The sequence below is a fragment of the Neovison vison genome, chromosome 3 (genome assembly GCF_020171115.1).
Source record: "Neovison vison isolate M4711 chromosome 3, ASM_NN_V1, whole genome shotgun sequence".
Lineage (NCBI taxonomy): Eukaryota > Metazoa > Chordata > Mammalia > Carnivora > Mustelidae > Neogale > Neogale vison.
In genome coordinates this window covers 93,547,360-93,691,538 of record NC_058093.1, presented here as the reverse complement: position 1 = coordinate 93,691,538, position 144,179 = coordinate 93,547,360, and the positions used below count along the sequence as shown (strand labels likewise).

Below are 144,179 nucleotides of genomic sequence, written 5' to 3'. Positions count from 1 at the left end.
GGGCATAGTCTGGGTAAGCTCAACGGTGGTGCTCAGGCAACACCATTTTTTAAAGGATTATTATATGATGGTAAATGTGAAGCCATGATTGGAAAACAATGCTATACCATATTCTGTACAAGTAAGTTCTCAACACATGCTTCTTACTTAAAAAAAATACATTGGAGAGATTTAATTTTATGTCAAGGTAGTTGTTTATGGATTTTTCCCCCATTAAAATAGTCGACTAATCAATTTCTGAATTTCATCCAATCCTATTTACAGTCTTCTGAGTGAAACTACATGTGTGTTTACTTCACTGAAACCCAGACGACAGCAACAATACAAAGTCCTACTGCTTTGAGTTTTTGTAGCCTGTCAAAATGTCAAAACATTTGGCATCCAAACATCATTTTCAAAGAATGCCTTGAGATACTAATAGGATATTCAGTAAGCCACTGGAAAATCCCAACCCAGCTTGGGGAGGCTTTGCAGTTAGCCTAAAAGGCATTTTCCAACTCATGAAGAAGTCCGTCATGTGGAACTGCACCCTCGCCCTCCCTGCCATGGGCCACTAGAAATTGCTGCTTGGCTGGCAGAGCTTAGGAACCATGCTTGTTAGAGCTCACTGTTCATTTTTCTTTCTTTCCTGTTCACTGCTATTTTGGGGACCAAGCTATTTTGAAGTACAAGGTGCCTCATCACTTTTCTACACAGTCTAGAACAGAAACCTCCACAATGTTAATAGGTGCCTGCTGCATCCTTGCTCGTGTTTGTCAAGCCAGTGTTCTAAAATCAAGCCAGTGTTCTAAAATCAACTGCCCCGTACTAAATGTTAAGTAAGAAACAGTCCCAACTCTCAAAGAGTTTCGATTCTGTTTTGTAAGGATTGAGTATGCAGCAAAAGAATATTTGTCAATTCAGGAAATTGCTGTGCTGTGATCTGAAGTCAGCTCCCAATCTTAGGTCATTCCTGCTTGGGAGAGCTCAATCTCTTCAGAATGACATTCTGTGGATATATACCTGTCCAGCTCACCAACCGGTACTCCTTCTGATTGTTTTGTGACTTTTCTGATTGGTGTATAGTAGTCCAAAGGAAAACTTTTAGTCTGTCCATAGCAATTCTGGCACCAAAAGTGTGTGGATGCTTTCCCCAGAACAACCAGTTCCCCACTCTCTGGACACCAATTGGATATCCTAGAATTTAATTCCATTCTGACGCTACTGAGAATTAGTGTCAAATCCCATAAATTTTAGTGTTCAACCCCATAATATTCCTAATTCAGATGCCAGTTGTAAGCCTTGAGTGCCCACACTTCTGTCTGACTTGACTATAAAGTTGAGGGTTCCCACAACCCTCCTCAACTATGATACTTTGCTGAAACAGCTCACAAAATTCAGGAAAACATTTGTTAACATTTGCTTACTTACTGTAAAGGATATTGCTCTAAAGGATGAAGAGCTAGCTTAGGTCAGGGCCTGAAGGGTCCTACACACAGGAGTTCTGTTCCCTTGGAGTTAGGATGTGCCACCCTCCAGCACTTGGATGTGTTCACAATCCCAAAGCTCTTCAAATCCTATTGTTTAGGGTTTGTGGAGGTTCCATCAAAGAGGCATGGTTGATTAAATCATTGGTCATTGGTGGTTGACTTAATCTTCAGCTCTTCTCCCTTTCCTGGAGGTCAGAAGTAGGGGCTGTAAGATACTAGCTTCTAATCATGGCTATTCAGTAGCCACACCTTAGTTACCTCATTAGAAAAAAAGATGCTTCTCTTAACCTAGGAAACTTAAGTGATTTAGTAGCTCTGTGTCAGGAATCAGGAGTAGAAACCCAATATATATTTTGTATTTTGTCACACAGCCATACAGTTTATTAAACATTTTGAATGTCATCACTACCCTAGAACATGTACTCATTTGAGTTCTAGACAGCATTGTTTGGTGTTTTGCTGCTCACTGTCTTTTTCATGTGTGCCAGCAACTGGTGTTGAAGACTTTCCCATATGCTTTGTACATCCTTGGTTCTTAGAATGAAATACATATTTGCTGTTTGGTTAGGAAGTTCAGAGTACCCAGAGTAGTGGGACCATCCAAGAATGTTCTGTTCACATAAGCAGAATACTTAAGGTGAACTGCTAAGTATAAAATAGAAGACCCACATCATGTGTAATTTCTAGCACGGTCTTCCCGACTCCAGACACACCACTTTATTCTAACTCCTAACATCACAAAAGAGAACCACTGCCCCAGATGATTGCTTAGGCATCCTCACTTAGGCAGGCAGCCTATCAGCATGTCTTAGAGAAGTAAATTTCATTAGGCAAGTCTTTTCCCAGAAGTAGTTACTTATACCTACTTATCTATATCCCACAAAGTACAATTCTCCTTTCTCCTCTAGAAACTCTTAACTGCCACTCAGGGATGAATTTTAAAATATGCTGCCATTATGCAGCTTAAGTAATATTTTATATTTGTAATTTGTTGTGTTGATCCATGTGGACCACATTGGGTAACCATACTAGTGCAATTTAATTCATTTAAATGTCATTAACACCAATATTTCATAATGTGCCATACTTACAAATGGAAATGTTGCAATCGGAAAATGTAGCAACTAATAAGAAGAAAAGCTGGAGAGCAAAGAGCTGTCCGTGTGTTCACACATTGAGTCAGAAGGGGCTGGATGAGTAACTGTCTGGGTGCCCAAATTACTCTTTCTGTTCCAAGCTTTTAATAGAGTCCTACATCCCTATTTTGGAGTCACAGAAAAGACTGCTCCATCCAGCTTCTGTCACAGTTGGTACACTAGCCAGTTTCTTTCTTCCTTAGTCTGCAAGCACCTCTTCTTGGGTGTCAGGGTGTTGTTTCCCAGCTCTGGCTCTTCAGCTTCAGATATTTGTGCCTAGACAGCACTTCCAACCCACAAGCCATTTGGTGTCTGTTCTCTGCCTCATTTTTCCCTCTTCTCCCCAGTGCCAGTGCATGGAGAGAGAGGGGCATAGAATCATATCTCCTACCAGCCTCGACCTTGCAGGAATAAAATATCTGGCTACTGACTACATTCCCTTCATAAACTTTCATCCAGGAGGATAGAACAGAATCAACTTTTTAAAAAAATGAAATATTTAGTTACCACATGACTGTTTATAATATGTTCATTCAACCAACAATTATTATTTGTACGGCAGTATGCTAGAGGCTGAAAATGCAGGGCTATGACCTTACTGAGCTTTTGGTTTATGTAGGAGTGAACTGTTTTTTTTTTTTAAGTTTAATTAATGGTTTTTAATTTGTGTAATTAATTTTATTATTAATACTTAATAATTATGTCACAATGTGATAAATGTTTTGAATAAGGGGCTATCAGAGCATAGAGAAGAGGTGTCTTAGAGACACCTCTTTGAAGGTGAAACCAGACACCTGATTTGAAGGATTAACAGGTTGAAAACTAACACATATACTGGGGGAAAAAAAACAAAAACAAAAACAAAAAACATTAAATGTCACCGAAGAGTAAAACTCAGGAATTTTGTACTGCTTCTCCAATCTGAAACAAGCCACCAAAGAGGTGGATCAGTAAATTCTTCCACTTTCTTTAGAGAAATGACTGATTTTTGAAAGGGAATAAAAACATATGAATTGCTCGAATAAAGTATTGATTAAAGGATTAAAAGAATCCATGTACTTTGAAGAATGAGTGTGGCTGTATGTGCACACAAACTAATTTCAAAGCTTTTTTTTTTTTTTTTTTAAAGTTCATGACTTCAGTGGAGCAGTGTTATTTTGAAAACAAAATAACAGGATTCACTTGTTTATAGAATAATCTTATTTGAATGGATTGAATTCTTAGCCAAATAATCTTGCAGAAATCATATTGTGTGTGTGTGTGTGTGTGTAGAAACCATCTCAAAACATACTCTTGTTAAAGTAAAAGTGCACTTATTTTGACAATGTGTTATCCTAAAGTAATTAGAAAATTTAGAAAAATATTTTCTAATTCTTCAGTGAGTTTAACTGATCTATGATAGTAATATACAGTCATAGTCAGTTATGTTGCTCCTTTCTTTAGCTGAATGTGGTGAATATTTGTTAATCTTACTGCCCCAAGTTGAAGCCCCCTTTTTTCGTACCATCAATCTGATTTTATTTTGAGGAACTTTTCTCCCCCCATTCATTGTCTATGGTGTTGAGTCTAAGTTGAGTCCAAAGGTAAAAAAAAAATGGGCTCCCACCTGGAAAGTCAGAGGATTGAGTAGCCCTGGAATACAGCAGTTGACTCAGGCATGAACATGGGGTCCAGTAAGAATTTCAGCATTCTTTGACAGAGATTGCTGGGGGCAAAAGTGTGCTCTTTTCCATTATACTTGAACTTTGGAGGATATGAGGCTAATATTCTGGAGGAAGCCATCATGCCAGGACCAGTAGCACTGCACATGGAGATAACAAAGAGAAAACAGTCAGGAGATGGAGAAGGAGAAACTTGTTTCTAGAGTCCTTTCTAATTCTCTAAATCAAGTAATGCCTAGAGTTTACCATGGACTTTTGAGCAATAAGAATGAATAAATTCTCATTTTCTTTAAACCATTTGTCCTTGGTTTGATGTCATTTGCAATAGCAATAATCCTAATACAAGATAATTTGGTATTTATATTTTTAACCTCCAGTAATACAAATTTATGTTCAACTTTGTTAAGCAGAAAAATAAGGACTATTGTATTTCATTGCATACCTTGGACATGACTTTGCAGTCATTTGCCAAGGCAGCATGGTGTAGGAAAAGGAATCATAGACCTAGATTTAATCTTTTAAAAAAAATTTTGAATATAGTTTTCACACGATGTTACATTAGTTTTGGGTGTACAACATAGCAATTCAAGAAGTTTACATGTCACCCAGTATTCACAAGTGTAGCTGCCATCTATCACCATACAACACCGGAACAATATCATTGACTATATTCCCTGTGCTGCACCTTTCATCCCTGTGACTTATTCCATAACCCAAACCCTGTATCTGTCACTCCCCTTCACCCATTTTGCCCACTCCTCTCATGCCCTTCCCTCTGGCAACCACTAGTTGTACTATTTATAGGTCTGATTCTGCTTTTTTTTGCTCATTCATGCATTTTGTTTTTGGGTTGCACATGTAAGTGAAATCATAAGGTACTTGTCTCTTGCAGTCTGATTTATTTCACTTAGCATGTACCCTCTACTTCCAATCACGTATGAATTGTGTAACACTGTCTCATTTCAACTCTCTGAAATGCCCTTGTTTCCTCATCTGTCAGAAACAGTAATAAATACCTCACTGAGTTTTTATGAGGCTTTTGTGGGATAATATGCTGTGTAGTACGAGTGATACATGCTAGAATATTATAAATCAAAAAAAGATACTTAAATGCCTTCACTTACAAATCATTAAGTTACAGTCTCGTCTTGGGCAAGAATAGGAGCAAATAAATAAATAAAAACCGGTTTATAACTATCATTATTAAAATTGACTCCCCCCTTTGCCTGACCTAGTGCCAAAGCTTCCTGGCAGTGGAGAATTAAACTCCCCAGCTTAATTCAGCCCCCACATAGCCTACTTCATTACCTCCTTAGGTTTCCCATTGTATACACATGGCATTTCTCATAACTTCATCTGAGGATAACCTATATCAGAATCAGTAGAGTTGTTACAAATGCATATTCCTGCAACTCGCTTTAGACCTCCTTCCACAGAATCCTTAGGAGCTTCTGAAGTACACATCAGAGTTCGAGATCAGCTGGTCTATAGGGTAAGACCACATTAATTGGGATGACACAGGAAGCACATGATTGACTAACACTTTCTAGACTTAAACTTTGTACCATTTACTTCTTCCTCCACCCTCTACGTTCCAGCCACTTGAAAAGTTCTTGGCTTTCCTTGAGCATATAATTACATGTAGTCATTAAATTTTCATACAGATTGTATGCTGTAATTATTTTCAGATAAAAAAATCTTTCTTTTCATTTTTTTAAGCAAATTCCTACTTATCATTAGTGATAGAGATTAAAATAAATCTTCTGGGATTCTCCCACTTTCACAGAAATAGTCCCCTTCCTTCACCTTTAGGAAGTGTTCATTTTTATGTGATGGTCACCTGCTTCCCCTCCCTCACTTCTTCCACTGGACTATCAGCAATCTAGATAGTATTTAATGAGATGCTCTGCACGTGTTTGTTTAATGAATGAGTGAATGAAAGGAAAAATGAGTGATTCCTTGTGACATGCATCAGAAATACAATGACCTATAGGCAAAGTGGGGTTTTGATGCAATCAAGGACTTTTTCTAAAGGCTCTTTTACTTACAATTTATTAGCAGCATAAGGCTTGCATGTGTTAAGTGGCTAATGATTGTCAGAGGAATAAAGCCCAAATCATGTCATTGTGTTTTGGGAGGCCTCACTAAGATGACTGAAAGTTGAGCCTTGAAGAAGAATAAGCAAGCAGTAAAGACCGAGAAGTGAGGTATAGAATGTCCGAGAAATCTGGATATTTTAAGGAATTTAAAATCCTCTAAAAAATAAAAGTAAAGGATGTCACAGTGCCCCTGTGCTTGAGCACTTAAAGAAACCATAGCAGATTTCAGAAATTCACAAGGAAAGTATAAACTTTCCGAGAAGAGCATGTGTTCTAAATCAGATGATTAAACTGTCCTGGAAGTACCACACTTAGTTTTCTTGCTGTGGTTGGGAGGAGAGGTGAGAATAGTCACACATGTGGGTTTGGAGTGTGGCCTCTAACCTACAAGGCAGCACTTGGAGGACTGACCTGCCCCACGTTTGAAATTTGAGTGACAAGTAGATGATGTTTCAATTAACATTAAAAGGGAAAGAAAGTGCCTTTGAAGTAGTGTATTGGGAACAATTAAGCAGAAAGGAGCCTTTAAAAATTTTTACTGCTCTCTCTAAATACTGACTGTTAATTGAATAAGTTCCTGTTAGTGGCACAGCATGTTTTGTGGTGCACCTGAGAGAATTCGATGTTAAACACCATGCAGAGCTGTAAGAAAATTCCTCATCCTGTTGCTCTTGCAATAATCTGTAGAGATGTGCCTACCTCTTCCACCCTTTGCAGTAGTCAGTTATTGACTGAATAATAGGTAAAGAAGCTCTGGGGATCCAAAATGAGTAAGCCATGTTTGCAGAGGCAGCTTTGGGGAACTGTTTCCCAGAGCATGTTCGAGGAATGCTATAAAGACTAGTATCAGATATTCTCTTCCCCAAAAGAGTTTCATGTCAAAATAAGGTTGAAAAACATGAATTTTAACAAATGTAAGCCTTTTTTTTTTTCAGGAAGTCTAAGACTTCTGATATGTAAATGTGCATGATGAAAGCAAGCGTCATGTATATTACATGTATCTGTGTATTATACATACTTAATGCAATATCTCATAAATAACTTTGACTACTGAACTTTTTAAAAAGTGAACATTTCATGGATTTACAGCTTTTTCTTTGGCCACAAAGTTCCTACAACCTGATCTGTTAAGCCATTTGTGAGATTTCCTTGGGGCTATTGCTGGACGTGGCTAAATGACCCCCCAGGCTTCACCATGTTTCTTCATGACAAGGTGCACTATTCAGACTGTAGCCCCTGCTTGGTGTTGCCGGAGCACAACAAGAATGAGACTAAACTGCGATATGACTGCTACTTTCTGGATCTGCCAGGTGATACTTAAAATGACAAGACAGAGCTTCAAGTCATTGATCATTGGCCTCTCTTGGATAATCGGGCTGTTTGAGCACAAGGCTCTTGGAATTACAAATATGGAAAGATGAGCCGTACTCCTGCAGACCCAATTAGGATGTGCAAAGAGGCAGCAATTAAAGTGAGTCCTGGTGATCATTTTTACAGCCCCGATCTTAGGGGTCAGGTTGCAGACCTAGACTCCTGGAGGACTGGAAAGAGTAAACACAGTTCTGTAAAGCACAAAGTAGACTCAAGCACATGAGAACATGAGAACAAGAATATAGGACATATAATTGTAATCACGATAAGTAACAGGGCTTGGTCCCACAAGGAAAGTGGCAAGAGCTTAGTGGCTGGAATTAGGACGTGGGCACCACGGATCCTTGAACTCTGATATATAAGCAGCCAGATTCATCAATTCTCAAATATCCAAACACATGCAGTATTTGGGATAGCTTTTCTAGCAGTACAAAGCACTTTTATAGCCTGAATCTTCTTGTTAACTGTTAAATTCATTGTTTGCATATCCAGAAAATAGAACAAAATCACAGTGATCAAGTTCTTTTTACTAGAGAAAATAGGCATTCTATCCCATTGCAGTAAGGTGAGATATGTACCTTGCTTTCCTCTGAAAACAGCACTTGATTGTATAATATTTGTATTGCTTGCACTCTGATGTTCAGGAAAGCAGTCTTACAGAGCGTGATATATTCCACACTTAATGGTGGTATGTAGACTTGATATTGAACCCAAGAAAATATACTGACTCAGATGCCCTTGCTGCACCACTGTGTCAGAAAATGTACAAGTATGATTCAAGTAAACAGTGACTGAGTATAGGGGCACGCACCCAGGCTGTTGGTGTAAAATTCAGTTCTTCAGCATTGAAACCCCAAAACACTCTCACTTAATAAAAATTTTATGACAGCTTATGTTAATACCTTATTTTCTGCACTAGAGTTTTTTTAAGCAATAAAATTATATGGAAATCATATAATTATACCTGTAATTACCTAATAATTGAGGTAATTAACCAAGGACTCCCTTGGGAGGGTACAACTGACCAGTTACACCTGCAGTCAGCTAATTTCAGGTGCAATTATATCTGCATGTAATTTCGTACACCTGCAGTAAATTTCAAGGGCTAAAGGTGGACTTAAGACAGAGGAGCCTATGTGACTACTTCCCCTGAATGCTCATCTGCTTTATACCACTACCTAGTGACTTATGCTTAACTCAGCATTATCTTAAATTCTTAGTAGGTGCAGTGTCTTTCTGGAGTGACGTGGAGACTTTGGGTGATTGTTGTATTCTCACAGAATATCAAGCAATGCTTTCTGGGCAGGTAGATGAGCTCAACGCCAGGGCTTGTAGCCAGACAGAGATGATTAAACTCTTCTAAAATAAACAGAAAGAGTGTATTTGATGGAGCGAAATGTACTTGAAAGGAAGAGCTCATTTTAATTGTATTTCTGGAGTTGAATCTTAAGGAAGTGAGGACAGCAGCTCTGATTTACCAAGTCAGTTGCTTAGCATTATATTGAGAGCATTGTAAATGTTCAGGAAATGTTTGGTGACTGAACGAGTAAGCCTCGCAATTACTTTAGGACCATTTTGAATCTACATCTTGGGATATCATTAGAGCCACCTTGGTCAAATGTATTAAGCCAGTTTCTCTGCATTTCAAATGCTAGCAAAGGATGCTTTTCTAAACAAATGAAGTCATTACTGACTCAGCTCCTAAAAGGGAAATTCTTAGACTTTTGGTATTACTAATCATTAAAGAAACTAGAGATAATCTAATTATAGAAAAGGGAAAACTTTTAGATAGAGGGGAAAATTTTTTTCTAGATTATTCTGTTTCTAAGTATTTTATAACTTAATAAATTCCTATAAAACACATTTAATTTAGATTTAATTTGATGAGATCACAGCCCTTGGAGAAGAGTGAACATCTCTAAGGTAAGATTTCCTTATTAGAGATTGCAAGAAATTAAATTATTTCCCGAAATGATTAAACTGCATGGTTATGGAATAGAGACAAAATGTGTTTTTTGTATCCCCTAGAGTCTGTTTCAAGATACAGAATATGGCTGACTTTCTCCTTTCTCTTTCTTATCCAGATTCTGCTTTTAGGTGTAGAGTTTTAGACTCTAGTAGTTTCTTAATCATGGGTGATTCAGAAATTCTGTAACTTGTTTTGTATATGAAAATGAGTCTTTAAACTAGCTGATTAGTGACTATAATCCATCAAGTTTCTATGATTAGGGTGAATAAGTCTGATGCCAATGAATCAAAATAGTGGATAAACCATGGTTATTTTTATTTAATGATTTTATTTATTTATTTGACAGAGATCACAAGTAGGCAGAGAGGCAGGCAGAGAGGGGGCGGGAAGCAGGCTCCCTGCTGAGCAGAGAGCCCAATGCGGGGCTCTATCCCAGGACCCTGAGATCATGACCTAAGCCGAAGGCAGAGGCTCAACCCGCTGAGCCATGCAGGCGCCCCAAATCATGGTTTTGACACTAAAAACTGATTTGAAACCAGACACCTGAGTGGTTCGATCAGTTAGGTGTCTTCCTTTGGCTCAAGTCATGATCCCAGGTTCTTTGGATAGAGTCTGGCGTCCTTGGGTTTCTTACTCAGCAGGCAGCCTGATTCTGCCTCTGCCTGATGTTCCCCCTGCTTGTGCACCCTGGCTCGCTCGCTCTCTGACGAATAAATAAACAAGATACAGATGATACAGATATAGTGAATAGAAGGGCCATCTGTACCCCATTGTTTATAGCAGCAATGGCCACAGTCACCAAACTGTGGAAAGAACCAAGATGCCCTTCAATGGACGACTGGATAAAGAAGATGTGGTCCATATACACTATGGAGTATTATGCCTCCATCAGAAAGGATGAATACCCAACTTTTGTAGCAACATGGACGGGACTGGAAGAGATTATGCTGAGTGAAATAAGTCAAGCAGAGAGAGTCAATTATCACATGGTTTCACTTATTTGTGGAGTATAACAAATAGCATGAGGACATGGGGAGTTAGAGAGGAGAAGGGAGTTGGAAGTTGGAAGGGGAGGTGAACCATGAGAGACTATGGACTCTAAAAAACAATCTGAGGGGTTTGAATTGATGGGTGGGTGGGAGGTTGGGGTACCAGGTGGTGGGTATTATAGAGGGTATGTATTGCATGGAGCACTGAGTGTGGTGAAAAAATAATGAATACTGTTATGCTGAAAATAAATAAAAAATAAATTAAAAAAAATATTTTTTAAAACTTGAGTTGAAACATCTTAAAATATGTGGTTCAGGAAAATGGGCAAGTATTTGACCATGTATTGTTTGCTCAGATAAAATAGATACATAGATGTATAATGTAGATACCTACTATAGGTATATAGATATAGGTGTATCTATATAAATACATACACTTGTATGTCTATATATTTGTAGCTCTATGCATACATATACATATCTATGTCTTATGTAATACAAATTATATTTAACATTATTTGTATATAAATATATAATGATACATGCATAATGAAGTAATGTATTTCTTAACAGGATAGCCTAGAAATAGTAGATGGAGAAGACAAAATATATCTATTTTGAGTGTAATTGACTCCTTCTTATTAATTTAACTTCTTTAGAATGCATTATCCCTATGTTATTCCTCTAGTATTAGGAATGTTGGAATTCTTCATAACATACTGTCTATAAATTTGTCCCACAGAAATAAGAAAACAAAGTAAAGCCTATTATTCCTACACTAACTAAGTCTATCCTCTGTGTCTTCCCATGAAAAATAACTTTATCATTTTATTTTACAACTTCCAGATTTACCTTCGCCTGACTTAATTTCATCACTCTATCTCAGCACGCCTACTGGAAAAAAAAAATCTTGTTTTTCTGATATGCAGCAAAAAGTTAAAGCAGTTGGCACACTAGTTAGCTGTTATTATTGGCTCATGGTTTGGCTTCTTTATTTTAGATCTTCCATTCCAAATGGCTTTGTTTAGTGATCTAGTCCAGTGCTGTGCAAAGCAGTGTATTATAAATGTTATGTGAATAGCTTTCTGAAAAGGAAGAAAGTAATGAATCCCCAGAGATGATTGTATTTGTCTTAATGTAGTCATAGTGTGCACTCCCTTAGCCTGGACTGCCACTGGGCTTTTTAGGTTACTGAGATTTCACAAGTTCATCTGATTAACGGACTCTCAAAACCAGCAATTTGCCTCTGTTTGCCTATTGGATTCTCTTATTAGATGGAAGCACAATGAAAACTTTGACTAAACACTTGATTTAGCAACTCCATTCTTAAGAGCATTCTCTCTCTAATGTCACTCTTGCCTATTCAAATGTCCTCAAAATATATACTAAGTAACACTACTCATGCACACCTGCCACAGGCACCCAACATGCTACACAGACACACACACGGGCATAAATGCACAATTAATAGTGTTAGCAGGAGTTTGTTTTGTTCCGACTCTGAATTTGGAAACATCGATTATTTTCCTAATCCTTCTATTTCCCCTTTTCCTTTGATCCAAGTTTATTCTACTATTTTTAGTTTCTGATTTCTGTACCATCCAATAAAAAGTCATTTCTTTTTCTCCCTTCTTACCTATTTTTGGAGGATTTCAGAGGATTAATGATAACCAGGGTTCTAACAGCATTCATCTATTTTTAGAAGTCAGTGGTAACTATTAAATCGTGCATAGCAATCCTTTTTATGTCAACATGATCATAGAATACCATTTTACAATCAACTAAAAGTTGTACTCATTGAAAAATATAATTGGTGAGATTCTTAGAGAATGCATTTTTTTTTTCTCATTTGGTCTTTGAGGTAAGGTCAAAATACATGTACCCTAAGAAAGAGGAAGCAAAAAATAATAATAAAGGAAAGAGGAAGCATGTTTGAGTTATGTCTGCATCACAACTTGCTCTTTTTAATTATAAAATGTATATAATACCTAATTCATTTATACCCCCATGCACTAAATACAAAATATGTAGCTTATGGGGAAATTTTGTGCACCTCATATTAAAAATATACATAACAATAGCTTTCTTTTTCCCCAAAACTTTAAGGTATGCAGAAACATACATAAAGATCTGTGAGTAATAAATATGTCCCTAGCATTTCTCTGTGAGGTTCTCTGTTAAGTGAAAAATCTCATTGCTTATGATCACAACAGATAACTTTAATATAAAAGCCATATAATAGTGTATCCTTTAATGTGGTTCCATATTAAAATGTGAGAATGACTATCCTGGCATATCTTAGTTTAATTTTAATATTTCATGAGAAAAAACCATTCAATTCATATATCCTCCTAGAATAGAAGATTAGTTTTATCTATTGAACTCCTCCTTAACTATCTATTCATTAAAATCTCTGTTCTTCTCTAGCTTTTTCTAAGGTAGATTTCAGATATTTTTAGCATTGTACTTAATTTTATGGTGCTTGGGTTTATAAAAAGTAAATACAGGTAACACTATGGAAAATACTTAATATATAAACTGTGATAATGAATCAGTTCATTTTTACTTATGGTTCATATTTCAAATTCACATTTCCATCAGTGTTCGTTATTTACATGTCTATATAGTTTTTCTCCATTCATATTAATACATCTGGGTGAAATTTATTATTTGTGGAAATGCAGAGCAAATAAAAAGGAAAGATGTTCCTGTGCCCTAGCTGTCTTAACTACCATGTGTATTAACTGTCATTGATATGTAATTTAAGGTAATAAATAAATCAGATTGCATGAAAGTAGAATTCTAACACCTGTCCCTATTTAAGTTTACTGACCACACTGACACACACAACATTTCTACAAAGTATCTTTTTACCAAGCTTTCTTATTCTTTAATTACCAACCCTCTAGTCCATGCTTAAGACACTATACCAGGTGCCTAATGTATAAAGAGGTAATTATTCATGAAATAAAAAAAATAGGTAGTACCTCCTATTGCTATAGGCTTAGAATACAGCTAAGGACAAAACAGCCAAAAGCTCTGCTCTAATGAAACTTAAATTCAATTGATGGAAATAGATCGCAAATAAGCATATAAATAAATAACTGCAGGTAATGATGGGTAGTGTGAAGAAATAAGAATAAAGGGATAGAATAATCAGGGAAGGTTTTTTGAGATAGTGACATGAGAGCATAGTCAGGAATGATGTGCGAAGGGGAGCATGGCAGAAGGTCACAGTGGAAAGGATACTGGGAGGGACATAAACTCAGATGCAGGCTTTCACTTTCTTGTATGAGGAACAGCATGAAGGGCTGTGTGGCTGGAGTGGAATGAGCTACAGGGACAGACTTGGAGATAAAGTTAGAGAAATAGGCAGGATGGTGTCACTTATGGCTCAGTGGGTCATGAGTAAGAGAACCACAGGTATGGTTCTCAGTGCAATGATAGCTCCTGCAGTGTTTTCAGTAGTCAGGTGAATTGGTTTGAACTTGTCTGATGTATGTGCTATAGATCCTGGTCTTAAAACAGATTCAGACTCTATCTAGGAACATAAAATGTGTATATATTTAGAATATATATATTTCTAAATATATAGAATATATATCTTTCCAAATCTGTGGGTGTTTCTATTTGAGCCTCAGGAATTCAGGGGACTGTGGAAGCATAGATTTGGGGAAATTTAGAGGAGGAGAAAGTAAGACCTGAACTGAACTGAGCTTTAAAGACAGAGTAGTATTTAGATGTGTGAAAATGGATTTGGTCCAGAGGAAAAGGTAGACAGTTTCTGTTTAGACACATTACAGTTTACCCAATAGTGGTATTTTAAAGTAGAAAGAGCCTAAAACAGTTTGACTAAAGCTAAGGAAATATATACTGCATATAGAGGTAGAGTGGTTGAAATATCTCAAAGAATTTTAAGCATTAAAAAGAGAGAATTAATCTTGTCCAAAAATTATATATTTTAACCACAGATTAAATCATTATGGTACCAAGATTTTTTAAAAAGACAGAAAAAGAAATGATAATATATATAATTTATAATTTATAATTTAACTAAATTCATCAAGTACAGTCACATTCCCAGATCTGATACAGTTATTAATGCTTTAGAAAACTTCCGTAGATATCCTAGGAATAACATGGGGGTAATTTTGTTTACTGTTTGTTGCCCTTTAGAAATTTAACCAACTATATTAAAGAGATTACCCATTATTAGTCATTGAGAGACTTCTTGGCCCTTAATGTTAATAATGTACTTGTTATTTCTACATATTTCTACATATTTTCTATGGAAGTACAATTAACTGCAACTGAATAGTTTTAGCAAACCTTGAACTATGGAGCTGTATTCATAGAACCATACTCTAACTCTGAGTTCTGGACAGGTAAAAAAACTCAAGGTGTTGACACCATCAGAGGAATAAAATAAGCAATACACCCAAAGCTCTCTGTTCTTTGATCTCAGTTCCAACCCATGAGCAGCAGTCATCAAGATCTGGTAGTGATATTAATTTAAATATTAAAATACTTACTATTAACTATGGAAGAAAATGAACCACTTCCATAGATGTGAAACTAATATGCAATAAAATAATTGTGTGAACATTTTTCATTGTTCACCTAACTCTGAGTTAATTATATCTAGTCATTATCACAAAACAGACATTTCTCTAGTATCAGGAATTTTTCTAAGTTTCATATCATTAACTAACTACTTGTAATGTTTTTATACTTCTATCTAAAGCCAAAGATATTCTTCTTTTGACTAACTTGTATAATCTATAACCAGCAAATTCATTTTAATAGTGGCTTTTGAAATAGCAATAGTTAGTCTAGCCACCTGCTAAGTTTGTAAAGTGATTTTTGGTTGTGAACAACCATTATTTATAGATTGTGATGATGATGGACTGATTAAAATGTGACTAGAATCTGCAAGATACCAGGTATATGGATGTTTAATTGGCCTACCCAACTTAGTTCCTTTGCAACTGTTATTGCGTAAGTTAAGATTTCTGATCTATTACATAACAGAGTAAAACTTGAATTCAAATTGAAAATTGATTTTAGAGTTAGGTTATAATTTTTCAGACATATCATAAGATTTGTAATTTACGTTGCCTTGGGACTACATTCATTGATCTCTCTACAAACATATTTTACTATCTCCTCGATGCCAGGCATTGGATAAGCATTGAGAATACAATGATGGGCAACAATAAAAAAAATGGTAATGACCCTTCTCTTAGGGAGCATACAGTTTTATGTCTAGTTGTAGAAATGGCAGTAATTAAGTAGCACTTAAGTTCAAAATTAAAATTATGGAAAGATTAAGGAGTAAAGATACATGGTGGGGAAAGAGAGAGCAGTTGGAACAAGTGTCATGGAAACCTCATTCTAAGAGTCTGGTCTATATGTTGCTTTTATCTTTCAAAAATAATTTTATTTCTGCCATGATTGATGAGCTGTAACTGGGATACTAAGGGAGTTTGAGTTAAACTTCAGAGCTTTCATCTATTTCCTTAAACCTTGGTCATAGGACTCAGCTATCATAGCCAGAGGACAGCTGGGAAAAATCTGTTCAACTTTCTCAGATCCATGTGTTTTTATCCTACACAGACATGACTCATATTTACTAAGAGGAGGCATTTTGCTTGAAAATTGGGAGGGAAACATTCAAATTCTAGCTGAAATGTAAGCCATTAATTTTGAATAACCCGGGAAAAGGATTTCTATTTTTTTTTCATTTTTGCATTATAATAGCAGCTCAACTAATGCATATATAATTTTCTTTCCCTTTTGCTTATCATTCACTGCCAACATGGACTTCTACAAAGGCTCAGGTTGGTGTTGCAATCTGTTTTGATCTTTACTGTTTTCATTTAGTGAAAAGAAGCTTTGATGTTTTCCTTCACAAATCAGCTTTTTTTCTCCTTGTAAATCCCGATCAAAACATTATTCACACATGGAAGAAAAAAATCTTACCAGGGGAGAGTCCATTGCCTATATGTTGCTCTTAAATGTACACCTTTACGTCAACAAAATGACTATTTCAGAAATCCAGAAAATTGATTTATATCTGCTTAAATTTGTCATGTGTGGTTTATTTTATGAATTGAAGAAAATGACACTCTCAAGATTTTAGAATCAGCAGAATATATCAAGCTCTGGAAAGGTTTCTGATTTTAAATCTGCTCTGTTCTTTCAGAGTAAAGTAGATGGCATTGTGCATAATCTATCTCAAAACTTAGCATTGAGAATTCCATACACAGCTTCCTACTATCTCAAAACTTAGCATTGAGAATTCCATACACAGTTTCCTACTGGGATGTTGATTTTAGGGTCACCAAATTTTTAGCAAATAGCATTCAGTGTATCAGTAGTTTTCTCTCTTTCAATTTCTCTTCTTGTTTTTTAAAGGAATTGAACTTTTTTTCAAGTTTACATCAGTATCCCTTATAAATCTTAAGTTCCCTTAAGTTATAATAAGTCCACATGCTATTTCTGCCCACCCAGTTTTGTTTGAAATACTGTTGGTCACATAATAAAAACATCAGTATATTTTTTAGAGACTAACTGTATAGTAGACTAGAGTGATATGTGTGATGCATTAGAGGCCAGGAGCTAATTACACCTAAAGTGAGTTTGTCAGTACGGAAGAATCTAGATTTATTTTTTTCCTGTGCCAAGTTTTACGAGGACTGTCATTGAAAAGTAAAATGGCTAGGTAATTTGGATCCTGTACACTGGGGGAGGGTACAGAACATACAACTCCACACCCACTCAACCTGTTAATTGGGGATAGATAGCAGAATTTCAAATCCAAAGACTATCATAATGTAATACCTACTGTTATGTCTAAGCATCATCTACATGGCCAAGTTGTGATTTTCTGGTCATATGGTATATAAAATTATGGTATAATATTGATAGTGCTGTCTCCCATTTTATGCTTTGGGCATATATAAATAATTTATGAAGAAGATACATTTGCTAAAATTAAAGATTCATTTCACATTCTCCTATTTAACTCTAAGATTGTTTTAAAATGATCTGTCCAGATAAGTACTTAGAGTCCTATGGAAACTTTTTCTCTAAGTAAAAAGGATGACTTTTTGCTAACAGGGCTCCATGCCATGCTATATGGTACATGCAATTTGGGATATTGTTTTAAAACTCACTGACCCAAGATGTTTCATTTTGTTGACATAAAGTCATTTCGTTTTTATAGGTTGAAGATGGTGTATATCCTTCTCCTAGTTCTTCTCGTATTTCTTTCTGAATAATCAATCCTTCATTTATTGATTGGTATATTTCATTTTTATTTAACTTTGAAACAAAAAGGACACTCATTTGAAAATTTCCCCTAAAATTTGTTTATAAAATTACAATATAAAATCTAGAAGATTTAGAAGGTTCATATAGATTATAACATGGAGAATATGTGGTAGAATGGGCTGAGATGTAGAGAAAGGGTAAGCAAATATAAACTTTGCAAGCGTTGGGATCGTGGTCCCAGCTCCTCAGCCCTACCATAGGAGCACAAAATCAGTCGTAGATAAGACATACATGAATGAGCATGTCTGTGACTCAGTAAATTTAAAGAAATAGGCAATGTCAGTGAGAATAGTAGAGAACGGTTCTCCCAAAATCCTTTCCTGCATAAAAGCAACAAGAACACTGGCAAAAATTGCCCAAATAACATTTCTCAGGACTCTGTAAATTAATCAAAAGCTGGGAAACATTTATTCAAGAAAAATGGCTGAATCTCAGAACAGAAAGGCTTGCTACATTTTAAATTGTGTTACATGAATGCTTACAATTCCAGCTCCATAGTGTTCTTAAACTATCTATAATCACAGTATAAAAAATAATAAGTCGTCTGGCAGCCACTGGAGAAGGCTAAACAGAGTTGGAGCTCTGGAAGCTGCAGAGCTTGATGGCTGTGGAAGAAGCCACTCACAAGGCTGACTTGGACCTGACTCAGAACCGCCCCAGTGTGAAGAACTTGGGGACATTACTCCAAAACAAACAAGAGGTTAATTGTTTAACTTGTAGCTAATAGTTAGGGCAAACAATAGACTAACAGAAAGCTTAAAAGGAAAAGCTAGGGAATAAGATATCCAAAAGAGTTTGGGAAAACTCTGACATATTGCTGGGAGTTTCAAGACCATGGACCTGCAGATAACTGTGCACATACTTAGGAAAGCCCTAACAAGCCTCTCTCACCTTGGGCTAACCTTCAGGCTCTATGCAAGCACAAAATGAACACAAGGACGGAGTTGTAAACTGCCTGGCTGAATGGTTAAATGTGTGCCCCAGCACACATAGAGGCCCTTGGCAAAGACTGGAGACTTTAGTGCCAGGTGTTAAAGGGAATCTGTGTCAGATCATTAGACAGAGACATCATTAGGCATAACAAACACAGACTTCATAGAAGTAGTTCACAAAAAGTCAATAAATAAACAACCTTAGCAACAACAACAACAAATACTGGAGAGAGAAGGAAGAAGCTGGTCTCCAGAGTTACCACGTTTTATTATTCTAAATGTCTCATTTTTCAACCAAAAAAAATAGCTATGCAAATAGAAAAGAAAGTGTTTTTTATACACAGAGAAATTAATTAAAAACAGACCAAAGACCAAAATGTAGGGCTAAAACTATTCCACCCTTAAAACTTCAGTATAAATCTCCGTGACCTTGGATTAGACAATGGATACCTGAAGCTCAAGCTATGACAGGGAAGAACTGGTGAATGGGATTTCATCCAGGCCAACAGCTTTTGTAATTGAAGGTACAGCATCAAAAAAGTGCAAAGACAAACTACAGAATGAGACAACGTATTTGTGAATCATCTATCAGACGATGATTTAGTATCCAAGAAATAATAAAGAAATCTTACAACTCAACGATAAGAAGACTAATCAATGAGTACAGACCCATACTAGAAATTTCTCCAAATAAGATATATGAATGGCCAATAAGCACATGAAAAGATGCTCTGATGCTAAACATCACTAGTCATTAGGGAATACAAATCAAAACCACAATGAGGTATCACTTCACAGCCACTAAGATGTCTATAATCAAAATCAGAAAGACAATAATAAATGTTGAATGTAGAGTAGTCCTAATCCTTGTACATTCCTAGTGGAAATGTAAATGTTGCAGCCATTTTGGAAAACTCTTTGGCAATTAACAGAGAAGCATACACAGTTTCCATCTGACCCAGCATTCTACTCTGAGGCGGACAGCCAAGAGAACTGAAAAGATATATCCAGTGCAAACACTAGTTCACAAATGTTCATTGCATGGTGTCCATAAACAATAATGAAATACTTATTCATGCTACATGGATAAACTTTGAAAATATTATGCTAAGTGTAAGTAACCAGACACCAAAGGCCACCTATTATATGACTTCATTTATATAAAGTGTCCAGAACACGCAAAAGGAAAAAAAAAAAAAAAGACTAATGGTCGGTTGCTGAGGTAGGGGGAAGGAGAGAATGGGTGGTAATGGCTAATGTGAGTTTAATGTATCTTTTCAGGGTGATGAAAATATTATGGAATCAGAGGTAGTAGTGATGATTTCACAACTTTACATATGTATTTTTAAAAACTGAATTGTACACTTTAAAAGAATTTTAGAATATGTAAATTATATCTCATTTAAAAAAAAAGTAGAAGGCTGTATTTGGCCCATGGGCCAGAGTTTCCCAACATGCAAAAGAAAAGGATTTGTGCCACTTTTATTTATCTAACTTCTAAGGGGGTTCTGGGTCAGTCTTACGTAGTACAACATCAGTAATATCTGAATTAATGCATGAGTGAATGAGTAAGCACAAGACATGTACTTTCAACATGTACTGTTAAACAATCTGTAACTGCTGTTACCAGATAACACACATCTTTACTGAAGAATAGTTCCCATTATATTCACTCTGTCTTCATTCTAATCCTCATCAATGCCTTATACACTTACCTTGTAAGTGATCACTAAATTGTTAATAGTTTTTAATTAAGTCTTGCAATGTAGGGCATTTGATATGTCTCAGCTGTAAAAAGATTTTACCTTTTTAGTAGGAATCATTTCATGCTCAAAAGAAATGTCAAAAATTGATGTGAATGTGGAATAGTAAATACCCCTTGTATCTTTATCAGAAATAATAGTGCTATTTTTTTGGAGTGACTGAAGTTGTGTTGCTCGCTGAGCTGTCACTGATTGGACATCTTTTACTCCGCAATGTATTAGGTGCTCCGGAGGATGAGAAAGCATAAAACTTGAAGGCATTTGTCTCTTTCATTCTGTCATCTCTCTCAGGTTTTGAACTTGTTAGAAACCTAGAATGTTCGAAACTATTCATAGTTTATTAGGTTAATCTACATGGAAATGCAGGTGTGTTTTTGATGAGGAAAGTAGGGCAGTTGCCCTAGATGATCATACAGCTTACTTTCAGCTTCAGAATGCCTTCACTTCCATGTTTCAATGCTCATCTTCCTCAAAACAGATGTTACTTATTACAGTGAACTCTCAAACTTTCTAAAGCTCATGTATCCTTATTGTTCTTTTTTTTTTATTTATCTTTTCAGTGTTCCAAAATTCATTGTTTGTGCTCCACACCCTATGTTCCCTGCAATACATACCCTCCTTAATACCTACCACCAGGCTCACCCAACCTCCCACCCCTCTCCCCTCCAAAACCCTCTGTTTCTCAGAGTCCACAGTCTCTCATGGTTCATCTCCCCCTCTGATTTCCCCAAATTCACTTTTTCTTTCCTTCTCCCAATGTCCTCCATGTTATTCCTTATTGTTCTACAAATAAGTGAAACCATATGATAATTGACTCTCTGCTTGACTTATTTCACTCAGCATAATCTCTTCCAGTCCCATCCATGTTGATAGAAAAGTTGGGTATTCACCCTTTCTGATGGAGGCATAATACTCCATTGTATATATGGATCATAACTTCTTTATCCATTTGTCTGTTGAAGGGCATCTTGGTTCCTTCCACAGTTTGGCGACTATGGCCATTGCTGCTATGAACATTGGGATACAGATGGCCCTTCTTTTCACTACATCTGTATCTTTGGGGTAAATACCTAGTAGTGCAATTGCAGGATCATAGGGAAGCTCCACTTAATTTCTTAAGGAATCTCCACACTGTTTTCCAAAGTGGCTGCACCAACTTGCATTCCCACCAACATTATAAGAGGGTTCCCCTTTCTCCACATCCTCTCCAATATATGTTGTTTCCTGTCCTGTTAATTTTGGCCATTCTAACTGGTGTAAGGTGGTATCTCAATGTGGCTTTGATTTGAATTTCCCTAATGGCTAATGCATTATTGTTCTTTTCTTGAAAGTAAGTATTAAAGTCAGGAGATAGAAAAAAAAAAAAAAAAAGTTAGACCCCAAGAGTCCCTTAAGGAAATCAGTGGCAGAACCTGATACAAAACCCCTTTCTCACAGCTTCCTTCTATGATCACTAGACCACAGATAATTTTTCACATAGTGTAAAGGATCACTTCATGAGTGAAATGAAGTCACCCCCAAAGAGGACCCCATTATTAATTTAATAGGATCCCACCAAAGAATCTAACAATGGATAATTGGAATCCAGTACAAGTAAAGTACTTGATGCTGCCCATCTCCTAGATTGCTCTACAGGTGCCGTTTTATCCATCCAAAGCTGGGTGATTCCTGCTAAGGAAGAATATTTTAACAAGACCCCATTCCACAAGTGAGATGCCAGCTCAGATCTAGAACAATAAATCCTATACTTCCTGTAGTTTAGTTCAACAGGAATTTATTATGAGTCTGTCAAGGGCCCTGCACTTGAAAGGTGCTATGTGCAATGCAAGAGATGTGCAGGGTATCACCTCCACCTTCTGAGGGATCAAGTAGTCACTATGAGCCTGGCTTATGCCAGCAGAGTCTGCCTTTAGCCAAGGATGGTGAGAGCTGACCACCTTGAATATTACCTACCTTTAAGGGAAAACAAAGTCAATCCTTTTAGAAGCTTGTATGTTTCTTAATTCAAGACATCCATAATTGGAATGGGGAAATGGGGAACACACTCCAATTACTAGATCTATATTCAGAGATCCGGAACTTAGAAATGGGAGAATTTTGAAATCACATAAATGTAAAAATATGTAAGGCTCTGAATTCACTTGGGTATCTACTTCCAAATCTTGGGACCAGAGTACAATTACAAGCAGTTAGATTTGAATTATTAGTACATAATATTAAAATTCCTGTAAAATTTATTATAATGAGGGCAAGACTTTTAGCTTCGTGGTTTCATCTAGGTATTTGCTCTTCAAGAAGCAAGCTCAGAGAAACATTTCTGCACTCACTCATATTTATGCCAGTATACATCTATTAAGCACAAAGTATGAACCAGGGACACAAAATAACTTTAGATCCCAGAAAGGCTGCCATTGGTTGCATACATACAGGTTTATTTATGTCTTAACTTTTTATCCAGGCCAGCTTTGTAGGAACATGTCCGCTTTATGTAAATGGGTTAGTTGATCATTCTGTAGCACATTTTAAGACCTTCACTGTCGATTTTTCAAATAACCAGTATATTGTAAGTGCCCAGGAATAGGTGGATTATTTGTGTTGTATATAGTAATACTTGTTCTTGTTACACCTGACTCCTGCGTAACATCAGCTGCCTTCCCTTTGGTCAAAATAAAATTTACTAAAATGGAGGCCAGGTAAGGTGTGCCTTAAATGATCATTTTCCTGCAGCTATCATCTTCTGTTTTTATTTCGTGAAGAACCAGAAAGGTCTGCCTCCGTCCTTGTCTCTTCCTCACTGTCTGCCTCAAAGGAAGAATGTTTGCAACAAGATACTCTTTATTCCATAAAGCAGCAGCTTCCAATTAGTCCCTAATAAGAGCCTCCGACTGATGAAAATGGGGTGGAAATCGGAGCCAGGATCCCAATTTATCACCATGTAAGTGAATGGCAGGGATTCCATTATCCAATCAATCTTGCCTCTCAGTTCTGCAAAGGTCAGGCTGTGCTATCCTGGGTTATAAACATCACGTGTGGCTCTGTGTTTCACTTTAACTGTGCCCCTGACACATCGGTTTCTTATGGGAGGACTCACACCGAGAGTTCATATTTTAAAAAGCCATTTTTTGCTGTGCCTGGCCTTGGATTTTAACAGGGAAAACTGTGAGAGCCCAATGCAGTCTGAGAACTACTGCTTTACCCAGTTACGTACAGAAGAAAAAGATCGCTCTGTGTATGTGTATAACACATAACCTCTGTGCAAAAAGTCTCTTTAGGGGCATTTTATAATTATTTCTCTGGCTCCAACCTATAGGGAATTAATAATTGTATCTTTTTTTGTTGGATGAAAAGATACAGTGATCTCCTCCTCTCCTCTGCCTGTTACAATAGGATCATTTAGAAATTAGCCAAATTGGGAATGGAGTTTTCAGTCAGCATTTCTTATGTTGTCCCTTCTGGTTTAAATTGGTTTTACTGAACCGAAAAATGGCCATCCTTTTCTTTTTTTTATTTACATTTTTGATGGCCCTTTTTGTTCTCTTTGACTTCCTGATTGACTTTGAAATAGTGCTATGTGAGAACTCCCCATGCATTTCAGAGTAGGTAAGGTTTACTTGTGGTAATGATTAAAAGACTAGAGCCCTCAGTGCTTGTGCAACACCAATTATGAGGCTTTCCTTTAATTCGTGGTGCTAGAAGCCAGTTTTGTGCTTGCCTACTGTAAGTACTGGTAAGTTCTGAGCAAACCTTCCAAAGACCAGATTGCTTTTCAGGTCATATACGGCATCAGATTTATCCCAACTAAGCCAACTTAAGACAAAATAAGATGGTAAATATGTCATGAAAAGTTTTCTGGGCAAATACCCAAGAGTTTCTGCTGTTCTGCTCATTAGCAGTACTCCCTGGAATTTAGGGCTCTTGGGAAACTGATGCCTTGTCTTTTTCTTCACAATTCTCTTAGTGAAAAAGAAAAATCTTTCATGTGTTCCTACGTTCTAGAATACACTAATCTGAAATGATTTGAAAAAGTAGCACTGATGTTTGGGTTGTCTCTTTCATTTTCACTTCCAAATCCCAGTGTCTCTTCTTCCTCATTCTGTTGGAAGCTTTGTGGAAATAGCAAGTTAAGAAGATCATTATTCCCAAACTGTAGCCTCCTACTGGGACTGCTGCCATTTTTGCTTTGCTCAGAGCTCTCCTGCACTTTCATCTCCCTCCCATTTGAGGTGACTAATGTTCCCCAAACTTTACTTGGAATTTTTCTCTTGATATAAATCTCAGATTTTACTGGCTCCTATTGTCTACAAATAAAATTTTATCTAATCACATTTTCCTATTTACTTACTTATGTTACTGCAGCTAGCTACAGTCTCCAGGCTTGATCTTGTATGTACTGGGGCCCTTGTGTACAGCTTGAGAATTATATTTACATTTTGGGTTGTTTGCCTGATTAGCAAATCTCTCATCTGAAGTAGTTCCTATTAGATTATCCTAACTAGGGCTCTTTGTGCATTTGTATTGGAGGGTCTGGCCACACAAGTGTAGGATTTCTCTGCCTAAGGGGTGTGCAACTTAGATTAAACCACTTCTTTATACAATTACATTTTTATCATCCAAGTTCTATTGATTTCCTAGGCATGTTTTCACAGGCTCCTTGCATTTAGTAAGTGAAGAAACAGTTGTATGTATCTAGAGTGTAGGGATAGCATGATGGTCTCAACTACTGAGAACAAGAGGGAGCTAGCTGTATAGGATTCTGTCCCATCAAAGGCTAATAAGGAAAGTGAAGAATTTCCCCTAAGCTTTCACTTCTGTTTGACACTTAGATAATGAGTTGCAAGCTTCAGGCCACACCCTTATCTTTTTTGATAAACCCTAAATAGCACCAAATACCTTTCTGATCTACATACTCTTAGGACATCTATTTCTAAGAACTGAGATCTGTTCACCCCTGCTTTATGCCTCTAACTTGTAAAACTTTTGTTACCTGCCAAAAGGCAGGAGTTTCCATTTCAGACTCTTGTCTTCAGAGAAAGAAAGTTTTCTTTTCTCCCCTGATTTCTGGTGGTCGTAGTCTGTGACCCAGATAAGTGACAAGCTTACTCACTCACTTTCTCTGTCTCTCTCTCCATCTGTCTATCCATCCATCTATTTATCTACCTAATCTTTGCACCAGACTCCTAGCATCCCGTATATGGTAAGGGCAGACATCTTTTTTTCTCGAGTCAAGTTTCCATGGTGCAATCTAACCCTTTGAGACACATAATTCTTTTTAAAATTCTTAATACATTTCTTTTTTTTTTTTCTTCTTAATACATTTCTATTGTGGTAAAAATGCTTAACATGAGATCTACCCTCTTAATAAATTTTTAAGTGTATAATACACTTAAAATGTGTTCTCCATAAGCACAGTGTTATAGGCAGATCTCTAGAATTTATTCATCTGGCATAACTGAAATTTTATACCATTATTTAACATTTTCCCATTTCCCTCTCCCTCAGCCCTGACAACCACCATTCTATTCTTTGCTTCAGTGAGTTACACTTTTTGAAATACCTCATTTAAGTGGAATTTTATAGTATTTGTCCTTCTGTAATTAGCTTATTTCATATAACATCCTCAAGGTTCATTCATAACCTTTTATCTGAAAGGCTGTTAGTTCACTTCTTCCAAAGTTTTCTGGAAGTATCCATGACATTAACATGGGTATTTTCTCTCCCACTTCAGTGTGACTGATAACTGCAATCTGTTCTATGAAAATCTGATGGACCACCATGGCCATAGTCCCTGGCATGCTATGATTAATCTACAGAATCCCATCTGAATTTTTTTTTATCATAGCACAGCATGGCAGTGGGTGGTGTCTCCCAGGGTGTTGGAAAAGTTAGTCCAACTGTGGAGTGAGTTTCCCCTCTCATTCTATCTTTTATGGTTGTTTACATAGTGCTGAGGTACAGAGAGTGGGCCTTATAGTTCAACTTGCCCCAACTGGTCTATGTCAGTGTGTTCCCTCAATTCTGTACCACATATCAGGCACAGAGGGAGTCCAATCAGTGCCCGTGTGTATATGTGTGTGTGTGTTCTTTACTGTAGAATATCATGCCCTGCATAGGATCTCTCAATCATCATTTTTGTTGATTGTCCATTACCATGCAGTTCACTTTAAGACTGTGGTTTCATAGTCACTTAAATCACACACAGAAAGAAATGTAAGTCTGCTACCAGGGAAATACAGTATAATGGATTAAAAAACAACAACAATAATACAACTGAGACATTGTTATTTGTTTGCCATTACAAATAATCTAAACTCCATTAGCACAGATAACTGAGCTTTACATGGTGTTTTACATGAAGACTTAGTGGCTCCCCACTATAAAATACCTTCTGTAAAGTTGAGGCTATGTGTAATATCCTTGAAGGAGGCAAGAAACATGGGGAAGGGGAAGAAGTATATGCAAGGCTTGGGTCCCAACTTACTCAGTCTTTGTATCCATACCAATCTCCCCCTCCACCCCTACTGTGGAGAGGAAAATAGGACTGCGTGAATGACAGAGCTGGCTTAGCTGTGAGAGGTTATTCATCTTGATTCTGATGACACTGTGCTTTAAAGATCATCAGTGGTATTCAGGCTGAAGGTAAGGAGTTGAGTGCTTTAGCCCATTAAAAAAATGAAAGGGGAAAAAATCTGGAGTTACGACCTTCTCAATAAGAAATATTCTTCCGTGTCCACTTTAGAAAAAAGCTATTCTGTACAACATATCTTCTGTCAAAATAGAAACAGTAATATGATTTCAAGGCATAGCCCATTGTTAGTCCCTTTTTTTCTCTTTTTTGTATGTAAAGGCAGTAGTTCCCTGCATTTTTGTTATAAGGATCTTGCATCGTTAGCCAGCCTGGATTGAGAAACTTTCTCATGAGCAATTTCAAATTCAGCAATGCTTTCAAGTTAAATTAAAACTTCATTAATCACAGTATTGCCTACATTCATTCGACGAGCAGTGGTGACCATATGTCTGAGATTATATTATTCTTTGAGACTGCAGGCAAGGTTTGGTTTGGGAATGGATTTATGGGTCCCTCAGTATAATACTACACTTATCAGAGTCTGTACATGCAGCTCGAAAGCTACTGTCCTGTGAAAAGATGAGGAATGTAGCCCCCTCCATTACTTTTCTAATAAACTTCCCATTGGCTTTAAAGTTCAACAACTTGTCTCCAGATTTTGCAAATAAGACTCATGAAGCATTATGAGGTTTGTTTTGAGATTTTTTAGTGTGAAAACTGAAGAGAAAACCTATAATGCATATTTAAAACCACTGGCGAATCTCACAGACCAGGCAGGTGATTTCCTGAGCAAGGCATGCTCAGGAAATCTTTTCATTTGCTGTGTAGCTAGAGAAGCCAGGGTGAGAAAAACATCTTGGAAGAGGAAGACAGCCAGGGCCTTAGACTTGAACATTGAGGCTAGAACGGACAGTTGCCTACCTCACAAGTATAGATTGCTTTATTCCAGAGTTCCAGAAAATACCTGAGTTCAGATGCCTCCCTGTTGAGTAACACAGTGCACAAATGATGGGCACAATGGTTTTCCCACAGATGCCAATTTAAAAACAGTTGTGGATTTTTTTTAACCCCCCATTCACACAAGGAATTGCAACCATCTAAAGGACTCGGGCCTGCTCTTACTTTGAACATGAAAGTAGGTTTTCTGAGATACCTCCTAGTTTTTTTGAAATTCTAAAAAGATGCCATACCTGAAGCTTTGGGATGAATTGCTTGTGCAGTTGTTTACATAGTGTGTGTGTATGCACACACACACACACATATATATATATAAAATGTATACAATATGTGTATAAATAGACATTACTCTGTAGACATCTATGAAAATTCTGTTCTTGTTCTTATTCTTCCCTTTTTAGGAATTGATAAATATTAGCCTTATATTCCTCATTAAAAAGATATTCTCTGAGCATGACAATGTGCGTAAACAAGCTAAACAGGCAAAACCCATGCACTGTTTGCATCAGCAGAGTGGGATTCAGAATTCTTCTCCATTTGAGCACGAGTTTAGTCATTCTTCTGTCATGAATCTGTCGTGAATGACTGACTAGGCATCTTCAAATTCTCTTTATTTTCACCTAGAAATAGGGATTCTTATAACCTTGTGTAACTCAAATGATCCTGATGATTAAGACCTGAAGCATGACATGTCCTATACAAGCTCTAAAGTTCTACACAGCATCATATGGAGTCATTGATAACCAGGGGCCAGTGATGAGCACATGGTAAAGCAGTGGGTACAGTTGCGGGAGGACTGAAATTTAGCACCACATGTATTATATTTATACAGACTGGTATAAATGCACGATTAACACAAATAGAAGAAAAGTTTACTTGCATAAATGTGATCCTTTCCAGTTATGTAGACATTCATACTGGAAGAGTGCATAATTTAGCACTGACTGAATGAGAAAAGGGGCAAAATTTGGTTGAGGGAGGATTTAGTATAGAGGACCCTTCTGAAGGGGAAGTGTGAACCCTGGAGGAGGAAAGAGAGGAAATAGACAATTAGAGAAGGGCTGGGCAGCGGGGGGGGGGGGGTCTTTGAATTAAGACATGAGAGTCCTAGACCTGAGGTAAATTTGTATATCTTATGTTAAAAGCTTAAAACATTTGGGGGAGAATGGAACCCATAGTGCTTTATTGATCTCACCACTTCCAAAAGACCATTTCCTTTCACCTTCCAATGGTACAGACCCTGGCTCAGATCTGCAGGAATTTCTCGTCCTAGATGGGCTTTTGTCAAGTTCTACCAAGTAACTGCAGTACGCAGCATAGAAGTCTTCAGCCTGAAGATTTCTGCATGGGTGTTGACTGCAGATTCACTGGAGAAAAGGGTCTTAGTATAGAAAACTGGAAGTTATGAGTTTTCCTTTCTTTATTTTTGTTTTTATTGTGGTTACTGTTTGTTTGCTTTATTTGAGCCCTTCAACCCTAGGACTCTGATATGCAGTGGTAACATCTGCTGAGCTCTAGAGAGACCTTGCTTCCAAGTTTATGCCAGGGAAGTCTGCTATAGTTGGAGATGAGTATCAGGAAATAGTACTTAATTAAAATGATCAATTACAACGAGCAGAGACTTATTTAATAAATGTTAAAAGACTGACTCAATGAATGCATTTATGATATAACTCTGGAACTAGCAAAATTATGAAAACACAATTCCCCACTGAAGAAGTAATAAATAGAACTCATTACTAAGAGAAGGAAATGTTGCCTCTCTCAGAGGATTTAGATTTTTCAGTAGCATTTTTAGCATCTATGGCCCTATTAGACCCTGTTATTTTCTTTCTAATTTGTGCCATTTACGAATGATTTTCATTTAACTTTCCCATGGCTCATTTCTCTCCTTCAGAACATTTCCATATGATTCCTTGATAAAGTCCTTGCTTTAACACATTTCCATTATAAAACTGTAATAAGCACCAACTAAATAGCAATATGAAATAGCCAGAACATAAAGGACTGACAGGAGAAGAAATTGGCCAGCTGGGTAGTTAATTTTTATTCTTGAATGCCTGCTGCACTTTTTGCCTCTTGTGGGTGTTTTCAATCCTCTAAATAAGATTCCATGTCTAATGGACAAGGACTCTAAGGAGACTATTCTCACAACTCTTAAGGAAAAGCCTTTCTCTCCTATAACAAAATCATCGAGCAGCACCTTTTGATGGCGTAGTGATTGCTATTCTTCATCCAACCCCATGGTGGAAAGAAAAGGTTTTTGGTTTTGCTCCCTCTTACTGTCCTTTGGGCTTTGTAAAATACCCCTTACACGTTCTGTTTGGGATCTGTGTTCTCTAGAGGATTGTGTGAAGGTCATTTAGTAACCTGGACCCTTTTCAATTCAACCAGTACTTATTGAAGCCCCTCCATTCCCCATGTCTTGTGAAATACAGACATCATGGGAACTAGGTTTCTGCCTGCCTAAGACTCAAGAGTCTTTTTAAGTGGCCGCCTAAGAAAATGCTGCTTATCTGGGTCTGACTTTGGTTAGGACTAGAAGCATCCTTAGGTGTGAAAAGTACAAACTGTGCTTATTTTCTCAGTTTTATTTAAAGTAAAAAAGTAGACTTATTATATAAAGTAAAAAGTAGACATTAAGACCAAGGTGAGAAAAAGAGCTAAAGTAGTGTGAGAAATAGGAAAGACCCAAGAGTTAAATGTGTCTGTTCCCCCAGCAACACACAATGAGGTTCTAACAACCAGCACTGTTCCAGCCCCGATACATGTGCATTGTTATAATCTGACTACAAGTCTGCTTTAAACGGAGACTGTAGTACCAAGACATGTCAACTAGGGGTCATGGGAAAAGCCTTGTGGAAGTGCTGGGGTTTACTTGGACTTTGAAGGAAGGGTACGGATTTACCATCTAGAAGTAACAATATGAGCAATATTAAAATAACATACACGTGTGGGGAAAAAAAATCAAGTAAATCCATGTGAATTCTTTTTAAGAGGGTTTTTTTTGGGTTTTTTGTTTGTTTGTTTGTTTTTTTAAACACCCATTAGTTAAAAGGGTGAGTCAACATCTTCCTACATAGATAGACTCCCTATCTTCCAGCAACTTTTCACTGAGGGTAGCTACTCTGCTTAGGTATAAGTTGCATACCATAAAGAGTAAAAATAGTAAATCAAATATACAACCAGACATTCAAATGTGTGTATCAGAGCAACATGCAACTACACAGGTTTTCATTTTTCTGTCTGTCTTTGGGCTTTATGTAGGAGGTAGGGTGGACATGTAAGCTCTGTTTAGTATGGGTAACTTCAGAAAAATAGGTCCCTCTCAGGATACTCCATCCATCTGCCTTCAAATTTATGCATGAGGCATGGGAAAATACTTTTTTTTTTTTTTTGGGGGGGAAAATACTTTTTTAATGAATATTTCCATCTACCCCTTGTCTGTACCAAGTGCTTTGGCAGACTCATGTATCTCATATGAAAGCCAAAGAGCTTTATTTAAATTGTCTGATACACATTGAAAAGTTTATAGAATAAGCCCACAAATTCAGTTCAGTGCTCATTTTTGTGGCAGAGTGGAGTTGGGTAAACCCGCAGCTGTCCTCAGCTCACTGTCCAGGTGTCTGTTCCACTGGGGTCATGTCTTTTCAATTTTGTAGATTTTTCTCTTACTTCTACCATGCTAGGAGTCAGGCAGACTTTTCTCCCTTACAAGTTATTACCTCCTTATTCTAATGTAGGTTCTGCTTCCCAACCTTTCATTCCATTCTTGGCAGCATTCACAGCATGAAGTGTGCTTCTTTTATTACTTAATTCCTTACTCTCCTGCACCCATTTCTAGTTCTATTTTCCCATCTCCTTTCATTTTGCCCTCACATATTTTTCACTTTGTGGTTTTTCCTTTTCCTTATGTGCTCTACATGAGAGAGCCATATAGAACCACACAGTTAAAAATAGTTTCTGACATTATTTGTGATTCCTAAGATGTAGTGTCACAAATAACCTTTTCTCATTTGATTTCCATCTAACATGGTGACAGTGCTCCAATCTTGTTTTCTGATTATCCCATTACATAGTGCTTTCCCTCACATTTAGTGGAAACTTGCAAGTAATGGTTCTGTTTGGATAGCACTGCCTAGTCATCATTTATAATTTTTGGGAATTAGAAAGGCAGTGGGAGAAAAGAACTTGAGCATAAGTTCTTATTTAAAAGGAAAAGCATTAATTAACTATTTTGGTAATAGTTTGAATCAGTCTTCATCAGTAGGCTATACTAGAGTCATCTTTGTGATCTAGAGTAACCTATCACGCAATGAAACATTTTCTTACTGAGGGAGAGGGCTGTGCTCTATATTGAGTAATGCATTTTAAATTCAGTTTTTAAAAGGGAGGCAAACTCAATTGAGTACCCAATGGGATACAATTCCAGGTGAAAAAAATCATCCCCAACAAGTGCATAGGAAGTAACCTAAGAATTCATTTACTGTAATCATTGGTTTTACCATAAAATTGTAAATATTCTCAGACAGTAATCAATCATGCCCCGCTTCTAACAGTTTAGCAGTGTTTGTCTTGTGTGTGTGTGTGTGTGTGTGTGTGTGTGTGTGTTATAGCTGTGCTCTGAAAACATCCTACATCCTACAAATAGCTAAATTCATATGAAGCTACAATACCCAGGAGGCTAAATGATTGCCTGTTAGCATTGATCATTTGGGGGCATAGAATGAAATTTCCAGTGCAAATAATACCACTTTTCGTATGCATTCTAAGGACCTCTTATATTCAAGAGTAAATTTTCTTTACATATATTTATTTCAGTTGACGTCTCAAAGTACATCTGAGAATACAGTATGCCATATAATTGAGAGCTGGACCATCTAATAGATGGCTGTGTGAGGTCTTTGAGGAAATGAAACAGTAATAGAATTCCTCTTCTCAGTGGTAGGAAATGACTGTCTTTTGTTCTCCTCCGTGAAGGCATACCATCATGTCTTAGTTGATTTCCCCTATATGTTTCTTTAGGCAAGTCAGTAATTTCAGAGAAGCCAAATACATCTTGCTTTTTGGGAGTGTAATTTGGCTGTTTTAGCCAGAGTAGAGTTCTTGGGCTATGTTCAGCAGCATTTCTAAAAGATAGGCTCTTTTTATATAACTTGGATAGTTCCATATAATTTTTTTCTTTTCATTTCCTCTTCTTGACAGGTGCATGAGGCAGTCCCTTGCTACAGTGAATGCAATCAGTATTCGTGGGTGGTAGAACACTGGTCTCCATGCAAAATCCACAATGAACTGAGGTCTCTACGCTGTGGAGGAGGAACGCAATCTAGGAAAATCAGGTGTGTGGAAATGGAGACATTTGGGAAATGGGGCAGTGGAATTTACACATTTTTATAAAAAACCAGAGTGTTGTTTATCCAAGTGCACCCTGATTTTCATACTGCATACTCTGTCTTTTGCTAATCATTAAGCATCTTTAGAAGTATAGGTGCCTTAACTGCCCCGTGTACAGTGGGATATCCTCTGCAGTGCAGTCACAATCTCTGCCATTCCCCGCCAATGACTTCAGTGGGAAAGCTAACTGCATGGAGCAGGCTGGTATCCCTTCACTGATTCAAACTGACGCATAGCCGTAACTGTTAACAAATCTGGAGATTGTGACTGTGATATCATGTCTCTTTTTTGCTCTGTGGGTAGTATAGTTGACGGACATTGTCTTAATTTTGAATGTCAGTTTGTTGAAAGGTCAATTTAAACCCTCACAGCTGGTCTTGGAAACTACAGTCTGAGAATACTTATGAACCTTAGTGATGACTTTTAATATAAAAGGAGCACATCTCTGACAGAGTTTAGTGAATTCTGGGTTATTTATGGAGGGATCTTGTTTAAAGTTTTTTGTTTTGTAAATACAGCAGTAATAAGCAAAAGAAACACTTGGTCCGAGTTTGTCTAAATGGCCTCTTTAAAAATGATTTGAAAAGAATGAATTTCTTTATCAATTAAGGTTACTGATAATAAATGTTAGACTGAATAAGTGAAAACTAAAATATTAATGATAAACAATGGTTAGTATATAAAATCAAGAAGAAAATATAGTTTAGTCAACTATTCAATTGCATGAGCACAGTGTATCATTTTGTGGGATTTAGGAAGCTCCATTTCAAATGGACAGACAGTTCTCAAATCCTATAACTCCCTGTTCAGTTAACTGTTAGATTGAAATCATGTAAGTCAGAGCCTACTTATATATGTTGGTTGTTATTCAATATCAGTGAATTTATTTTATTCAGTAATTTGGTACATACACATCATTTCCGAGACTTAGTTCCAGTGTTGTAAAATCACTGGTAGACATGTTGGAAGAAGTAGCTCTTGGTGAAACTAGCATCAGCCCAAGCAAATGGCTGACAGACAAACTGTCTTTCTGTCACTTTGTTCATTCCTCTTTCCTCTGAGGACTACTGGGCTCATGCTGTCACATACCTTTTTCTCTTCAAAGTCTATGTCTCCTGCGTCTTATTCTCATGGTTTTGGGAAATGACTAATCAACCTAGCTTATCAATTAACAAGAGGACGAGCTGTGATAACTCCCACTCTCATCCTTGCCAGGACTTCTTAGCAGTACTCAGCAAAATCTCAGGAGAGAAAGGAAAGCTTTAAGAGAATAAATTGCTACCGACAGAATTATGGCAGGCTGACTGAGGAAAAACATACTTAAATAAGAAGGCCTTTAAGCCATACGTAGCTCAAACTTACAGAGCTTGATATAATACAAATAATACAGCTATTGAGTATCACTCTGTTATGAGGTGAATTGTGTTCCCCAAAAATCTACATATTATAGTCCTAGTCTTCAGTACCTCAAAATAAGGCTGTATTTGGAGATAGGCTCTTTGTAAAGAGGTAATTAATGTTAATGAGGTCTTTGGGATGGGCCCTAATCTAATCGATTAGTGTCCTTAAAAAAGAGATTAGGACACACAAAGAGGGAAGAGCATGTAAAGACACAGGAAGTGTAATCATGGTACTGGCACAAAAACAGACACATGGATCATGGAACAGAACAGAGAGCCCAGAAATGGACCCTCAACTCTATGGCCAACTAATCTTCGACAAAGCAGGAAAGTATATCCAGTGGAAAATGGACAGTCTCTTTAATAAATGGTGCTGGGAAAATTGGACAGCCACATGTAGAAGAATGTAACTGGACAAGTTTCTTACACCATACACAAAGATAAACTCCAAATGGATGTAAGACCTAACTTTGAGACAGGAATCCACCGAAATCCTAGAGGAGAACAGATGTAGTAACCTCTTCCACCTCGGCTGCAGCACCTTCTTGCTAATATGTCTCTAAAGGCAAGGGAAACAAAAGCAAAAATGAACTTTTGGGACTTCAAGACAAAAAGCTTCTTCACAGTAAAGGAAACAGTCAACAAAAATAAAAGGCAACCTACAAAATGGGGGAAGAGATATGCAAATGACCTGTCAGATAAAGGGTTGGTATCTGAGATCTATAAATAACTTATTGAACTCATCACCCAAAAAAACAAATAATCCAGTCAAGAAATGGGCAGAAGACATGAGCAGACATTTCTCCAAAGAAGACATCCAGATGGCCAACAGACACATAAAAAAATGTTCTACATCTCTCAGCATCTGGGAAATACAAATATGAACCACAGTGATACCACCCCACTCCAGTCAGAATGGCTAAAATTAACAAGTCAGGAAACAACAAATGTTGGCAAGGATGCGGAGAAAGGGGAACCTTCTTACTCTGCATGTGGGAATGCAAACTGGTATAGCCACTCTGAAAAACTGTGTGGAGGTTCCTCAAGAAGTTAAAAATAAAGCTACCCTATAATCCAGCAATTGCTCTACTAGGTTGTTACCCCAAAAATACAAATGCAGTGATCCAAAGGGGCACCTGCTGTTCAATGTTCATTGCGGCCATGTCCACAGTAGCCAAACTGTGGAAAGAGCTGAGATGTCCATCAACAGATGAGTGGACAAAGATGTGGGGTGTGTGTGTGTGTGTGTGTGTACACATACACAAACACAATGGAATATTACTCAGCCATCAGAAAGGATGAATACTTGCCATTTACATCAACGTGGATGGCAGTGGAGTGTATTATGCTGAGTGAAATAAGTCAGAGAAAGATAATTGGTTTCACTCATGTGGAATATAAGAAAGGTCACAGAGGACCATAGGGGAAAGGAGGAAAAACTGAATGGGAAGTCATTAGAGAAGGAGAAAAACTATGAAAGACTCTTAACTATACAAAACAAATAAAGGGTTGCTGGAGGGAAGGTGGGTGGGGGCATGGGGTGACTGGACATTAAGGAGGGCATGTGATGTGATGAGCACTGGGTATTATATGCAACTGATGAATTATTGAACACTACATCTGAAACTAATGATGTTGGCTAACTGAATTTAAATAAGAAAATGAAAAATAAAGACACCATTCATTAGCCATCCACATGCCAAGGAGAGAGGTCTCAGCAGAAACCAACCCTTCCAGCACCTTGATCTCAAGACGTCGAGCCTCAAGAACTGTGAGAAAATAATTTTCTATTGTTTAAGGCACCTAGTCCATGATATTTTGTTGTGGCAGCTTTGTGTGTATGATCACATTGAAACATGTGAAGTAGATTTTCTAGGTATTTTGCATGCCAAACCATTATTGGTCTTAATAAGACACTGTTGTAATGAATAAAATAGCTTATCCTTCTCTTTCTTGAAACTTCAAAACTAGAAGACATTCTTATGATTCATCTTGGATTGCAATAACTTATTAATTCAAAAAAATATTCTATGTATCAGGCAGTCTAGGCGCTGGGGATTAAAAAAGTGAACAAAAGAAGTTTCTATCTTTAACTTATAGTGGCAGAGAAAAAGATAAACACATGAATGTAATGGAATGCCTTTGCTTGAAATGCCAAAAAAAGAATAAAATTGGGTTGGATTTATGGAGAAGACTGGAGAGGTTGGCCAGGAAAATATCCAAGCAGAGAATAACATGAGAGACCTGAATGAATATAAAGAACTACTGAAAGAAATCCCAGGAAGAAAGAGTATCCAAAGCAGAAATCTTCTTGGCTTTTTACAACAAGATGAATAACAAAGTGTTCTGTATAGCTGATGCTGGGACTCAAATCACACAATCTTCTAAAACAAGGTAAAAGGATTTTTTCTAACTGCGACTTGAAGCCATGAAAGGTTTGAGACAGAGGAAAAGACATGGTCTTAATTTAAATTTGAAAGGACCTTGTTGGATGTAGAGAAGGTATTTTGGGGTATATAAATGGAAGCAGGGATGAAGGTTTCAAAGACATTCCAAAATTCCAGGTGGGAGACGTTGATGATTGGACTGGGTTTGGTAATAATGAAGGTGGTGATAAGGTCACATTTGGACTATATTTGGAAGGCACAGACTGAGACTGTAGGATTTATTTATAAAGTGATTATAGAACCTGGAAGAAAGAAAAGCATCAAAGATGACCGCTAGGTTTCAGTGTCTAACAATCACAGGGATGATGGTGCCATTTGTTCAGATGAGGAATATTAGAAGCAAGTTTGAGAGGAAAATCAAAAGCTAGCTTTTGAACACATAAAATTTGCCTTCCAACTGTGACAAGAGACTGGAGTTCAGAGAGAGACAGTGGTATAAATTTGGTCATCAACAGCTTATACATTTGGTATATATTGATAAGAAAAGACATAAGAAATTGAGCCCTGAGGAACTCCAATATTCATGGATGATAGCAAAGAGAGGGCTTTATAAATGAGACTGAGCAAGAGCTGTTGGAGAATGAGGAAAAGCAAGAAAATGGGAAGGCAAGAGGATTTTTCAAGAAAAAGATAGTCATCAGTTGTTTCAAAAGGCTCTCAGAAGTTTACTAAGATGACAGTTGACCATTGAGTTTGGCAATGAGGGGAGTCTGTTAATGACCCAGATAAGAGGTTTCTCTGGAATGGTACTAAAAGTGTGATTAAACGAAATTCAAGAGACAGTCATGAAGGAAGTAGGGGGAAGGCATGGGAATAGCAAATATGCTTCAAAACAGTTCTGTACTGATTTTTCAGTAGAAATGAGGTGACAGTTGAAGGAAGATGGGGATGGAAATTGATGATCCACGATATGTAACTGCGGGGGCAATTTTGTTTGGGGATACCTTCAATTTCAGTCTTTTTAAGTCTTTACTCTTAGGCTTATCAGAACCCTCAGAAAAGTCTTTTCATAAATCAAGCATGAAATAGATAATACTAACAGCCAGTGTTTTTGGAACATAATGAAAGAAGGTTGTTGATGTGGTAGACAGAAATGTGCCCCCCTCAAAGACATCCACATTCTAATCCCTGAAATCTGTGAATCTGTTACCTTTTATAGTAAGAGGAACTTTGCTGATGTAATTAGATTAGGGTTTTGAGCCTGGAAGATATACCTGGATTGTCTGGGCAGGGACACTTCATTTGCAAGTGTTCTTAAATGTGAAAGGGGAAACGGGAGAGAAAAAGGAAAATGTGACCAGAGATGCAAGGCACAGAGAGATGCAAGTCTGATGGCTTTGAAGATGGAGAAAGAGGCCATGCCCAGGGAATGAGCATGGCCCCTGGAATATGGAAAAAGGTAAGGAAGTAGTCTCTCCTCTAGAGCCCCCAGAAAGAAATCCAGCTCTACCAAGGCATTGATGTCACCTTAGTGGGATCCGTGTTGGATTTCTGTACTACAGAATTGTAAAATAGTTTTTGTTCTTTAAATCACTAGGTTTGTGGTAGTCCTTCCAGTGTGTTAACTTGTATGTAAACCCTTGTTTTCAGTATAATGTTCTCATCCTTAAGTGAGCTATGTTCTCTAGTCCAAAGACTGACTATTTTTATGACCCTCTCCAAATAATAAACATTCAGTTACCTGCAGGGTGGGGGCTGAGGGAGGGGTCGTCACCTAGCCCTGTGGATTATGGGAGATCTGAGGGCCCAGGTACCTCTTAAACATACTTTCAGTATATCTTCCAATTTTTCAGCATCACCTTTATCCACATTTCCAGAAGTACTTGATGACACAAGCTCCTGAATTTTTTATGTTTTCTGTGGTATAAATGGAGTTGCGTTGTTTTTCCTTGAGTGTTGGTATTTCAGCTTTTCTATTTTCCATCTGTTGTCTTTGTTCTTTGTCCTTGTAAGGTAATGTCTTTCCCCCCACCTTGAGTTTTTGAGTTTTCTTTGTGGATTTTTTGGTTATTTTGTAACAAATGACTTTACGATTGTTTTTGTGGAATATTAAGAATGAACAGACTGGTGCGTACATTCAGCTGGACACCACTGACCAGAAGTCTATGTCTTCTTTCTCAGTGAAATAATAAAAGAACATCAACAGAGAGTGTGCAGGCAAGAAGGAAAGCAATTTCCAGCTTTTAAGTTTGTCCGGAAGAAGACACATAAGCTATTTTGTGGTCCCTCCTTCCACTATTGACTATTACCACAAAATAAATTAAAGTCCAGAGATGATTCCGTACCATGCCTTCTTACATTAGAAGACATTATTTAACATCTTCTAGCATTTTTGTTAACCTTGTTTATACAATGTACAGGTTTTCATTACTTTGCCAAGTCAAGCTCATAAATGTTACTTTGTTTTGTACAAGGTAATAGATTACTCTTCAATTTTCCTGAATTAAAAAAAATGTATAAAAGATGTATGTATAAAAGAAACTCATAATGCATAGGATATTTCATTCTAGCTTAGCACGATTTGGGGGACACCAATAGCTCTCCATCATATCTGTCTTAAAATGCTTACTCCTTGGCTGTGGCTTCGTGTTTCAAGTGATCAGATCAGCAAATGGCACCATTTATCTCATTGTCATTGTCATTTTCACCTTCACTTCGATTATTTATTACTAGAAGAAAAGTGTCATAACAATAGGGATCTTCCCTCTTTTTTTCTTTTTTTTGGTGTGCACCCCAGCAACTAGGCAAGGGCCTGGTACACAGTCGGTACTCAAAAATATTTACTGAATGAATCATTTACTGAATGAATCATTATTAACAAATACTAAGCTTGTATCCCACACCTAGAAAAAGAGGCTTGCATGTAGCTAGTCTTTCTTAAACATTTAAGATAATTCAAACATAAAATTCTAATTGATATTTAATATAAATATAGAGAAATACCCACACATAGAGTATGGTTAACTTAATTTACACAACAGGGACACAGGTGTGTAACCAACTCAGAGGCCAAGAAACAAAATATTACCAGGGCTACCTTAAGCCCCTAGTAGTAAGTAACCATTCCCCCAAAGGTAACCACTGTTCTGACTTCTGACAGCAGGATGAATATTGCCTACTTCTTTCTATGAGTGAGATCATACAGTGTATTCTTTTGTGTCTAGCTTCTTTTGTACAGCATTGAATTTTCGAATGTCACTAATGTTTTACCATGTCACAATAGTTCATACATTCCCACCATTTACCACAATATATTTATCTGTTGACACTGTTGAGTATTTGGACTATTTCTGGTTTGGATGATTACAAATAGTGCTAATACGAATATTTTCTTTCATTTTTTTTTTCTTTTTTGGTGCACATTTCTTTTGTGTATGTAAATGGGCATAGAATTGTAAGGTCATGTGTTACGTATATGTTGCCATTTAGTAGATACTGACAACTAGTTTTCCAAAGAGTTTATGCTCCAACCAGCGGAGTAAGAAGAGTTATAGTTGCTGCACGTACTTGCCAACCCTTGATATTTTCCACATGTATATATTTTTTTTTTTACTGAAGCCATTCTGATGGATATATAGTGGTCTTAACACTTTTGGTTTTGATTTGATTGAATCAATAGCATGATTATTTATCTTGCCTTAGTCAGCACTTATCTCAAAGGCCAATACAGATTAGGCCAAGTGTCTGTATACCTTGTGTTCAAGTGCCACATGAAAATGCTTACATATTGCCCTTTGGTTTGCGATACCAAAATTCCATACTGAAATGCAGAAAATACCTGAAAGAAAGACATGTTCAATTATGTTTCACATTCCTTGGCCATGACCTTAAATGTGTTGGACAGAGATTAGGGAAGTTTGGATGAAGTGAGATACAAGTGTAGGAAAGGTCTGAGAGAGTCACAGGAACTAGGAAGGCTCTCACTGTTACAAAGTGATGAACTCATTCAGAGAAGAAGAGCCTTCAAGATTTGTTACAGTAAAAAGAAAATTCACTCTGTGCTGGTAAAAATAGCGTCAGTCTCTTGACATGGAGAGTTCTTTAAGAATGCCAGTAGACTCTAGTCTTCCCGTTGTTCTCTCTTGCTCTGCTAACTGAAAGGTTATCACTCAATAAAGGTCAACTGGCCGAAGAAGGAATTTTTTTCCCCTTGATTTCTCTGCCAGTCTTATTTTACATTTAATTTTCTTTGGTAAGTAACTATGGCGTATCATAACTACTTTATATTTACTCTGCACTGTTTTACGTCTCCACTGTTTTAACCTTGATCTTGCCTTGCAGATGTGTGAATGCTGCTGATAGTGAAGGGGGAGCTGTGGATAATAGCCTATGCAGCCAGGATGAAATTCCCCCAGAAACCCAGTCCTGCTCTCTTCTGTGTCCCAGTGAATGTGTCATGTCTGAGTGGGGACCTTGGAGCAAATGCCCACAGGTAATTCCTCTTGCCCTGTCAGTACCCTAATCCTCCAGTGTTGCCTTCAGTATTGGCCACTATATAGTCACAGTACTTGTTCTCCAAAACATTCTTCTAATAACATAACAATATAATTTTACCTAAGAAGGAGGGAAAAAAAATTAAGCAAGTGAGACTGAGCAATTTAAAATGCCAGTGCTTCTCTTAAGGCTTTATCATGGGAACACGAACAAGGAAAATGAGCCTATAATGATCAAACTAGGATTTGAATGCACACCCATTGTTAAAGGGGTCTTCTTTAGTACCAAAATGATTCTCATTATAATCTCTTGGTTCTGTTCCATTTTTATCCTGGCAGAATCAATTATATCTTAGTAGCTCAGCTCTACTGTGTAATTTCGTTTCTGTTCGTGATGATCTGTTTTTGCCTTTTCTGTTTTCCCAAAGATGAGGTGTTCTTTTGTCATGTTCTTCTTCCAAAGCTGACCGAAAAAAAGCCCCCAAAAACCAAAAAACACACCCACACCCCCCCACACACAAAACACCCTTTCTAAAAATCTAAAGCATTTGCCTTTATTTTTTAAAATGAAAACATAACGTGACTATGGGAAAATAAATATTCCTGAAATAGAATGGTTCCACTTAATATTCTCTGAAGCTAAACTCTGATACTTTAGACTTGTATTTTGGCTGACAGAGCTAAAAAAAGAAAATGAGGATAAGGAATATGTTATATGGCTCCAAACATTAGGAAGGGAGACTTAGGTTTACAGTGGTAATATAATTTGTGGAAAGGTTGTATAAAATCTTTGTATAGAAATGGAAAATATTTTTGAAATCAGTTAATATCCTGTATTTGCAGTTTTGAATGATTGATTCATTAATCTTTGCAACCTTATCTTTGACATTTCCATAATTCTATTCCTGAAAGAGATTTCCCTTTGTTACTATTTTTTCTTTTTTAAGTTGTTTTTGGGTCTAGGACAACACAATATTAAGAAGAAAAGTTATTAATTAAGGGTAATTTGAAGGAATGGAATGTTGGTCCTACTTATTTTATGTGTAACTTAAGTAAAATAAAAGTTAACATTTACTGAGCACTTATTGTGTGCAAGGCACATGTAAAATTATTCTCTTTAGTCCCCATAACAATCCTACTAAGTACATACTATTATTAGTCCCATTGTACAGATGGAGAAACTGATTCTCAGGAAGGCTAAATAGCTTGCACTGAGTAAGTGATGCAGCTGGGCTAAACTTTAGACTATCTGATGAAGCCACAGCCTTTGTTCTTATGTCCTTGGCTTCCTAAACTTGGATGAATGAAAGTGGATTTAGACCCATACTTTTCTTTCTTTAAGATGCAGCATTTATTTTAAGAATAAAACAAGTTAGTTGTCTGTATGATTATAATATGACTACACCTTCAAAAATGTAGCAGCATACATTCTTTATTAATCGACTTGCAGAATTAGCAATCTGAGTAAGTTAAATTAAATGTAGAGGTCATGATCTTACTCATTCTGCTTTGTTTCTTATTTGCTCATAGTAAACTCCATTAAGCTATAAACACTTTACAATGAAAATGTTGCACTTCTAAGTCAAGATTCTGGCCACTGAGCTAAAATGTCTGGTTTAGGAGCATTTTATATGATGTTGTGATGGTCTGGCATTTTGTGTTTATTTCTTTGGGTTTCTAAGAGGCAATTCCCTTTAAGATTGACTTTTCCAGACATAATTACACTATTTTTGGGGCATTTAGAAATTGGAGATAGAGAAAACCTTTCAGCCTCCTTTCATATGTTTGAAAGATGACATAAGCAGTTCCTTTACTTGTCAGCATGAAGTGAGAGGGTTGGCCTGTCAAATGCTTATGCACCTGCAAAGTTACATTATCATCATCATCATCATCATAGCTGTGACAACAGTAATAACTTTCATTGAGCACATCTTATGTAATAAGCACTGTGCTGAAATTTCCCAGCACTGTGCTATGATGATGGACATTTATCCACAGTCACTCAGGTCTATTGAACCACAATGGCCTAGTTCTTTTTCATATGCCATGCTGCTCTCGAGTGTAAACAAAGACTTTAAAAAAGTGGTAATCAGAGCTCATCCTGATTATTTTTCCCCATCTCCTAAATATGTTACATAAATTTAATAAATTTCAGTATCATAGCATAATGCCCCAACATCCTAGGTACTTAAGCAGTACTCGACAGTGATCATGATCATGATTATAGCGAAGTTAGCAATCTGGATCTTTGTGCTTGAAGTTTAATGAGCCCTTCAGTGTGCATTTTCTGAGAAAAATAAAACAATTATTGTGTAATAGTTCTCTATAGCATGTTCTGATTTATGGATCTAAATACTGGCCATCTTACCGAATTCTCCTTTGAGAGTCTGCAGTGTGACAAGTGTTAATAGGACCAATTCACTGTGTTTCTCTTTCATCTTTTTCTTTCCGTGGCACTTTTTCAGAGTCAAACACATAACCAAACAAACAAGTAAACAAGTCCACCCTCTCCCCCACCAAAAAACAAATGAAGGATATTAATGAGACAAAAATATGTTTCTCATATATCTATAAAGTATTCTGAAATTTATACTTTGATATGGTTTAAACATATTAAAGTAAGTAGATTTGCCAGTCAATTAAAAGAGTCTTAGCAAAACCAATTAATCAAGCAAAACTATGTCTCGAATTCCCTTTATACGTCCTATAGTCTGAGGCCAAACATATATGACAGACCATCACTGCTCCTAAGTAATCATAGTTGTCAGCATCTTTATAAGTACATCCCGTGTGTGGATAGCAAAGGATTCAATAACTGATAGCAGTGTTTATCAGTTCACACAATGTTTGTTAATAAAGAGGTAGACAATATGGAAAATTATTAAGTATACTTCCTAAACTCTGGGTCAGTGACTTTCACAGTAGAGAAGCATCTGGAAAGTCTGTTAACACACAGCAGCTCTGCCCTGTTCCAGAGATTCTGGTTCAGGACACCTCATGGGTGGGGCCCATGAGTTGGCATTTAGAATGCTGCCAGGTGATGCTGATTCTGCTTCTCTGGGAACACACTTTGAGTCACAAGGCTGTTGGCCATTACATTCAAGCCATGTTTTTTGTCAGCCTCACTTGAATCACAACTGTTTGTTGAATATTGAGTCAACACCAGTATTAATTGGTTACTTAGCTTATATTTGCCATTGCTTTCCATGTGCTAGACAGTGTGCTTAGCACTGTTTATTTCCTACTTAATCTTCAGAATGCCACTACAAAACAGATACTACTACCCTTCCATTGTATAGATAAGTAAACTGAGTCTCAGATAAGTAATGTGCTACTTCTAAAGAGCTGGTAAAAGTCACAGCGACTACTTAAGCTCATGTAATCCATACATAACCCCTAACCACTACAAAGAAAACAGAATTCGTGTTTCCTGTCCTAGAAACTGTGCTAACCGGTATGATCTGTCGTCTCCTTTTCTGGTTTACTCTGACTGTTGTATTTGCAAAGGAACATACTTCTAAATTCCATAACCTACTTCATTTAAATAGTTTGCCAGCGAGGGAAAGAAAAGAAGTCATAAAAGAGCATGTGATCTAATGCCCAACTACACTTGCTAGCTGTGGGACTGTGAATAAGTTACTGAAACCTCTGAATTACAGATTCCTTATCAGGAATATAAGGACAATAGTCATTACTTTTCCAGATTATTTAAAGATTAGAGATAATGTGTATAAAGTGGACAGCACAGAGTATTCTTAATCCAGGTTTGTTTAAAAAAAAAAAAAAAAGCAAAAGGAAAAAGCAAATGAAAGCTCCCCCTTGCCTTGTGTACAGTGTGGTTGGGAAACCTAAGACAGGTTGTTATATATTTTTTAAGTTGTACAGGAAATATCTGTTCTTTCACACAAAATTGGTTATTATATGATCTTACAGAAATGTCACCTCTTTTGCTGAAAAATGACTTATGCCTAATTTGATAGCAGTCCCCAAAAATAAGGCCTCAGAAAGATAACTTCAAATGAATGGGTCACTGACCTTAAAGTGACTGCAAATTGCAAACCATACCAAAGAGCAAACAAGACAAGGCATTAAAAATTGTGTTGAGATCATTCTAACTATACTGGCAAGAACTGGAGACTCTAAATGGATTAAGCAAAACAAACACAGTTCAAGTCAGAATTGTTTTTCCTTTTTTTTTTTCCCAATTTATTTATTTTCAGAAAAACAGTATTCATTATTTTTTCACCACACCCAGTGCTCCATGCAAGCTGTGCCCTCTATAATACCCACCACCTGGTACCCCAACCTCCTACCCCCCCACCACTTCAAACCCCTCAGATTGTTTTTCAGAGTCCATAGTCTCTCATGGTTCATCTCCCCTTCCAATTTACCCAAAAGCACATACCCTCCCCAATGTCCATAACCCTATCCCCCTTCTCCCAACCCCCCTCCCCCCAGCAACCCACAGTTTGTTTCGTGAGATTAAGAGTCACTTATGGTTTGTCTCCCTCCCTATCCCATCTTGTTTCATGGATTCTTCTCCTACCCACTTAAGCCCCCATGTTGCATCACCACTCCCTCATATCAGGGAGATCATATGATATTTGTCTTTCTCCGCTTGACTTATTTCGCTAAGCATGATACGCTCTAGTTCCATCCATGTTGTCGCAAATGGCAAGATTTCGTTTCTTTTGATGGCTGCATAGTATTCCATTGAAGATGTGGTATATATACTCAAGTCAGAATTTAAAGACAATGGAAAACCACGTGTTTCACTTATTTTTATGTTCTTGTTATTTTTTAAAGATTTTAATTATTAATTTGACAGGGAGAGAGAGATCACAAGTAGGCAGCCAGAGAAGGAAGGGGAAGCAGGTTCCCTGCTGAGCAGAGAGCCCAATGTGGGGCTTGATCCTAGGACCCTGAGATCATGGCCTGAGCTGAAGGCAGAGGCTCAACCCACTGAGTCACCCAGGAGCCCCTCTTCTTCTTTTTTCATGTTCCCACAGCACACACACACACACACACACACACACGCATCTTCTTCATTTTTTGAGCCCAGTATGCTTACTTCTTTAGAATGTTTTAATGGGAAAGGCAGCTTATGGAATTATACATTTAAAAACGTTTGCAATAGTGTTCACTCTTTAAAGGTACGTGTATATGTATATAAATACAAGTGTGCATGTATACACATATGAAAAGTACATTTATATGACAGTTCATTGTTTATTACCAAGTATTTATCCTTTGTTTACCTAATCTTAATTATTTCCCGTTTAATCCTTATTCTTCATATTATGCTGATGAGTATTATTCATAGAATCTTACATTCTTCAAGAGAGATTTTCCCAAATTTCTAATCAGAAACTGCTTAGCCCTTGACATATCTAAAGGAATATATAGTTCTCTCCCTGTATGCTGCCAATCCTTACAGAAATTTGCCATCGAGTAATACAGATTTTCTATTTGTGACTCTCCTTGGAAGCTCAAAAAAGCAATTTCTTAAACAATAATGTTGATGGGAAAGAGCAAAGAGGGTCCTGGAGGTGAATTTCCAAACTGATGTATATATTACAGTAGCAAGCTTTTGCAAAACGTCTCCAGAAAGATGACTTAAGTTTAACAAACCTACCTGGACTTTGTTTCACTTCCAGCTGAATGCATCAGAAGCCAGTTAGAGTAACAGACAGGCAGCCCCTTACACTGGAGGAATTGGACACTCATTTACCGGTGGTCTGCATGCAATGTCATGATCAAACATTTGCTCTAAATATTAGCTTTATTACCAGGACAACCTCTTCAGAAGCATCACAAAGAAAGACTTTGCATAGAAACTATGTAGGGGTTAAGTGCAGTTGAATCTGGATTCTTTCATAGTCTTAATATTGTGCTTCCAAAAGACGTCTTATTTCTATACTTTTTTCTCTGACTCTGTGTGCAGGATACATTAGTAAAAGATACACACTACTGTTACTCTTCCAGGTGAAGAAACTTCTTTAAAAAAGAAAGAGAAATGCAGATGAATTTTCTAAGTCCTCCAGAATTAAGCAGTTGAGGGTTAAGAAAAACCTTATTTTGGAGGCTCCTGGGTGGCTCATTTGGTTAAGGGTCTGACTTTGGCTCACGTCATGATCTGGGGTCCTAGGGTAGAATCCCAAGTGGGGTTCCCTGCTCAGTGGGGAGTCTTCTTATCCCTCTCCTTTGGGCCCTCTCCCTGCTCTTACGTTCTCTCGAAAGAAAGAAAGAAAGAAAGAAAGAAAGAAAGAAAGAAAGAAAGAAAGAAAGAAAGAAAGAAAAGAAAGAAAGAAAATCTTTAAAAAAGAGGGAAAAATCCTTATTTTCATCTTGGTGCTCCAATGTTATTTTTGGTAAAGGCTGTCAACAATGACATTTTATTACTGGTGACTCAGCATTTTCAGTACCATAGCAGTAAAACAGCACTCTAAGAGTTATGTTTCCAGGGAAACAATGTACCCCAATGTATACTGATAGCATTATTCGCCTCCAAGCACTTTATCAATCTCTCCTCAGTCCATAACATGCAGGTGGCAACCTGTATTTGTCTCTGGGGGCTTGTCTAATGGTCTCGACCCTCAAGCTGCCTAGTGCTTTTCTTTGACTCACAACTGAAAGCCAGAAGAGAAGAATGATTATTTTCTGTGTTCTGGACTGCAAACTCTTGGTTGTTTTTGTAAATTGATATTGGCTCTTTATCAGAAGCCAATAATTGATTACTCAGAGATTTGTGGAGTATTTTACCCTAGAATGAAATGAGATTTCATATAACCTAGAACCATTTTTACTTCCAGAATTACATTAGGCCCTGCAGAAAGGGACCTCATTTCATGCACTGTAGCAGCAAATGATAACCCTATAAAGATAGCCTTTGGGCTGCTCTGGCTTTTTTAAAATTTAATTTGTTTGTTATTCTTTCTTATGCAGTGTGATTTCTTTGAATCTCACTACCACCAATTTGGAATACAAAATAAGGGTTCCATTGTTCTTAGTATCTCTGTCTCTGTCTCTCTCCCTATCTACCTCTACTCTATCTTTATCTCTATTTAAAAATATCTCTATTTTAGAGATATTTTTAATTTCTCTATTTTAGAGATTAGAGATATAGAGATAAAAAATAAGGATATTTTTAAATAGACATTATCAAAAAATAGTATAATGAATCCCATAAGTTAATTATTCAGCATCAACAGTGATCACAGTTTCAATAATTATCTATGCATAATAATTTTTTCTCCTCCACTTCTTATCTGTTCTCCAATCTATGACTTTAAAGTATATCCTACATGTCATATCATTCATCCATAAATATTTCTGTATATCTTTCTAGGAGATAATGACTAATCACAAGGACAGCAAAACATAACCATGTTATTTATACCTTGTAAGGAGTATGATTATAGAAAATTAAAAACACGACTCTTATACAAAGTGTCAAATTAATTGACTTCTTAATAATTAAACCAGCATAACTATAAGACTGGTTCAAAGAGAATTAGGGCAGAAACTTTTACTTCTAGCAATGATGAAATATCATTGGTTTATATGGATTAGATTGGAATAATAGGGGCTTAGGTGGTAGAACTGGTAATACTTGTTTCTTGAGCTCTGGTCTGCTTATATGTATGTTTTCACCTTGCAAAAAGTCATTAAGCTTAGTTCCTGCAATATTTGCATTTTTCTGCATATATCTTATACCCAGTTACAATACATATGAGAGGGCAACAAATTGTGATCCATAAGCTAGAGGAAAACTAGTCAATATTAGCAGAAGCAGAAATAGAAGAGATTATAGAAATTAAAGATAAGGAACCAAAAAAAGCAACAAATTTTTAAGTATGTTCTAGAATTTAAAGGAAAATAAGAACATGATGAATGAAATAGAAGATACTGAAAAAAACCACATGTAACTTTTGGAGATCTAAAATATAATGTCTAAAATTAAAAATGTACCAAATGGGAGTAAAGACATATTAGATTTTGCAGAAGAAAGGATAAGTGAATTTTAAGACATGGTAATAAAAGTACACTAAAACAAAACAAAACAAAAAAAGACTAAAAGAAGAAGAGTGGAGGGGGGTTGGGAGAAGGGGGGTGGGATTATGGACATTGGGGAGGGTATGTGCTTTGGTGAGTGTTGTGAAGTGTGTAAACCGGGCGATTCATAGACCTGTACCTCTGGGGATAAAAATATATGTTTATAAAAAATAAAAAATTTTAAAAAAAGAAAAGAAGAGTAGAGATGAAGTGATCTGAGGAACATGCACAAGTGATTTAATATAACTGTAAATGGAGCATTTGAAGGAGAGTAAAAAGTGGATAGAAAAATATTTAAGGAAGTAATAGCTGAAATTATTCAAAATCTAGGGATGACTGTAGTTCTCAGATAATGTTATCTGGATCATATAATCCTGGTTGACAATACTATGAGAACAAAGTAGGAGAAAAGGCTAGAGGTCTAATTGTTTATTATACAGACAACTTTTCACCTCATCCCTGTATTTTCCAAATGTTAGCTTTATGCTCAATTGTCTCTAGTGCCCCTGGTGCAGAGAATTCTTTTTTACCTTTTTCTTTTTACCTTACTTTTAAGCTTTATTTTTATTTTTTAATTGGCATTAAAAGTGAAACTTTTATTCTACTAAGGAATACTGAAGCTTGAATAAACTCATATAATCTCTGTTGAAAGTTTTTAGCAAAAGGATGACTGAAGATAGTTAATTTTGTCTGTCTCCAAGTTTTTTTTTCAAATTTGTATTTAAATTCTAGTTAGTTAACATATAATGTGTTTTATTATTATTATTATTTTTTAACAATAAAGGCCTGGTCTTTAGCTAGAGTTGAGAAAGGTAAGCATCTGACTATGCTAAGTGGGGAGAGGCTACAAGGTTAGGATAAGTACTTGAAAAACAGACTTTTGATGAGTACTCCACTTTTGAGCCCTAATTTCACTTCCTTTTTCAGATGTGCTTGCTTGTCAAATTCCTAGACTGTTGAGGCTCTTCAGAACAAATTCATTTCCCCTTTACCCATTCTTGGTTTGAAATTAGTACTCTCAGGTCAGTTAAGGCAGTTAGCATCTCAGTTTCCAGTTTCTTAATTTTTTTTCTTTGTACCTTCACATTAACATCATCACCGTAATCATTTGTGCACTTTTAAAAACAAATTTCTTTACTTTTATTTTAATCCCTTGAATGCCATATTGGTAGCATTTCCAGAAAGAGCTGTGTCTTCGATCTTTAAACCAAATCTCTATCAATTGAATCTTAACGCAATTTATGATCTCTATCGCCATAGAAAAATTTCTAGTTGCCATGAAATTAAGTTGTTTCTTCCTTAAAAACTTAACAGATTTATTATTTTTTAAAAAATTCTAATATTTTTTTTCAGAGTGAGCACATTTTTCCTTTATTTTTTTTCCAATTTATTTATTTTCAGAAAAACAGTATTCATTATTTTTTCACCACACCCAGTGCTCCATGCAAGCCGTGCCCTCTATAATACTCACCACCTGGAACCCCAACCTCCCACACCCCCCCCCGCCACTTCAAACCCCTCAGATTGTTTTTCAGAGTCCATAAAAAATTTCTAATATTTTTATTGCTTAAAAAGTACATGAGGATATCTAATTCATGTGGCATTTACTTTATATATGCTATGAGAATTACTTTTCTCTTTGAAAGATCCCCCCGGGGCTCCAAGCACCCCGGAATGGACCCCTTCTCAGGAGGAGACCCCCGGACCCAAAAACCGAGCCGAGTCCACTGGTCAGATGCAAACAGCACGAGGTTTATTGAGTAGACACAGGTACCTGCGGGCGGTCAAGTCTTAGGAGGACTCGCGCGCCAGCCCTTTGTTCAGGGCCTTTTTATGGGGTTTGGGGAAGCGAAAGTATACGTACAGAAGCAGAAGCATGGTTACAAAGTTTTCATTGGCTGGTTTGAATGTAAAGGCATACTTGGTGCGCGGGAATACCCCTGATTGGTTCGCTCAGCATCCTTCATTTACATAGTGGGAAGTTACTTTCATTGGTCCTTAACAAAAGGGAAACAGACAGTATTGGCTAGATTTCAATCCTTCATTAGCATGTAGACTGACCATCGGCATTGGCCAGACTACAATCCCTTATTTGCATGTAGACTGACCTTTCAACATTCCTTGTAGTATCTTATCACTTTTTACAACATGGGAGGAATGTTTAAGGGAGTGGGAGAAGGGGGTGTTGGCTAAGCAAAGAGAAGGGGGAAGGAGGGGGAAAGGGAGGAAGAAAACCCTTTTCATTCCCCCATTTTCTTTTTGGCCCGAGTAAAATCTTTTACTTTACTAGGGGCTAATCTTCCGCTGCCCTATTGCATGATATTGTTGGGTTAATACCATGGTTTGGACAAGCGACAATCTATCTTTTATAAATTGGGTTAACCTGTTAATGATGCATGGCCCAAATGTTAGAATTAACATTAAGAGCATTAAAGGTCCTATTAAGGAGGTTATTAGGGAAGTAAACCAGGGTGAACGATTCCAAACTCCTTCATACCAAGACTGTTGAGATTCAAAGTCTCTTTTACGCTTATCTAGCCTTTCCTTCAATTTGTCTAGAGTTTCTGTTACTACTCCAGTCTGGTGGGCAAAAAAACAGCATTCTTCTCTGAGAGCAGCACAAAGGCCACCCTCTTTTAGGAACAGTAGGTCTAAGCCTCTTCTGTTTTGTAAAGTAACTTCTTTGTTGCAAATCTCAAGGACATTTGCAAACAAAGGGAGACTTCTGCCTTACAAGACTGTGATCTCTGCAATATAAACATTTGTTCTTCTTTCAGGGCAGTCAGGGGTGCCTGTGAAATGTCATACATATTACCAAGGGGAGTGGGTGGAGAGGGGGTGCAAGGCGCCAGCCCCTACTCCCTCCTCAGCCAGCCTCCAGCTCCCTCATCATCTTAAATTCTAAATAAAGATTCCTCCACTGACTGTATTTCATATTCTAGGTATGTTTTTATTTGATCATGTTTCTTTTTTCTTTTTTTTTTTTTTTGACCTCTCCAACCAAAATTTTCATCACCGTTAAGGTTTTATTTCCCCATGCGCATTTCTGCTGCTTATGCATTTCTGCTGGTTAGTTCTAGGATCTAATTAAACTTGGTTATTATGAACATCTTACATCTACCCTACTTTCTAATATTTCTTATTCTACTGGTGGCTTTTTTTATTAGTTTACATTCTTAGATTTTCCTTATCATATAATCCCATAATCTATATACAACCACAAAATCTGCCAATAATTATTTTTATTTATTTTTATATTTATTATTATTTTTCTAGACAGTTTATTAGCAAGAACTTTCTAAGTAGTGCTATAAATCAAATTAAAAAATCACTTTAGGGGCACCTGGGTGGCTCAATGGGTTTAGCCCCTGCCTTCAGCTGAGGTCATGATCTCAGGGTCCTGGGATGGAGCATCGGGCTCTCTACTCAGCAGGGAGCCTGCTTCTCCCTCTGTCTCTCTGCCTGCCTCTCCACTTGTGATCTCTTTCTGTCAAATAAATAAATAAAACCCTTGGAAAAAAAAGTAAATAAATAAAATTTAAAAAAAAATAAAATAAAAAATCACTTTACTCTTATCAGTGGTTTTAACTGTAACATGTTTGAGCCATTTTTTTTCTCACATTTTAGAATTTTCTCTCAATTTCTTTTAATCTATGTGTAACTATCTGTTTATAAAAATATGTTTTTAGAAATAACTAGTTTTAGCAAATATTTTTTCATATTACTGATAGAATTTTTAGAGTTTGTCCTTTATAAATATTTATTTCAAAATAGAGCTTCTAACTTTCAAATGTGCATTTATTCTTAAACTCTATTTGGTTATAGATTATCATTATTTTAATTGGTTCAGGATAGTTATACCTCTCATTCTTCTCATCTTAACATATTTTATTTACTGTGCTTACTTGAAAAAATACGTATGAAAGGTTTCCACATTTTTCTTTTCTCTGAAACCATTTTTTAAAAATACAGGAATTAGTTCTTTAAAATTTTAAACACCTAATACCAGAATATTGTCTAATAATGTTTTTGAAAATCCTTCCAATTTCTTATACAGTTATGTTCTTTTGAAATCATCTACTTTTTTAAAAAATTCTTATTTAAATTCTAGTTAGTTAACATATACTTCTTGAGCCAATTTTAGATTTTCACATAATGCATGTATATGGCATATTGTGCTAGATTTTTTGAAAATCAATTTAAAGTGCACACAACTTTCTCTTTGAATTCATTTAATATCATATCTGTGATTATCTCCTTTTCTTTTTATCACATACTATATATTTGTCACTTCCTGTATATAAATGTGTCTGTGTGTATGTGTATTTCTGGCATTTTGACATTTCTATTCTCATCTCAGTATATTGGTATTTGAGTTTTGTGTTTTAGTTCATATAGCTTAAATATATATTATTATACCTTTTCAGTGTTTAAGCAGGTACATTCCTGTCACTTATTTTTCTTTTTGGTTATTTATATATCTTATTATTCCTAATAAAACTTCTTGCATTTTACTTAAACTTTGAAGGGAAAGAATCTTGGATATTTACTAAATTTCCATTAAATCTGAATTCAATTTGAAAAGATTTTTACCTCAGTCTATCCAGTTTTAAAAAAATGGTATATTTTCTCCTTTTTTACTGAAATATAGTTAACAAACAATAGTATATTAGTTTTACATACACAACCTAGTTGTACGACATTTCTATACATTATGAAAAGCTTGCATGGCAGGTACAGCTACCGTCTGTCACCATATATGAGTGACATATAACATATAGTTATTACAGTATTATTGACTACAATTCCCTATACTGTATATCTTACATACTGTATCTCTTAATCCTCTACACCTATTTCACTCATTGACCCCACCCCTCTCCCCTTTGGCCACCCCCAGTTTGTCTTCTGTATTTATGAGTTTGTTTTGGTTTTGTTTGTTCATTGGTTTTAGTTTTTAGATTCCACATATAAGTGAAAGCATATGGTGTTTGTCTTCTCTGACTTACTTAACATAATATCCACTAGGTCTATCTGTGTTGTCACCAGTGGCAGTATTTGATTTTTTAAATGGCTGAGTAATATTCCGTCATATATAAACCATATCTTTTTAATCCACTTATCTATTGATTAATGTTTAGGTTGCTTCCATTAAGTGGCCCAGGCGCTTTTCAAATGATGCCTCTGTGCTAAGTCTCAGAGGAGTGAGTGTGCAGGCATTCTTTACAGCACAGTATCTGTACCCCTCTGGCACTCCCAGAGTGAAGGCTTCCTGATTTTCAAAGCCAGATGTTATGGTGGCTAGTTTTCCTTATGCAAGTCCCCAGAAGTGGGGATGAGGGGCTGAGAGGTGCCTGATGTAGAGCTTGAGCCCCTCCTCAGGGAGTACATCAGTGCCTGTGAGACCACTCGGACTTGTGGCTCACAATGCTAGGGTTGTGGGTCCCAACCAGACCTCATCTGCTCCTCCTACTTTCTGGGTGTGACTTTCCTTTGTAGCTTTAGCTATGGAAGAGCTTGTCTGCTAGTGTTGAGGTCACACTCAGAAAGAGCAAATTGCTCCTTTCATAGTTGCAGCTTTGTGTGTCCGTGTGGGGAGGTGAGCTCAGGATTCTCCCACTCCACCATCTTGATTGACTCTCTTTCTCTCTTTTTTAATCATGAAACATTTTAGGCGTACAGAAAGCTGTAGAGAATTATGTAAATAAAATATTAGTGTCTAACTTCTAGCTTTGTAAAGTCCTGACAATTTGTGTACTCCTTTTTTTAATTCAGCCCTTCTTTTATGTATCTCTGTGAAATTTTGTGGCCTTCTTTATGTAGGCATTTTATGGAAAGTTTATACTGAGGCATTACCATTTTAAATAGTACCACTTTAAGTGTTATTGCTGGCATGGATCCCAAAGTATTGGGTTTGCTTTTATTTTTTTTTTTTCATGTTTCTATTCATTTCACTAGACTTCTGTACCTTCTCTTTTATATTTTGAGTGTGTTTTCTTGATATTTTAAAAGATATAACTATATCATATCAAATAATGACTGTTATTGGATATCCTTGTCATATTCCTGAGTTTCACAGCAACATTATTTTATAGCTATTAGGACAATCATATAGAGATAAATAATTTATAATATTTTTCTTTTGGCTTCAAAGAACGAAAGACCAAGACCAGAAACTAAAGCTAGGACCACCAAACTGCCATTTACGTTTTTTTTTAAAGACAGAAATTACAGTGAAATTGTCTGAGTTCATATCTCTCTTCCATAGTGCTCCTGATTTTTCTCTTTGCTGTTAGTACCTAGGCTCCACTTGACATATCTGAGCTGTGTTTCAGCAATTCCCTGTCCCTAAACAGTACTCACAGTATTCTCTTGTGAAAGTCCAAGAATGAGCTACACCCCTGGTTGAGCTTTTTACAGAGCACTTGGGTGGTTCAGTTGGTTAAGCAGCTGCATTTGGCTCAGGTCATGATCCCAGGGTCCTGGTATGAAGCCGTGCGTCAGGCTCCCTGCTCCAGGGCGAGTCTGCTCCTCCCCCTTCCTCTGCTCTCCTCCTTACTTGCGTTCTCTCTCTCAAATAAATAAATAAAATCTTTAAAAAAAGAAAAGCAGTTTTTTTCAAGGAACAGCAATGTGGTGCACACAGAGCCTGATTCTGACATGAGCCAGGTTGATGATTGTTCTCTGAGGCAGAACAGGAGGCAGGATGAGGCCAACTCTAATGGGAGTTTGGGCATGACAGACACCATGACTGACTTGCCTAGTATACCTGTCTATGACAGTAACATATTTATTTCTCTACATATATGAGATCTTAGCAGTTGTGGATTTTAGATTTTCTTGATTAAATACTTGATGTGCATTACAGTTATTCTGTGCATGTGTATAAATTGCTGAATTCATGGTATTTTGTAAGTTCTTTATGTGAACTGTGTTTGCTGTCCTAGAAAAAAAAATAATGCAATCTTTCACAGTGTATTATATTTTTATTATGGCTCTGAGTTTCTTTTTCTAAGCATTTATTATATAATTGAACAAATTATTTCTTTCCCATCTTATTTGTATAGTTGAGATTGACTTGAAATTTCTTTTTTATGTATTACTATTGTAAGCTGCTTTTATTAAGATTTTATTTTTTTATTTGAGACAGAGACAGAGCAAGTGGGGTGGAGGGGCAGAGGGAAAGAGAGAAGCAGACTGTCTGCTCAGCAGGGCCCTGAGCTTGACATGAGGCCTGATCCCGGGACCCAGAGACCATGACCTGAGCCAAAGGTAGACGCTTCACTGACCGAGCTACCCAGGCAACCCATTATTGTAAGCTTTTGATGCCAGAGTTCTCTCAGTGCTATTAAATAAACTTTGCATGCCTTAAAAGTTTTCTATGCTTTGAAACAGTTTACAAATCTGAGAATGTATGTGATGCTTAATGTTTGATAGAATTTGTCAATAAAACTGTTTGGACATAACCTTTTGATAAGACACTTTAGTTATGTCATCCATTTCCCAGGCTTATCAATTTATTCCAGATTTCTATTATCCCTTGAGTTAAGTATAGAAACATACTTTTCTTTTTCTCCTACATTTAAAAATTCCCCTTGGGGAGAAGACTTCCTGCATCTGTTATTGTCTCTCAGTTTTTCTGTTTATTATTTTTTCTCTTCATTTATTTTGGTTAGATTGCTAGAAATTTATTTACTTTAGTGATACCAATTGCAAGGTTTCATTTCATGATCAATTTTGGTCTTTTTGTTTTATTCTCTAATCTGTTATTTTTGGTTGTTACACTTACCAATCCATTACTTCTGGGTTTTAAGGTATGTATTCTCCCAAATAGAATAAATCACTTTTTAATGTATTTGCTGCCTTTTGCAATAATGAAAACATTCAATAATATTAATGTAAAGGATATTATAGGATTTATCTGTAGTAGAATGTAGACAGGGTAAGAGCAGGTAGAATACTAAGTAAGGAGTTGGCTCTCACCTTAAATTTGGTATGAAGTATTCTCATTTTCACTGTTGACTAGAAAGTCCATCAAAATATAAATTTCCTTGTGTCCTAAATAGTTGTTTTTCAAAGTGTATTTAAATTTTTAAATTTTAATGGCTTTCCTAATTATTTAAGATTTTATTTATTTCAATTTGCTTTAAAAATGGGTTGAGGGTTGCTTAGGAGACTGGTATAGGATCATTATTTGTTACTGTTGCACTCTGGTTGAAAAATGAGTTCTTTTTTTTCTTTTTTAAAGATTTTATTTATTTATTTGACAGACAGAGATCACAAGTAGGCAGAGAGGCAGACAAAGAGAGAGAAGGAAGCAGGTTCCCCGCTGAGCAGAGAGCCCGATGCGGGGCTTGATCCCAGGACCCTGGGATCATGACCTGGGCCAAAGGCAGAGGCTTTAACCCACTGAGCCACCCAGGCCCCCCAAAAAATAAGTTGTTGCCTTTCTTAGGATGCATGTGTGTATATGGAAAAACTCAATTTTATGTTTTTTAATAGTCTTGTATACATGCTTGTCATTAGCCAACTAGAAAATTTATAGACTGACAGTGGTCTGCTAGAGTATGCTATTAAGATTGTATTTCTGTCAAATTCTCCTTTATAATCAGGTTTTATTTTCATAGTTCAATATCATGTCATTTAGCAAAGTGAGTTTCATAAATGTTTGCTTCAATAATTTTAAATTGATGTTTGCTTCATCAGAACTTTGTTTCGTTATTGTATTTCATTTGACAATTTTTCTGCTTTACTTTCTTCTTATATGTGTTATCATCACTCAGTATTTTTTTCTATATTTTCTTTTAAAGAATATTTTTACTATAAGTATACATTCCTATCTTTGGGGGCATCTGGGTGGTACAGTTGGTTTGAGCATCCAGCTCTTGGTTTCAGCTCAGGTCATCATCTCAGGGTTCTGAGTTCGAGCCCGGTGTCAGGTTCCACACTCTATATAGAGTCTGCTTGAGAATCTCTCTCTCTCTCTCTCTCTCTCTCTCTCTACCTCTCCCCTTCCTGCTCATGCTGTCTTTTCCCTCTCTAAAAAAAAGAAATAAATAAAATCTTTTTAAAAAATCCTGTCTTTGTCAATAAAATCTGCAATTATGGAGCTAAATGATCATTTGTATCAGCTTCTATATCTTACATAATCACTTGCTATTTGTAGATTTCCATATAGAAAATGCTAATTTTTTCTTTTTCTATTACATTCTTTTTGCTTTCTTTAATTGCTATATTTTAATCACAAATATCACCTCAAGCAAGTTGGAATGATACCTTGAGTTTGTTAATTATGACCAGACTTCAAGCTCAAATGCTTTACTGTATTCTAAGGCATAACTGTTTTTCCTACACTCCCTCTCATTTCCATCTATTACTAGATGTACATTTGTCCATCCTGCATTTCTCTATTATCAAGTGTAGTATGATTTATGGTATTACATGTGCATTTTCCCTTTCTAATTTTAGGAATTTTTAATAGTCTTCTGATCAGGTATAAATTTCGTGCATTAAATGCACAGATCTTAAGGGTGCAACTTAATACAGTTTTACTTTTTATACATCTGATTAACCATCAAACAGATCAAAATGCAGGCCAATCCTAGAATAGACACCTACTTTGATGCCACTTTTCACTTTGTATGCACAATTCCATACCTCAAATTAACCACTATTATTATTATTTTCATCACAATTATTGGTTTTGCTTGCCTTAAACTTCATGGAATTAGAATATTACAATATGTACCTTTTTGTGTCTGATCTTATTAACTTTATGTCTTATACTTTATATAAATGGAATCATACAGTATATATTCTTTTGTGTCAGCTTGTTATGCTTAATATAATATATTTGAGATTTATGAGTGTTGAACACATCAATACCTTGTTTTTTAGCACTAAATAATATTTTATTGTAGGAATATAGCGTCATTGATTTATGCATTCTCTTATTCGTGGACATTTGGGTCATTTCTAGTTTAGGGCTATTATAAGTATAGCTACTATGAACATTCTGTGAGTCATTTGTTGGATATATGAATTTATTTCTCTCTCTTTTTTGAAGATTTTAATTTATTTATTTTTTTCAGTGTAACAGAAGATTTTATTTATTTGTTAGAGCACAAGCAGGGGGAGCGGCAGGCAGAGGGTGAGGAAGAAACAATGTGGGGCTTGATCTCGGGACTCTGAAATCACGACGTGAGCTGAAGTCAGATGCTTAACAGACTGAGCCACCCATGCAACCCTGAACTTGAGCACGTAGTAGAATAACTAGGTCATAAGACAGGTGCATATTTAGATTAGAAATGTTCAGGGGTGCTTGGGGGGACTCAGTCAGTTAAGTGTCAGACTCTTGATTTCTGCTTAGGTCCTGACCTCATGGCTTGTGGGATCCAGCCCCACATCGGGCTCTGCATTCATTAGAAGTCTGCTTGGGTATTCTCTCACTTTGCCCCTTCACCTACTCACACCCTGCTCCTTTTCTCACTTAAATAAATAAATAAATAAATTTTTGAAAAACGTTCTATTTTGAAAGTTAGAGAACTATTTTACACTACTTCCAGCAATGCACAAGGGTACCAATTCTAACACATCGTCATCCACATTTAAAGTTTTCAAGGTTTTTTTCCATTTTAAATTTTAGCCTTTCCATTGGGTTCGTAGTATTATCTCATTGTGATTTCAAGCTGCATCTCTCTGATGACTAATAACGTTGAGTAACTTTTCATGGGCTCATGGGACTCTTAGAGATTTTATTTGTAAAACACCTATTCCAGTGAATTACCTATTTGTTTTTTAAATGATTACTTTTATCCTGGGGGCATAGTTTTCTTGGCTTTTTTTTTTTTTTCTTTCTTGTCTCCTCCCAGATTTATTGGGAAAAAGGTAGACAAATATCATTGTTTAAGTTTAAAGATGTACAAGTGTGATAATTTGATATATATACATGTTGTGAAATGATTTCCACAATAGGGGGGTAATACATCCATTACCTCACAAAGTTACCTTGTTTTTATTTCTGGTTTTGTGGTGAAAACATTCACATTTTTTAAATGTTTTTATTTTAATTCCAGTTAGTTCCAGGTGTATAATATAGTGATTCAATACTCCCATACAACACCCTGTGCTCATCACAAGTGCACTCCTCACCACAATCCCCATCAGCTATTTCACCCATCCCCTCTACCCATCTCCCCTCTGGTAATCATCAGTTTGCTCTCTAGAGTTAAATGTCTGTTTCTTGGTTTGCCTCTTTTGCTCCCTTTTTTCCCCTTTGCTTATTTGTTTTGTTTCTTATATTCCTCATATAAGTGAAATCATATGGTATTTGCCTTTCTCCGAAAGACTTATTCCTGTGTGTGTGTGTGTGTGTGTGTGTATGCCACATCGTTTTAACCATTTAGCTATTAACATGTACCCCTTTGAATTAGTATTTTGGTATTCTTTGGGTATATACGTAGCACTGCGACTGCTGGATCATAGGGTGGTTCCATTTTTAACTTTTTGAGGAACCTTCATACTGTTTTCCAGAGTGGCTGCACCAGTTTGCATTTCCACCAATAGTGCAAGAGGGTTCCCCTTTCTCTACATTCTCAACATCACCTATTGTTTCTTGTGTGGTTGATTTTAGCCATTCTGACAGGTATGAGATGATATCTTATTATAGTTTTGATTGGCATTTCCTTGATGATGAGTGATGTTGAGCATCTTTTCATGTGTCCATTGAACATCCACATGCCATCTTTGGAAAAATGTCTATTCATGTCTTCTGCCCATTTTTTAATTAGAGTTTTCATTTTTTGAGTGTTGAGTTTCATAAGTTCTTTATGTTTTGATACTAACCCTCTATCAGATTGTCATTTGCAAATATCTTCTCCCATTGGAAATGTTGCCTTTTAGTTTTGTTGATTGTTTCCTTTACTGGGCAGTTTTTATTTTGATGTAGTTCTAATCATTTGTTTTTACTTTTATTTCCCTGGCCTCAGGAGACATATCTAGAAAGAAGTTTCTACATCTGGTGTCAAAGAGGTTACTGTCTTTGTTCTCCTCTAGGATTTTGATGGTTTCAAGTCTTATATTTAGTCCTTCAATCCACTTTGAATTTATTTTTGTGTATAGTGTAAAAAAGTGGTCCAGTTTAATTCTTTTGTATCTTACTGTCCAGTTTTCCCAATACCATATTTCTTTTTTTCCATTGGTTATTCCTGCTTTTTTGAAGGTTAATTGACCATATAGTTGTGGGTTCACTTCTGGGTTTCTGTTCTGTTCTATTGATCTATGTGTCTATTTTTGTGCTGGTACCATACTAACTTGATCACCACAGCTTTGTAGTATAACTTGAAGTCCGGAATTGGTATGCCTCCAGCTTCTCTTTTTTAAATGTTGCTTTGGCTATTTGGGGTCTTCTGTGGGTCCATACAAATTTTAGGATTCTTTGTTGTAGCTCTATTAAAAATGCTGTTAGTATTTGGATAGGGATTGCTTTAAATCTGTAGATTGCTTTCAGTAGTATAGACATTTTAACAATATTCTTTCAATCCATGAGCATGGAATGTTTTCCCATTTTTTTGTGTCCTCTTCACTTTCTTTCATCAGTGTTTTATAGTTTTCAGAATACAGGTCTTTCATCTTTTTTTTTTCATTTATTTATTTTCAGCATAACAGTATCATTATTTTTTCACCACACCCAGTGCTCCATGCAAGCCGTGCCCTCTATAATACCCACCACCTGGTACCCTGACCTCCCACCCCCCCCCGCCACTTCAAACCCCTCAGATTGTTTTTCAGAGTCCATAGTCTCTCATGATTCACCTCCCCTTCCAATTTACCCCAACCCCCTTCTCTCTAACTCCCCATGTCCTCCATGCTTTTTGTTATGCTCCACAAATAAGTGAAACCATATGATAATTGACTCTCTCTGCTTGACTGATTTCACTCAGCATAATCTCTTCCAGTCCCATCCATGTTGCTACAAAACTTGACCTTTGGTTTAGGTTTATTCCTAGGTATCTTACTATTTTTGGTGCACTTGTAAATGGAATTGATTCCTTAACTTCTCTTTCTACTGTTTTCTTTGGGGTGTGTAGAAATGCAACAGATTTCTGTTCATTGATTTTTGTATCCTGCAACTTTACTGAATTCATTTATCAGTTCTAGCACATTTTGGTGGAGTCCTTAGGGTTTTCTATACATAGTACGATGTCATCTGCAAATAGTGGAAGTTTAACTTCTCCCTTGCTCATTTGGACACCTTGTACTTCTTTGTTGTCTGTGTGCTGTGGCTAGGGCTTCCAGTACTATGTTAAATAATAGTGGTGAGAATGGGCATCCTTGTCTTATTCCTGACTTAAGAGAAACATTTCTCATCTTTTTCTTATTGAGGAAAATATTAGCTGTGGATTTTTCATAGATTGTCTTTAATACATTGAGGTATGTTCTCTCTAAATGTGCTTTATATGGGTTTCTATCATGAATGGATGTTGTACTTTGTCAAATCCTTTTTTTTTTACATCTATTAAAATGATCATATGATTCTTATCCTTTCTCTTATTAATGCGGTGTATCATGTTGATTGATTTACAAATATTGAACCACCCTTGCAATCTAGGAATAAATCCAATTTGATTGTGGTAAATGCTTTTTTTAATGTAATGCTGATTTCAGTTTGTTAGTATTTTATTGAGAATGTTTGCATCTGTGTTCAGAGATACTGGCGTAGTTCTCCTTTTTAGAGGAGTCTTCATCTGGTTTTGGTATCAGGATAATGCTGGCTTCATAGAATGAACTTGCAAGTTTTCCTTCCTTTTCTATTTTTTTGAGTAACTAGAGAAGAATAAGCATTAACTCTTCTTCTCTCTTAGCAAGTTTCAAGAATACAGTACAGTATTGTTAACTATAGTTGCTGTGCTATACATTAGATTCCAAAATATATTTATCTTATAACTCAATGTTTGTATCTTTGACCAGTATTTCTCTATTCTCCCCAGACCCAGCACCACTATTCTACTCTGTTTTAATGAATCTGACATTTTTAGACTCTACATATAAGTCAGATCATGCAGTATTTGTCTTTCTCTGTTCAACTTACTTCACTTAGCTTAATGTCCTTGAGATTTATCCATGTCACAGATGGCAGATTCTCTTCATTTTTTATGGCTGAATAATATTCCATTGCATATGCACCACATTTTCTTTATCCATTTATCTGCAAACCGGGACTTAGGCTGTTTCCATGTTTTGGAACATTATGGTAGTACTATTTTTAATTTTTTTATGTACTTCTACCACTTTCCATTATGTCTGTACTAATTTATAATCCCACCAACACTACGTAATGCTTTTCTCCACATCTTCACTTATTATCTCTTGCCCTTTTAATGATAGCCATTCTAATAAGGGTGAAATCTCATTGTAGTTTTGATTTGAATTCCCCTGATGATTTGAGATGTTGAGCATCCATTTATATATCTGTTGGTCATTATGTTTCTTCTTTGGGAAAAAAAAAAGTCTGTCTAGGTCTTTTGCCATTTTTTTTTTACCGTTTTTTTTTTTCCAATTTATTTATTTTCAGAAAAACAGTATTCATTATTTTTTCACCACACCCAGTGCTCCACGCAAGCTGTGCCCTCTATAATACCCACCACCTGGACCCCAACCTCCCACCCCCCCCCCGCCACTTCAAACCCCTCAGATTGTTTTTCAGAGTCCATAGTCTCTCATGGTTCACCTCCCCTTCCAATTTACCCTAAAGCACATACCCTCCCCAATGTCCATAACCCTACCCCCCTTCTCCCAACCCCCCCTCCCCCCAGCAACCCACAGTTTGTTTCGTGAGATTAAGAGTCACTTATGGTTTGTCTCCCTCCCTATCCCATCTTGTTTCATGGATTCTTCTCCAATTTTTAAATTGGATTACTTTATTTTTGTTGTTGGTTGTATGGATTCATTATTTATTTTGGATGTAAACTCCTTATCTGATGTATGTTTTGAGAACATTTTCATCCACTTCATAGGTTGCCTTTTATTTTGTTGACTATTTCTTTTGTTGTGCTGTGTTTTGGTATCTGGATAATGATGGCCTTGCAAAATGAGTTTGGAAGTATTCCCTCCTCTTCTATTTTTTGAAAGAGTTTGAGAAGGATTGGGATTAATTCTTCATTAAATGTTTGGTAGGAATTGCTACTGAAACAATCTGGTTTTGGGGTTTTCTGGGTTTACAAGTTTCTGAGTATTCATCACATTTCCTTACTCATTATTGTTTTGTTCAGATTTTCTATTAATGATTCAGTCTAGATAGATTATATGCTTCTGGGAATGTATTCATTTCTTCAAGTTGTCCACTTTGTTGGTCTGTACTTGTTCATAGTAGTCATTTATGATCCTTTGTATTCCTTTCATATCAGTTGTAGAGTTGACCCTTGAAAAACACAGGTTTGAACTGTGTGGGTACACTTATATGTGATTTTTAAAAATAAATACAATACTGTAAATGTATTTTCCTTATGACTTTCTTAATGTTTTCTTTCTCTACTTTATACAAGAATAAGGTAAAAAAATACATATAAGATAAATGTGCTAACTGACTGTTTATGTCACCAGTAATGCTTCCAATAAATAGTAGGCCACTAATAGTTACATTTGCAGGGACTTAAAAGTTATACATAGATTTTTGACAGCGTGGGAGTTCAATGCCTCTAATCTCTACATTGTTCAAGGATCAAGTGTATTCTCTTAATAATATTTTGTTTATTTGAGTTCTCTTTTTTCCTTGGTGAGTTTAGCTAAAGGATTATGCTTTTTTTATCTTTTCAAATAATGGAGCCTTATTTTGTTGATATTTTCTATTTTCATAAACTTTATTTCATTTTTTTCTGCTATAACACTATTTCTTCCTTCCGCTAACTTTTGCTTAGTCTATTCTTTATGTGATTCTTTGAGGTATAATATTAGATCATTTACTTGAGATCTTTACTTTTCTTAATGAAGGCTTTTATAGCTAAAAAATGAAATGCTTCTGTTGAATCCCATAAACTTCCTTACCTTGTGTATCCACCTTTATTTCTTTTGTGTTCTTTTTATTGAAGTATAATTACATAACATTCTATTAGTACATAACATTCTATTCTATTAGCAACTTAATTCAACAGTTCTATCCATTATCTGTGTTCATCATAATAAATATAGTAATCATCTGTCCTGTACAACAATATTGCAGTATTATTGACTATACTCTCAATGTTGCACTTCTCATCTCTGAGACTTCTTTATGTATAACTGGAAGTTTGTGCCTTTTAATCTCCTTTATCTTTCTCTCTCTTCTCTTTCTGGGATCCCTGTAACGTAGATGTTATAACATTTGATAACGTCACTATGTTGCCTTGAGCTTGTCTGTTTTTATTATTCCCTTTTCTTTTTGCTGTTGTCCTTGGTTGCTTTCTATTACCTTGTCTTCCAGATTGTTGGTATGTCTTTCTGCCTCCCCTAATCTGCTGTTTATTCCCTCTAGTCTGACTTTTGTTCAGTTACTAGATTCATCTCTTTCTGCATTTGGTTTATATTTTCCATTTTTGTTGTTAGTTCTGAAGTTCTCACTTGATTCATCTACTTTGTTCTCAAGTTCCGTAAGTATCTTTATGACCATTACTTCAAATAATTCATTAGATATATTGTTTCTCTGTTTCACTTAGCTTTTTTTGCTGTGATTTTATCCTGTTCTTTCGTTTGGTAAATCCTCTTCTTTCTCCTCATTTCTTCTCTATGTTTGTTTCTGTGTATCATGTAGGTCAGCTATGTCTCCTTGTCTTAAAAGTAGTGTTCTTGTATAGAAGAGCTCCTGTGGTGCCCTGTAGGGCAATGCTGTCTAGTCTCCAGGACCAGGTATTCCAACGGTGTCTCTGGTGTGTGTGGTGTGTGCCCTACTTCTCTCTTCAGCCCAGTTAGCTGCAATGACACAATGCCTGCTGTGAGCATCCTAGGCTATTTGGTCCCTGAGTTAGTGAAGGGCTTGTCTGAAGCCCAGGTGGGCTCATAGGTAGGGCAGCAATCAGTTTAGCTATCTGCAAGGACTCTGCGAGCACTCTGTGAGGCCCACAGACACTTTTATTGGAAGACAGGCCAACAATCAGACTAGGTATCTACAGTCAACCTCTCTGCCTCAGTTGTGGGAGTATCCAGTGCACAGTCAGCTAAAAGGGTTGTGGAACTGCAGGTGCACTGGTGTATGGGGTTATCACTCCTTCCCTGAAGAAAAGGAGGCACTTTGTGGCTGCAGAAGTCCCTGCACACTGTGGGGGATGATCCTCTCACTTCTCTGGGCTTGTGATGTCCCTCCTATTTATGGTTGGTCTCAAAAGGGGTTTGCTTATCAACCACATCTCTGCCCCTCCTACCCTTTCCATTATGTTCTTCTCTCTGTGATTAACAGTGAACGGTCTGTGCTGACAGTCTTCAGGTTATTTTCAGAGTATTTACTTATTCAGATATAACTGTTATCTCAGGGTATTCTTGGGTATTCTTTTTTCCCTCAAATTTGAGAAGTTTTCACCTATTATTTTAAACATAGACTTTGTCCCTTTTTCTCCCTTTTTTTCTGGGATTTTGATAATGCATTTATTGAATATTTTAATGTCCCATAAATACCATAGGTTCTCGTGACTCCTCGTATTTCCTTTTGTTCTTCTGACTGGTTAGTTTTAAGTGGTTTGTCTTCAAGTTCATGGATTCTTTGTTCTGCTTTGTCAAGACTTCTGTTGAAACTATTGAATTTTTCAGTTCAGTCATTGTATTCTGCAGTTTTACCATTTTTGTATGTGGTTTGTGTATGAGTGTATAGTGTGTGTGTGTGTGTGTGTGTGAGAGAGAGAGAGAGAGAGATGGTTTCTATTCCTTTATTGAACTTCTCATTTTGTTCATTGTTTGCCAAAATTTGATTAGATGTTTATCTCTGCATTCATTGAACTTCTTAAGGGGATTATTCTGAATTCTTTGTAGACAGTTCATCAATCTTCATTTCTTTAGAATAGGTTATTGGATCTTTATTAGTTTCCTTTGGTGGTCTCAGGTTTATCTGATTATTCTTTATGTTCTTTGTATCCTTGAGTTGGTAATTACAATTGAGGAAGCTGCCTCCTTGTCCAACTTTTACAGTTCCCCTTCAGCAGCAAAAGACCTTTTCCTTTCAGCTAAGCTCATTGTTCTGAATGGGTTAGCTGGTAATGTCTGCAGTGGGTGACACTTGCTGTAGTAGTCTGTAGTAGTGTGGGGGTTTTGCTCATGCTGAGTTGGGGGAGTGGTCCTGGGCTCCACATTCAAGTGGGACCACTCAAAGGGCTCACCAATGAAGCATGGCTGACGATTGAGCTCCACCCTTAGGTGGAGCCACTGCCTGAATTCTGGATTCTCTAGTTGGATTGGGTCACAGGCTATGTTCCATGACAAGTCAGTGCTATTCGTTGGACTCCACAACTGGGCATCATTGCTAGCTGGGCTCCTTCCCTGAATGAAACCGTAGCTGTGCTCACCAATTAGACTGGACTGTAGTATGTATTCTTTTGCCAGATGAGGCTGAGCTCCAAAGGAAGGCACCACTGCAGGCTAAACTCTGAGGCTGTCCATGATCACTGTCAGCATCCTTGCTCAGGCAGGACTGGAGGCCCTTCTCAACCATTGCGCATGGCTGCTAGCTTGGTCTTTTACCCAGACTAGCCATTGGATGAGCTTCATGGAGAATCAAGGTCTCAAGGGTTCCTGAGTAGGTGGGGCTGGAAGGTATGTTCATCTAGAGAGCTGCTGACTTGCCTTGTTTTCCAGGTAGGACTGTAAAATGGGCCCTATGTCCAGCATAAACTGTTGGTTAGGGACATAAACCAGATAGAAATACTCACAAAACTCCCTGGGTAGAGGGGGCCACCTGCTCAGAAATATATGTAGGCAAAGCTACCGGCTGGTATTTCTGCCTCGACACTATTGCCAACAGAAACCTAAGTTGCTGAGATCCATGTGCTTGTTGTTCTGAGCCCTTCCCCCTTCTCCATCTCTAGATAATCCACAGTGGTATAGTCTGCTGATTCCCCACAGTGCTTCTTACAAAGCAAAACCCAAGTTAGCTTTCTGAGAAGCACTCTGTAAAAATGGGAAAGCATTCTGTACCTTGGGCTGTCTTTTCCTCACTGTCAGCCTCCCTGTTTAGGCAAGACTGCTAATATTAAGTTTTAAATATTAAATTTATATGAAGTAACTATGCTAAATTCACTACTGCTAAAAACTCTTTCTGTAAAGGGGCACCTGCCTGACTCGGTTGGTTGAGCCTTTGATGCTTGATTTTAGCTCAGGTTGTGATCTCATGGGTCTTGTGATTGAGACTTATATCAGGCTCTATACTCAGTGGGGAGCCCACTTGAAGATTCTCTCCTTCTGCCCCTCCCACCAACTCATGCTCCCTCCCTCTCTCTCTCTCTTGCTCTTTCAATCTCAATAAATAAATAAATAAATAAATAAACAAACAAATAAATAAATAACTTCTTTCTGTAGGGGGAGAAAAATCTGTCTTTCCAGACTTCATGACTCCCTTTTCCTTATGATATATCATCACTGTATTATGACCTCCAAAATCCAAGTATTCCTCTTTGTTCTGTTTTCTATACTTCTTTATTCCAAAATTGTAATATTTAATTATATGAAGGTACAAAAATGCCATATCTGCCCTTTTGTCAGTCTATTCAGTTTCTCCTTTCTGTATCTATCTTTTCAAAAGAAGTAGTATGAGAACATTGGTATGGTAGGCTTCGTATGTCTTGGCATGCTTTCCATCATATTTATAGCTATCGGGCCAACTAAACAGCCCTAAAGCAAACACATCCTAACAACCAAGAGATAAACACTTTCTCAAAGGGGTGAAAGTGGTGTAATATAGAAAAAATATTTCCTGATTCATAATACTTTTGTTGTGTTCTTTGCATAATTTCAAATCAACTTGTTTAACTTAAAACTTATTCAAATATTAATCCAGATAATTTAATGATTTACTATGTTGGTTTGGTTTGGAAGTACTCAACTTTCACTTTAAAACAGAATGAATTATCTTTTATATATAAGTAAATATCCCTTTTTGCTGATCATTCTTTAGGAGGATTCTGATTTTAAAAATATATTTGTGTATATGTGTGTTTACATATGTATACATATGCATACATTTCTATATGTGTCAATGAAGATAGGTACAGATATACATATAGATCCATCATGAATGACTTATCAGTCACATACAACTATTTAAAATGTTACTTATCACAAACTCCTTTAAGTGAAGTTTATATTAGGTTCCTACTTAATATTTTAATTATTAAGTATTGAATGTAAGCTCTGGAGAGTTTATACATTGCTTGGTACTTTTACAGATCTGTATTACACTGTTCTAATCCTTAAAAAACTCAGAATCTCAATGAAGAGAAAAAAGTTATTCATATGAGTAGCAAAAGGAGAGAATAATATGAAACAGTTAAATATATGTCAGTTTTTAAATCTTAATATGGACTTATAAGAGAATGAGACTACTGTAATCCCAAGAGGGTGAAAAAGACTTCCAGTAAAAGTCATATATCTTGCAGGCATGATAAACATATAGAAAGTCCCTAAACACAGGCAAAAAGCATGAGTACATACTGGCTGATACATCTTCTAAGGACAGGGCAGAAGCTATCTTACTGGAGTCTAGTGTAGCTGTTAACAAACTCAGGGGATTCTGTTAAATGGGAACCAAGAACAAAAGTTTAGAATGCTGGATTAATGAATTACATTGAATTTGCAGTACATAGAATTAGTTTGCATTTTGATAGCTGCATACTTCGTAAAAACTTCCATTATAGATAATCCTTTAATTAGACTTCATTTAGCTGTGTGTCCAAACATCATCTGGTTGCTCATACAAGCAGATAAAGCTTCTGCAACCAAAATCTTATATCCTAGTTAAACATACTCTGATCAAGTATCAGACACTGCTAGCTGTATCTCAATTTGTATTTATCTTACATTGAAATAAAGTGAATTGACTTCAGTGCGATTCATCAAAGTGTATACAAGTTGAAGTCATGTGAGAGTTGTTCTTTGAGTCCCTAAGATGTGTAGTTTATTTCCTTCTCCCTTCTCTCTCTTCTGGTTCTTCTCCTCCTCTCCCTCCCTTTCTCCTTTTCCTTCTCTGCCTTGACTTTCTCCTCCTCTATTATTTTTCTTCCTCCTCCTTTTCCTTTTCAAAATTGGTAGTAATATGTAATATTTTCTATGGTCCATTAACAGTGGATAGGTCAGCACATTTACTCATCTGTTACTATATATTTTACACTATTTTAATGGTGTAAACTAAGTTAATAAAACAAGATGATTATAAATTTCAGAGATGTAGAGAATGTGCATTGCCATAGAAACAATAGAAGGGTATAATAATATTTAATATTTATTTGCTAGTTTCATAAATGTGTAAGCTACTATGTGGTATTTCACAAAAAAGAATATTTTGAAACTAGTATTTCTGGTAGACCAGAGTTCCAAAATCCACGGATATGAGAGAGGGAATGTGGTATATTGTTTTGAAATTTTGTAATATTAGTATATTGGAAGTAGCCAATATTAGGGGGTAATTTAAAAGGAAATCTCAGCACAACTTTGGAAAATTCAATTATGGTGGGAGCTGTAAAAACAAGGTAAAACTTATATATATTTTCCCTCTGATTATGTGTGCATGCACACACACAGCCACCAGAGGAAATATTAAGACAATAAAACTAGGTTCTTCAGAATATGTTGATGACTGCTGAAGAAATCCAAAGTAAAAGAAATAGTATTGTAATTCCACACCTTCACATATCTGATCTCACAACATATTATGAGGGTTTTGGGATAGATATTATCATGCCTCTACTGTAGATGAGGACACAAAGCTAAGTAATTATCCCAGAGCATAATAGCTACTAATTATCCTAGTCAGTTACAAAAACTTTTTCAGGTTCTTCTTTCTATTAAGGGTTAGTGAAAAACTTTGAGGTAGATTTTTAAATACACTTTAGCTCTTTCATTTTCATTAATAAATAAAACTATTTGCCCTCTTTTCTCTGCTCTTCCCTACTTAGACTTTTACTTTTCCAGAGAAATTGCAATGGGAATAACTTTGTTAATATAATACATTCTTTATTCTCTCTGATAATGACCCTTAGTTTGAAAGAAATAAGCTGAAATTTTTGTTGGGCAACTTTTTGCCGTAGAGCATCATTGTAATTAATACAGCAAATTACTGTTACCACGGACAATTGCATGATACATGAAAATAGATCGTTGTATACAATCTTTGTCATAATTGCATTTAGAATAATGGAATTCTACCTATATTATCAAACACCTAAAAAATTGAGTTATGATTCCCTGATTTTTAAACAGTCTTAGACCTTGGAACTCTCCAATGTCCATCAGGCCTCAGGGCATGGTCTTTCAGTGTTAGGAAACAAATTTCTTTGTGTTTAAAATGCAGCAGCTATACAAGCTAACTGTCAAAGTCATTTACTAATTCAAGAAAGTACAGTGCAAAAGAAGAGGAAACTGTTTTTAAAAATGTAGTGGTTATCTTTAGATACCTTATCACTAAATAAAACTTATCTGGGAATCTAGACCTTGGAAGAGTTAGTTTCTCATTAAGTATTTGCTTAATGACAAGGAATGACTCAAACAATTGCCAAGAGAATATAGTTAGAGAAACTGAGGCATCATCAAAAACAAAAGACACAAAGTCAATGAAATGTTATGTTTAGAATATATAATATAATTCTATTTTATAACTGTCAAAATTTATGAAAGAGCAATATTCTGTTCATGGAGTTTTCTGAATTAAGATCTATGAAAAGTACATGGTGTAGCATTTCCAGTTTAATTACTTTTATTTTTAAAGATTTTATGTATTTATCTATTTGACAGAGAGAGACAGCAAGAGAGGGAACAGAAGCAGGGGGAGTGGGAGAGGGAGAGGGAAAAGCAGGCTTCCCACTGAGCAGGGAGCCTGATACGGGGCTTGATCCCAGGACCCTGGGATCATGACCTCAGCCGAAGGCAGACGCTTATCAACTGGGCCACCCAGGTGCCCCCAGTTTAATTACTTTAATTTGGGGCTACACTGTTGACTGGTAAGAGAATGAATTATTGGAATTATAAACACTGTATCTAGAGGTATAGTCCTACATATCTCTATCTATATGTAGATATATATAAAACATTATTTAGATGATTACCTAGGGAAGTAAATGATAAAAACATATGAAATAAATGATAAAACATATGAAATAAATAATAAATGATAAATGGGAAATAAATGATAAAGGAAATAATTGATAAAACATATGAAAACCCCTGGTGATTTAGCATGGGGCTCCCTCTTCCTATATTCCTCACTCCCTCCCATCCCTATTCCTGTCTTCTCTCTCCCCGCTTTCTTCTCTTCCCTTTTTTCTTTACCTCAATCTCCAAATTATATGCATGCATATTTTTATAAAGAATCCAGAAAGGTTCAGAATATTATTTTTGCCTTGATGCAGGTAGATTGCAAATTAGACCAATGACCTAGTAGTCTGCCAGATGGTACATTCTCTGGTCAGTAGCCAAATATGCTAAGAGATCCTCAGAACTTTGAAATACATCACTCTGCTATATCTGAAAAATCTAGAATATGGGATCAGGAATAAAAGATGAGTTTCTTTTTCATGTATTAGCAAAATTTCAGCAAGGACAGTAGGTTCTTTATAATTCAGGACCCAAACAACTTTATTAGTCTCCATGTTTTGCCATGTGTTCTAGAACTATTCACTAATTCACAGAATAAAGTGTTTACAGGATAGCTAGTGAACATTTACACTGGCTTATACAGTAAGTTAGGATATGAGCATTTATTAGACAGTTATAACTGCTCAAAACCCACTAGAGATGCATTCACTTTAGTTTAAGGGTTGCACATTTCCCTATAAATGGCTTGTTGTGAATAATGTAAATGTGCATCCCTGAGAATAAATTAAATACATTTCCTGCTATTGGTAATGTGTTAGAACAGTTGTGCCATAAATCACTTGAGCAGCATTTATAGATTACTATACTCTATCTAGGCCAAGCTTGTAAATATCTATGTAACTCATAATTCAATGATTTACAACCCACTAAAGGAAACCTTAGAGATTTTTCTCTTGTTTTTTTTTCTCTCTTCTCATATGATAGCAATAAACATCTACCTCAAAGATATTCATTTTCAATGCTTTTATAAAGCTTTACTTTTTAATAGAAGCCAGAGGATTTAATGTATAACAAGAAGAATCAACCAGAAACCTGTGCAGTGACTCTCGCTCCTCATAGGTGGGTCTTTACTCATCCTTTCGCCCTTTCCCTTCCAAGTCCTCCTTCCTGGAAGACTGAGGAATTCTCTGCAAGCTTGTGACCATAAGAAGTGACCGTTTTCCAATGTCTTTAGGCTTCCTTTGTGCTCTGTTTTCTCCCAGCTTCCTTCTCCACTCTCCTCCTCCCATCTCCTCCCACTACTTCTCCCCACTTTTACTCACACACACCCACAATCATGTAGACCAAGCAGACACATTTTGTTTGCACCTGTCTCCATCAGTTTTATAATTTAAGATACGCCAGAAGCAAAATGGGTGTTCAGATTTGGAAACGGTGTAGACCATTGCTTTCAATGTATCCTTGGAATCACTCTTTAAGTAAAACAAAACAAAATAACCCAACAAAAAAACCAAACCCAGTCTTTCTCTGTGCTAGGCATGTTGTATATATATATCATTTTATGCTTATAGAATAGTGTGATTATCCCCTTTTTGTTAGTGGGGAAAGTGAAATGTTTAGAAGACTTATAATATCTGATGTTGCAGGGTCCAGATTTGAAATTGAGCCTAACTTAAAGCATCTATATTCTTTTTGGCTTGAACCTTCTCCATAACTCTGGCAAGAGATTCTTATGAAAACTAGTCCTGTCCATTGAATATAATGCTCTGAAAATTTGCCTTTGTGAACTGTGTTTGAGTTTCCTAACTTAGAGTAGCCTCTCCCCTCCCCCTTACCCCTACCAATGACATTTACCTAAATTGCTTTCTTTGGCCTTTTTCTTGTTGCATTGGACTTCTAACCTAAGAAAACACCATACTTCTTGGAATACCCTCCAAATTATCCTTTGTACATCTGAGTCTATGTCAATAGGGAGTTGAAAACCTTGCAATGAGGAATTCTGTTTATGCCCCTCCTGTGCACCTACCATCCCCAAAGACTCTGCTTCAGCAGTCATTAGCCCTCCTCATACTCATCACATTCAAGAGTCTGATTGTCATCGATTTTGTGCTCCACCAATTTTCAATTTGTTTCTGGTGACACCTGATTGAGTAGCTCCAACCTTTGGGTAACTGGTGATGAGTTGGAACTTGATGGCTCTTAGTTTTCATTTAGATGATGCTTTGCTGAATCCACTGCTGCCTTGTAGCACAGTCCAGCATGGACCCCTTCCCTCACCAAGTGTCTTATATGTTTGTAAAATGCTTTTTGTTCTTTAGAGTGCTCTCAAACTTATTTTATTTTCTTCATTGTGAATTATTTGGGGTGAATCTATGAGTGAAGAAACAGACATGGAGAGATGACTTCTGTTTCCAAAGGGAATAGCTTTAGTTTGTTAAGGAAGCAGGCTTCTTTTGATGCCCCTTTTGTAACCACAATGTGCTAAAATAGGTTCTTGAAATCTCTAACTTTCTATATAGGCTGGTTTTGACATAGCAACATCCAGATTATGAAACAGTGTACTTGGAAGATTTCAACCACCCATATAATGTAGAATGGGGCATGAAGACTACTTAACTACTATTGTAATTCTTCTTGCTATTGAATTAATATTGGTGAAACGGTATTTATAAAGTAGGTATATAAAGGTAATACGTGATGCCATTCTTGGTATCTAAGAAGATAAAGAAGGGGATTCTGATTTCTGTTCTTTGTATTATACTATCTATCTATCTATATATATATATATATTCTTTGTATATATGTTCTTTGTATTATACTATGTGACTATGACAGGGTGTTGACACTATTGGAAGCTCAATTTACTAATCTATAAAAGTGAGGATAATCATTATTCTTTAGAATTTCAAAAATGATTTTAATTGGGATTACTAGTACATCAAAAGTTAATGTTGACAATTTTAAGACAGAGTTGGAGCCCAAATTTACTTGTAATATTTCCAATTGCTCACAGCTTTCTGCAAGTAAGTATGAGTTTTCTCTAGGAAGTATGAAGAGAGTAACTATTTTAACTTTTTAAGATAGTGAAATATAAAATTTAATTTTTGAAATGACTCAATTGCTTTCTCTGATCTATATGAGAACTTTCTTTACTGTCAATGATATTTCATTATTATGATGGCTATTATTAAAACTTTAGTATCAGACTACTGTGTTAATGGTTTTGAACTCAGGTTTGTGATCTATATTCCATCTCACTTGTGATTTCGATTTCATCCCAAATGTAAGTTTCATATCCAAGTAGAAAAGGCCAGGTTTTCACCTTGAATTTTAATCATGTGTTTACAGTATGTGAAGGTTACCCTACAAAGCCTTCTCTATATCATTTCAATCCCCCAAGTTGGTAAAATGGAAAAAAAAAATGTGAAAATATATTTACCCCTATGGTACACTACAGCGCTGATTGCCAGGGAAATGCTCCATACAATGGCATGTCTGATCAGTTATAATGGAAATTCTCTTGCTGGCTTTTGTACACACTTCAGATTTTTGAAATTTATGTGGTGTTCTCCAAATCTTTCCATTTATGGTTAATGCCCTTTCCATTTTGGTTACAATATTCATATCACCTTGAAAAGTATCTGGGGGCGTGCCTTGATGGCTCTTTTGGTTAAGTGTCTGATTTCAGCTCAGGTCATGATCTCAGGGTCTTGAGATTGAGCCCCACATCAGGCTCCCTGCTCAGCAGGGTGTCTGCTTCTCCATCTCCCTCTGTGCTCTCTCTCAAATTAATAAATTAAAAAATCTTTAAAAGAAAGAAATGTATCTGTGAGTAATTATAAGTGACTTATATTTTCTTAAAGGATATAATGTGTTTGGCTAGATTAACTTTATCCTATCTCACTAGTATTCTTTAGTTCTTCATATTTATCTGTAGGGTTTTGAAGTTTTAAATAGTACACTTACTGTGTGGCAGTAATAGAAAAAATGGTAATTCTGAAATGACATATATAAATAGTATGGGTGTTTCTACATTCAAATTATCTTATAATTGCAGATCTTATTGATACCAATTCCCACCCCCAGTTTTTTTTTTTCCCTTGTTTCGGAGGACCCTCAGATAAAATAGACCTTCTCAATTTGTTTGCATTTCTTATTTTCTAGATGGTAAATTCCATGTTGAAAGGCATATGTTAGGTACACAGCTGTGCTGATGTTAGGTACACAGCTGTGCTGAGTAAATATTTGCAGGAAATAGGTTTGAAATTTATGAACAGCCTAGATACATTTGTATTCTCTTTCCTTCCTGTCTCTCTTTTTATCATTGGCACTTTGAGAAAGTTATTTAACCTGAATAAATCAGGAAAATTAAAATAATCATGCACAACTCAGAAGTTATAGTAAGGATTAATACATGTAAGTTATTTAGCACAGTGTCTAGCACATAAGTATAAAACTAAATTGCAAGTAGTATATATTAGACCAATATTAAGTGCCATCTATGTGATGAATTCTATGTTAGACCTTGGGATATAATGATGAAGAGCCCTTGTCCTCAAGGAATATACAGTTAATGAGGAATGCAGAAAATTTCTAATCAATTTCAACAGAGTAGCAGGCAGAAAATATACATATGGCAACCTTAGAGATGAGTAAGGGTTAGGTAGGCAGAGTAGATGATGGAGGAAAGGGAATAAAAGATGAAAGAAAAGATTCAGTGTGAGCAAGAGCCTAGAGCAATGTTGTACTGGAAAGAGTGAGGCCAGGTCAGCTTCCATGTGGGTGCCCTCTATGTTATTAGCCCCCTCTGTGGAACTTATGGCACTCTTCTTCTGGCAGATGAAGTGGTTCTGGCCAACCAACCATCAGATTCTCCTGAGAGGAAAGGGGCCCAAGGATCTTTGATGGGAGGGGAAAGGCAGAAGTAGAGAGTGAGATCTTAGGCACATTCTAGGTGCAGTGTCTAACCCCTTTTCTTTGGTTTATGGTTGGACTGGGAATGGAGGAAGAACACAGACATTAAAATAGTAACACAGAATTGAGTCTTTTTTAATCTCCTGAGTTCTGAAGAGTGGCCCAGCACTACTGCCCTGCTGGCAGACACCACAGTCTCTGCTGAGGTCCTCCTTGCTGACAGCATCCTTGGGGGACCCATCACACACCAGGAATTGCATTGCACTTTTTTGCTTATGTTAGTTTGGTTTTTTATTTGGCTCTTAGATGGTTGGGGCTTAGAATGAAGAAAGATAAGTAAGATCACATAAATAAGAGAAGGAAAGGAGAAAAAGAAAGAAAAAAAGGAATGGTAGAACGATGATGTTGAGTTTGTGTGACCTCAATTCAAATGGCAGTTGTCACCTAGGGATCCTACAGGTGGCATATAGTTAGTTATGACCATATGCTTCCTTGTTTCTTCATTAGCATCTCCTAAATATTGGTGTGCCAGTACCACTTATAATTCTCTTATTGACAAAAAGCTTCAAAATAATTTCACATTTATAGAAAAGTCACACCATCAGTTTTTAGGCATGCAACATATATTTTATCTTGCCCTGCCCTGTACATACAGGTACCACTTTCTCCACATGGACACACACACACACACACACACACACACATGCACATGTATATATGAAAAAATAATGGTATTCGTGTGCGTATATACACAAGGTTTTTTTTCTGGGCCACCTGCATATGTTGAAGGCATCATGCCCTTTACTCTCTTAATATTGACTATTCAGGGGCCGCCTGGGTGGCTTAGTCAAATATCTAACCCTTGATTTTGGCTCAGGTCATGATTTCATGGTTGTGAGATGGAGCCCACTTGACTCTCTCTTTCTCCCTAATATATATGTATATTATGTGTGTGTGTGTGTGTGTGTGTGTGTACACACATATATATTTTTTACATATATAAATTGACCATTCAGTATGCATTTCCCAAGTATAGGATATTCTTTAACATAATCACAGCGTAGTTAACAAATTCAGGAATACATCACCGACAATACTTGCAGCTAATCTGTGGACTGTATCTCCAAGTTCTCAATGGTCCCAATAATGTCTTTTCTAACAGTTATAGTCTGTTGTTTACAGTATCCAGACCATATTGCACTTAATGGTTGTACATCTTTGGTCTCTTCCGTCTTTTTCTTTCATGACTTTGACATTTTTGAAAAATGTAGGTCATTATTTTGGACTGTGTTTGGTTATTCTTCTTTCTTCATTCCCAAGCTTCAATAATAATGTAAGCAGATGACACCATTTATAAGACATAAATGGTGATTGGGTAGGCCATACATCATTCTTTTGTTCCAGGGTCTCTGATTGGATTATGAATTTGTATCTTCACTACTCCTTAGTCATAAAATACCAACCAGAAGGACTATATGGGGATGTCCCTGACTATTATAAAATCTTCACCCAAACTTCTTAGCCAAGCAAAAATCTCTAGATATTTATGTGTCATCCTAACTTCCTCCTAGCAGTAGGCCAGGAAAGCTTTACCAGGAACATTATTTCATGTTGGTGATATGATAGCTTTTGCCTCTGCTCTTGTCAGTTTCATTACACTTAGACATGTGGCACTCCTCTTTCCAATTAACTCTCTAAATACGATGCACCAGCCCGTAGAATTTGAGCATCTTTCATGAACTATGTTCTCCTCAAAGGCAGGCTATTCATCATCCTATCCATAACTTGACTCTCCCACTCTCCAGCCTGTGACTTTTCTTGCCTTTTCTAACCCATAGTTCCTTGTGTTTGTTCTCTCTCTCCTTTTCCATCTCTAATTACCATTGTCCAGACTAAATTCTTCCCAGGTTAAAATAAATAGCAGTCACAGTAGCCAAGTCACGATTCAGCTCTCTGATACATTGTTATACCCACTGTCCCCACCTCAACGTACTCCTCAAGTACCACTACTATACAAGTAGAATAGTTGGAGATACTGAAGATCAAATTAGCCCTCCCCAATTCAAATCCTGGCTTGAGCACCTACTATGAAATTGTTATATTCTTTGAGCTTCAATTTCATCATCTGTAAAAACAAGGGTATTAAAAGTATCCCTAGATCAACAGGAGGTTGAAGGGCTTCATGTAATAATCCCCACATAATGTCCACCATAGTACTCGGCATATGTTTGTACTCTAAAATGTTACCTGTTGGTATTTAGGGTTCAAGACAGCATCCAGAATATGGTTTCAGTCTCCACTGGTTATTATCCATTTAATGCCCCAAAAGACAAACAGAAGCTGTAAGACTATTTTGCTATATATAGGGTTATATGTCTTTTTGGACCTGCTCAGATCTGGGTTAAAGTATAGAAGAAACAGAGCCCATCACTGTAGGGCCTAGGAATCCAACCTCTGCCCCTTCTGACTGACCAGTAACTTTAGTTTATGGTACTTTAATTCTCATCAGGTTTGTTATGATGTCATAGTAAATATTCCTTTTTGCATGCAACTCTTTACCTATGCAAAATATATCATTAAGAGTTAACTGCACTTGCAAATCCACAACTCTAAGAATTCAAAATGCTTACATTCATTAATTTCATTAAACTCACTAAGTATCCCAAAGCCACTTTAGTAGACAAAGATTTGAAATATATAGTAACATTTCCTTTATTTTGAAGATGAAAAACATCAGGGGTTCCTACTGATGACCTATAGGAGTTCATTTAAATTCTACATTAAATTTATATCTTCTTTTTTCTATACTAAGAATACACTTTTTCAAGGACACTGGAGATAAAATAAACAAAATATATAATAATTACACATTTGCTTTGTTCCATGTAACACACAAAACATTCTCAGAAGTATAATACTTATAGGACCAACGTGAGTACCTTAAAATGTCAGTATTTTTTTCCATAGGCTTATATTTTATATGTGAATTTTATCTATCTCTTCATGTAAATCCTACATGTAAATTTGGCTCACCACAAGTCCTTTTGGACATATAAAACTCTGTGTCCAATAAATTCCTAAGAAAGGATTCCTAGAAACCTCATTCTTTGAGTTCTTACATATTGCCAACAGTTTATGCATGGTCTTTTAATTGAAAGCTTTGTTGGACATAAAATTCTTTGGATCATGTTTGTTTGTTTCTTTGTTTTCTTTGTATATCTTTATAATAACTCTGCAGTTTTTGATGGTATGAAGTTTCTTGTCTTAAAATCATATGCATGTGGCATCTGTTTTGACTTACTTTTCTATTTGTTAGTTTTTCTCAAACACTTTTATCTCTTGTTAAATGTTTTTTAATTCCTTTTTTCCATTTTTTTGTTTTTCTTGAGCAAAAATAGTTGTTTTTTTGTTTTTGTATTTCTCCTAGTTTTATCTTCATTTCTCAAAATATTTATTTTATTTCTACTTACTGAGTTCTATCACTAAAAGTTTGTGTTTTTCTAATTATTGTGTTTTCTCATATCTTGTGCCATTTTCTAAATTCTGATTTGTTTACTATGAAATAGTGGTTTTCATCTGCTTTTCATGCATGTCTTCCTACTATACTTTCTTATCTATAGGTATCCTATTTTGACCTTTATTATCTTTTTTCATAATACTGTTATTTGGAATTTGAATTTGATATTTTCATTGCTTTTTGTCGTTGTTGTTTTGGAGTGGGGGAGGGTGAGAGAGACAGGAGGAGGGGCAGAGGGAGAGGGAGAATCTTAAGCAGTCTCCATGCCCAACACAGAGCCTGAGGTGGGGCTGAATCAAAAGTGGGTTGCCTAACCAACTGAGCCCCCAGGTGCCTTGTTATTTGGAGTGAGGTCAGATTTTGTGAACTTTTAGGAGGGAGCTGTGATTGAGGATTGTTTTTCCTAATTTCATTTTCGTGGTCCAGGGCTCATTCATTCTTTCTCTCTTTTGTTTTTAGTGTTGAGAACTACAGCAGCTTCCTTTGTGAGATTTACTGGATCCTGTGTCCTTCCCCCTTCATTTACTGGTCCTTTCTTTTCCTTCAGTGCTAGTTTCCCTGTTTTTCTCAATTTGGAAACTCCTCCCACCCATTTCTCTTCAGTGCAGGAAACTGTCCCAGAAAGGAGTTTTGGCTTGTTGATATTACAAGTTCATTGGACTCATACTGTATCAACACCCAAAACCTCTCCACGGACCCTCTTATGGTCACCTGCTTTTAGAGTATACAAAATCCTCCTGTGTTCAAGTTTAATTTTTCATTTCGGTGTTTTGGGGTATGTCAGATGCCTCTTTTTTACTTTCTGCTTATTGGATACAGATGTCATATATGTGCTGCAACTTCAGTCATTGGTCTCTCTGTTCATAGTTTGTTTATGGAGATAACTCATCACTTAATTTTACTAAAGCATATTATCCATATGTTTTTGTCTTTGCTCTTCCTATTGGACCGCGATATCCAAAGAACTTTTTTTTTTTCATTTCTGTAACCATCTTCTCAGAATTCTTGAGAATATTTTTAAGCATAGGAGACATGAGTAACAATTCTTCAGGTCCAGATTTTTCTCCTATAGAGGTCTGGTCATCCCTTATCAACCTTTGAGAATCAGGGTTTCATTTTTTAAATTTTTATTTTAATCCCAGTATAATTAACATAGAGTGTTATATCAGTTTCAAGTCTACAAGATACTGATTCAACAACTCTACACATTACTCCCTGCTCATCACAGAAACAAAGTAAAAGTAAACTACAAAACAAAAGTAAAAGCCTACACCAAAATAAAAAGCTTTGGCATATTTACGAAAACCAGTAAAATACAAAGAGAACCTACTGAATAAAAGAAGATATATCTGATAGGGGCTAATATTCAAAATATATAAAGGACAACTCAACACCAAAAATACAAATAATAAAATTTAAAAATGGATAAAATTTTTTCATGTGTCTGTTAGTCATTTGTATGTCTTTTTGAGAGAAGTGTCTATTCATGTCTTCTGCCCATTTTTTGACTGCTTTATTAGTTTTTTGAGTGTTTAGTTTGAGAAGTTCTTTATAGATCTTGGATATCAGCCCTTTATCTGTAATGTCATTTGCAAATATCTTCTGCCCACTTCCCAGAAGTGGGCTGCCTCTTAGTTTTGTTGACTACTTCCTTTGCTGTACAGAAGATTTTTATTTTGATGAAGTCCCAAAAGTTCATTTTTGCTTTTGTTTCATTCGCCTTTGGAGACATGTCTTGAAAGAATACTATGGCCAATGTCAAAGAGCTAACTGCCTATGTTCTCCTCTAGGATTTTGATGGATCTTGTCTCACATTAAGGTCTTTCATCCACACTGAGTTTATCTTTGTGTTTGGTGTAAGGGAATGGTCCATTTTCATTCTTGTATATGTAGCTGTCCAGCTTTCCCAGCACCAGTTATTGAAGAGACTGTCTTTTTTCCATTGGATAATTTTTCCTGATTTGTCAATGATTAGTTGACCATAGAACTGAAGGTTCATTTCTGGAGTCTCTATTCTGTTCCCTTGATCTATGTGTCTGTTTTTGTGCCAATACAATGCTGTCTTGGTGATCATAGCTTTGTATGATATTTGTATTATAGCTTAATTGCAGGTAGGGTGATGCCTCCAGCTTTGTTTTGTTTTTCATCCTTGCCTTGGCAATTTGGGATCTTTTATGAAAAAATGTTCAACATCACTAACCATCAGAGAAATACAAATCATAACCACAGTGATATACCACCTTACACCAGTTAGAATTGCAAAAATTAACAAAACATGAAACAAATGTCAGTAGGGATAAAGAGGAACAAGTTGCAAGTTGGTACAGGCATTCTGGAAAACAGTATGGATGTTCTTCAAGATGTTAAGAACAGAGCTACCCTATGACCCAGCAATTGCACTTACTGGGTATTTACCCCAAAAATGCAGAAATAGTGAAAAGAAGGGGCACATATACCCCAATAGCCAAACTATGGAAGGAGCCAAGATTCCCTTCGACAGATGAATGGATTAAGAAGATGTGGTACATATACACAATGGAATATTATTTCATCCCAACCATCAGAAATGGTGACTACCCACCATTTGCATCACCATGGATGGAAGTGAAGGGGATTATGTTAAGTAAGTCAAACAGAGATAGACAATTATCATATGATTTCAGTCATATGGGGAACACAAGCAATAGCACAGAAGACCATAGGGAAAGAGAGGAAAATCCAAAGGGGGAGAAATCATAGAGGGAGATGAACCATGAGAAACTATGGACCCTGAAAAACAATCTGGGGATTTCAGAGGGGAGGAGAGTGGAGGGAGGTGGTAACAGGGTGATGGGTATTGAGCAGGGCACATGCTGTGATGAGCAATGGGTGTTATACTTAACTAATGAATCACTGAACACTGCAAAAAGGACTAATTATGTACTATACAGTGACTAACCGAACATAATAAAAAAATAAAATGCAAAATCAAAAGAACAGACACAAGACATAAACAGATATTTTTCCAAAGAAGACATACAAATGGCCAATAGACACATAAAAATATGCTTGACATCACTAAGCATGAGGGAAATGCAAATCAAAACCACAATGCAGTATTACTTCACACCTGTCAGAATGGCTAGAATCAAAAACACAAACAAGTGTTGGCAAGGATGTGGAAAAAGAGAATCAGAATTTAATTTTATTAAAATTTTCTTACAAAGCACTGTGATGGTATCTTGCAAATCTTTTTTACACCTTTTTTCCAAATAAGAAAAGTCAATGACATTATATATCCATATTTGCCTCATGAGAGATGTGGAGAAAAATAGTCTTCTAGCTTCTCTCAGTGAGACTAATCAATGAAATGAAGGAGAGACTATCTCAGAATGATCAAATAAATTCTATTAACAACAAAAAGTATGCATTTTCTGTATCTTGTGGGAGTTGACAAGGCCAGACCTTGAAATTATGCTGATCTCCAGACAGGAAGTATGCTGAGTGACTAAAATGCACATATACCTGGGTTTATGTGCAGTTTTATTAAATGTTGTTTGTTAGTAGCTAAGTATTAGAAAAATATCAAATTATACATTTGAATTTGGGTTTCTTTAAAAATATCTAGATTAACTGTCATCCTTTATCTGGGTAAATAAAAACTCATTTGTTGGTGTGTTTTATTAGGTTAATGATCGATGCTATTATTTTGTGAATTATCATCTAGAATTTATAGAAAATGTGTGAGAATAAGAAAAAAGATGACATTCTCTTTTTGTCAGATATACAGATATATGGGGAATTCTTACATTTTGGCAATATGATGGTAGTCCAGGGTTGACCATTTGTCTACTAATGGTAGCTTAGAAATATCATCTTATTGCCTCAGAAGAACCAAGTTATCCCACATAGCAAGTATTTATTATTTACATTCTTTATGCCAAACTTGGAACAAGTGTCCCAGAAAATTAAGACATGGACTCTCTTCAAATAGCCCATGGGAAAGAATGCACACACATTGATACATGTACAAGTGCAATAGGAAATGTGGACTAAATGATGATATTCCATTTTTATGGGTGCAGGGGAGTCACTGAAGGTTCTCAGATGGGATATCTGATTTAATTTTGTCAGTTGAATACCAATATTCAGGTTAGGTCCAAGGGTAAAGGCCCTATTGTTAGAGAGAACAAAAGGTATAAAAGCACCATGTCATAAGAAAGGACTGAACTTTAAGGTAAGTGCTGGTTTTCACAGGTAATAAGTTAGAAAATCTAGTCTCATAAAGGGGGCTTATTTACCAAAGACTAACTGGTTCTTATTGGTCATCTCTTTCACTAGCAAATAAACTTTAGCTATATAACCTTGATCTTTACACTAAAATTGATCCAAAGTTGACTTTGGGTTAGTTATACACACATCACTTTCTCACTTCATTTAGGAAATTGACAATATGTCTTTATATAAATACCCTAGAGGAGAGGAGATCCAGGTTTGTATTTGAGGAGTCTTGATCCAATAAAGAAATCATCCAGACATAAGCCTCCTTTACCATTCTTTTTTATTTAGCTCCACTCCCTTCTTCCTTGTGACCAAGTCATTATTTTATGAACTTCCTATAAACTGCCAATAGAAGGAAATAAGGAGAAAACACTAACCTACCTATCACTTGTTAGCAGTTGCTAGGGCATTTTTTTAAGTGGAACATAAAAATATTGCCTAAGATTAGATTGGATTGTGTTTGTGGACTCCAGTCATCCACACTTTCCCCTCTCTATTTCTGTGGATAGAAAATTTGTAGAAGAGTTAGCTGCAGTGTTGGTTTTCAATATATTTGTTTCTAGAAAGTAATTACCAAGGTCTACATGATTGTGAATGATTATGCTCAACTGAATATTTTTCAAATATTTATTAGAGAGAGAAAGAGAGCACAAGCTAGAGCAGGGTGGGCAGGGAGCACAGGGAGAGGGAGAAGCAGACTCCCCGGTGAGCAGGGAGCCTGACACAGGACTTGATCCCAGGAGTCCAGGATCATGACCCAAGCCAAAGGCAGATGCTTAACCAACTGAACCACCCAGGTGCCCTCAACTGAATATTTTAAAACCACATCCATCAGAATTAGAGACTAATAGACAATGAGGTCTCAGGGACCAAATCTCATCAGTTTACATTCATGGCCTCTTTTCACTCAGGTTTAGATGAGGAACTAAGATTTAGACCACATAAGTAAATTGTTCAAGGTGACATAATGATTTGATGTGTGCATGTGTTATTTTCTTTTTGTTTTATTTGATGGCTTAGACTAAGCAGGTACATAAATCCTAACATTTATTCATTTGGTTCTCAACATCAAGTGATTTTTTTTAAAAAAGGTAGAAAATCAGTAGAACACTAATCAGGGATATCTACCTAGATACCTTCATTTTTCTTTCATTGGCAAATCATTTAAGTTCTTATTCCTTCTTATGAGAACAAACAATCAAACTAATTGGTGAACTAATAATAAATTATTGGTAAGGATTTAGCATGGGATTCATTTGCAGATAATTAACTATAATTACCAGGTTTCACTGGCCCATCTAAAGACAGTTTGATACAATTAAAATATAAAATTAGTTTACGAATATTGGCAGATTATCCAACTATAAAGTCACATGCATAAAAAATGTGTTTCAGTGGCTCTACTAAATATTTAAAATTAGCAGAAAATTTTGTGGCATTTTTTGCATATTTCAGTGTAATCCAGTATTATCATTTTGATTAACAACCAAGATCCAGTTTACAGGTTGTGTTCTTGCTATAATATCTGAAAACTAAAAGGAATAAAAATAAATAAAATATCCCAATATAGAAATTATTACTTTAGTGACCTTAATTCAGAGGCTTTTATTTCTCCTGTGGTTTAAGTATCTATTGCCTCTTTAGATTTGGGGTCTGGAATTGTGTTGTTATGACCTACCTAATGGTATTTAGTGAACAATTACTATGTAAAATACAAACCAGTATTTTTAGAGATTGACATGGGAAGTAGAAACCGTGATCTATCATTGCCCTCAAAGAGTTTATAAAGAAAGGAAGGAGCCAGGGTAATAAAGAAAGAATGGCAGTATCATAAGGGCAGGTCCAGCGCTTAAGTATATGGTTATGTGTATGTGTATGTGTATGTGTTCAGAAACAAATCCTATACAGTAATTCCTGAGCACGGGTAGAGAGTTGCTGAGAAAGGAAGAAAAAAAATTTATCTTTATTAAAAGAAGGAGTATCGGGATGCGTGGGTGGCTCAGTCGGTTAAGCCACTGCCTTCGACCCAGGTCCTAATCCCAGGGTCCTGGGATCGAGTCCTGCATCCGGCTCCTTGCTCATCGGGGAGCCTGCTTCTCTCTCTGCCTCTGCCTGCCACTTCGCCTGCTTGTGCTCACTCGCTCGCTTTCTGACTAAATAAATAAATAAAATCTTTAAAAAAAAAAAAAAAGAGAAGTGTCAATAAAGCCTTTATTAGAGTTCTGAAGGGGGGAGTGGGAGGGTAGGATTTAGGACAATTGAAGATTCTTCCAGTAGGGGGGGCTTGAAGGTTCACCATGGGTAGAGCAGCTGGATGAAATGTGGCAGACAGGTTTACCTGGCTCAAGGGAATTATGTGAACTGAAGCTAGAAGAGGACCCATGGGCAAAGTGATAATTGCAGGAAGTCTTTGAAGTTCACATTTATACATTCGTTTTGCGGAAAGGTCAGTACGACGGGCAGGGGGCTCATCCCCTGTGGGTCAGAGGGCCTCCCAAATAAGAGGAAGTTCTGGCGTATTGGCAATAATGATTTTATAATTCTCTTTATATACCTGTTTGGGGGTATATTTTGATTTTCTCATTAAAATGTTCTGTGTAGTTATTTCTATTGGGCTAGACTATCTGAGGGCAAAGAGACTTGGTCTTCCTTTTTTCATTCATTTAAACATTCAAAATGCACTTATCTCTTGCTATGTGCCAGGCTATTTGAGAGCATAGAAAGTGTTAAATTGATGAAAGTGTCTGTGTGCCTAATTCTACATGGAAGATAGAAAAATAGCCATCACTATGACATAGAAAAAGAAAGAGCTGTCAGGTAGGAAAAACAAAAAACAATTTATAGTGAATCACTAAATGGTTTTAGTTTCTAAATATTATGTTTAACACCTCAGTTGTCTCTTCCCTGTAGCTGTTATACATGTGGCTACACATACACAGATAATCATAAATAATTTGCCAACTAACTCTGGGTCCATTCTAACTCTGCCTGCCCTTTGATTTTCACAGTCATGTGATCCTCACTCAACGCAGAGAAGAACCCGCCATCTGCTAAGACCCTCACTGAATTCAAGGACATGTGCTGAAGACTCACAGGTGCGCCCTTGCCTCCTCAATGAAAATTGCTTCCAGTTCCAGTACAATCTAACAGGTACAGTTGAAATCCACAGCAATGCTATTTCCCCAGAACCCCAGAACACCGACACATTGACTAATGGGAGAATACGTGTGTGTGTGTGTGTTTTCGTTCTTGGGATTAAGGTCTGACAGTAGAGTGTGAGAACATATTGCATGAAAGGCTGAGGATTTGCCATTCCCAGTGTCCCTTCACAAAAGAAATTCCCATTCTTGGCATGTAGATCCCCCAAAGCCACCTGGAATCTATGAATTTCAAGATGCTTAGAAAGAATTGGTGAAGTTTTCAGAATAGAGCTGAATTAAGCCATGATAAACCAAAACAAGAAAAATATGCAGCAGAGGATAATTTACCATTTAGGGAAGAATGTAGTCATGCTGTCATAGAATTTAGCTCTTCTATGGCCTTTATTATTTCAAGAAGTTCAAGCTTATGACGTACTTTGCTCTCTGGATCTCAATGATGTTTAGGAGGCACTGGGAATCCCATCCCCCCTCATTATTCAACCACTGCTCAGGTGTGGGCACCACAGTGCCTACTACCACAGTCTGTTTAGTTACCTTGGTTTGCTACCTGTCATTACCTGCAGGAGCAGATATACAAAATACCACCAAATGTGGAGCTGTGTTAAGTGTCAGCACTGAATTCATTACTAACCACCAAGCCACCACATGCCGGCAGAGGCAAAGCAGCAGCCTCTTGTGAAACCAGTTCCCCACTAAGGTCACAATGGCACGACTGAGATTTCCCACGTAGAAAACTTTATAGGGAATTCTAGGGGCCAATTTGATTGTCCTTATTGGCAAAAGATGACTTAGTGTGTTTGTCCTTTTTCTTTAGCTAAAGGTGCTTCAGATGCTTGATTTGTGTAGTAATTTTTCAGAAATACAGTATAATTTGTTATACTGGAAGAAAATGTCTTTAAAATACTGATTTTATGGGGTGCCTGGGAGGCTCAATTGGTTAAGCAACCAAATCTTGATTTTGACTCAGGTTGTGTGAGATTGGCCCCTGCGTGGGACTCTGGGCTCAGCAGAGAAACTGCTTCTCTCCCTCTCCCTTTGCCCCTCCCCCATTTGCACACAAGCGCTTGTGCCAGCTTGCATTCTCTTTCTCTCTCTCTATCCTTCAGATAAAATAAAATACTGATTTTATTACACATGGGCTTACTATTCCTGTTAAACTCATAGATCACTTATCAAGCTTTGAAGATGTATTTTTTAAAAGATTTTATTTATTTATTTGACAGAGAGATCACAAGTAGGCAGAGCAGCAGGCAGAGAGAGGGGGGAAGCAGAGATCCCGATGTGGGGCTCAATCTCAGGACCCTGAGATCATGACCTGAGCTGAAGGCAGAGGCTTAACCCACTGAGCCACCCAGGCACCCCTGAAAATGTATTTAAAGAAGTTCTCAATGTTTATCATCAAAGAGCATTCTCTGTAACTACACGAAAGTAAGAGTTTTTTGTTTTGTTTTGTTTTGTTTAAGAATCAGATTAATTGGGACACCTGGGTGCCTCAGTCAGTTAAGTGTTTGCCTTCAGCTCAGGTCATTATCCCAGGGTCCTGGGATCAAACCCCGCATCGAGCTCCCTGCTCAGCAGGGAGTCTCCTTCTCTCCCTGCCACTCCACCTGCTTGTGGGCTCTCTCTTTCTCTCCCTTTCCCTTTTCCCACCCCCCTTTCTGACAAATAAATAAATAAATCTTTTAAAAAAAATTAGATTAATTATAGGATAATTCATTCAAACTCCATTATCTGATTTATAATGCAACTATTCAAATCTATAAAATCTTCCCTCATGAGAGAATAATTTGAAAAAAGTAGATTTTTTTGTAATAAGCATAGAGTCCTGAGGTACCTCTCTTTACTTTCTGAGGCACCTTAGTGCCACTGTACTGAAGTATGACATGATTTAAATTATTGGATTTATTCCTTGAAAATATTTTCACGTTACATCAAACAGTAGCATTGTTTCTGGGATCCTTTTCTCTCGGTTTTCACCCACAAACTGAGGATTCCAAACTAGTTTTCCTTTCCCATCCTAGTTAAGGCCTTTTCCATCCTCTTCAGTCAACAGGGAAATGGTCTCTAACAAACCATTCTGCTCTTTACTTTTAGAAAGCAACTTAGGAAGGTAACACACTTTTGTTTGGTTGCTTATTAGTTTTGCAATGAAAGAATTGCAGGTGCTCTCCGAAGCCAGCTGCAAATGATTTTAGGGTTACACGTATATAGATATATATACACTGTCCTCCCTCACCAATGCAAATAATCAAAGGTTTGTTGTATTTTGCTCGCATGACCATAATTCTGAAATTCAGTGTGGTGATCCTCTACCTGTAGAGTGGAGCACATGCCAGCTGAGTGAAAATGCCACCTGTGGGCGAGGCGTCAGGACCCGCCTTCTGAGCTGTGTGCGCAGTGACGGCAAGCCAGTTGGTGTGGACCAGTGTGAGCAGGTAATGGGTCTATATTTACATTTCACATTCGAGGCTTTGTGTTTCTTAGTATTAGGCTGCAACCTTGATGCTTAATATAAAAGACAACCTGGAGGGTATGTGCTTTTGGGTAAATTGGAAGGGGAGATGAACCATGAGAGACTATGGACTCTGAAAAACAATCTGAGGGGTTTGAAGTGGCGGGGGGGTGGGAGGTTGGGGTACCAGGTGGTGGGTATTATAGAGGGCACAGCTTGCATGGAGCACTGGGTGTGTTGAAAAAATAATGAATACTGTTTTTCTGAAAATAAATAAATTGGAAAAAAAAAAAAAAGACAACCTGATTCCTTCTTGAAGCTTCGGTTCAGTGAGAGTAAGAGGGAACTGGTGTGGGGCAGTTATACCCCCTTAGTTTGAACTTGGTCAGAAATGACTGGGAAAGGTCCTTTTGCCTTGAGGAGAAGGACTCATTAAAAAATTATTGTTACTACTTTCAAGAACATATATAGATGTACTTGCTTAGTAGCAAACTATTCACATCCAGTGACTTGAATGTTTAGATAGGACTCTGTATTAGGCTGGTAATTCATTTGCATATGTGAATACTGTGCCTTGCCTATAAGATGAACACTGACACTTGTTATTAGAATGTGCTGTTCATTTGTTTAGCAAATGATTGCTAGATAAGTAGCACAGTTGTATTTTTCTTCTCAACCTAAGTTAAAATGCCTCCCTGCCAAGTTCCAGTTAGTGGGTTCTGAATTTTTATAATGTTATGTTTCCTTTCTTTCCTATGATAAACTATGTAGAGCTTGGGCAAAAGCTGTAGTCAAACCTGTTCCAAGGAAGTTGCATTTTAAAATCTCTGTGGGGACAGTTTAATAGAAGTAAGGATGACCACATTCTCTCATACTGGTAGAATCACCAACACAGTCTTTGGAATAATTTGAAAATACAAGGTCAGTTAACTCAGGCTTCCACAGAGGCTTCCTAAACAAACTCACAAAATGAAAACTGGTCCCATTTCTCCTGACACAGGAGAAAACCAAACTTCTCTTCCCTATCCTGACTGAAGTATTCTCCTATTAAGTAGTATAAAAACAGCTCTCTAAACAAATAGGACAGCCATAGACAATAACCCTGAGACCAAGCCATCCAAAATTAGATATCCTATTTGGTGAAATTCTAAAACTGGTTAAGACAGGGCAGAGTTCTGTTCACAAGTGTCAGTGCTTGATTTTAACATTTCATTTAACCTGTTTCTCCAAAAGTTGTCTGCTTTAGGAAAAATAAATCACCAATCTACAGCAATTCCAAATAAGTTAAAAATCTTACATTTGGTGTAATATAATAAATCTTTTGATACAAAGTAAAATATAAACTATTCAGTAATAGAAAAATAAGTTTCTCTGCTTTTCAAATACCATATGTTTCATAAATATTTAAAGAATATTAGTTTAAAGAAGTCCCAAATTATTAACCTATCTAGAGTATCCATGTATCTCAAATAGGTTGAAGATCCTATGTAGTAATTTCTCTATTGCCTATGCAGCATGTAATCATGTTCATCATCCATTTTAGCTTGGTGTGGACGTTGCTAACATTTAACATGTGTTGAATGCCAGAGTTTTCCTAAATAAGCACACAGTCTGTGATTTCTGTAGCAGGATTTTTCATTATCCTTTCTGTGTTTCTTAGATGACTTATTTTCCTTCATAAAGATCTCTTCTAGTTTGGCTATTAAAAAAATCTACTAATTTTGCCTCCATGCTGGTTTAAGAAAGGACAAGAGGAAAGTAAACTAGACCACCATTTTTTTTCTTCGCGATTTAGAGTATTAGGTTATGTTTTCAACCTAATACGTGGTTTTTAATGAGCACCTTTGGGATATTAATTCTGTTTTTACTCTTATTTATTTATTTACTTTTAGCCTAGATAACTGTTAATTTTGTGCTCTCTTTGTACTTTTGGCCCATCCAGAAGTGCAAGGTACCTGAATTTAATAGCGAGGCTTCCTCCTGCTTCTGTGCTTGCTAAGCGAGGATGTGTCCTATAACTGTCTGCTTTCCCAGTCTATTGCAGGTCTATTCTATAGCTGAGGATTTTTTAAAAAAGAAATTTGGGCCAACAAACTTCTATTCTGTGAAGTTAGGACAACCATTTTCTAAAACTGCCACCAGTTTATATAAGAAAGATATTTTTCCATACAAAGACATAGAAAGATTATTATCATAGAATAAAGTTTTTCCCGTGAAAGGTGATTTGATAGAACAGTGGTAGGATTTCTGCATTAAAATCATATTTTATTTCCATCTGCAGCGTAACTTGGAGAAGCCTCAGAGAATGAGCATCCACTGCCTGGTGGAATGTGCGGTCAACTGTCAGCTCTCGGGGTGGACAGCATGGACTCAATGTTCAAAGACCTGTGGCCATGGAGGTATTTGGGTTCCCTATGTTTGTCCCCAGTAAACACTTTGGATGATGATTATGATGATGATTTTAATTTTATTTTTTTAAACTAGGCTCCATGCCCAGTGTGGAGCCAAATATGCGGCTTGAACCTCACAACCCTGAGATCAAGACCCAAGCGGAGATCAAGAGTCGGTTGCTTCACCAACTGAGCCAACTAGGTGCCCAACAGTTTGGTTTTTAAATATCTTTCTGGATGCCATAGCTTGACAAATGGGCATAAGGCACATTGGCCAGTTGGTGGAGGCAGTGTGAGGCTGACCCAGAGGGGAGGACAGATAGAACTTGCTTTGTATCAGTCCTTTCTGTCAAGGTAGAGGTTGCAAGCCTGACCTGGCCACAGTGGCAGACATTAAAAGAGCTGGTAGCCCAGTTGAGACACTGTTTTTTCAAAAGGTCATAAATTTGAGGTACCTGGGTAGCTCAGTCAGTTAAGCATCCAAATCTTGAGTTTGGCTCAAGTCATGATCTCAGGGCTCTGTGCTGGGTGTGGAGCCTGCTTAAGATTCTCTCTGTCCCCCTCTCTCTAGCTACTCCTTTCTTAAAAAAAAAAAAAAAAATACTGGCCTTCATAGTTTTTGAAATAAGTATGTCTTTTGTAAGTAATTTTGTGTCAGACAAATCCCCAAATCAAAATAGCTTAATATACCAGACTAGAGACTACTTTTCCACTCATATAAAAGGGTTGTTTGCACTTTAGAAAAGTCAGTCAAGAACACAGGTTGATGGAGGATCTATCACTGTAACATGACCAGTTGTCTCTGGAGGGTGCCTTCCAGTAGGCTCTATACAGGGTTTGATGGGCCACTTTGGAGGTAGCATACATCCCTTCCATCCATATTATACAAAATTTAGTGCCATGTTCCAGCTCAATGCAAGATGGTCAGGCAGCAAATATAGTTTCTAGATGGCCAGTCACTTCTCAGAAATAGTGTTCACTATGGAGGAAAAGGAGTATAAATCTATAGTGAGCAGATAGAAACCATTACCACAAGTTTCTAGGACCTCAGTGGACAAATGATATACAATAGCAAGGAAAGGCAACTGATACTCAGAAGCTAGGCAAATGGATATATAGTTAGCACTCCAGCACCAGACTAAAGTGAGGTCCAAGACCTTGTCCCTGGAGAAGAGTTCAAGAAAATAATTAGAAAGCACAGACTTGTGGTTTAGGATAGGACTGTGGTTCTGAAAAAGATTCTAGCTTATTGTAAGGTAGATATCAGATATTTGGAGTAGGGTCCTAGGGAAAAGTCTTGTTGTATGGTTAGGCACTAAGCAGAGGAGAAGGGAAGAATTGCAAGTTGCAGGAATCATGGAATCAAAATGGAAGGAAGATACAACAAGACCTGGATCTGATTGCCAAACAAAAATATTTGGGACAGATTTCTAGAAGTGACTGGACTACTGGCACTAGAATATAGGCTGATTTCTAAGCTACCTCCAAACAAGTCACTGGAGTTACAGATAATTCTCTGCCTCAGTTGGGATTATCTGAGGAACTGGGGCAAGATGCAGCATGGAAAAGGGGCCCATATGTGAACTCAGCTATCAGATTTTGGAGAGGGCAGAGCTAAAAACAGTAGTCAGGATCTGTACTAGGAAAAATGTGGCTAAGGAAATTGAAGACTATTTCTGCAAAAAGCATCATTCACAATGAAAATATGAGAGTCACAAGTCCAGTGGTGACATGCCATATCCTGTGCAATTGAGAGTCTGTAAAGAATCTCAGGAAACCAAATGGAAAATCTGAAAATTTCAGTGATTGACTGTTCCTCACTCAAATATTCTGATTGGCAGCATGGTATAGTCTCCAGTTGGGCATCCACTTAAGCATTAGGTTAATCTAGGTTCAAGTTGGAGATGTTTAGGGAAATTACTTAATCTGATTCTCAGCTTCTTTATCTGTAAAATAGAATTCATGCATACTGGAGGTGTTTTTTGTTGGAGAATTAAATAATATGAAGTATATAAACACACCTAGTACAGTAACTGACACATCATGGGTGTTTACATTGTATGTTAATTTGCATCTCTATCTTCGTAGCTCCCAATAGTGGAGAGGGTCATCAGAACTCCCTAGGATCTTTTAAGGATTATTCTATAGATTTAGGCACTCTGTCTCTCAACCTCATTTCTCATCCTTTTACCCCACTTAAAAGCCACATATTATAGTCATAGCCTAAGTGTATTTTTATTTTTTAATTTTTTTAAAATTTTTTATTTATTTTCAGCACAACAGTATTCATTATTTTTTCACCACACCCAGTGTTCCATGCAATCCGTGCGCTCTATAATACCCACCACCTGGTACCCCAACCTCCCACAACCCCGCCACTTCAGACCCCTCAGATTGTTTTTCAGAGTCCAAAGTCTCTCATGGTTCACCTCCCCTTCCAATTTCCCCCAACTCCCTTCTCCTCTCTAACTCCCCATGTCCTCCATGCTATTTGTTATGCTCCACAAATAAGTGAAACCATATGATAATTGAATCTCTGCTTGACTTATTTCACTCAGCATAGTCTCTTCCAGTCCCGTCCATGTTGCTACAAAAGTTGGGTATTCATCCTTTCTGATGGAGGCATAATACCCCATAGTGTATATGGACCACATCTTCCTTATCCATTCGTCCGTTGAAGGGCATCTTGGTTCTTTCCACAGTTTGGTGATCTTGGCCATTGCTGCTATAAACATTGGGGTACAGATGGCCTTTCTTTTCACTACATCTGTATCTTTGGGGTAAATACCCAGGAGTGCAATTACAGGGTCATAGGGAAGTTCTATTTTTAATTTCTTGAGGAATCTCCACATTGTTCAAAGGGACCAACTTGCATTCCCACCAACAGTGTAAGAGGCTTCCCCTTTCTCCATATCCCCTCCAACACATGTTGTTTCCTGTCTTGTTAATTTTGGCCATTCTAACTGGTATAAGGTGATGGCTCAGTGTGGTTTTAATTTGAATCTCCCTGATGGCTAGTGATGATGAACATTTTTTCATGTGTCTAATAGCCATTTGTATGTCTTCATTAGAGAAGTGTCTGTTCATATCTTCTGCCCATTTTTTGATATGACTGTCTGTTTTGTGTGTGTTGAGTTTGAGGAGTTCATTATAGATCCTGGATATCAACCTTTTGTCTGTATTGTCATTTGCAAATATCTTCTTCCCATTCTGTGGGTTGCCTTTTTGTTTTGTTGACTGTTTCCTTTGCTGTGCAGAAGCTTTTGATTTTGATGAAGTCCCAAAAGTTTATTTTGGCTTTTGTTTCCTTTGCCTTTGGAGACATATCTTGAAAGAAGTTGCTGTGTTTTTTTTAAAGATTTTATTTATTTATTTGACAGACAGAGATCACAAGTAGGCAGAGAGGCAGACAGAGAGAGAGGGAGAGGCAGGCTCCCCACTGAGCAGAGAGCCTGATGCGGGGCTCAATCCCAGGACCTTGGGATCACGACCTGAGCCGAAGGCAGAGGCTTTAACCCACTGAGCCACCCAGGCTAAGTTTATTTTTAAAATGCAGATCTGAATAGTTGTTTTCTTATGGACTTTAAAATCTATTAAACAAATACCCATGTGCCAGTTTTTGTTGAATGTGTTTGGGAGCAGCAATGGGTAGAGGTACACACTTGCCTCTTCTCATGGATTTACAATGTAGCTGGACAGTAGACAATAAACCAGCAAAGACGTAATACTGTATGTTGATGAGTTCACTATGGACTCAAACAAATGAGAGGTGGTTTTCACATTAGTGATGTCTTTTGTCAGAACAACTGGTTGCTAAGGAGTCCAGCAGTGACTCACCCTGGGTATTCCACAGCTATAAACACAGTAGTCTCGTCCTTATGGGTTTCTGGGAGGGGTCTCTTTTACAGTGGTGAAGGGTAGCATGGAAAAGTAGAGAAAGGATGAAGTCCTGTACTGTAAACATGGTCCACCAGGACCCATGGGATCTCACCCATGCCTGCCTCTCTATGCCTGTCACCCTCCCCTGATACATTGGCTCTCTCTGCTCTCATACAGTGTATTTCAGTCATCCTTGAGTGTGTGCTACTTTTCCTTATGTGGAGCATCTTACCATCAACCCACTACTGCCTCCTACTACCCTTCTCATGCAAGAAGTGAATCATTTGTTATGTCTGTATGTCTGAAGGGCCAAAGACCCTGTTTGGGTTCTTCATGGGTGAATTCTCCCCAGTTCCCTTGAGCATATGTGTGCCTGACAGATTGGAGGAATTTCAGTTAATATCTGTCATTGCCCCTGCAGTTCTTCATTATAGGGGAAGAACCCACATACTGGATCACAAGCCCAAAGGCAGCCAAAACTGCCAGTGAATGTTTTCCTCACCCTCGAACTAAATGCACATGTCTTAGGTACCATTACCCAAGAATATGTTCAATGCAAAAGAGACAGACCTGTTTATTATTATTTTTGCCTGGCAGTCCTCATTCTGCCACTGTACCAAGTCAATGAAACATGACAGATCTCTGTGTTATACTAATATACTACCTTTAAAAATAAGACCCTTAATTGTAAGTTTAATACCAAGTATTTAATTTTTCAAGCAGTTCTGTTGTGCTATGGACTCAGCAGCCTGTTTGTCTATTAGAAAGACAAAAGCAAACAAAAGAAAAACTTCCCCAAATCTGAATCCCACTATTGGAGAATTCTAGGTAATTAGAGTTTGAACTTAAAGTCACCTTTTCTAAGCCTTAGAATATTAAACAAAGAGAAGCAATCGAAGATTTCCTAAGGAAGTTACTGTGTGAACTAAGGTACCAGTGGGACTGGGGAAGGAATGTTAACTACTTGGAGAAATCAAGTTACATAAAGCTCTTGGAAGTCGTCAAAATAGTATGCACTGGCATTCAAAATAGCACTAGTTACAAGTTACCTCTTGCTAGTTTCTAATGGTCTATTAGAATATCTTCTTGGGAATCCTTTCTTGATCTTTAGATGTCTTGATCTCCTGAATTGTCAGATGTAATTATACATTTAAAAATACATTCCATAATCCTGATATCTGTCAGACCCTCCAGTGATCTAAGGGTGTGTGTATTCTGTGTTTCTTAATTCATTCAAAAAAGATTTATGAAGCTTATATCTATTATCCTGGCACCTAACAGTGTCTTCTTTCATTGTCAAAAGTGACAATGTGAAAAATAAATTATATGATGACCATGCCAGTTAGATGTCTGTTCTTGAAGGCAGGACTGTTGAAGTGTATTCAGGTTTTACAAATATTCATTGGATGCTTTCTGAGTGTCAGTTGTTCTCGCAACAGCTGAGCCCACACTGTAAGGAACAGAAGGGATCCCAGGCAAACAGAGTCCCCTGACGTCATACAGTGAGTGTCCAGTGGAAAAGTAGTTGGTGATGATGACAATACAGATAGCAAATAAATGAAGATATAAACACAGAAATAACCAATATCCACAATGAAAGCAAAATCGATCGTGTGATGGAGAATAAGGATATCAAGTAGTTTGCCAGGGAGTGAGGGACGGGGGAGGAAAGACTACCCAAGTGGTGATATTTATGTCAACACTGAATGGCGAGGTGCCACAGCTCTTACAACTGGTGCTTTCTTTAGGAGGCTGCTCTTACTCAATTCACAAGCATTTTTTGACTTCCTGTTACATTGAAGCCCCTTGACTACCTGTTACATTGAAGCCATTGTCAGGACCTACAGACAAAAACCTAAAAATCAGTATTTTTGTAATTATATTTGTACCCAATTTCAATTTTAACAAATAAATTGAATGGTACAAGGAAGAATAGAACACACGGGCCTAGAATTTCTAAGCACCCACCCTCAGGATTTTGCAGAGAGAGTCTTCGGCTATGTTCCGTTTTACCCCACAGCCCCCAAACTTGTCCAGTTCCAGCCCTAATCTTAGAGCCCCACTCTTCTCTGATCATCACCTGCCCCTGCCTCCACCACAGGCAGATAGTAACGTTTCCGAAATGAGAGAATTACGTATTTAGATCCCGCCTTAATCCTCAGGCACAACCTAAAAGCAACAAGCAAACAGCAATAATCAAAAGCAAAAGTGTATGGCACAGATGAATGTGTTTCTTAAAAGAGGCCAAACTCTGGAGCTGAAAGGGTTGGAAGCTATCATCGGAAAGCATCTGTACCTTGTCCCTTCTGAGACAGTGTGCCAGCAGCTGTCTTTTGTATGAGGCGCTTTCATTTTTCCAACTGTTGGTAGCAATGGGGCAGAAACCATGAGAGGAGAGAGTTTATTTAGTCACATTAAAGTGGGCAAGAAAGTTGCATGGGAGTCTGACTCCAGCACCTGCGGCTCTCCGCGGACTTCTTTATCAAAGGCAAAAAATTCACACAGTTGTCGCAATTTATCAGTTCCCTGGCTGTCAGGTAAACGCTGGTGTGCTGGCTGTCCCAGGTGCTCCCCCCACGAGCCACACTTCCGCCATCAAATCCACAGAACTACCTTGATCTGGGGAGAGATTTTAAAACGAGTTCTTTCTTTATTTTCCAAGTGTCTGGATTGTCTCTTTAATGTACACCTGATGCTTGGCATAGACTTTCTAATTGTGTTAAAGATTTCAAGGTCAGAACAGTTTGAATCCAATTTATTTCACGTCAGAGAGAGACTGATTTTAAGCTTCCACTAAGGAATCTTTTTAGATAGATTTCAAAGATCAAAGCTTGTAATAGAAGAGCTTAATATTTGGATTAGTCATGTTCTTTGTTGAATTTTCATCAGTTCAGTGGAATGTAGAATTCCCTAAATTTAGCATATCATGAATTATTCATAATTATTATTTGACTGATAACACTCTAAGAATGTTATTAATCTCAAACTGATTTTTTTCCTATTTTGTATTTTTTAATTCAGTGTATATGAGTTTATGTTTTCTATATTATTTAAACCAGCCTGATTCTTTTTTTCCCAGATGGCATATAATTTTTCTGTCAACTCTGGCTTATAATGCAAAAATAATTTTGTATTAACTCCAAAGTACCGCCCCTTTGTGATCTTTCTGGCTTTTTTTTTTTTTCTTTAAGCAAAGATAAGCTGGTAGTCTTCAGTTTTAGTGTCTGTATAAAATGTGATCAGTGTGGTATCCTTGACCAGGCACAGTCCAATAGTTACAACAATTCAAACTTACTTGTTATATCAAGTAATTAGTTCCTATGACAAGAGAATAAGAGCTAAATTATAAAATGGCAGAATGGGGAATACAAAAGACTGAACAAGAAATCAGAAGATCTGAGCTTTCGAGCTAGCTTTTCCAATGGCAAGTTGTAGGTCTTTGAACTAGTCTTTGGAGAACTCACTTGCACTACTTTTTATCTGTAAACTGATGAAATGTTAGAATAATTACTGCTTGACATCTTTTGGTTAAAGGCACAATTGTTGGAGGCAGAAGTGTTTTAGTAACTTTTTACAATAGTACTATGAAGTATAGGCATAGGCAGATCTTCACAGGCAGGGTGATAAACAAGTAACCTGCTCAAGTCATGTAGTTGGCCGGTTCTGGAGGAAAGATTGAAACCCATATTCATGCATCTCCAAAGCCCCATTTGTTCCACTTGCCCCTTTGCATCTGAAACTATACTTGTAAATGTTTGTGTTATATCCATGGCCCTGTGTATCACTGTATAAAAATTCTCATAATTTATAAGTATATTTAAAAATAAGTAGAAGAAATGGATCTCAGATTAGGACACAAAGGGCAGTAAGAGTTTTAAGAGGTCCGCTAGAATTTTAAGCCTCCTAAATGTACACTTGTTTCCTAATCAATAATGTTGCATATTATGTAGCACATCAATCGGAATGTAGCTAGAGAAATCCACTATGACCTGGGAAAGGTGTGACTGGTGGACACAGTAGGAGCAGGATGGCCAAAATCACTCTCTCTGCCCTGCTCCTTTTGCATCATGTGGGGAGCTCCTTGTTGGGGTATCTCTGCAGTATATAGGTTTTTACGGTCGTCCATCAAGTTTTGTTAGCTTTTAATGGGACAGGAATCTGATTGTTGAGTGTAGACATGGAGATGAATGGCTAGAACACACTACAGAGAAGTCAGGAGCTCTTTATTTCTAAACCAAGTCAAGGGTGCCTAATCTTCTGTCCTTGAAAGATCTATCACGATCCGTGATACCGTGGTATGTCTCAATTTCTGAAACTGTGGTCTAGTTGTTTTTTACTTAGCTGACCTCACTCCCAGATAGATGGTCAAGTCTTGGACTAGTCTGCTTTACTGTGAAAGCCTTATAGAATCTTTATCTTGCCTAACTTGAGTGTTCTCTTCTTGGATGAAAGGTATCCAGATGCCTGCAACAATTTTTAGAGAGGCCAAAAAATCCTTCTGTAGGAAAAAGCTTTGGACTGTAGCTCTGAATGCAGAACTTTTGCCGTATCTTCCTTCTCTAACAATGCCAACTATAGGCCAAAGATCAGTCTAAGTTGCAGATCAGGGCCAAAATTTTTCCCCACTCTGTTACATTAGAGTGTAACACTGATCCCAAATCCATGACCACCAGAGTGGATATTTAAAACAGTGTTTACACTTAAACTTGGATATAAAGTCTAGGCAGTATTTTTTTTTTTAAGTTGTTTTGTTTCTTTCTTTCTTTCTTTCTTTCTTTCCGTAAACACACCACATGTGGGGCTCAAACTCACAACCCTGAAATCAAAGATCACATGCTCTACCAACTGAGCCAGCCTGGTGCCTACAAGAGATATTTGTTAAGAGTATAAAGAGCCTCATGAAATAAATTGAACATTTTAGACAATGTAACTGTCCACTGCTTTTAGGAATGTACTGAGAAGTACCCCAAAACAAATAAAGAGCTCTCAGAGTGGAAGAAGTTAGTACTTATAGTTGTAAATACCTTTTACTAAAGGAAAATAGGAAATATATGAATACAGGCAACACATTTATTGCACAGGGTAGACCTAAGTACACATTTCAGACTTGTCCAAGTGGTCTAATAATTACAGCACAGCATCTGATGCCTGACTTGGACCAGATTGAAAACCTTTGAGAAGCACATGCTTTTGGAATAAGATGGATTTATGTTCCCACATAGCTGTGTGACTTTGCAAAAACATATTTAACTTCTCTGAACTTCAGTTTATGAAGCAAGAATATTAATAACTGTGTCTGAAGCAGAGTCTGAGATTGGGATTCTTGTTGAAGTGATTTATTTGAGGGTAGTGGGGAGAGCAGGTACTCTCTGGGGAAGGGAGAGCCAAGCAAGCAGGATAAGGAAAGGAAAAAATCTAAACTAGAATGTACTATATCACCTCTGTATTTTAGCACATTGTATTCACTTAACTCAGTCCCTCCCTCCATAACACTGAATGCTTTTGTAATGACAAAAGGTATTATACAACAAACTGTCCTAACCAGAGACATAGGTGATCAAAATTGATTAATAGATTGACCGGATCAGCTATTAATGAGGTTTTTGTGAGCATCCCCTGGCTTCTTTTTCGTTTATTTTGTCATCTGCTATTATTTGTTACTAACATTAAGTAGCAGGCACCAAAATCTTAAAGATAAATCCACAGGAGGAAATACTTAAAATGGAAACACCATATTAAATAACCTAATTTTTTGTTGAACATCAGAAAGGACCACCATCAAGTTGAAGTTAGTGACATTGAGCCCCACCTTTCATGGTGTAAATTGGCCAATCCCTTGTAGATGTCAGCTGTGAAAGACCATTACGAATAAGCCTTGAAAATTCAATTCCTATTCAAAAGAAATAATGCCCAGGTGGAAAGCAAACCAGTCCTGATATTCAGATAACATGCTATAAGCTCAAAGTGACTTCTTATACTACTGTTATTCTATTTCCATGTCTGCAGTGCATTGGAGTTTGTGAGTATGTTTATCTAAATTGCTCAGGTCTTTTATTTAATAAACTATTTAAGATTAAGTAGGCATGTTCTTTATTGCTCATTATTCTCGTATTTCCTTTTCCACATTCCCCTCCATACCTACTTTGCACTGTTTGTCTGGTCATATTCAAGCTGCCCAGAGCTATCAAAACCATAATTTTCAATTAACCCAATGACCATATATCAGGGCCACAGATGAACTATTGTTTAAAGCATGCCACTATAAAGGTATATGGTGGCTGGCACCTTGGATCTGAAAGTCTGGTCAGAGAACCATTGCATTGACTCCATTTCCTTTTATGAATTTATACAGTGACAAATATTTATTTTGTGAGGTTTTTTACTACTTACATTTTCCACAGCCCCTTTGTCAGTGGAGCCCCAGAGTGAAGTCTGAATACTTCAGTGGGCATGTGATCTGGTCCAATATCCTTTAAACCTATATGTAGGCACCAATATAGTCCTCTCTTCGGGTGTGTGTGGGATGTGTGTACCTCACTGTCTTTTCTTCCTGGCATTCGTACCGTGCAATTCTTTCTTCATCACTGCAAGTAATAATTGCTATTTTAACAGTAGGCCCAATATCACTGTTGCTCATAATGAGTTCCCAATGTTCCTCAAGGGAGGAGAGGAAAAGAGGGAATTGCTAGCAATTCCTACCCTACTGTAATTTGGGTCTTTATTAAATTGGAAACATATTTTGTAAGGGAGTGCTTTTCTCTCTTTTATAGCCTAAAGAGTAGATGAACAGAGTCGATTTTGGTTTTTACATCTCGTTGGTACTGCTTGTTAAACATCTTATCTATAGCTGCCATTGAATTCAGTTCCAAATAGATTCCTAGTCCTCTTTTACTGAAAAACATAAACCCAAAAAGAGGAATCCAGAGAGAGCGTCCAAGAAAATGCCCCCATTTTCAGATTGGAAGCATTGGGATAGGCATGGTAGAAATCTCCACTCTTACTCTGAGGGCAGAAGGAATCCAAGCTACAGTGTAGTGTTTGGTGAGTTGGGACCAGGCAGAATCATTGGGGATTTCATAACTGTATGCTTTTCATATCATAAACCCAACAGAACACAAGGAGAAGCAGTCGGTGCCAGTTGTAGAAATAGATATGAAATATCAGTTGTTAAAATAAATGGCTAAAAATAGAAGTTTTAACAAACAACTGCTGTATTTTAGATATACTATATGATGGTTTATATATGGTATTTTTTTATTTATATAACCAATGTGAGATGATGCTAAGGAATCCTCATCATCTCAGTGCTTTTCACCTGAGTCAGTATAATTGTGAATTCTGAAGGAAGGAAAAGTCTTTATAACATCAACATATTCACTAAGGAACTGACCGTTTACGAAGCCATCCCCCAACCAACAACCTTTCTCCATTGACACGTGTTCTGTCATTCCATCAGAATATTTGCTGATCAGTCCCTAGCTGCAAATAGAGTCCATACCCAGAACAAAAGGATACAAAATGGAACCATTTGTACATCAAAGACTAAAGGGAGCTCGTGAGAAAGTTGATGAAAAGTGAGTCATAGGCCAAAGAATGATGATCAAACTGCAAAAGTCAATCACGAAACAATGCATCTTTTATAGGATAATGATAAAATTACATAAGAAATATTAATGACTGATTTATAATTTTTCCTAATATTGATCACTTTGTAACAGTTATCATCCACACAGTAGTTGATATTAGATCAAATAAACTCCACCCACATACGTTTCTATTTCCAGAAAAAGTCCCATTTAGACTGTATTTAAAAAAATTTAATTTCCATTTAAATAGACTGATTAAGTGGCATTTCTCCTCACAAGAATTATCCTCAGATAGTAAGAACTTTCTGTATATTACAGAAGAGGAAACTCATGTTCTGAGGAGTTAAGTACTTCCATGTAGTCCCATCACTTACGAGCTGTTAATCTGAGAGAACTGTTTCCAACTAGAGAATTTTGATGCCAAGTCCAGGTTTCTTTTCACCGTACATCAGCTATTTTAAACTTCTCTTTCCCTTCCATTCTATATCACGTTGAAACTGAATATATTCAATTTGGCCACATTTTCCTCTGCTTTTCCCCTCACATGGAAATTCACTATCACCAAAACTATTTCTTTAGGCTCCTGATTTTAGGGATTCCTTTTAGAATAATCAGCGTTGAAAGATACTGCCTGGATGGATAGTCCAACCTGTCTGATGTTTGGAATCCTGGGCAATTTTAAACAACTACCTTTGGAGATGGTGGGCCTCCTTACTGATGCCATCTCTATCTGTATCTAGATCTGTATCTGTATCTGTATCTGTAGCTAGATTTAATATTTACAACTGCAGCACTTGTGAAAGAGTGATTAATTTGGGGAGTGCTTTCTCTGATAATTTATACAACCCAACTATCCCTGACATAAAGAAAAGTCCCCAGGGGGCTCAGTTGGTTAAGGGGCTGACTTCAGATCAGGTCATGAATCTTAGGGTCCTGAAATCGAGCCCTGCCCCCTTGCTTATCGGGGAGCCTGCATTTCCTTCTGTCAGCCACTCCCCCTGCTTGGGTGCACACACAAAAAAAATCTCTGACAAATAAAACTTAAAAAAGAAAAAAAGAAAGAAACTTATATCAAGTACCCCACAGAAACCTTTTACACACTCATGCCTTCATTAGCAACATTTTGTCACTGAACTTTAATATTAGCCACTTAAACATGACAATACGCTTCAAAGTATAGGATTGTTATAAGCTCCTTGGTTTTAAAATACTGTATTCTTGGTAGTAATTGGCATTGTTTGAAAATCTTATTTTTGTGTACCTCACTGTCTTTTCTTCCTGACATTAGGATAGCAAAAGGCAGAGAAACCCTATGGCTGTGCTTTCAAGGAATGATTTTAAGACTTCCATTATTTCAAAAAGTAATAGCATCATTTTTTTTCTGTTGAATACATTAGGTTTCCCCCAGCTCTATGTCCAGCAAGATATCTGTCACTTTAATAGAAATGACTAAAATAGTTGTAAAGTAATGGCCATCTACATGCCATCAATTCAAGCACAAACTTGAAATTATTTGGTTATAATGAAATAGAGCCTCTTTAGCTGTGATAAAGGCAATACTGCATTGTTATTATTCTTACAGCAATGGATAGAATAGAATCCAATTATAATGACATTTAGGGTAATAGGTATTTAGGTCAAGAGGATAAACATAAAGAATATTATAAAACTGAGGAGTATTTAAGCAGGAATTAATGTAAAATCTTGAACCAAATGTATTCACCAAGCAGGGACAAAATTTCAGATGAATGATGTCCAACTCTTATGATTTGAATTGAGTCATGCTGGGGAGAACATCAAAAATGCATGGTCTTGGGACGCCTGGGTGGCTCAGTTGGTTAAGCAGCTGCCTTCGGCTCAGGTCATGATCCCAGCGTCCTGGGATCGAGTCCCACATCGGGCTCCTTGCTCAGCAGGGAGCCTGCTTCTCCCTCTGCCTCTGCCTGCCATTCTGTCTGCCTGTGCTTGCTCGCTCTCCCTCTCTCTCTGACAAATAAATAAAATTTAAAAAAAAAAATGCATGGTCTTCATAGGAGTTCACACCCAGGAAGAATGGGTTGATTCTGTCATTAACCAAACACATGTCATTGCTGACTCAAATTTATCTTCATCCAAAGTTCCTTTTATGTTTCCCATAAAAGGACGTGGTAAGTGGTTATCCTTGCTCTCTCAGTTCAGGACTAATACAGCAGCCTCTGGACCAAAACTTTGACTTTGAATCTTGTCTTGCACCTTACTCACTTCACTCATTTTGTTGACCTTAGACAAGTGAGTTAGAGTCTCCCTCATCCTCCTTATCCAAAGTATTGAAAGAATTTTCCTTTAGGGTTGTTTTATCCTTCAGCATTTAAGTATTTAGAACATTACCTTTGTACTTGGTACTTGCTCAATAATTTATATACTATCATACATTTTCAGATACCAGATATTACATAGACAATGTATAAAAATATGAATTTAACAGATATTCAGTTAGTGCTTAATACATGTGAAGCACCATGTTAGGGACAAGAGCCTGAACCTTAAGGATGAAGAATGGGGTGACTGGAGCCTCCTAGGGGCACCTGGGTTTCTCAGTGAGTTAAGCATCTGACTCTTGATATTGGCTCAGGTCTCAGTCACAGGGTGGTAAGCTCAAGCCCCACCTTGGGCTCCACACTGGGAGAGGAATCTAACTCAAACAAAAACAAAAACAACTTCTAGTTTTCCCCATTGGTTTTCTCAGAGAGAATTAGTTTAGCACAAAATCTGTAATCTTCTAGTAGCCAGGAAGAGGTCTAGTCTAGTGAAAGATGAGTCACTCTTTCTCATCCCTGAACTTGAGAACATCTGAGAATTATCTAGACCCAGGGCTTTCAAGGGAATTCTGTGTTGAAGTTCTCCCTCACTTTCCATTTTTCTTAACATAGAAATCTAGAATCTGTGACATCAATTAAAAGACCCCACTTTAAATAGCTTTAATAGGGGCGCCTGGGTGGCTCAGTGGGTTAAAGCCTCTGCCTTTGGCTCAGGTCATGATCTCAGGGTCCTGAGATCAAGCCCCACATCGGGCTCTCTGCTCAGTGGGAAGCCTGCTTCCCTCTCTCTCTCTGCCTACCTTTCTGCCTACTTGTGATCTCTGTCTGTCAAATAAATAAATAAAATCTTTAAAACAACAACAACAACAATTTTAAATAGCTTTAATAGCACTGCCTCAACATATTCTTACCCTAGCTCTGTTTGGACCACACTGGCCTTCTGTCAGTGCCACAAATGTGGTTTGCTCCTTTGCATCTCAGGGCTTCTTCATGTGCCCTTTCTTCGGCAATAAGACACCTCTCGTACATCATGTCTGGCTGACTTCTTCAGGTTTCTGCTCAAAGGTCAGCTGCTCATGGAAATGCTCTGACTCCTTCCCAGACTGGCATGTACCCCCATAACATGCTGTCATGGAACTGTCTGTTGTTTTTTTTTTTTTTAATCACAAATACAATTAAATAGTTAACTTTATAACAATAGTGGAAGGACATCATATTCACAGACAATAGCAATGAAACTACTTGTACATAGTATCTCATCAAAAAAGACAGATTAAGGACAGGAGTGAGTTGGGGAGAGAGCAAGAGAGAAGCTCAGACATTTAAATTCTGCCCACTGTTCCCCTTTAACAGGTTTAAGACCTGATGCTTATGAGTGGGTGTTAAATGACATGGGAGCCCTGCTTTTTCCTTGGCTATTCCTATTAACCAGTTGTCTTTTTTTTTTTTTTTAATGAATTGGAATACCAGTATTTGAACATATTTTTTTCAAACATCCAGCCTCCTTCACACAAGCCAACAACTTCATTCATCTTGTGTTTAGTGAAAAAACAATTTGGCTCTAAGCTGTAGGACAATTGTCCATATTGAATTAATTGAAAGATAGTCTGGAGACCTTGGGATGGCAACTTCCTAAGGAATTTTCTAGGATAATTTAGGTTGTGGCAATTTTCACCCTACTTGCTAATTTAGAACCTACCAAGAAAGATACAACTCTATTTTTAATATTTTTAAATTTTGGCCTAAAGTACATGGTCTATGAGGGCAGAAGCTAAATCTGGCAATTTCATCCCTGTATTCCTAGCACATAGCAAGATGTCTGGATCATACTGCAGCTTAATAAATATTTGTCAAATTAATTAGCACTCCCTCAATGTTTACAGGATCAGTCTATTTGGGCAACAGTACAGAGTTTGGAGTTAGGAAGACTAAAGTAAAAGGCAGACAGAATTCCAAGACCTTAAGCATTATGGAAATCTTCCATAACCTGCATGTCTATAGGAAACTAACTTAAAATGGCAGGAAAAACTGAGAGCCAGACATGACAAAGTTCGGTGTATTTTAATGAAGACTTGTGTATGTAAGACAACATTCTGTTTTGTTTTTTTTTAAAGATTTTATTTATTTGACAGAGAGAAATCACAAGTAGGCAGAGAGAGAGAGGAGGAAGCAGGCCCCCTGCCGAGCAGAGAGCCCGATGCAGGACTCGATCCCAGGACTTTGGGACCATGACCTGAGCCGAAGGCAGAGGCAGAGACCCACTGAGTCACCCAGGCACCCCATTCTGGTTTTTGTTGTTGTTGTTGTTGTTGTTGTTGTTTTAATTCTCTTACTAAGCCAGCCTATAAACAAAAAGCCAACACCTTCTTTATCATTTTAGGTCAAATGAGCCGGGCTCGATTCGTCATTATGCCAACCCAAGGAGAAGGACGGCCATGCCCCACAGAGTTGACCCAGCAGAAAACCTGCCCAGTGATGCCTTGCTACAGCTGGGTCCTCGGCAACTGGTCTGCATGTAAATTGGAGGTAGGTCACGTGATGATAGTTAAAGAAATGTTTTTTAGTAGGTCTAAAGCATTTGTCTGCTCAACCTGTGTGCGGATGGAATAGATTTCACAGCACTAGGGGCCTGGCACTATGTATTTTTATGCAATAGAACACACGCAAAATTACAACCGAATGACTTAACCTTATGCCGAGTGTTATTGCCAGGAAAATAGCCATTCATTAGGCATGGCTTCTCATGGGATCATGGGACTTTCTTTCTCTTGGGTGTTCTCTGGAATACAATGTTATGTTCTTGGCTTGTTGAAAATATCAAAGTATTATTTAATTAGGCAAAACCCTGATGCGATGGAAATGCACAGCTTGCCTTATTTCTTCAAGAGGCACTTTAAGGCTTAGACAAAATCTTGCATATGGGCAGAAAACCAAAAGTGTATGAAAGTTATATTTTAACATTATTACACAAACCAAGGTTACTACATTTTCCTCAATGATTACTTTTTTATTGACCTGAAATATAAATGCCTAGCAACATCATCATATATCACATACCCAGAGCTTTTGCTAGATCAGCAAAGATCCTCTCCTGCATTTTCTCTGTGGTTTCTTGTATAAGAAAAAGCACAATTGATTTTCTTTAGGTTTTTATTTTACTAGTTTATCCTTCAGTTCATATTCCAAAGCACATTTTAATTAGGTAACAATAATTGTGATTATACGTTATGAAATCTACCGAGTATTCTCCGAGAGATGTTTAGTGTTCCTGTCAGGATGACATTGTCATGCCGCATTACTGTCTTGCAGAAGTTAAATGCCCATGGATTTTAATAAGTCCCAGAGGAACAGCAGTGTGTGGTACATTTGTTCAGTCTCCTTTTTACAGACAATAAGAGAACCATGCTCATTAATTCAATAGTAACCTAATGGCTTTAAATACGAATAATTTGTCTATGAGTTGAAAATCATCTTCTTTCCTAAATCTTGGGCAATTTCCAAATGCCGCTTGGAATCCCAATAAGGAAATGGAAGGAATGTTTTTCCTTAGCACGGTGATAACTGTTGACAGAGTAGAGAAAATAAACTCAAAGAATTCAGGAACCCATTGCAGGGGAAGGGAGATGAAAGTTAGCGGGGAGGGTGGGAAGATGCAGGCCTGATAAACCCCTTACTCCAAGTCTTGCCAGGCGTACAACTACTACTTCTACCTTACTTGTTCTTTCATACCTTCCCTTTTTATCTTCTCAGGTGTCAGGAGCCTTTCTTTCTTTCTTTCTTTTTAAGAGTTTTTATTTATTTGATATAGAGAGATACAGCCAGATAGGGAACACAGGCAGTGGGATTGGGAGAGGGAGAAGCAGGCTCCCCACTAAGCAGGGAGCCCAGTGCAGGGTCAAGCCCAGGACCTTGGGATCATGACCTGAGCCAAAGGCAGATGCATTATACCACTGAGCCACCCAGGAGCCTTTCTTTTTTTCACACACATATCTGTCCACTTGTCCCATGGGAACCTTATGGGGCTATGCCAAATGTAGTGTTTCAGGTTGCTGTCACATACTGAGCTTTTGCCAGAATCACAGGAGCAAGAGCGGTGGGTTGTAAACATTTTCTTTAGAAATGCCAGTGGGGGTTGGGGGTCATCACATCCTTTGGAGATACCCAGGCTTGGAGGCCATGGGAGCCCCTAGCAGCAAGTGTATCCTCAAATCTCAGAACTGCTTCCGATTTCTAGACGAGCTTCTTCTTATTCACTGGCACCTCCAGGCAGGAGGGAAGTCTGCAGTTTGACTTAATCCAGGCAAAGCTCTTGAAAAACACATTTGGAGTTAATTGTTCCAGGGTTGGCACCTTACCCAAATGGTGGGTACCCCTTCAGCCTTCTTCCCTAAGAATTTGGAGTGGTGCTAAAGCTCTTGGAAGATCGTGTATTTGCGAACTCTCACCTGTCACATTTTCCTACCTTGTGGTTGAAATAAGTAGCTCTGAAACAAGAAGAAACAAAGGTACAGAAAAAAGAAGAGGTGAAAGAGAAAGGGAAGCATGACGATAGGAGTTAAATTTTGCCCGAGTTCAAGCTGCATTTCTGCTTTTCTTGAAGCCTAACTGTGAAATCTTTGTGAGATGGCTAACCCAGTATCTTTCTGGAAGGTTGCCTCTTCTTAAATGCATATGTCAACAGAGTTTGGAACAACTGATCAAAATACATGTGGGTCTCTGCACACAAAGGAAAATCCCCACTCGCACAGCTGCACCCCTGCTTCTTCTTGTCCTTGCCTGCCAAATACAGGTTGGGCACTCACTCCCTGAGGGCGGTGGGGATATCCACGTAGCCCACTGCCATCCAATGGATCAGACCAGCAGAGGAGCTAATATAGGGCCCAGCGGATGTGCCAGTTCAGCCACAATCTTACATGGAAAGAGATTAGTACAAGGAAGCATTCATCCTCAGGCTTTACTTTTTTAGTGTTTTCTGATTTTTTTTCTTTCCAGAGTCCTCTGTTGGTAACATGTATCCACATAGAGATTGATAAATCTGTTTTAGGAGCTCAGACTCCTGAGTCTAGCGGGCTTTATTTTGGTCAAGGTTCTGTCAGTTCTTAGCTCTGCAAATTCTGCCAAGTCTGTAAGCTCTCCAAGTCTGTTCTTGTTTTGTTCTGTTTTGTTTTGTATTTTTTTTTTTTTTTTGTTTTCATCTCTTATCAGGAGAGATTGTACCTGTGTTTCTGGGAACTTTTCATTGGGATTATACCATTTTAATACAGTGCTTACCATGGTACCTGGCATAAATTAAGAGCTCAATAAATTGTAGCTGCTATTATAATTTTGATTAAAACTGTGATTATGATTATTGTCACCATCTGCCTCTCCACATCTGGTGGAGATGCCAATTCAGAACATACAAAACGTCCATCGATGATGGGGACAGAGGAGTGTCAGTGGGAGAATCCTTGGTTATTGACAGTCTTGCTCACAGAAGCCTAGGTCTGTTTTCAGCCTCTAGTGTATAAAGCTTCGTGAATGAGAGTGAGTGAATGCTTGCTTTGTGAATGAGATTATACTTCAGATACTGATTTCTCTTCATTTCATGGCTGCTGTTGTCAAAGATGGAGGAGATTCAGGTTGACTCTGGATACATACGAGAAGCATATTATTGTTTGTCCTGGTGTTTAAAGGCATCCCTGATGGAGACTTGCTTCCTGTCTTTTTAAACAAAACTCTAATCATTTGCATCTTCTGTTACCCAAGGTTCCAGACAGCAAATTTCAAATGTCATACATGCTACTGTGCCTTCATACTCTTCTCTCCACACACTCTGTAGCAAAATATCACCTTGGACAAGTCAGCAATGGATCCATCATCCAGGATAAAATGACTTCTAAGAGAGACCCCTAAAAAAGAAATTCTACTTATACTATTTTCCACTTTAGAGAGTAAACATTTACTAGAGCTAAATGAATCTGCTGCGAATCAACTCTGAACCTCTCTCTCCCAAAAAATGCACTTGGGTCCAAAATTAGGGTGCATTTCTTTTGACAGTTTCATAGTGGCCAGAGAAATGACTGGAGCGGTTATGAAGTGTTGATAAATCAGGTGTGAAATTGTCATCTTGGATAAAGAAATGCTAGCTCTTGTTAAAATTTCTAGAAGCAAAGGTGATGTCCCCAATTTATGTGCCTCTTCAGATTTTCAAGCTTTAAGTTGCTCCAACTCAGACCTCCTCTAAGTTGCACCTTTTCTTTCTTGTTACTAGGTCTTTGAATCCTAACTTCCTTATTATGTAAAGCATTTTTCTCAGCAACCGCACTGTACCAGCCTGGATGTCCAGCAGTCTGTCCAACAACCTGCCCTTGGCACTCAGCAGCTGCTGCCATGATGCCTGGCCCTGGTCGGTGTTCAGCAGGCCCAGCACCCACCCCAGACCTGCTCCATGCCCTGGCCCACCATCCTGACGGCACTGGTCAACAACCTCCTCCTTTGTTCTTGCCGCTCCAAAGGCCACAGCAGCTCCAAATCCTTAGAAAGGCAGTTTCTGGCTCCTGCAGTGGGGAAGGCATAAAAAGAACATGACACCCAGTTTTCCCAGTGCAGGGCACAGTTACCAGACTGCCACCTAATAAGGAGTTGATGGATGAGAGCACGTGGCATCCCTGATTGCAGCAGCATGGGTGCAGAGAACTTGCTCTAGCTCTTTCTCTCTCCTTCTGGACTCCCGCCATACGATCAGTAGTCATGAAAACTCTACCTCTTCCACTGAATTCTGGAACTAGTAGGAACTAACATCGCTCAGAAGTTTAGGGGAGTTAATATTGCCTGGGATTGCCTCCCTCCCTCGTCTTAGATGGTACCAAGGCATGGTGTTATCACATGGCCTGTCTGGAAGACATGGGTGTCCAAGAAGCCAGCTGGTAACTCACTACTTTGTGAAGTTGTGAAATTGAGGCCAGCTTGATAACTCACTACTTTGTATTTGCTTTCCCTCCGTTCCTGCTGTAGTTCCTCACCTTCTCTCTTGCCATCCTGGGATTTTACCTCCTTAGCATAGAAGCTCTGCCTTCCGCTCCATTTTCTATGGTACTTACAGAAAAAACAGAGCTGCTCTCTAAAGCTATCCTCATATCCAGTGGACTTATTTTTGAAGTATGAACACCTGACAAAAACTGAGGACAAAATACTCATGAGTATCTGCCAAACACATTATAGTAGGAAACCTTTCATCAGGCAGATGGTTAGGTCAGATAATCACTAAGAGCTTTCCAGTTCTATGTTTCTGTTTCTGTGAGACATTGCACAATTTTTTTCTAATTGCCCAGAAAAATCTGAGTGGGATTTATATTAAGTATCTTTTAAAAAAAAATTATTCAACAAGAAGGCATGCTGGGAAAACAACTTCTTGTGGCAAGAGAGAAAATCGATGTTTTATTGGAAACCCCAGCCTATTCCATATAAAGAAAGTACTGAATTCCCTACCAAAGAAAAACAAGCAAAGTAAAAGAGAAATGTATGCCCTGTGGCTGTACACCTGCTCTCTTGGGGAGTGATTATGGATTAGGCCATTTTAATACATACACCTAGACAAATTCTGTATTGTTTGTTCTTTTTCAGTCAATCCTGGCTGAGTTCCGAAATGAATCGTCCTAATCTGAGTACATAAATTCCATGGAATAAATTTGCATTTCTACTTCAGCTTCCCTGTCAGCTCTAAGAGAATTGCTCATTGATGCTTTATTGTCAACAATGGAAAGATAACTCCCAAGAGAAGGAAGCTACTGATTTTTCTTGGGTGAGAGGTGGCCGGAGCCAGAAACCTGGGAGATGCTTATTGTTTGGGTAATTCTGACAGTATTCTTTGCTTTAATAGGGTGGAGACTGTGGGGAAGGAGTCCAGATCCGCAGCCTGTCCTGCATGGTCCACAATGGTTCAAGCTCTCAGTCAGCTGTAAGTGTAGACGCTGTACTGTGTGGAGAAATGCCCTTTCAAGACAACATCCTGAAACAGCCATGTTCTGTGCCTTGCCCAGGTATGTAGTTTTAAACGATTGGGAGGGACTTCCCTGTGGATTTTTAAAGTCATTAAAAAAATTTTTTTTTCCTGGAAAAGCTCTCATCAAAATTGAAATTTTGAATTAACCACAATTAAAAATGCAATAAAATTATTCACTTTGGAATATCCGTACAGCTTCAATGGAGGCAAGGTAGGTAAGAAGCCAAAAAAAAAAGAAAGAAAGAAAAAGAAAAAAAGGCACCAGGCATGGAAATTTAAGAATGAAGTTAGAATTTTGTCAAATCACTGGTGTTTTATCAGGATCATAGAATCTAGTGCCTTGGACCAACGATTGTTCTATCTAGAAAATCTGTTAATGATGCCTAACCTGACAGTGTCTAACACACTGGCTATCACTCGAAAAAAATGCTGACTGGCTCCTTGAGTTGATGAACCCCTGAAAGATGGTGTGTGGAAACAAGTAAGGCTGTAGGTTCATGAAAGCATTCTGTAAATGTCAAGGTCATTATTAGTTACATAAAATGTATGAGTTGATTTTTAGTCCTAATAACCAACCTAGCTGATAAGGCCTTTCAGGGAGCTGAAAGGTGTGTGTAGACTCATACATCTATATACACACACAATTGTGTATGTTCAAATTATTAAACATCCTTTAGACTCAAAGATATCCCACTTCAGAGACCAGCTTCTCCCTTTTATGTGGTTTCTATGGATGTCTATTTTATGACGTTACACCTCTCTTTGAAAACTGAGTTACTGTTTTGAGAAGTTTATTATTACTAGAAGGTACACGGTGTCCTCTAAATAAGGCTTCCATGATTTGAAGTGAAGTAATGAAAATTTAGTTTTTTATACTTTCTTGCTAAACTAGGTTAAACCATCAATCATCATTCGTAGCATATCCTAAGTGAAAAATTGATCAAATTGGCATGTATAGTGTTTATAACCCACCCCTGTCACTGTGCCATCACCACAGATGTCATTGTGTACCCTCTCCAGGTAAACGTTTTCAAGTGCCAGTTTTCATATTATTTTCCTTCCTCTGCCCTGCCCAATCATGTAGGAGACTGCCATTTAATGGAATGGTCAGAATGGAGCACATGTGAATTAACCTGCATCAATGGAAGAAGCTTCGAGACCATGGGCCGCCAGTCTAGGTCAAGGGCATTTATAGTCCAGTCTTTTGAGAACCAAGACAGCTGCCCCCAGCAGGTTCTAGAAACACGCCCCTGTACAGGTACAAAGAGCACTTCTCAATTCTCAGCCTTGATTGATCAATGCTTATTCTATTTTTATGTGAGGTGTAATAGAACCGCTGTTATCATATTTACTTGCAGGAGGCAAATGTTATCACTACACATGGAAAGCAAGTCTTTGGAACAATAATGAACGAACTGTATGGTGCCAACGTTCAGATGGCATTAATGTCACAGGTATTCCTGCCTAAGATTTGTGTGGGCACTTCAAAAAGATCTCTGAGTGTTGCTGTTTGTGAGAAGAATTAGCTTACAAAGTATAAGAGAAGACTGAGCAGGTGGCCTTAGATGATCTTCATAGCAAATTGTCATTAGGCCTTATTTTGTTTTAAATTTTTAACTGAAGTATCCTTGACATAATAGCATTAAATTAGATTTAGGTATACAACATAGTGATCCAATAATTATATATAAGATGCCCACCATGATAACAGTATTACAGTATAATTGACTATAGTCCATATGCTGCATTTTTCTTCCCTGTGACTTATTTTATAACTAGAAACTTGTACCTTTTAATCCTCTGCACCCATTTTACCTGACCCATCCCCCTACCCCCACTTTTTGCAACCACCAGTTTGCTTTCTGTATTTATGTCTGGTTCTTTCTTTTTTGTTGTTGTTTGTTCATTTGTTCTGTTTTTGGATTCTATGTATAAGTGTAATCATATGGTATTTGTCTTTTTCTGTCTTGCTTATTTCACTCAGCACAATACCCTCCAGGTCCAACCATGTTGTTGCAAATGGCAAGACATCATTATTATGGCTGAGTAATAGACCTTTGCATCTTAGAAAGCAAACAACTTTATCCCAAGACCCATACTATCCAACAACTTACACAATAAAATTTCCTTAAATATCATGTTCTGAGACAAAGTCTGAAAAAGACACATGGGAGTTTAAAACAACAGTCTCTAAAGTTTTAAATCATGTACCTTCTCAGTAAAAAGTTTTTGAGGACATATCCCAACATTTTATGCTATATGATGCTACCATATCATATTATAAAACACATACAAAAGTTGAACTTAAAAGGGTGGATAAAGATATAATAAATTTGTTAATGGTGCAAAAAATGTATCGCACTGGAAGCTTGGTTTGGGATATTTTGCTAGTCATTATTATTAATATCTAAACATAGATGGAGCAAAGGTTTTTTACTCATGACAGTGGATACAATCTGTACAAATGATACCAATTTTAAAGTTTTTTAATGCCTTCTCAGAGAAAATTGTCGTTGTTTTTACTGCAGCTGGCAGAGCTTATCATATCAATGAGAATTTCTATTCTTCCATAGGAATGGAAGAATTGTCAGCCCTGTCTTTGTCTTGTTTGCCTATATTTGTGTTATTGTATTCCCTTTAATCCATATGGTAATTTATTTTAAGCTTCTTGCCCGTTCTGTAAGTTATTGTTGAAACTGAGTACGTTGAGAATCTGTTTAACCAGGAACATCACAAGCAGCATCCTCTCAGCACCCTGAGAGCAGGCTGGTACGGGTTACACCATCAAGTTCTCCTCTGTGGGCTTGCACAGTGTACAGCACTGGGCCATCCATTGATGAGCTCAGGTTATCACTATCGGCTGTTAACTATCAGCTTCATTTCATTGTTTTAAGTTTAAACAACATTTGTGTGAGCTACACAAATTCTAGTATCTTCTAGATACTAGAAGATGCATGGTGTCCTCTAGATAAGACTACTAGAGATCCTAGGGAATCTCTACCAGTTCCCTAGAGATTCTGTCCCCAGGGTCGCAGCCACTGCTCTTTGGAGATCTCTGGTTAAAAGAGTGTAAACAACCCCCTCCCCCACCCCCACCCCCGGGCCACCAAGCAGTAGTGGCAGCAACACCACCATGTGGTTATTGCTCCTCTGTCCAAATTATCCATTCACATGGAGGTATAGTTCTGGATTTTAGGTTTGTGTTTGTTTTTTTTTTGTTTTTCTTTTTTTACCCTGTGAGGATTTTTATTCTTTCAGTAACACTAGGAATTTAGCTGTTTCATTCACAGGGAAAACGTAGGTCTGTTTCCTACACCATCTTGGGCTGAAAGCTTTTTGCTAGGTACCCAATCATAAGCTATAACTGGGTGGCAATTATAGTAAGGCAAAAGCTAGAATCTATAAGTGAAACCAGTATTACATAAATACAATTTAAATGCTACCCTCAATACATCAAGTTCTTAGCCTAGTACCTGACTCCTGAAAGGCATAACTAATGTGTAAATTATCGCAGAGTACAGAGACATTATTCCATCCATTTACTCAAAAATATTTAATACCTGCAAGTACTGTATCAGATGTATGACTGCCTCTCCAGGAGCTTATACATTTGCTTTTTTAGAAAAGGTGTCAAGCTCCATTTGTGACTGTGCGTGTATGTGTGTGTGTGTATGCATTCTGGCTGAGATATATTTTAAAGCTTTACCAAGAAGTTTGCTATTGTGGTCCATGAACCTATTTGTGGCTTTCTTTTAACATTGGTTGTTGCCAATTGGCTTATTGCCTAGTTGGGGTATTCAGGCACTGGAGAAAAATATACAAAGAATAGGTCTTTGAGCAGGTGTACTTTGGGCTCCTGAACTGAAATTGAAGTTTCATCCATTCTTTTTCTGGCCCGGCAAACAGATGTGGCCCTCAAGCAGAGTCCTGTGATAGAATCACATTTGCCAATGAATAGGTACAAAAACGACCGCAACCGTCTTGTTGGCAGAGCCTCCCATCTTGGACAATTCTTCCTAATCAATAAAATACAGCTGGACCATGTGTCAGCAGATGCATATAAAAAAGAGAACTGTTACAGAGTGCCCAGAGAGAAAAACCATTTTTTTTTAAAATGTTTATCATAGAAAAGTCCACAAATGATGGTGGGTTTTGTGTTTTTTGTTTTGTTTTCTTTTGTTTTTGTTTTCCTTTGTAGGAGGCTGCGCCCCTCAGGCACGTCCTGCTGCTATTCGGCAGTGTAATCCAGCCTGCAGAAAACCTTTCTCCTACTGTACACAGGTGAGTCCCGCGCAGAAGCCTCTAGACCTTTAACTGTTGTCTTCTGCATATGCTGGGGGATGTTTTCCGTCCAGCAAGCTATAGCCCTAGCAGCAGTACCATGTGCTCACGGTACCATCTAGAGGAATTTACAGGAATAATCACAGCCATTAAGGATTTTTTTTTTTTTTTAATAGAGCCATGTCTTAAGGCTATAGCCAAATCTGCCTTTCAGATAGTTAATTCATATTAGCTCTGCTTATCAATAAATGTTCTCAGTTGATTTATTCTTTCATTATTAGCTTTTCAGCTACCCAAACAATTTTGAAAGATCTTATCAGTGTTCATATTTGCTAATTATTTAGTAAACTGACTACACTAATATGAATAAATTTTCAGTTCATTTAAAATAAGTTAAATATTTGCCTGTGGAGAAAAAGTATGTATGCACATGTGTACATTTTTTTTTAAAAGCAGAACTCCTTCTTCCATTCTTCTCCCTTCACTCCCATTTACCACTGCTCAGGAATTAATGCAGAATGTGCAGTGTATTCTAATCAATGACCATCATAAGGAGCAGAGCCTCTATCATGTTCCTTAAAGGAACAGGTTTCTTATTATGTGCTGTTTCCAAAAATGATCCTGTTAAAAATAATTCAAGCACTCAGTCTAATTTTATGGCTCTTTCACTTCAAGGTGGGTCAATTCCTTCCACAGAAAAGCTAGTGCCTAAGTTTACAGAGGAGAAAAGAGGTCAGCAACAACTTCTAGGCTCATCAGGTTTGCAAAAGAGGAGGTGTAGATTTCCACCAGCTGTCTAGATACCCTCTTTAATAAAACATAAATAAAATAGTATTTTATTAAAATACAATACAATAAAATAATAAAATAAACTAAACATAATAAAGCCTTTTGCCTTGAACTTTTGGCACATGTGATTGGCTACAGCTTTTCAGTTAGATTAGAGATGATCTTAATTGTCTTAATTAGCTCTCTATTAAACATCATGTAATATCTTCAAATAAAATGCTGTAATGTCATTATTATAGGAATGCTGCCTTTTACTAAACAATGGCAATTATTAATTTTAATGTACTTTTCTGACCTTTTCCTCTTGTAGAAGATGGAGGTGCCCTCCTTAGCTTTAGTATCTTTTGCTCCTTAACATCATGTGTTCAGTTAACAATCGATGACCCAAATGTACCGATCCTTATGGCTCACCCAGCCTTGAGTGGCTATGTGAGACTAGAATCTGTTCAAAAAATTTCAAATAGTTTCAGGTAAGGTGCCCCTACCGCAAACTCATACAGATTCATAATTTTATGCCCAACTTATTCTATTCTTCTCTATTGTCTTTATGTTTACTGGAGGACAGAAGAGCAATTATTTTCAGTTTCACTTCTAGAGACAGAAATCCTTGTTTGTTACATGTCACCCTAGCCAGCATCTTGGAGAGGTTCACTGTACATGAAAATGATCAGGAGTTCAGAGAAATAGGAAGGACACATTGTTACAGTGCCAACTAGGAATGTGTTGTAGTGTGACACTGGGTTCCTCCAAGGAAGACTATGAAACATGTGCCTTTGGTGAAGTCTTTTCTTTCTTCTTTTTCTCCACTCAGGCTGCCCTCCTTGAGTGCAGAGCCAAGCCTGCATGCAGAGAGGTAGTTCAGACTAGTTAGTGAACAGTGGTAGAAGGTGGTAAGCACATTCAGCAGCTGACAGGGCAACAGACATCAAAGAGCACAAAGCCCAAAGGCGCTTCTTACATAATCCCTGTTGCTTTACTTCTCAGCATCAAGGGCAGCAGGTTCCGGTGAGTGGGCAGGAATTTCAAACAGTTGCGTTGGGGAGACAGGGAATGGAGGATAATTTGATTAAATGCCTTGAACACCTCTGTAAGGGAGAAAAGGATAGAGTTGATGCCCTCTGTTGACAAAGAATTGTGATTTCTTACTTGGAAGGCATGAGATCTGATGATGTATTTAAGGTTGACTTTGGAATTCACAAGAAAGGAACTGCTCTGTTTTTCATCTCTTTTGCAACTCTATTGCTGAAAAACCCCAAATTGTCATACCACATCACACAGGTATTAAGTGATTCCAACTTTTACATTGTTCATTTTCATCACCATGTAACCATAAAACTATTTTGTATGCTGTAGGGTGGAGTCTGTGGTTGTGAGAAGGGCTACAGAGAGATCATGAGGTCAAATGGTTTCCTGGATTACTGTATGAAAGTACCCGGCTCTGAGGAAAAAAAAGCTGATGTGAAGAACCTTGCGGGGAAAAACAGACCTGTGAATTCAAAGATACATGACATTTTTAAAGGATGGTCACTTCAACCTCTTGATCCAGGTACACTGAAGAGTAAGGAATATACATTTACTTGAGGGACATCGGGGTTCCTATTGTCACCACTGCTTATGACATTTATGACATTCTTTAGAATGCAGGGCAGGAGTAAAAGAGGAGAGACAGAAGAGGTGATGTGGTCCAATCCAAGGTTTCTCAAATCTGAATGTCCTAAAGGGAGAGTCCCTTTCAATGTAAAATGTTCTCCTGGATGGTTGAAGAGAAGTCTCTTTCAACCCCAGTCTACGAGCTATGGAATTGAGTCCCCATGATATTAACTGTTAGAGTTATCTTTTCATTGTAAATTACCTCTGCAAAAGAGAATGCCATTTTAACTGTGAATATGTGTATATAATTGAAATTAAAAGCAGAAGTTGCCTTAGATCAAGAACCTGCAGATACCTCAGGAAATGTCGAGGGACTCTATATAGGTTGAGAAACACTGGTGGAACCGTAAAGAGCCTTAATTTCAGAGACAGACCTTGACATCAAAACTCAGAATGTCCCTCTTTTCTGATTGAGTGCAATGTCTTCATCTCTCTCAACTGATTTCATACATGAGGAAACCGTTCCAAAGACACCTACCTTGCAGGAGTGTTGTGAGTTTTATCATAGTGCTGGGCCTATAGGAGTCAGGAATTAGTGGTTATTAAGGAGAGGAGTGAACATTAGAAGCTTTGTGTAACCTGTAGTTCTTGGCTGGTTGTATTGAGTCAATGATCTCATTAGGTTGCAAAAACCTAATGATTTTGAGACTAGGAGACTGAAACAGTGAAAATGAACTTGACTAAGGTTTTATCACCAGTAAGTGATAGGAAGATTTGCAAAGCAGGTCATAGAATTTGTCTCAGCTCCCCCCTTACAAAGCATGCTGAAAATGAATGAATGCAAGATTCTTGGTGCTAATCATACATACCTTTGCTAGGAAACAAAAATGCTAATAACAACTAAGCAAAGAGGCCTGACAGGACGTGGAGAGGGAAGATGTACACAGAGCTTACGCAAAACATACCCTGAGAATTCCTCTCAGACCCCAGGCCTCTGTGTATCAAAAGCATCTTAATGATATGCTTAAATGAAGCAGAAACCAGAGCCTGGGCCCAAAGGACACTAGATCTAGGAAAAACCCAATGTACGCTCCTCAGTCAACTTTTCAGGATGCCCACAGTATCTTATTCGCTACTGATTCTGCTTTATATCTGGGCAGGCCATGGATTTTTTAAACGTTTCATTCATTTTGTTACTAAATGAGCAGTAGCTTTAAATCTGAAGGAAAGGTAGTAGGAAATGTAGCCAGGCTCCCCCATTACCTGTAGCCCCCAGTTCAGGAAGAAGAATTAGTGTGAGGTTCTAGAGAAATGAATGCTCAAATCCACAAGTGAAGTCCTTAGCCTTTGGGGGCTAATGAAGACATCAGTGGCGGCCTGGATGTGAATACATGTATGTGTATCTTTTTTTCTCATGATAGTATAAATTGGAGCAACCTCTAGGAAGACATTTAGGCAATACACATCATACAGTTTGACCTAAAATTTGTTTCCTAAGAACCCATCATACAGATATATATATGTCTACTAAACAATGTTTGTTACAAGTGTTTGTTCTAAAGCATAGTGGAAACAATCTAAATGTCTATAAACAGAAAATGGAAAAAGAAAATGATACAATTATCCAATATGCTTCATATTAAAAAGAATAAGACCTGTCTTCTGATCTAGCATGGGAAGTTGTTTCTAAAAAAGTATAATTCAAAATATGTGCCATTTGTATCCCCCCCCAAAAAAAAGATGTATATATTTGTATGCTTGTACTTGAACTTTTGCATATATAAAAGGAAACTCAACTGCTAAAGGAAAGGAAAAGGATAACGGTGGTAGCTCCTGGCTTGGGAATTGAGAGAGGGTAGCAGCACAGCTTATTTTTCATGACTTACCTTTTCTTCCTAGTTTGATCCTGTTCATTATGTTATTATAAAAAGTTATATTCTTTTTTAAGTAACATGGACCACATACCTCTACACCGGGGATTTCAAAGTTCTGGGGCCTCCAAATACTTCAGCTCCGTGAGGTTTAGGAGTAAGAAGATGAAAGGTGCTTTCTCTCTTAGCGAAGACTCCCCGCCCCCCCAAATGTAAAAAAATCAGAAGTGGGGATTTCATCATTAGTGTTTCAAAGAGATCAGAATCAAAGCTTTGTTAAAAGTTTCATGATCGTAGAAAAACATCATTACTACATTGAAACCTCATTCTAAAACCTGACTGAGGTTTTAAAGTGTCCTGTAAGCAAAAACTCTAATGGGGAGTGACAATATAATTGAATGTAATTGTGATTTGATTCCAAACAAATGTTGATTACCATAGGTTTTGATTGTTGTTCACCCCACAGAAGCCTTTCAAATAAGATGCTGATGATTTTTTGGACGTGCAGTTAGTTAAATTCATGTAGTGTAATGAATCTTCTGTGTGTGTGTGTGTCTTTCAGAAAGGAAGGCTGTTCTTGGGAACGCTCAGGCATTCGACGGTGCTCACATAAACAGAACATAGAAAACCATACATACACTCAAGTTGTACATAACAGTAAAAATCACAAAATAGATCAGATTTACGTGGTTTTATTTTTCTTAACTCTGGCAGATAGGACATAAAAATAATGTCTGTGCTTTTACACACGTGGTTATAATTTGACATAATTTAGTGAGTTTATTACTTTTGGGCATATAGTTTTTGTTCACTCAACATCAGGTGTCACCAAAGTGGTGACAGTAATTTGCTTTGCTTACAGGATGGCCTCTTTATTTTTTGCTTCTCTCGATGTTATCAAAATGTATTGCGGTACTTTCTGTATTGTATATATGAGACTAAACACACATAAAAATACATTTAAAATAGCCTGACAACCATTAGATTTTATGAAGTAATGATTACTGGTGTGTTTGCCATTGTGAAAAATTTGATACTGTCTTAACATTTTACATTTTCACCTTTGTTGGATGTTTTCTAGCTGTCGCATGTGGGTAGTTCCACAATGATTGTGACTTATGCCAGTCTCAGAATTCAGATGATAAATATTTCAGATGAGAAGACTTTTGTATGCTAAGCTTGTTATTTAATCTCTATCTTAAACAGATGGCCGAGTAAAAATTTGGGTTTATGGCGTCTCAGGTGGAGGTTTTCTTATCATGATTTTCCTAGTATTTACTTCCTACCTTCTTTGGTAAGTACTGACTCGCAAAACATTTATATTCCGTGTTCTGATCGGTGATGTGTTTTATTAAAAGATCCTTGGCCATTATCACTGGACCCTTTACCCACAAATAATTATCAACAGTAGAATAGTTGAAATCACTTATCTTTCCCATCCTCATTTGACACAACCTACTTTTAATCAGAAGGTATAAGAGGGAAATCACTAGTGAGGATTTCCCCATTTTAGTATTTTGGTTATTTTTTGCTTTGACTTTATCTTAGCATCTCTTAGTACCTCCTGGGGACTGATACTTGGCTCCCAGTCCCAGTGATTCTGATTTCATTAGTCTTGCCTTTGGCCGGGTCATCTGGATATTTAAAGGCATCCCAGGTAATGCTAAACTGCAGTTAATGCTAAGAGCTATTACTCTAGAAAATTCTAATTCTTAAATTGACCTATCTTGACCCATAGGTTCGAACAACCAGTTTAGTACATTTTAAATAGTAGAGCCAGGTGTTTATCCACCTTGACCAGATGTAAAATCTTCTGTCAATTCTATTTTGTAAGGGACTTATTACTAAAAATTTATTATTCTCAGAAAATGATAATTGGTTTACTGTACAGAATATATTTTAGTTGATGAGCTGCTCTTAAAACTAGCCAGGAGTAAATACATTTGAATGTTTTCAAGTGTGTTGAGAATATTTTATTAGCTTCCATGCAAAATTTCTAAAGGATCTTTTTTTTTTTTTCTTTACTTTCATGAGATCAAAGTGTTACTCTACCTTTTTTCTCCAAATTGAGATGTTTATATTCATCATCTATTAAACTATTTCCTTGAGAATTTTTACCCAAGTTGTAATCTCGATTCAAATCCAGCCTTTGTACATTTTGCCTCAGATTCTGTTTCCAAGGTTACACAAGTTTATAAATCTTTGCCCTGGATCAGTGAAAATTAGTGAAGAAAATAAGATGACTTTAATTCTTTCTGCCACCTCTAATGCTAGAAATTGGATTTCTATCCAACTACTCTTTCCATAGAGCTGTAGTAAAAAGTAACACCTTTGGTTAGTCCTTCACCCTATAATCAAATGATCTGACCAATTTTTATGTCTCGATAAATTTTGTGTGTATTCTTAGATCCCGTCGTAATGAACAAATGTGAAGTTGAAAGCTTTATATAAGGTTCAGAGTGATAGGCTGCATTCATCAGTAGAACAGATTAGAAAAGAAGGAAAAGGTCTTACATTGCCACAAAAGATATGAAGGTTTAACAGACGAGAAGCTTCTCTGAAAGTAATGGACCAACACAGTGCAAGGGAATAAGATAGTCTGTTCTTCTTTAAAAACTTGGATGTACCACACTTGTTAATTTTTAATCTCTTAGGTATTCCAGGGTAGAGGGAACCATAGGATTTAGAATTGGGGATGTAGTAATTTGTAGTAATAGTCATTAAGTTTGCCTTTTAACATTTCTGTAGTCCTTCAAAATTAAGTATTTATTGAGGCCCCCCTCTTTTTTTTTTAAAGATTTATTTATTTATTTATTTGATAGAGGTCACAACTAGGCAGAGAAAGAGGAGGAAGCAGACTCCCTGCTGAGCAGAGAGCCCAATGGGGCTTGATTCCAGGACCCTGACACCATGACCTGAACCGAAAGCAAAGGCTTAACCCACTGAGCCACCCAGGCGCCCTGAGGCCCTTTCTGAATGACTCTAAACTCTGGGGATTAATTAGGTATATCACTGAATCCTGGAAACAATTTTCTAGAAAATTTAAACATCAGTGTAATTTTCCCTTATTTTAGTGACCAGTGGTACAGTATTTCTCACATCTATTTTTTCTCAGCTTCAGTGCTTGACTTTAGTCCTCTCCCTTTAGGAGTCGCACAATAACTATATATATGGACTCAAAACAAATATTCCTTTCTTCTGCCTATAGCCAAATTGGTCTTCCTAAAGGCCATATGATCAGCCCCTCTCCTACTCAGACACCAGTGTTGGCTTTCTTTGACAACAAAATGAAAGTCAGGTTTTGGCTGCCTAACCAGCCAACTAAAGTCTTCCACAGTTGAAGCCTGAACAATCCTTAAGGCTTCCTTAGTTTCCCTATGCCTTAGATAGTCTGCTGTGTTGCATAGGCCCAAATCATTTTTTCTTATTGAAGACTTCCTTTTAAATTACTTCCTTTATAAACTCTTAATTTTGATAAAATGGTAAGTTTTCTGCTGGAATATTTAGCCCATGTGTTTAGTTCTAATTCCCAACAATCCTGTATTAATTAGTTCATTATAACATAATCCTTTTCTTTTGTAGAGAACAAAGCTTGTGTCCATCTTTTGGATCATTTCGTTATTGCTTTCACCTCCCTTTCCACAGTCAGGTTCAGTTTTTCAAGTTTACCATCTTCATGTCTAAGTTATTGAGATACAGCACTTTTAGTTTGTGTTGCTGTTTCATAAGTTTTATTCAAGACCCCATGTACCCATTGAATTAGGGAACTTTACCATTATATCTGTACTGTACATGTATATTTTTGATGTCTATCATGTATTTTCTGTATTACAAATGCTTCATTATATGAAAAACTTCCAAGTACTGAATGTACTTAATGTAAAGTACTGAATGTACTAAGTAGGGTACTTACAGTGGTACCTTCTAATTTAGCAAGGAGGGTTCTGGTTCCAGAGTTTCTTCCTTCTATTCCATTCATCTAGAATGAATTTTCATGTTTATCTATTGACACTCTGTTGCTTCTTCCCAGTAAAATGCAAATGCCAGCATTTTTCCCTTAAACAGTCTGGAATAACTTGTCCATTCCTCCTCCTGTCTGGCACTTGTCTAGGCTGTGATTATAGTTTCTTAAATATCTCCCTCCTCTACCACCTGAAGTAGAATAGTGGATGAATAAATATTTTACATAGGTTGCCTTTTCAGACCTCACAAAAATCTACCGAGCTGTTACTCGTATTGTACCCATTTTAAAGCGAGCTAAGTTATTTCACTTTTCTGAGGATCACTTATCTGAGGTCATGAGCCTGGTAAAATCACTTCTAGTGGTCTAGGCCCAGAGCTTTACATGCTTTCCACTGGTCTTCGGGTCTGCAATTTCTTTCTCTTGAGTGACCCTAAAAACCCTTTAGGTTCAATGTAGTGGCTACAGTTTTCATATTTTTTAGAGGCTCCTTGTTTCCCAAGTAAGCTATAGACCTGGAAACAGACCTATTGATATTAAAACACCTACCATTTCCTGTTACACAGGAGCTGCCTAGAGAGTCCAAATAGATACTTTCACAGCATTTTCTTCTATTAAATAGCTTGCAGAGGAGTTAGATGATGACAGTTTTGGAGATTTTATATTTTCTCCCCAAAATAAAAGGCTTAGGACAAGAGAACTGCTGTAATATGCAGGCCTTAGGTGTATACTTTAGATGAAAGCAGTTTATAATAAAACTTAGAAATGCTTTTGAGAAAATATAGAAAAATCGTCTTCTTAAGGACCACTTCGTTCAGATACAACCCTTTGTACATCTACCATTAGTGCTCGAAGTTTTTGAAATATTACTGATGCCCCTGCTCCCCTGGCAATAAAGATCCATGAGGCAATTTAGCGAAGACGAGCGCTAGGTGAGCCTGTAGTCAATCTAGACATAGTGCCAGAAAATTGCTCTAGATAACTCCAGCATATCCAATCTCTGTAAATGGGCCATCGTCGTGCCCACGTTTCAGAGTAGAGTACCTACTCCCCGAGGCTCCGCCCTCATGAGTGGCTGCATAAACCAAAGACCATTTCAGGTGTTCATCAAGCTATTTAATCTCTCCTGGCCTTGGGATGGGTCCTTGGGGCTTGAATTCAGTGGTGCTGTTAATTTCCCGCAGTATGCCTGTTCATCATCAGTTTGTTTTTCTGGCTTCTTGGGTTTGTCCTTTGCTAAAATGCAAATGATCCCAGAGGAGGTCTTTTAAATGTGTGTCACGCAATCGTCTCTTACCGTCAGTGTTGCATAATGGCTTTATCCCTGTGCCAACCCTGGAAGTGGTGGTGGCTGTCAAGAGGGCTCCATTAGGAAGAGTTATGAGGTGACACCTCAGTCCGACAGGGAAGAATAGTGTGATGGATTAGAGATCCACCGTGGGTACAGGATGAGTGGTGGTGGCCCATGTGGCAGGCATCGGCGGGTCCTGATTTAGTGTGAGGTGGTCACACCTCTCCTGATACCAGAGTTGAAGAGAAAAAGTATTTCTTAAGGGGAAAATGAGTACGAGTAAGGGAGAAAGAAAAGAGAGCAGGGCCTCTCAAGACAGGCCTTCTAGTTGCTGACTTTGCTACGAACAGCTTCTCTTCTCAGGCATTTTTTAACTAGTCAGGAAGATTTGTAAAATCACAGCTACCCAGCATATACCACCTTATTCAGTTTACCAGCATTTAAGAACTTTCAAACTCTAAAATTTCTCAGATCTCACATATTCATAGTTATGATATTAGTAGCAGTTGAGAGGTTACCCAATTTGAAGTGATTCATAAAAAATGAGGTCTTCATCCAAATGATCCCCAATGCAGTCCATGGCCCACAAGGATTTAAGGCCTATGTATTAGGAGACCCCTTTTCTTTTCCATAGTCCCATACAGGGAACTCATTCATAAAAATATTTCTAATATTTTGAGCAGAATTTTATAGGCCCCAAAACAGGCTGGCCAAGTTTAGATGTCTCCCAGGCAACATCAGTATAAAGATCCAGCCATCTCTATTCCTCTTCCCCACTCCCCGGGGATCTTCTTTCATTTCTCTTTGCCTGGTAGCCCTTGGCAAATGCTAATTAAGAAAAGATTGTCAAGAACTATTTGGAAGCACCTACATCTCTTCCCGTTCTCTTCCTTTCTCCTCTGAAAAGACAGGAGGTGCAGGATGGAGAAGATCCCACCTATCATTTCAGATGAACCATCTTGTATTAAGACAACCTCCACTCTCATCAGCACCACCACCACTGTAGATGCACAGCTGTCATCTTTTTGGTTGTCCTAAACTGTGGTGTGATCTCTTAGTACTTCTAAATGCTGCAGATTAGCATCCTCTGGATCTCATTTCAAGCTGGGTCCATTCTTGATGCAAGAGTCTGGGCCAGGCAGTAGAACTAGAGCCATTGGAATATGCTTATATATAAAATTGAATATTATTCTAATCATGCAGTGAATACCCTTCAGAGAAGCACACGATCAGAGAGTTGGGCTCCAATGGCAGAGGATGCCAGAGCTGGTTTCTGCCTGTCCTCAGCTTCCCTGGTTGGAAGGTGTCTGCCTACAGCCCATGCCCAGACCTCAGCACCCACTGAGTCCCCACTGCACCCCAGGTGCCAGGCAGGAGCACTGATAGGATCTGTGTTAAAAATCATTTTTAATTTCCTCTTTTTGTAATGTTCACTATCAAACCAAAAAAAAAGCTTTAGAACTAGTTGATACTCTCTAGGCTCATTTTAATTCTATCAGGCATCTCTTTTTGTGTATATGGTAAAATTCACATAATACAATGTTAACCATTAGGGGAAAGAACCCGTATAGTAGGATTCTACTGTATGAAATATCCGGAATAGGCAGATCCTTAAGAGATGGAAAGTTAAGTGGGTGCTAGGGACTGAGGGTAGGGGAAATAGGAAGACAACTTTTTGGGTGCAGAGTTTTTCTTTGGAGTGATGAAAATGATCTGGAACTAGATAAGATGATGGTTACGCAACACTGAATATACTAAGTGCCACTGAATTGTACACATGAAAATGTGTTTTTCTAAGTTCAAAGTATAAAAATTCTTATGTTCAGAAAAAAATGTTGTGTCTACCACATACCAAATTAATGGCATGGATAGTGCACTGAAGAGGTTAAGGGTCTGGGCATCTGTGTTAGATGTGTTTAAGCTGCTCAGTCACTTGGGAGAAGGTAAGTGACCTCTCTAGTCCTTCTCTGTAAAAAAATATTGACCCTAATTCTCCCCCCACCCCCTGCCCAGGGTTGTTCTGGATTTATTGAGGTATTTTATGTAAAATGCTGAGCACAGGGCTTGGCACTGAGCATGCTTTCAATTAATGATAGATGCTGCTGTAAAATAACTTGGAGACAAGGCAAGAGTTGACAACACCAAAGAACTGGGCTCTGAAGGCATGGCAAAGCAAAGGCACTGAGGAAGGAAGAGAAACAGTATGGTAGGGGTGGGGTACGATGAGATAAAATTCAAACTAGCAGCCTTCATAGACTGAGTTTTACCCGTAATAAGAAACAAAGTATAATGCAGGTTGTTTTGCCCCACATCTGGGCCATCACTGTATGATTTGCCCAGGTTGGTCAATTTCAGATTCTCTGTGAGAAGGAAGAGCAGCCCTCCCTGACCTGGCAAAGTTGTCAGCCTCAGGTCAAACAGAGACCAGGCGAGAGTGGCTCTGCATGGTGCAGGATCAGAGAAAGTTTCTTAGCAGACTCTGGTGACATGGCATCCAAATGTCAGGTTTTAGGTCAGAGCAAAAGCGAATTAAGAACACCACTAGGGTAAGGCGGAGGAGTCTGGCTGTTCCAGCTGCTCTTATGAAATATCTCTGATAGGAGGGTCATGGTAGCTTAGGAATTAGTGAACAGCATCTGGTTGCATTACTGAGTATAAACAAGAATGAGAAAAGTAGCTCTCTACCGAGTTCATTGCTTCCATGAAACCATTTTTAAGATTTTGAAAAAAACGATAGCTTGTCCTTAAAATAGGAATAAAATATACAAGTATTCAAAAAGAAACCCACGTGTTCAGAGCACTCAATCTTTTGTCATTTAACCACATGAATTTCTATACCTTGTAATTGTCTTTGGCAGATAAACAGAGCTCTGTAAACCTATATCTGAGGAATTCTTTTCCCTTTGCAGCAAGAAGCCAAAACCACATCAAAGCACACCTCCCCAACAGAAGCCTCTGACCTTAGCCTACGACGGAGACTTAGACATGTAACCTGAAAAAGAAATCCAAATGTAGACATCAACTGCCTTAACCGCTTTCTCTTTTGTAGCTCTCAGACTTCTCAGTTTTTTGAGGAATCTCATGATGTGATACATTGGGCAGAATACAAATATTGCAAAAGTAATATTTCCTCAACTTCATTTGAACATGGAGTCAAGGATTCTTAGGTCTGCCATTTTGCTTTCAAATTGTTTGTGGGTGTGTGTTTAATTTTTTGATTTTCCCAAGGGTCCTGAAAACCCTTCTCTTCCTGTTTGGAAATGGGAGGAAGAAAACATGATGGAATTCCCACAGACTTCAGTAAACTTTATCTTCAGCAGCATGATGACAATCTGGAGGAAAGTCCAATCAAGGCATTTACTGTAAATGATGAGCCTGACACTGCTTTGTTATGCACTATATTAGTGCAAGTCTTTATTCTTCCCATATTTCAACACTGAGTTTTCTAGAGTTTACATTGGTTCAAAGACTTTGAAATTGGATTGCCTATTTTCATGAACACAGAGAGAATGGTTTACCATTTCAGAAATTCTCTGAGTTTTTACCTTTAAATATTGTATTTTGTTTTGTAGCCAGGGGATGATGGCACTTCATGGGTTGCATTTATTGAAAAAAAAAAATGGTGTGGGCATAACTGCTGGTCTAGATGAAAGCTAGGTGGTTGCTGAATGAAATATGTATTGAGTGTTAGGTGATTACATTGGAGAGTGAGGTAGATTATTTGATTACTAAAACTATTTTAACAGAAATTTAGCCATGTAGATATAATACTATACCATACACACTGGTTATTCAGTTTAATGATAACAAACTCTGCTTTTGTAATTTCAATTTTCTTATCTGAATATTTATAAATTCTTTTTTTGAATTTAATTATCTGACCTCATTTAATATACATCAAACACCAATCCTGTTTGTAGCAAGTCTTGCTTTTATAAGGTTTCAATAATACCTAAACACATTAAAGAGCTGAAACCATTTTATGAAGATAATTGTTTGTAATTGTAGATGTTGAGAGTAAGAAGGTGCCATCTTGTGGTATTGACTTGTATTTATAACAAATAAAGTGCTCAAGAGACTGAGATATTGCCTATTCTAGACTTATTCACTTATGAAATGCCCTTGCCTTGACAAAAAACAGTTTTGCTGTCAGTTTCCCTGTGTCACTACTGTAGGGGTTGACAGCTGAAATCACTGCCGGAGAAAGGGATTCTTATTCCGCATTCTCAACACTATCAAATACACTATGAAATGGAGCCAACTACAATTCCACAGAGTAGCTTTGAAGGAATATTTAAAGCTCAGTTAACACTAGAACCAAACACTGATATGTCAATGTCCTCAGAAAATGGGAATGTTAGAAATGTGATACACCGAAGAAGAGAGAGGAAGTTTTCATTTATACAGGACTTCTGTTAAGCATTTAACACTGATTAACCAGTTTTGTCCAATGGCACTATGGTTTAAAAAGAAAAAAAAAAAATCCATGAAAATAGGATGGCTTGTATCTATAGTGTCACTGAGCAAACACACCCTAGAGTTAGCCTCTTACTAGTTAACTTAAATAACAGCATCAACGATCTTCATAGAAATGTAAGAGATTCTTCTTCAGAAATCATATCCTGGCTTGCCATTTTCCCACGTGCGACCCACCATAAGGATCGCAAATTATGTTTGCCTCAGTTGTTTGACCCACACAATGAAGATAATGAAATCGTTTTCCTTTTAGACATTAAAATAAACGTCAGATGGGGTTGTGGTTCAAAATGACAATGTAAGAGGATACCCAGCATACCGCCACCCCACAGACACACCAACATCTCTACAGCTTCCTATGGAACAATTCCCAGTGAAATAAACCCTCAAAATAACTGAGCAACTCCTACACATCAGGCAAATGAGAAAATATAAATGCTAGGACAGAAGAAGCTATGACACAATCTCACCATAAGCCCCACCTGTGGTACAGTGACTCACCATCCCAAGCTTCTCCCACAGGAGCAAAGGTTTGAGCCCCACTTTTGGCACCCCAAATTTTAAGACCTGTTACTTGTGAGATGAATCCCCCCAAACCATACCTTTGAAAGCCATTAGGGCTTGCATCACAAAACCTCAAAGACTACAAAACTGAGAAGTAGTTCTTGAAGGATTCACACAGACTCAACACAGCTAGACACAAGGGCACAGTATACAGGCAACAGTCTTTCTATGAAGGAGACTATCTGTTTGACCTGAGGGTCAGATATCTACTTTAGCACACATCTAGGGGCCTACTCAGATATAAAGATCATAGAGGCAAGAGGCGCAACATAGGAGCATCATTTTTATGTTCTCCCACTACCTTGTTCAGGTGGCCACTATTTCCTAGAAAATAGATTGTACATGCATCTAGGGCCCTGGTTTTTGTGGCTCCAACCCAGGGGAAGACTCCTGATCACCTGACTGGTGGCCACCAGGCATTGTGTTCATAGATTCAATGAGAAGATATCAAACAGCAAAAAGTACTTCACTATTTCCCAGGGCTCAGTGAAGGAGGAGCAGAGAGAAAAGCCCATCTCCCAGTCATCTCCAATAAGAGGTCTATTTGCATCATTTAAAAGCTGCTGGGTCCAGCTTCCAGTCAGCTTAAATCTAAGTGTTGGCTGAGATCCTCCCCTTTGGGACAGTAACGGGTGCTGGCAGACCCTCACTAAGAGCCACAAAAAACCAAGTAGGCTGCTTGGACAGTCACAAAGGTCTGACAGACCAGCAGGGTTCATCAAAAGGGCTTATCTGTGCAAAGCCTACAGATTCAAAACAGGTAGAGATGGCTGTTTTATCCAATGGATAGAAACCCAACACATAGTCAAAGAAAATGAAGAAAAAAAAAAAAAAGAATATGTTCTAAATGAAAGAACAAGATAAAACTTCAGAAAAAGACTTAATGAAACAAAGACAAGGACTTATATGACAAAGTGTTCACAATAACAGTCACTGACCCATCTATATGATACCTACCAGAGACTCACTTCAGATTTAAGGACACAGACTGAAAATGGGGAGATGGAGAAAGATATTTCATGTAAGTGGAAACCAAAAGCTGGAATAGCTATGCTTATATCACAGAAAATAGACTTTAAAACAGATTCTAATCAGAGACAACATCATTACATACTGATAAATGGTTCAATACAAAAAGTACATAAAATTTGTAAGTTTTTATGTACCCAACATAGGAGCACCTAACATTAACAGACCCAGACCTAAAGGGAGAAATAGTAACACAATAATCGGAGACTTAATTCCCCACTTTCACAGATCAAAACCAACAAGGAAAACGAGCCTTAAAAAAAATGTTAGACCTGCAGCATTTTTATTAAGCACAAATGCAACATTCTCACACAAAGTATGTATAATACATTTGAGAAGACTAAAATATCAAGCATCTTTTCTAAACAGTGACATGAAACTAGAACAAGAAAGCTAGAAAATCCTCATATATGTAAAGATTAAACAACATGCTTTGTAAAACCAACAGTGATAATGTTAGTCCATATATTATAATGCTAATACCTACATCAAGAAATAAGAAAGATCTCAGGAAGGAGGCAGAGTAGGAAAATCCTGAGCTCAGCGACTCCCATGGACACACCAAAATAACTAGTGCATGTATTGCACTTCACTCTAAAAGCCACCGGAAGGGGGCGCCTGGATGGCTCAGTGGGTTAAGCCTCTGCCTTTGAATCAAGTCATGGTCTCAGGGTCCTGGGATGGAGCCCTGCATCAGGCTCTCTGCTCGGTGGGGAGTCTGTTTCCCCCTCCCTCTCTGCCTACTTGTGATCTCGCTGTCAAATAAATTTAAACACACACACACACACACACACACACACGAAAGAAAGGCAGAACAGATTTTCCACAGCTAATGTCTTAAGAACAGAAACACATTGGAAAGGGTAGAAAGGTCAGAGATGTGGTCAGGAAACCCCCGGATGGCTACCTACAAGTGAAAGGGATATCATAAGCATGGAAGAGCACAGGGATCAAGCCCCTGTGGGGCTTTTCTACAGCTGGGCATCCCTAGCTGTAGAAAACCAAGTCTCTTCCCTTAAAGAACCAGCACAGAAACAGCAGTTTGAAAATCACTTCCTTTATACATGAAGATTTATTGACTAATTTTAGGACATGTGCCAGAGGGTCAGGGATTTACAGAATCTTTCTCTAGAAATAGAAGTGCTGGTGGGCATCATTTTTCTTGTCCTCCATCAGCCTAGATAGCCAGATGCTTTGGGGAGCCTGTTCTGACACCATCCATTTATCTTGCCAGCACTGCTTGTCCACCCCATCATTCCCATGAGACCTGCCCCACTTAACCCACCCACCCTAGCAGTTGCCCTTCCAAAGTGGCTCCTGCCCCACCACACCCAGCAGGCAGACTCAGCTCAGACCATCATCTCCTCAAAAAGGCCCACCACACCCAGAAGGCAGTCTTAGCTGGGACTGATGTACCAAAGCTATACCTGCTCCAGAGAGAAGGAGAGCTTATCCCAACCAGCAGTGCCCTGGCACTGGCTGAAACTGGGACTCAGCTAACCAAGAAAGGGGCAGGCCCTTCCCACCAGTGATCCCACAGTAGTAGCAGCCAAATATTTCAGACAGTGGGGCTGACAGCTAGCCCCACCCGACAGCAAGTCTGGAGTGGTTCTACCCAGGCTAACAAGGCTGTGTCCAAACCCTACCCACAAGCACATCTACAGAAGCTGCAACTGGGACATTCAGCCAGCTGTGTAGGGGGCAGTTCCTACTAACTAGGGTGGGCACAGCAGTTGCAGCCTACCATTGCAGAGAGCTTAGCTAAGGGCCAGCCCACACAAAGCATTTGCAGCAGGGCTTCTCAGCCAGCTATTATGGGGACAAACCCTGCCCTGATAGCACCACAACACCAGCTGCTGCTCAACCACAAAAAGAGAGCACATACAACCCACACAGGATACATCACTGCATCACCTGGTCCTGGTGACCAGGGAAGTCTGTACTATAGAATGTCACTACTTTTAAGACCAGGAGACGTGTTCATCTACCTAATACATAGAAGCAAACAATAACTCAGACAGAATGAGAAGACAAAGGAATATATATGTTCCAAATGAAAGAACCAGAGAAACCAGAGAAAACGAGCTAAATGAAGCAGAGATAAGTAATCAACCCAATTAATACCTACTCTCCTCAAGAGAGACTATTCCAAAAATAGAAAAGGAAGGAAAGGTTTGAAGTACATTCTATGAGGCCAGCATTACACAATACCAAAACCAGATAAAGACGAAAGAAAGAAAGAAAGAAAATCATAGTCCAATAACCTTGATGAACATAGATGCAAAAATCCTCAATAAAATATTAGTAAGCTGAATTCAGCAATATATTAGAGATTATTCATCGCAATAGGTGGGATTTATTCCAGGGTGCAAGGGTAGCTCAATATTTGCAAATCAATCAATATGATACACCACATCAACAAAATGCAGGATAAAAATCGCATGATCATCTCAATAGACACAGGAAGTTTTTGAAAAGATTTAACCTTCATTGATGATTAAAAAAAAAAAAAGACTCTCAACAAACTGGGGTTAGAAGGTGCATATCTCAACATAATGAAAGATAAATATTAACAACTCACAGCTGACACCAAACTCAATGGTAAACTGAAAGCTACCCCTCTAAGGTCAGGAACAAGACAAGAATGTCCATTCTCACTACTTTTATTTAACATCACACTAGAAATTCTAGCCATAGCAATCAGACAAGAAAAATAAATGACAGGCATCAATATTCATAAAGATGTTAAAGTGTCACTATTCATAGGTGACATGATACTACATATAGAAAACCCTAAATACTCCACCAAAGGGGGAGGAAAAAAACTACTAGAAGTAATAAATTCAGTAAATTGGAAGGATACAAAATTAATACTCAGAAAGTGGTAGCATTTCTATACACTATTAGTGAAGTTGCAAAAGAGAAGTTTTTAAAATAATGCTATTTACAGTTGTACAAAAAGAATAAAATATCTAGGAATAAACTTAACTAAGGAGGTGAAAGACCTGTACTCATACTCTGAAAAACTATAAAACACCAATGGAAGAAATTGAAAAGGGCATAAAAAAATGGAAAGCTATTCCATGCTCATGGATCAGAAGAATGAATATTTTTTAAATGTTCATATTTTCCAAAGCATCACCAACTGAATGCAATCCCTACTAAATATCAACAGCAGTTCTCATCAGACTAGAATTTCAAAAATCCTAAAATGTATATGGGATTACATAAGACCTTGAATACCCAAAGCAATTCAGAGAAAGAACTACAAAATTGGAGGTATCACAACCCCAGATTCCCAGCTATATAACAAAGTTGTAGTAAGCAAAATAGTATGGTACTGGCACAGAAACAGATACACAGCTGAATGAGATGCAATAGAGACTCCAGAAGTAAACCATAATTTTCTGCTCAATTATGACAAAATAGGCAAGAATATACAATGAAGAAAAGCTGGTCTACTCAACAAATCATGCTAGGATAACTAGACAGTTACATATAAAAGAATGAAACTAGACAACTTTCTAACCCCATATACAAAAATGAACTAAAAGTGGATTAAAGACCTAAATGTGAGATCTGAAACCATAAAAAATCCTATAAGAGTACAAGCTGTACCAACTTGCATTCCTACCAACAGTGTAAGAGGGTTCCCCTTTCTCCATATCCCCTCCAACACATGTTGTTGGTGCAGTCTCTTTGGAGAACAGTGTGGAGATTCCTCAAGAAATTAAAAATGGAACTTCCCTAAGACCCTGCCATTGCACTACTGGGTATTTACCCCAAAGATACAGATGTCATGAAAAGAAGGGCCATCTGTACCCCAATGTTTATAGCAGCAATGGCCAAGGTTGCCAAACTGTGGAAAGAACCAAGATGTCCTTCAACGGATGAATGGATAAAGAAGATGTGGTCCATATACACTATGGAGTATTATGCCTCCATCAGAAAGGATGAATACCCAACTTTTGTAGCAACATGGACGGGACTGGAAGAGATTATGCTGAGTGAAATAAGTCAAGCAGAGAGAGTCAATTATCATATGGTTTCACTTACTTGTGGAGCATAACAAATAGCATGGAGGACATGGGGAGTTAGAGAGGAGAAGGGAGTTGGGGGAAATTGGAAGGGGAGGTGAACCATGAGAGACTATGGACTCTAAAAAACAATCTAAGGGGTTTGAATTGACGGGTGGGTGGGAGGTTGGGGTAACAGGTGGTGGGTATTATAGAGGGCACGGATTGCATGGAGCACTGGGTGTGGTGAAAAAATAATGAATACTGTTATGCCAAAAATAAATAAAAAATAAATTTTTAAAAAAAGAATTTATACAACTCAACACCAAAAAACCAAATAGTCCAAACTAAAAATGGGCATAAGACATAACCAGATATTTCTCCTAAATAAATAATGATCAATAGACACAAGTAAAGATGTTCAACATTATTAATCATGAGGGAAATGCAAATCAAAACCACAATGAGACATTACTTTATACCAGATAGAATAGCTATAATTAAAATGACAAAAATAACAAGTGCTGAGGATGTGGAGGAAAAGGAACCCTTGTGTGCTGTCAATGGGAATGTAAATTGGTACAGCCACTGTGGAAAACAGTATGAAGGTACCTCAAACAATTAAAAATATATATAGGATCTAATAATTGTAAATGTCCCTCAGAACAATGTATTGCTTAAAATAGAACTTATAAGAAATTGTACCAGTCACGCAAGGATGCTTAAATATAATCTTAAGAAAAACATGTATTACAGAGGCAAGATGGAGGAGGAGTAGCAGACTGAAATGACTGGTAAATCATATATATATATATATATATATATATATATATATATGCACTAGAAGTTAGATGACATTTACTAAACATAAAATAGGCAGGAGAGAAATCATGATGAAATGGGACCCAACAGAGAAAGTTGCTCCTCACCTTCCACTGGGCCTTCTGGCTGGTCGCCTTTAAAGGTCACCATGCACCAGCTGTGTTTGCTGACTTTCTCCCTCATAGGACTGCTCTTTCCTCTGTGTCTTTGGTTTCCCTGGAAAAAAGGCTCCTGATGAGGTCACTCATACCTTGAAGAGTGCTGTGGATATATTTGACTTCTGCTCTCAGGTTCACAAAATCCAGTGAGTGATCCCTGATCTCATCTGGTGGTCCCTGAGCTTTTTGTAGTATCCGGGGAAAGAAGACAAAGGGCAGGGAACAGGAGGTGAGAAGAGGGTTGTCTAGAAGCTCCTCTGTTTGTATTCACTATTGAGGGCTGACACAGGCCTGATGCAATGATAAGGGGATAGTAGAGGCCATGTGCAGAAAGGACACACTTACAAAGTCAAAACACAATAGGTTTGCAATAAGACAGAATGGGGTTGTGTCTCAATGCTCTGGTTTATTTCTTAGTAGAGGCTGAAGCACCAGCACCATGCTGGAGACCTGCACTAATTTTTAATAATTAGGTGATACAATGAGTCCTTGGACTGGAAACTTACATATTGATCTGGCCTCAAGATGATCTACTCACAGTAAAATGGTTAAGATGAGTACGGTTTACTGTCCCCAGCCCTGGCTGCCTGAGAGCCCAGGCCCTCAGGTTCATCTAAGTGAGCACCCAATGACCTAATTTGTAGCTCAAGCCATTAATGAGGGACAATAAAAAGTGGAGGCTCACAAAAACAGACACATAGATCAATGGAACAGAATAGAGAGCCCAGAAATAGACCCTCAACTCTATGGTCAACTAATCTTTGACAAAGCAGGAAAGAATGTCCAGTGGAAAAAAGACAGCCTCTTCAACAAATGGTGTTGGGAAAATTGGACAGTCACATGCAGAAAAATGAAATTGGACCATTTCCTTATACCACACATGAAAATAGGCTCAAAACGGAGGAAGGGCCTCAATGTGGGAAAGGAATCCATCAGAATCCTTGAGGAGAACACAGGCTGCAACCTCTTCGACCTCAGCCACAGCAAATTCTTCCAAGGAACATCGCCAAAGGCAAGGGAAGCAAGAGCAAAAATGAACTATTGGGATTTCTTCAAGGGATCAAAAGCTTTTGCACAACAAAGGAAACAGTTAACAAAACCAAAAGACAACTGACAGAATGGGAGAAGATATCTCCAAATGACATATCAGATAAAGGGTTAGTATCCAAAATCTATAAAGAGCTTATCAAACTCAACACCCAAAGAACAAATAATCCAATCAAGAAATGGGCAGAGGACATGAACAGACATTTCTGCAAAGAAGACATCCAGATGGCCAAAAGACACATGAAACAATACTCCACATCACTCAGCATCAGGAAAATACAAATTAAAACCACAATAAGATACCACCTCACACCAGTCAGAATGGCTAAAATTAACAAGTCAGGAAATGACAGATGCTGGTGAGGATGTGGAGAAAGGGTAACCTTCCTACACTGTTTTGGGAACGCAGGCTGGTGCAACCGCTTTGGAAAGTAGCATGGAAGTTCCTCAAAAAGTTGGAAATAGAGTTACCCTATGACCCAGCAATTGCACTACTGGGTATTTACCCTAAAGATACAAACGTAGTGATCTGAAGGAGCATGTGCATCCGAATGTTTATAGCAGCAATGTCCACAATAGCCAAACTATGGAAAGAACCTAGATGTCCATCAACAGATGAATGGATAAAGAAGATGTGGTATATATATACAATGGAATAGTATGCAGCCATGAAAAGAAATGAAATCTTGCCATTTGCGATGACGAGTATGGAACTAGAGGGTATTATGCTTAGCGAAATAAGTCAATTGGAGAAAGACAACTATCATATGATCTCCCTGATATGAGGAAGTGGAGAGACATACTAGAGGGTATTATGCTTAGCGAAATAAGTCAATTGGAGAAAGACAACTATCATATGATCTCCCTGATATGAGGAAGTGGAGAGACAATGTTGGGGTTGGGGGTAGGAAAAGAATAAATGAAACAAGATCAAGAATAAATGAAACAAACCATCAGAGACTCTTAATCTCACAAAACAAACTGAAGGTTGCTGGGGGGGGAGGGAGAGGGTGGTGGGGTTATGGACATTGGGGAGGGTATGTGCTATGGTGAGTGCTGTGAAGTGTGTAAACCTGGCGATTCACAGATCTGTACCCCTGTGGCTAAAAATACATTATATGTTTATTGAAAAAAAAAGTGTCACAGGGAAGAGAAAATTTAAAAAAAAAATGGAGGCTCTTACCACTAGGATAAATGATGGAGAAGAGAGAATTAGTGATATAGAAGACCAAATGACAGAGAATAAAGAAGCCAAGCAAAGGAGAGACAAACAATTACTGGACCATGAGGGAAGAATTTGACAGATAAGTGATGCCATAAGACAAAAGAATCTTAGAATAATTGGGATTCCAGAAAAAGAAGAAAGAGAAAGAGGGGGGCAGAAGGTATATTGTAGTGAATTATAGTAGAGAATTTCCCTAATATGTCAAAAGGAACAAGCATCAAAATCCAGGAGGCACAGAGAACTCCCTCAAAATCAATAAAAATAGGTCCACACCCATCATCTAAGAGTAAAACTTACAAGTCTTAGTGAAAAAGAGAAAATCCTGAAAGCAGTTCCGGACAAGAAGTATGTAACATACAATGGTAGAAATATTAGACTGGCAGCAGACTTATTCACAGAGACCTCGCAGGCCAGAAAGAACTGGCATGATATATTCAGAGCACTAAATGAGAAAAATATACAGACAAGAATATTATACCCAGCTAGGCTATCATTGAAAATAGAAGGAGAAATAAAAAATTCCAGGACAAACGATAATTAAAAGAACTTGCAAACACCAAACCAGCCCCATAGGAAATATTGAAAGGGGTCCTCAAAGCAAAGAGAGAGCCTAAAAGTAGTAGACTAGAAAGGAACAGAGACAATGTATAGTAATAGTCACCTTACAGGCAATACAGATGCACTGAATTCATATCTCTCTATAGTTACCCTGAATGTAAATGAGCTAAATGCCCCAATCAAAAGGCACAGTGCATCAGAATGGAATAAAAAGCAAAACTTATCGATATACTGTCAACAAGAAACTCATTTTTCACCCAAAGACACTTCCAGATTTAAAGTGAGGGGGTAGAAAACAATTTATCATACTAATGGACATCAAAAGAAGGCTGGGATGGCGATCCTTACATGAGATAAATTAGATTTTAAGACAAAGACTATAATAAGAGATGAGGAAGGACACTATATCATACTCAAAGGATTTGTCCAACAAGAAGATCTAACAATTTTAAATATCTGTGCCCTTAACATGGGAGCAGACAACTACATAAACCAATTAAGAACAAAATCAAAGAAACACATTGACAATAATACAATAATAGTAGGGAAATTTCACACCCCCTCACTGAAATGGACAGATCATTCAAGCAAAAGATCAACAAGAAAATAAAGGCATTAAATGACACACTGGACCAGATGGACATCACAGATATATTCAGAACATTCCATCCCAACGCAAGAGAATACACATTCTTCTCTAGTGCACATGGAACATTCTCCAGAATAGATCACATCCTGGGTCACAAATCAGGTTTCAACCAATACCAAAAGATTGGGATCATGCCCTTTATATTTTAAGACCACAATGCTCTGAAGCTAGAATTCAAACA

General features: G+C 37.5%; 1 protein-coding gene across 1 annotated transcript; it reads left to right on the top strand.

Annotated features, from left to right (window-relative positions):
- The first annotated feature begins 86,094 nt into the window (after window positions 1-86,094).
- Window positions 86,095-133,263, top strand: THSD7B (thrombospondin type 1 domain containing 7B). The gene is made up of 12 exons (XM_044244375.1): window positions 86,095-86,133; window positions 88,931-89,072; window positions 91,403-91,518; window positions 93,817-93,934; window positions 110,068-110,213; window positions 115,549-115,708; window positions 116,756-116,929; window positions 117,030-117,125; window positions 119,870-119,952; window positions 122,095-122,287; window positions 125,409-125,496; window positions 132,364-133,263. Exons 1-12 carry the CDS (start codon window positions 86,095-86,097, stop codon window positions 132,443-132,445), a joined length of 1,437 nt encoding a protein of 478 aa, XP_044100310.1. The 3' UTR covers window positions 132,446-133,263.
- The last annotated feature ends 10,916 nt before the right edge of the window (window positions 133,264-144,179 follow it).

Bases quoted from the DNA above. Each gene is read 5' to 3' on its own strand.
- THSD7B (XM_044244375.1), top strand. From the start codon at position 86,095: ATGTCTTTATATAAATACCCTAGAGGAGAGGAGATCCAG. The intron at 115,709-116,755 runs GTATGTAGTTTT...CCAATCATGTAG, and splicing joins ATGTTCTGTGCCTTGCCCAG to GAGACTGCCATTTAATGGAA. The intron at 119,953-122,094 runs GTGAGTCCCGCG...TGTATGCTGTAG, and splicing joins CTTTCTCCTACTGTACACAG to GGTGGAGTCTGTGGTTGTGA.